General features: G+C 30.9%; 4 protein-coding genes and 1 non-coding gene across 6 annotated transcripts; 1 reads left to right on the forward strand and 4 right to left on the reverse strand.

Annotated features, from left to right (window-relative positions):
* The first annotated feature begins 10931 nt into the window (after positions 1–10931).
* On the forward strand, positions 10932–13331 carry LOC147808629 (uncharacterized). Its single transcript, XM_087163478.1, has 2 exons — positions 10932–11344; positions 12481–13331. Exons 1-2 carry the CDS (start codon positions 11203–11205, stop codon positions 13269–13271), a joined length of 933 nt encoding a protein of 310 aa, XP_087019604.1. The 5' UTR covers positions 10932–11202; the 3' UTR covers positions 13272–13331.
* Positions 13332–34225: 20894 nt separating this feature from the next.
* Positions 34226–79498, reverse strand: LOC107450683 (uncharacterized). Of its 2 annotated transcripts, none has more exons than XM_087163479.1 (18): positions 79233–79498; positions 76429–76512; positions 74849–74917; positions 72194–72262; positions 70425–70471; positions 67225–67314; positions 63713–63869; positions 57154–57318; positions 55311–55378; positions 53586–53654; positions 52567–52710; positions 50707–51191; positions 48833–48883; positions 47846–48037; positions 46691–46947; positions 44810–44924; positions 42526–42657; positions 34226–34470 (listed from the first exon to the last, which is right to left on the reverse strand). In XM_087163479.1, exons 1-18 carry the CDS (start codon positions 79233–79235, stop codon positions 34430–34432), a joined length of 2238 nt encoding a protein of 745 aa, XP_087019605.1. In that variant the 5' UTR covers positions 79236–79498; the 3' UTR covers positions 34226–34429. The 2 variants fall into 2 exon arrangements, with proteins under 2 accessions (XP_087019605.1, XP_087019606.1); XM_087163480.1 differs by having other exon boundaries at positions 42512–42657.
* A 7254-nt stretch (positions 79499–86752) lies between these two features.
* LOC147808630 (uncharacterized) lies at positions 86753–93741 on the reverse strand. The gene is made up of 5 exons (XM_087162649.1): positions 93593–93741; positions 93091–93311; positions 91487–91651; positions 87595–87762; positions 86753–86898 (listed from the first exon to the last, which is right to left on the reverse strand). Exons 1-5 carry the CDS (start codon positions 93739–93741, stop codon positions 86753–86755), a joined length of 849 nt encoding a protein of 282 aa, XP_087018775.1.
* A 7354-nt stretch (positions 93742–101095) lies between these two features.
* Positions 101096–105472, reverse strand: LOC147808631 (uncharacterized). The gene is made up of 2 exons (XM_087162650.1): positions 105270–105472; positions 101096–101459 (listed from the first exon to the last, which is right to left on the reverse strand). The coding sequence occupies exons 1-2, from the start codon at positions 105470–105472 to the stop codon at positions 101096–101098; spliced, it is 567 nt and encodes a 188-aa protein (XP_087018776.1).
* A 9756-nt stretch (positions 105473–115228) lies between these two features.
* On the reverse strand, positions 115229–115346 carry LOC122271634 (U5 spliceosomal RNA). The gene has a single exon (XR_006226514.2). It is a non-coding gene; the product is annotated as a U5 spliceosomal RNA (small nuclear RNA).
* Between the last annotated feature and the right edge of the window lie 28833 nt (positions 115347–144179).

The following is a 144179-nucleotide window of genomic DNA, read 5'->3' on the forward strand; positions in this document are numbered from 1 at the left end:
GCCCTAGGACACGTAGCGTTACTAATCTTGTGTCGGAGTTGCAGAAGTAGAACTAATGTAAATATTTTTTATATAAATAAATGTTTATTTATTTTACTGGTAAAATTAAGTTAAGAAATTTCAATTTTTTAATAGTTTTCGTTTTTTAAAGTTTTCGTAATGGTTAATTCATAAATACACCTTTTCATGCTCTATTTCACTAATTTAACAGTGAATTATCAATAAAAGAATTAAGCGAGCATCAGGGAGCATGTTTTACAAAATTGTTAGAACGTCATATCTGTTGAAATTTTATTATATCTTATACTTGCATATACTATCAGAAGTAACGCCTACTTTCTTCTCCAAACCAGCTCTCATCAATTTGAAAAGTATATCAATAACGATAACTCAGCAGAGGAATAAATTTTTGATGCATTTAACACGTAAGTAGTTTACCTTGGTCTTGCAGTTAAGCTTACTTAATACTGGTACTGATACAGAGATTTTCGATCGAAAATCGATTGAAGAGCTACACATTCTTTTCAAAGTGGTATTTTTAGGTCATAACTTTATTAATTCATTTATCAATTTATTTATTTACTTATTTTTTTGTCTAAATGTGTTCAATGCATAAAAAAAGAAAAAGAAAAGAAAAGAAAGGAAGACTATTTCGGATAATTATCGTATTTTCACGTTCTAGGACAGCTCGAGGTTGTGATCTCAAATATGCCAATTAACAAGTGCAGACGATATTTAATGTTACGAAATCAGACATAGAAATGTACCTTCTCTGAGTAAACTCATCCCTTTTTCCGCGGATTCAAATTTCTGACCCCCGTAATTCAGGGGGTTACCGCAACATGGGAAATAAGGTCCCAATAATTTGGTCAGAAGAGCTCTCCAAAATTTGAACCCGCTAATGTTAATTTCTCATTTCGCATATAAATTTTTGCATGCAATTATAAAACTCGTTTGTTCAAAGATATTTATATATGTAAAGCTAAATATTTATTATTTTTTATTATTATTTTCAATAATAGTCGAATAAGTTTTAATTTGTAAGGTAAACATTTTTTTGCAACAATTTAGAGAATATAACTTTACATCACAGAATACAAACTTTGAGAAAAAGAGTTCCTGAGATGTTAAATTTTAAATATTTTCTTATCCCTCCATGCGTTTCAGCATGGGGGAAAAGACACTAAGCCTTCATGCGAGTAAATATTGAAAAATTCTGATTCAGATAATATTGTTATATTGTATAAAATTTATTATTATTTCAGCTATACCATTGTGACATTTTAAAAAAGTAAGCGTATTTATCCTTATTCTTCAAGTTTTACTATGTATAATTCGTTACTAGTAATGTATTAAAATTAATGCAGAAAGTGGAGCTTGTGGCATCCCTGAGATTGGTACTCAAACGAGACTTTGAATGAATGTTAACGGCTTCAATGACCAAGAAACTCGAGGAAAACAATTATTAATAATTTATGGGATAAAATTCTTTTGAAAACATGAATTGAAACCTTTAAAAACATGAGAAATAATCTAAACGGGGCATCGACAACCAAGCAACGAAAAAATGCGTTAATTCTTATATATATTCAATTTCCAATTCTCGGGCATCAATATCAAAAGGTATGTGGCTATCACCATTGTTGCTTGGCTTTATTCGCTTTTACCTCCTCCATTGGCTCTTTCATAAGTCTGCGGAGAAGGATTAATAATATATTACAACATCCATGCCTTGAGTAACTAGTCCTAGTTTTAGATTTTATTGGGCACCCGGACCGCGAAGCGGCCCCTATCCCATTCATCTGGAATTTTTGAACAGTTTTGGTTGAGCAATGAGGTAAGCAGGCAATGGAGTTGCTTTTATGAATGTTTCAAGCTCTTTGCTTGAATAACTAAAAAGGAATCAAAAATAAATTGAGCAGCTTGCTCTAAACTGTGTTTGTTTGATTTTGGAGTTGTTCAGAATTGTATCAGCATGAGTAAACGTTATTTTCAGAAAGGTTGATAAAATTATTTGTTTTTATAGTTATGATATGAGGCGTCGGAGGTGAAATGTGCAGCTATTGGTCTGTAGTTTTTATCTTTGATATAATTTTCAAATTTAAAGATTTCATTAAAATTTGCTGTTTTACATTCTATGGCTTTATCGAAAAAATCTGCGTTTAGCTTGTATATATGCTGTGATAGAGTTGGTATTTTGAGGTCTGCATGTATATTGGTATTCCGGATGAACCATCTTGCACAGGTTATTTTTCTAAGGATCTTGTTTTGGCATTGGTTTCATTTCTTCAGTAGATGTTGAGGTATCGTTGTCCAGGCAGGTGAGGCATAGGTAAGTATTGGGCGGATCATTGCTGTATATAGTAGCTTCTTTAGTTTAAGTGACATATTCTGATTATATATTAATAGTTGTATGGCTATTATTGCTGCATTTGCTTTATCTATTGTGCTTTTGATGTGATCATTCCAGGTGAGTTTGCTATTGATTATAAGGCCAAGATAATTTGCTTTTTTAACTATTGGTATGTTGAACATTTTTGGTTGAAGTTGTGGAAGTATTTTAATTCTTCTTTTTTGTATAATTAATATTTGTGATTTTCCAGCATTTACTGCAGTTTTCCATTTTAAGCACCAGTCTTCTATTTCGTCTATATGGTCTTGTAGTTTTTGAAGAGCATGATTTGGGTTTCTGGATTTAATAATAATACCGGTATCGTCTGCGTAATAGGCTGTTATAATCGGCTTTGTTTATAGGAAAATCATAAGTGTATAATATGTATAATATCGGTCCCAGAATGCTGCCCTGCTGCCTTGAGTAACAGAAATAATTTTAATATTCATTACTTTTTTTAAAAAAAAATTAATGGTAGTCAAAATGTTTTTTCTATTAATTCAAGTATTTTATTGGAAGTAGTGCCGCATCGGCTAGAATTGAAGAGTAAATTGAGAAAAGTAGTTAAATGGAATACCTTCAATACTTGGCAAGACAGTCTACTATCTACTCAAAGCTTTATTATGATAGACGAACAACTTACGTCGATAGTAATCCTCAGTCAAAGGGAGCAATATATTTTTTAAATTTTGAAAAATCAACAAGATATATATGAAGTCAATGCCGATGGTTGTTCAATAGCGGTCTACAGTTAGCGGTTCTAACATTAGTGTCTTGTTTTACTAGAGACAACGTCAATAGTTTATGAGACATTTTTTTAGTGGCTTGTTTTAGTCGATCATGTGATTCAATTTTTATTTTCTTACCTTGTAGCACAGGGATTTCTAAACTAGATTTTGCAGAAGTCTTCCAAATGTTCCGTGAAATTATTTTGCTTTCGAAAATTGTAACCTAAATTTTAATAAGTTTTAAGATTTACTTTGTTTTAATGCAATTTCGTTACGAAAGTATAAAATTAGGAATTAAAGCTAGAGAAACAAAGGTTATATTTCGAAAAAAAACTAAACAATTTTCCCCCTCACAATTTACGAATGAAGTTTGTGAAGCAAGGACATCGATTGCAGTTTTTTATTTAATTTCTATTTACATTATTTTAATATTGCCCATTTTAAACAAAACATAGCGGCTTATTTTTATTATTTTATTTATCTGTTGTTTTTTCGAACGCCATTTACCGATATCAGCAAGCCTGCTCGGTGAAACCAAGCAATTTCAATACAGAGGGTGCACTTCTTGTTTTTCCGTGGTGCTATCTATGGCCAAGAACACTTCAGCCACACATACCTCATAACCCGTTTACTATGTGTCCGCATTCATACGTTCATTCATCTACAGATCGTAGTTTTGACTGTACAAGAAAACAGTCAATCTCCAATTCAGAACTCTCAGAGATATTGATTTGTTAAGGGAACATGAAGAGCTTCATGACCCGACAGATTCAACATGCACCCGTCACCATTTACTACACGGGGAGTCTCGGACCCCGGGATTGAATACACGACCTCTTGAACATGGATCTAACGCTTTTCCAACCAGGCTATCCAGCCTTGTTGGAAAAGCCTTTATTTATCAATACTTCATTTAAGCCTTCTAGGAAGGTGAACCGGTTTCGAATCCCAGAGATGGCTGGTCCATACGAATTCCGCACCTCTCTTGCACCGACCTCAGTGTTAACGTAACACATCCTCAGGGGTAGACGGATCATGGGTTAGGGTACCCTAGCCGACAGGCTAACCGTGGGAGGTTTTCGTCTCCATGTAAGGCAAATGCGGGTCAGTTCCACCAAAAAGTTCTCCACGAAAACATATTTCTTCTAATATTTGGTGCAGGAGTTCCATTGTCTTCTGGATAGAGTTTAAAATTACAAGCCTACGGAGTTGAACATTAGCCCAAATATTGTGTCTGTTGTTGAAAGACAGTTTTAAATGTAAATACTTCATTTGTCTAAATATGCAAATGTACAAATGATTATCGATTTTCACCATGAGCAGATGAATCGGCAACAGCCTTTGGCCTAATACCGAGTTACAAGATCAAATATCCACGTGGGCATTTTGTTAAAGTTGGATTCAATATAACTACTAATAATCTCTCATTTCAATACTTCGTAAACGGGGAACATTCATTGCAATAGAAGTGTTTAATGTTCAATTTACAAGCCCGGAGTGTGTTTAATTTCTATCCCCATAAGTTTCAGCTCAGAAAGTAACGCCTACTTTATATTTAGAATGGAAAACACGGGAAATGCGGGGCTTAATACAACCTAAGACTGCTGCGCTTTTATGCAAAAATTTATTCAATTGGTAGCGAATTAAGCAGCTAAAATTGTAGAATAAGGAATTACTCCTACTCTTTACAAATGTCACTCTGAGATAGCAACAACAAAGTTACATTTTTATATGATACTAAGAATCTTTTATACATTTGATAAATTTCTTAAATTGAGATAGTGTTATAACCATCGTTGAACAACCGACCCAACTTTTTAAGTTTACAACTACAAATGTTCAACTCAGTAGCGTTGCAATTTTGAACCCAATCCAAAAGACAAAGGAACTCCTGAATCAAGTATTGCGAGACACATGCCTTCGCGGAGGACTTTTTGATGGAACTAACCCGCACTTGCATTACATTCAGAGACAAACCACGAAAACCGCCCACGGTTAGCATGACGAGATAAACAATATACAAATCAAAATTAAAAGAAAGATGAAGCAAGTCTCGAAGAGTGCGTAAATCACGTTATCACAATGTGCGATTTGTATTGAAATTGAGTTGCCGTGAATGTTTCTTAAATCGAGACAATATGAATAGCAAATGATAAAAAACACAGGAATTAACAAGACGTAAATTACAATGTGTGATGCATAAATCACTTGAATGTGAATTCTGCTGCATGATTAGCCAATTATTTCACGTAAATAGTGATCATTATGTGGCAAAAGACAATTTGAGATTCTAAAAACGCTTAATTTAGAACAACTATGTGTGATTCATAAATCATTTTTCTAATGCCATTCCCAATGTGGGATTTGTAAATTACTAATGAGAATTGTGACGCATGATTCTGAAATTACCTAAATACTTATCACGGTTTATGATTCAGAAATAACTTAAAATAATGATGTGTGATTGATAAATCACTTGAATGTGAATCATCATGTGTGATTTGTAAAACGCCTTAAAACGAATTCTGATGAGTAATTTGCAAATCACTTTAAAGCAATATTAGATATGTGATTTCATAATTGCTTTCATTTGAGTCGTAGTTCGTAGAACATTTTATGTAAATTCCGATCCTTAAATCAAGAATCAGTTTTATGTTAATCATGATGTATATTCCTAATCCAAGAAATTTGGAGAACTAACTTTTATTTATTAGCAGTAAAAACTTAATGTAAAAACCTGTTCATGAATGATAAAAAAGAAAAAATAATTAATGATCCTTTAAAGAAAAAATAGGATAACAATATTAACCTGTGGTAGTAATGAAGTAAACGCAGTGAACATATTTCTAAATCGATGAAACACTCTATATAATTCGAAAACTATGACTACTAAAACAAAAATTTGCTAAAAATTTCAGCTTTCTAAACATCAATGAGATGAACAATAGACGGGAGTGAAAAATCTGGAGAGAAACATTTTGCATCTTCATTAACCTCTTTTCACTTCAAGCATTGAAAATTGCATACATCAGAATTTTTGCTTCAACTTATTTATTATTTTATTACTGCTTTTTAATAAGAAAGATTAGTGATATCTTAATTCCGAAAAAATCAAGTACTTTTCAAGTACCCTATGGCAGAATTCAAGGACTCTTCAGAGCTTTGATTTTTTTAAACAAAACTCAAGGACTTTCAAGTACCTTGGGAACCCTGTTAATATTTTTCGTACTTAATTGTTAAAAATATTTTTTTAAATTTCCATGTCGCTTTCTTTTAGAACTATGTTTAATGCAGTTTTCAGTTCCATATAGTTTCCTAACTTAAAATATTTCAATCTATTTGAAAATTAAGGCAGAAACTAGTGTACTTCCTTCTCCTAGGGCTCTCCACACGCTAAGGGGGAAAGCATGCGAAGTGTTTACTTTCAGTTGTTGTTTGACAAAAAGTAACGCCTACTTTCTATCCGATGTATAGCGAACAGTTAGATTATTGTCTTATGCTATTTGTTTGTATTTCTGAGCAAAATTTCACTAGACATACACTTAATTTAACCCCTTGGGGACGGGTGATTCAGAAAAGCATTAGTGCAAAATCAGAATCAAGTTGTAATTAAATAAAAAACGGTAACTTAAATGTAGTCGTTGCTGATTTGACAGACTTACTTTGCTTTTACTTTAATTATTGTTAGTTTAAACATATATATAATCAATGTTAATTCAAAGTATAACTAAATAGTTTTATTTTGAACAAAGTAATGGTGAATTAAATAAATCAAACAATTATAACTCCGCCCACAAATAAACTGCTAAAGAAATACTTTGATTACCAGTTTTATATTTTTACCCTGATTGATACGGTCTTATGCTGTCACGTATTTGTGACAGTCGGCGCGAAAGGGTTAATTTACCTTAACTTCAAGAAAAAAATCTATAATGTATGAGTCGTTAGGCTTTCAAAAACATGAATTCATGACATTAAACTTTTAAAAACAAGAAAAATAATATAAAAAGGGCTTACGGCTTCAATGCCCAAGAAACTCGAGGAAAACAATTATTAATAATTTATGGGATAAAATTCTTTTGAAAACATGAATTGAAACCTTTAAAAACATGAGAAAAACATGAGTTTCCTAACTTAAAATATTTCAATCTATTTGAAAATTAAGGCAGAAACTAATGTACTTCCTTCTCCTAGGGCTCTCTACACGCTAAGGGGGAAAGCATGCGAAGTGTTGCCATAGGTAGTGAGTTCTACTCTACGCCACCTGCAACACATTTCGATCGCTAGTATGGAACTACAATCATCATAGTTCTATAAGAAAGCATCGTGAAAATGTAAAAAAAAAATATATTTTTGACAGTTAAATTCAAAAAATATTAAGAAAGGGAAAATTTCATAGTACATTCCTACAGCTGAGTAGAGGAGGGGTCAAGACATGGAGCCGGTCTTCTCCCCGGATGGCGTATTCAAGCATTGCGATCGTGAATTGAAAAAAATTTACCTTTGTGGAGGACTTTTTGATGGAATTTCCCCGAATTTGCTTCACATGGAGATTAAAACTACCCACAATTATCTTGATGATTATAGGACTCTAACCCATGACCCGCCTACCACTGACGATACACTGACGTTGACACTGAGGTGGATGCGAGTCGGGTGTGGAATTCGTATCAAGTATTTGAACCCTTGTCACCTCAAAGGGGAGGTGAGTGCCCTATTTCCTGAGCCACCATGGTTCAAGTGGACATAGTGAAAAAAATGTCTCGTTGCGAATTAGTGATATCAGTTTACTTATGATGCAAACATAAACATCCAAACGGAAACAGCTAAGCTCACGTTGCGTATCATGAAGCCTTTTACCTCTTTGAACGTCAGAAACGTCTAAGACAGAACAGTTAGTTTTTGAAAGAAAAGGAGATGCAATACCTTTACATTTCCTTTTGCAAGAAGGTAAGATATTGCATGTTGAAGTTACTGCATTGTACCAATTTATACAATGCAATATCTTCAAGAAGGGAAGTAGCATGTTATCAAAAAAAAAAAATTACTCTTTTTGAAGTGCATTTCTGAAAATAAAGAAGGAATTTTTTTTTTCATGGGAAGAAGATAACTTAGATCATGATTTACTTTTACTTACTGAGCTTAGACTTACTTTTTTGCATTCAAACCAGAAATAAATAAAATAACCTTATTCGGGAAGGTACTCACTTTAACTGCCAAAAAAATCATACCTGCCAACTTTCACTCTTTCCGAGAATGGATTTTCAGCGTGGTTGCAAAAGTATAAACAAAATCAATCTGGCTCAAAGATACATTTATATTTTGATCCCGTTGAAATTCACCTTCGCAAATATTATTATGCTTTTATATATTTATTGTAATTATTTATATGTAGTGGTGGTCAAGCTCATTTATAATTATTATTATAATTCAAAAAGTTAACTGGAATAACCTGAGTATTGCTACCACTTTAAATATGAAAATAAAATCTTTCGGGAAATCCGGAAGAGTTGGCATGGCAGGTATGAAAAATGCATTTTACTAAAATTGTTTTTCCTAACACATTGCTGACCGGTCACGAGTCAACTCGTGTTTTCGTGGCCAAGTGTTTTAAAATAGTCTTGTAGTGACTATTTTAAACAGTGGGTGTAATTTTACATACTTTTCAAGTTTTACAATTTAATTCAAAGTGTGACAAAAATACCAATTAATTGAAAGTGTGGTGGCCCACACTTTCAAGGTTCACCCTAGTTTTGCAGTGGAGGTGTCCTTTGATATTTAACACATTTATTTTTAAATTTCTAATCTAATTTGAATCTCTGAAGATATCTGACCTTTTCAGACACCCTGTATATAAACCACGAAGGAAAATGCGACTAATTTTAATCATTTCTGACTCATTTATATGTACCAGAAACGAAACCTAATTTAAGGTTATTAATGATAAAACGATAAAATATCTTCATTCTTCTAAATTAAATATTTTAAGTATCGTCTTTTATAGGTTATAACATTCACAGTAACCAATATCTCTATAGTTTGGGTTTTGCCGGGGAAAAAAAGTGAATTATGTAGGGCTTCAAAGTAGAAAAGAGCAGAGAACTGTTAAGGAAAACAATGTATAAATAATTACTCTTTTTGCATTTAATCAAAAAATGTCAACACTATTTCAAATTATTTCGAAAATAAATATCTTTTTTATTACTAAGTCTTTCAATAGAGCAGTAATCTAAATATTACACAAAGGGTAGAAAATATCGTTTTGTCAGTAACTATTTTAAAGTACCCTTAATATAATAACTAAAATTTTAATTGAAAGTCATTCTATTTTTCTCTTTATTTATGAATATTGATAAACAACAATATTGTTTGAAACAGAAAGTTTTTGAAATAAAATTTTTGTTGGACATAAAGTAACGCCTACTTTCGATCCGATGCCTTTAATGGCGAGCAGTTAAATAATTGTCTTATGCTGTTTGTTCATATTTTTATGAAAAATTGCACTAGAAATATACTTAGTTTAATTTTCCTTAACTTAAAAAAAAAATGTATAATGTGTAGGTCGTTAAGCTTTTAAAACATAAAATGATGGCATTAAACTTTTAAAAACACGAGAAGTAATATGAAAAGGGCATTCGGCTTCGATGACCAAGCAACGAGAGGAAATCAGACTAGCAAAATTAATAAAGTATGGGTTAAAATACTTTTGAAAACATAAATTTATGACTTGAAACTTTTAAAAATATGAGAAATAATCTAACAGGGAAGGGACGTTTAACGCTCCGGGCAACGAAGACCAAGCAACGAGCGAAATGGTTAAATCTCTTTACATTTAACTCATGGAAATCTTAGGGTATGTCATGTGAATAACCATTGATGCTTGGCTTTATTTACTTTTACTTCCTCCCTCCACTGGCTATTTAATTAGTCTGCGGGGAAGGATATATATATATATCGATTCTTGTCTTGTGTTGTCAAAGTCAGTGGCTGAGAAATAATTTTAATCTCAATTACTTTTTTCTAAAAAAATTATTGGTAGTCAGAATGCTTTTCTAATAATTCACGTATTTCAATGATAGTAATGACGCATCAACTAGAGTTCGAGAATAAATTGAGAAAAGTAGTTCAATTAAATACCTTCAATACTTAACAAGACAGTCTACTATCTACTGAAAGGTTTATTATGATTAACGAACAATTTACGCCGATTGTAATCCTCAGTCAAAGGGAGCGTTATATTCTTTAAATTTCGCAAAATCAACAAGATATATAAGAAGCCCATGTCGATGGCTGTTCTAGTGCTCTACCGTTAGAGGTTCCAACATTACTGTCTTGTTAATGGTTCCAACATTACTGTGTCACTAGTTTATGAGACATTCGTTAGTGTCTTGTTTTAGTCGATCGTGTGATTCAAACTTTATTTTCTTACCTCGTAAAGCAGGGATTAAAACTGGGTTTTGCAGAAATCTTCCAAAAGTTCCGTGAAATTATTTAGAGTTTGAAAATTGTAAGCTAAATTTTAATAAATATCAAGTTTTACTTTGTTTTAATGCATTTTCGCTACAAGAATAACAATCAAAGCTAGGGAAACAAAAGTGATATCTCAAAAAAAAAAAAAAAAAAAAATTCAACATTTCATTTTCAACGAACCATATTTTTATCATTTTATTTATCTGTTGTTGATTCGAATGCTATTTGCCGATACCAGCAAGTCTGCTTGGTAAAACCTAACAATTTTACAACAGAGGGTGCGTTTCTTGTTTTTCCGTGGCGCTAACTATGGCCAAGAACAGTCACACATACCTCATAAAGGCTGGGACACACCTGTCATGCAGCGTTCCGATCCGACTACGGTCATACGGCCGGACGACTGTATGAGAGGAGAATAGTCAACGGCCTTGAATGCAGCAAGCCACACCTGTCCGTCACGTGACCTGTTCTACTCCCACCCGTCTCCGATTCGTTGTCCGATCACGCTCAGACAGTGCAGACCATTCGTTTACTTGATGCGGGACGCTTGTCGTTAGCTGTTTTTGTATAGTTTTCTGTGTTCTATGGTTTTCTGACATCGCTTGGCGAAAAATGGCGGCTATAAAACCGGAGGAACTGATCGAAAGTGTAAGAAATTTTCCAGTTTTGTATGATCAAACTCAAGAACAGTATAGAAACTCTGACTACAAGGACATTATCTGGAAAAAAGTTGCGAAGGAATTGAATGTAGAAGGTACGAACATTTATTATTATTATTATTATATTATTATTTATTATTATTATATTATTATTTATTATCATTATTATTATTATATTATTATTTATTATATCATTTATTATTATTATATTATTAATAATTATACTAGATTATACAAATTTGAAAAAATGCATAGCTTGGAAAACAATAAACTTATAAACTTATGAGGGCCCGACGTTCTTGCCACTCCACACTACCCTCTTCAGAGTTGAAGAATTGTTTAAACTGCTCTCTTACATTAAATGCTTCACGATTTTCCCCTCCTCTGCGACGTGGAAAGTGCTGGAGGCGAGATTTCTCCACTGGAGTTATGTCAGCACCATGAGTTAGTTCAGGCACTTGGTAGTTTTCGTCATTTCGAATGAAGTTGTGCAAGATGCATGCTGCGAGTACAAGACTCGTTATGTTGTCAGGACTTCCCTGGAGAGGTCTCATGAACATTCAAAATTTTTGCACCAAAATGCCAAAAACGTTTTCCGATATTCTTCTTGCTCTACTCAATCTGTAGTTGAAAATTCTCTGCTCGTTAGACAAGTTCTTTCCAGGAAATGGTCTCATAATGTTTTCAGTAAGGGGAAAAGCTTCATCTGCAACTATAACCATAGGAAGTTTAGTGTCTGTTCCTGGGAGACACTTTTTGTCAGGGATGTTAAGTTGGTTTCGAGATAGCTTTTTACCAAAATTAGAATTAGACAAAACACCACCATCAGAGTTTCTTCCGTAGCTTCCCACGTCTAGAAATATGAAATTGTAACGAGCATCAACTAGAGCTAAAAGAACAATGGAGTATGTTTTCTTGTAGTTCCAATAGAGACTTCCTGACGATTTTGGAGCTTGTATTGTCACATGTTTCCCATCCATTGCACCAATACAATTGGGAAACTGCCACTTTTTCCAAAATTCTATCGCTATTTCATTCCACCTGTCCTCATTCGGAGCTGGCATTACTTCGTTCATAAGTACTTGAATTACCACTCTGCTTGTGTGATGAATAATGGAACCAACTGTACTTCTTCCCATTCTGTAACTGAATGATATGGTTTTGAAAGAATCTCCTGTAGCAAGAAACCTGTAACAAACAACTTATATTAATAACTTTCTATCATTTTTAGGGCAAGAAGAGGAATGTAAAAAGAAGTGGAACGGAATACGAGACAGTCTGCGAAGAGCTAGACAGAAAAGAAAAACCAAATCTGGACAGTCGGCAACATCAATCAATAGATACAAATTTGAGTCTATCCTTGAATTTTTGATTCCTCATCTCGCCGAACGTAAAGGTCTAAGTAATGTTCCTGATGAAGAGGACGATACTGATGAAACTCAACTCAATGATTCTCATCAGCAGAACTCCACCAAGGAGACACTAAATATTATAAATGAGAATGAATCTCAAGAGACTGCAGAATCCGTGTCGTTGCTAACACCTACAACTCCAGCCAGTCGAGTTTCCATCGACCATAGACCTCTATCTGTAAAACGCAAAAGGAAGCTTGAAGTGAAACCTCAAGAGTCTCCATCATCTCAGCTAATGGCATACTTATTGGCTGAGAAGAAAAAAGAGTCACGTAAAAATGATGGACAGCACCCTGTTGATGCTTTTTTGGCTGGAATCGCTACAAGTCTGAAATCACTGCATCCAGTTCGTTTTCATTCAGCTAAAGGGAAGATCTTCAATATTGTCCAAGAGTACGAATTACAGCAGCTTCTTGAAAACCAACAAACTGAAATGATTCATACAAACAATGTTTCCTCTGAAACGTCTATTACAATGTCGGAAGAAGAGGGATTGTATGCACATTCAAATAGACCCGCACATTTCTCCAGAAGTATTCAACATACACCAACACATCCCGCTGACACTGAAGAAACTTACTGCACTAACGTAGATTTTTTACAGCTTTAACAACATATTTCATATTTGGACTGTGAAATTGTAATTAAATGATAATACATTTCTTTTGGTAATTTTCTTGTACATGTTATGCCTTTTTAAAATCGAACTAAAGATTTCAAATTTATCTGGAAATATAATTGTCATAAAACAAGGTTTAACTAATATATTCTGAACTTTTCTTAAACTATTTGAAAAAAATAATTTTGACAATTTATTTGACGTAGCAATTTGCATCATGGTTAGGAAAATTATGTTTTATAATCATACATATTATATATGTATATAGGCCTACATTTATAATAGTTATTTATTGTCTTTTTTTATTTGTTTCACAATATATATGTAGGTAGTTAAAATGCTTAATGAAGACTTATGAACAAAGTCTTGTTTCACAACTACAATGCATTATCTAATAAATTATGTCTGATGTTTTTTGACAAGAGACCACAGTGTAAATGAAATGGTATCTTACCTTACAAATACTGCCAAGCGGTGTCTAGGAGTAATCGCTTTTCTAAAATACGTGTTTTGCTTGGTTAAATGTTCTTTGAGTTTAAGTTCCAATTGATTGAAGGTGTGCATAGGCAATCTGAAGTAATGAAAAAATTTCGTCTCGTCGTCCAACAGATGAGGTAAAAGTGTGGTAAACTCCCCTTCTTCGTGTCTTCTTTTCCATGCATCATGTACCCAATATTCACGTTTCCCACTACTCTTTTCATTATTTCGATCTTCTTCGTCCAAACAAATAGCCACAATAGCTAAATCACGATTGCTAAAATGCTTCAACATTATTGCACAGTTCCACGGTTGTTTGCGATCTCGAGTTGAACTAACGTAAAATCGGAAAGAAGCAGGTTGTGAACATGAAACATGTGCTCATTCCTTTCCGATCCCGCACCGGTCACACTTTTTAAAGAAAATCGGGTATGAGTCGGATCGGAACGCTGCATGACAGGTGTGTCCCAACCTTAACCCGTTTACTATATGTCCGCATTCATACATCTACAGATCGTAATTTTGTCTGTTCAAGAGAACGATCATTCTACAATGCAGAGACATTGATTTGTTAAGGGAATTTATGGCCCCGACAGATTTAACATGCACCATTTACTACATGGGGAATCTTCGGAGGAGGACTCTTTGATGGAATTAACCCGAATTTGCGTCACATGGAGATTAAAACTACCCTCAATTATCTTGATGGTAAGGGGACTCTAACACGTGATCCGCCTACCACTGAGGATAATTTACGTTGGCACTGTGGGGGATGCGAGTCGGGTGTGGAATTCGTATCTGGTATTTGAACCCTTTTCACCTCATTGGGGAGGCGAGTGCCCTATTTCCTGAGCCACCATGGTTCAAGTGGACATAGTGAAAAAAATGTCTCATTCCGAATTAGTGATAGCAGTTTACTTATGATGCAAACATAAACATTCAAACGGAAACAGCTAAGCTCACGTTGCGTATCATGAAGCCTCTTATCTCTTTGAACGTCAGAAACGTCTAAGACAGAAATCTTAGTTTTTGCAAAGAAGAGGAAATGCAATACCTTTGCATTTTTCTTTGCAAATGCAATAACTTCAAGAAGGTGGGATATTTTATGTTGAAGGTATTGTATCTTATAAATCTTAAGATATTGCATCCAACCAATTTATACAATGCAATACCTTTAAGAAGGGAAGATATTGCATGTTGAAGTTACTGCATTGTACCAATTTATACAATGCAATATCTTCAAGAAGGGAAGTAGCATGTGGTCAAAAAAAAATAAATCAATAAATAAAATATTCTTTTCGAAGTTCATTTCTAAAATAGAGAAGGAATTTTTCTTTTGTTAGGGAAAAAGATAACTTTGATTGTTTTTGCCATAATAGCAGGAGACTAATAATTTTTGACATTGAGTTATAAACATACAAGTTTTGTTTCTTGAATATTGTCATTTTGACAATAACTTGGAAATGGATCGTAATAGCAAATTTCTCGTAAAATGTTAACTCATTCTATCAAACTTTTACTGTAGCCTAATTTATAAAAAAATCAACAGAAGAAGTAAATATCAAATACTTAAAATGAAAAGGGGTCTCCAATATTTTAAAATTTTTTGTCAAATACCAAATTTGATCTTCCATCCACATCCACCAAGACTGGAGTGACCTTGAAAGTGTGGGCCAAGTTTGGCAGTGGAGGTGTCCTTTGATTTCATTTGTTATTTAACACATGTATTTTTAAATGACTGATCAAATTTGTATCTTTTAAGGTATCTGACCTTTTGAGATACAATATATAAACCACAAGAAGAACTAATTTCAATTGTTTTATTGCAACTATTAGTTCAAAAAGTAATATAGTTACAGCATTAAAACAAAACAAATAAATGAACACTTTTGACAAAACTTATCTTTTTACTCATAAGAAGATGAATCAAAATAATTATTTCAGAATATCACCTTGAAGAACAAGTCTACTATATAGTCAACACTTAATTATTTACAATTCAATAAAACTTCTAAGAAATTTATGATCACAGTCTTTGAAATATATTTACAAATGCAAGACAATTATATACACTTTATTTACACAACCAAATTTAATTTAATTTATGTACAATCAAGGAATGTTAATCAAACTAATATTTCATATAAAATGGTCCAAACAAAAGAGTTTCCTAAACCAAATGTAAAATGATCATAAAGACAGATGATTCTTTTAAACAGAAAATATGTTAATAATTGGTTTTAAGGACCCTGTTGGTGTTTCAAGAGTTAGTACTTTTTTATAACCAGAGATGAATTTTAAAACTTCGGATTATATTTCAATAAAACATATAATTCATAATTTATTAAGTCTTTTGGTTGTCCTTATGAAATTACATTAAGTAAAATGTCACTGAAAAAAAAAGATATTTTTTAAAAGGAAAATATGATACTTCAATATATTGAATAAATAATGAAAAGAAAAGCATTTATACAAAATTCCATCAGTATTTCATACCTCGCTTTGCAAATCAAAATAAATAAATACTTTAATAAATGCATAAGTTTCCGCAATAACCATTTTTGGGCTCCGTCGATTATTTACGTTTCCATAGCCTAAAAGAAAGGGTAACCGCTAAGATAATCAATGTATAAATAATTACTCTTTTTGCATTTCATCAAAAAATGTTAACAGTATTTCAAAAATTAGTATCTTTTTATTTCTAAGTCTTTTAATAATGCAGTATACTAAATATTACACAAAGATTTAAAATATCGTTTTGTTAGTAATTACTTTAAAGTACCCTTAATATAATAATGAAAATTTTCATTGAAAGTCATTCTATTTTGCACAATACTGATAAACAACAATATTGTTTGAAATAGAAAGTTTTTGAAATAAAAAAAAAGATAAAAATTACTGTTCACATTAAATTTTAACAAATATATAATTATGAAATATTAGTGTTTTGGAAATTTATTGATAAAATTTATAATAAATAAGTCTACAGCTGCATTGAAAATACAATAAATATGGATGGAACACTATCACAAAAAGTTTCAGAATGATGCACTATTCCTAAAGACAACACAATACAAAGTTTTATTGAGAAAGTTATTACTAAATAAACATTTTTTTTATGCTTACAGTTCCATCAAGTAACTAAGGAATAAAAAAAAGCAACAATGTAATTTACATTTTCATGCAACGAAAGAGCTACAATATTTTTTAAAATTGGCTTTTAATTTGACTTTGAAGAATGGTTCTCAGAAATGCATTGAATTACACAAAACATTGATATATTTAATATTAAGAAATGAAATGAAGAAGTAATATTGATAACACTTGATTTCAAAAAACAGTGCAATGTTAAATAAATGATTTTCTCTTTGGACTGTCATAGATATTTAATGTACTTAAGAATTTTTACAAAAAAATTTCAACATTTAGAAAAGTTAAATAAGTAAAAAATACATATACTCACATTAAAGTGGTCTTCGCAAACATTTCGGACAGATGTTGTAGACAAAATAGGTTTTTTTTTATCATCTCGTTTCATAGCGAGGCACCATTTCTTTCTATCAGCATCTTTTCTTGGAACATCGAAATAAGTTAATTCCGGAGCCGTTTTCGTTGTATTTGTGCACAAAGGCACTACGCAGTATTTATATCTTGGTGATGACATATTATTAAAATATCTGAAGTAGTTTCAAACAAATGCGAAGTAGAAAGAAAGATAGAATACAACGAATTTAAAAGGAATACGAATGTAAACAAACGAAAGATCGACACATGTGACGTCAGTTCCTTAAAAATCACGTGACTTCCCGTTTCAGCTAAAAACGAAACTGGGCTGTTTTTAATTAAAAATAACTTAATAATTAACGCTTTGAAAAGAGTAACAAAATGTTTTCTAGTGGTTTTGAGCCATTCTGAATACATTAAAATCATTTTTAAAAAATGCTGTAATTGTCCATTTCTATGTTGAAGAGCTTCTTCTCAATACCTTGTCATGCAGAATTTTTTTTCAAAATAGAAAATGAGTTTTTTTTCGGAAATTTCACGATGAAAGTTTACTGTAAATCAATTCTTTTCTATTTAATACATAATTGTTTTCTTTTTACTTTTAAAAGTGAAACTATTATTGCTGTATTTAGACATCCATCATTACATACATATTTAATAGTAATTATTCTTATGTTTCGTGACTCCACTTTTTAGAACATATTTTAGATCTGAACTTGTTATCTCCAAAACTCGCTATCTCGAAATTTTTTTTAGCATCCCTTCAACTTTGAGATATGGAGAGTATACTGTATTATAAGGATGGCCAAATGACAGAATTCTTTTTTTAAACATTTTAGAAAAATTTTCCTTTGCAATCAAAGAAGTATATATCTGAATAGAAGAAATAATTTGAATTAATCATATCGCATAGCATTTTTTTTATGATTATTTATACCAAACTATATTTTTAAAATCATGGTTTTAATAACTTTCATCCAATGGTATTCAAACTGGATTAATGTAATTGAAATTTTTGGTGTAAAAATTTACCAAAATAATTCTTTAATTTCATGTTGTAACATAGGTTATTTATAATTATAGATTATATTTACTGCCTGACCATATAAGGATTCATAAATAGATATCGTGGTAAGAAATAATATGGTTTGAAAAACCTGTGTCAAATATATGTAGTACCATAAGCAATAAATAAAACCAACAACTTCATTTTTGATCTGAAAATAGGATTTTTATGTCCAGAACTTAATGGTTCGAGAGCCTAACCTTACTGTTAATTAGTGTGCGCAGATGATACTTGAAAATTACAAAATGAGACACAAAAATGTACTTTCGACAAATAAACGTATCTTTTCATCCCCGATTCTAATTCTTGACCTTCAAAATACTGGTAAGCTGAAAAAGATGGTTCCAATACTGTAGGTTGGTGAGCGCTTGAAAGTTTGAGCTCCTAATGCTTAATTTGAGCCACAATGACTCAGTGGGTAAGGCACTGAGTTGTCATTGCAAAGTACTGGGATCCAAACCTTAGCTTGAAGCCCCAACAGCTTCAGATTGATCCAGAGTGTCCGTAAAATAAAGTCGACTGGTGCATATTATTGACTATGATGCGACAATCACGGCATTGGTCACGAAATTGTGGAGCCTTGACTTGCTTGACCCTTTTGATCTTTAACAGGATCGAATGCTAAAATTTGTATTTAACCATAGAGAAGAAACCCAAAAAAATCTCAGAAAAGGATTCAGCTAGAGAGATCTCAAACAACTCTCAACTCATAAGAAAGCATAAAAACTTCGAGTTCTCAAAAGAACTCGAAAAATTAAACTCAAAAATTACTATAATATATTCATGTCAAGATAGTTTAATAAAAAATATTATTTTATATTTATTTATATTTTATTATTAAATTTACGAACTGTCTAAAATATTTTGAATTGTAAGATATACATGTAAGGTATATATATATTTTTTTATTTAGCATTATTATGAGTATTATTGAACATTTTTTTAAATTTTAGAAGAAAAGAGAAAAATACGGTACTCAACTAATTCATGTAGTCATATACATCGAGCAGCTGCGTAGTGAATATCGGCTTTAATGATTATTTTTTCTAAATTTATATATAAGAAGAAAAAGGGAAAAATATGGTCCTTTACTTATTCATATGATCGTATGAATAGAGCATTTGGTCACTGAATATCGGTCTTAATGATTCGTTTTTTTTTAAATTTTAGAAGAAAAGAGAAAAATACGGTACTCAACTTATTCATGTGGTCATATACATCGAGCAGTTGCGTAGTGAATATCGGCTTTAATGATTATTTTTTCTAAATTTATATATAAGAAGAAAAAGGGAAAAATATGGTCCTTTACTTATTCATATGATCGTATGAATAGAGCATTTGGTCACTGAATATCGGTCTTAATGATTCGTTTTTTTTAAATTTTAGAAGAAAAGAGAAAAATACGGTACTCAACTTATTCATGTAGTCATATACATCGAGCAGCTGCGTAGTGAATATCGGCTTTAAAGATTATTTTTTCTAAATTTATATATAAGAAGAAAAAGGGGAAAATATGGTCCTTTACTTATTCATATGATCGTATGAATAGAGCATTTGGTCACTGAATATCGGTCTTAATGATTCTTTTTTTTTAAATTTTAGAAGAAAAGAGAAAAATACGGTACTCAACTTATTCATGTGGTCATATACATCGAGCAGTTGCGTAGTGAATATCGGCTTTAATGATTATTTTTTCTAAATTTATATATCGAATTCAAATTTTTCAAAATTTTATTGAAGATGTCAGCATTACATAAAAAAGTCTTTATGAATTGCGTCCTGATTGAGCCTGTGAATACATTTAGTGAATGTGGAAATCTTTGAATTTCTGTGAATATTTGAGTTTCTGATGATCTTGCTCCAGTTAATCTGCATAGAATCTTGTTTCGGAGATTCGGAGAGATTCTACGTCAAGCAGGTGATAGGTCTTATTATTGGTAGATACAGAAGTTTTTTGAGTTTGAAGTTTCTTTGTAAGTTGTAAATTAAAGATTAAAATTGATGAATTACGGCTTGGGAATTAAAATAATATCACATTGGGCCTACGTGCAAGATCAGATCAGGATAGCTTGTTGTTAATTCCGAGTTTAAAATAAATGGCTCAGTTGATAATTAGGAACTGAGTAATGAAGAAAAAAGGATAATTTTTCAAAAACAATCGTTGTCTTTTTTTTTCCCCTTTGAACTCCTGAAATTTGAGGTTTTGGGTACTGCTCTGGTTAGTTAAATTTGAAAGTACTTTTTGTCAAAAACTGATTGAAATACCGACAGACAATTTTTTAATGAATGATTAAAAAATAAAGAGAATAATTCAAAAAGACTTTATACAGCAGAAGAATAAGTTTTCTTCTTGAATTCTATTTCATCCCCTTTAGAGCATTAAAAAACAAAGAAAAGTAAATTCGAACATACTTAGAGTATGACATAAAAATTCAAATTATCAAAATGCAAAGAAACTATTAACGAAATTTCCAATAACGTTACCCTTAAATAATTTGCATGTACAGTGAACTCTCACTTATGCACCGGTGTAAGGGGCCAAGAGAAAAAGGTGCATAAGTGAAAGAGGCGCATAAGTGAAAAACTTCAAAATTCTAAAACGCAACGTAAATTGCAGTGAGAATATGAATATATATGTTTCTAAAGATTGAATGTTAATAATTATACTGTTCTGGTGTTTACTATATCTATACAAAGAAAAAAATTAACATACCTTAAGACAATTTATTTTCTTACAAAATCTTAATACATGTTTGTATTTGTTTTTGCTGACGTATTTCAAAAACAGTTTTTTCCAGTTCATATAAATAAGAAGAAGGGGAGTTTCAGAAGCAAAATTAAATTGTAAATAGTCACGAATAGTGTCTAAAGCTTTCAATACTGCTGTGTGATTTGGAGAAACTTTATCATCTCGTCAGTATCATCCACCACGTTCTCATCATTCACAAGTTTTAGTTAGATATAAATGAACAGTTCTTCACAAAAAATTTGAGTTTTATGGGAGGGGGTGAAACATATCACATGATAAATTTCTAAGAAAAATACTTGACGTCATAATATGCTGCACAATAAGTTGTTCAAGTATTTCCCTCACTAAACAGATCACCTCCTTTTATGTACTCATAATGTCCATCTGACTGCAAGTAAGTGATCGCGGTCTCTTTCATCTTTCGTATTCCAGGTGTCTTCTTTTTTTAGAAAACAGCATGGGGGTAAAACTAACCTCTGGACAAGAGGAATTGGTCATTTTCTGAAAGATGAATGGGCTTTCATTGTTGTTGGTGTAAAAGATAAGACACCCTATTCAAAATTTTAGAAAGGATCTCTTTCCAGAAACAGCAAAAATGAAAAGGTCACAGGGGGAAGCAAATTCAATAAGATCTAACAACATATATTTCTTTTTATCTGTAACAAGGATTGCTCATTTGCTTCATTTTTAATTTAAAAAATTTTTTTTAAAAGAAAAAATATTTAAAGGATTAAAAAATTAAAATGCCAGCCAAAAATTTCGGCGCATAATTGAAAAATTTATTTTTAAAGCGACGCATAAACGAAGGATGTTTATCATTATTTTCCTATCTAATGTACTGGGACCTGTAAAAATCATCGTATAAATGAAAAAGGTGCATAAAAGAGGTGGTGCATAAGTGAGAGATCACTGTATTTCGATTTTTCGAAATTTTTTTTTTTAGGGCTTGAAATTTAACGGCTTATTCTGTCCTGAACTCCTTTTTTCTTAACTTATAATTCCTCACACAGATGAAAGAAAATATGCCACGAAGCGGATTTCCCATGTTATAGCGTTATCTTAACAATTTACAATATCTTGTACCGAAATTCTGTTACTGAAATTCTGTTAAGATATTACTTAAAAATAAAATAAACAATTTTTTTTTAACCATTTTTTGTTATATTTTTATTATTGTTTGTAATATTTGAATGCCTTTCAGGATATGCATTATTTTCATTTACTTATTTATTATTATTTTTTTTGTATTTATACTATCATGAAATTATTCTCGAATTTTGATCCATTTTATCCCTTGCGACTAACTTGCAATTTTAATTATTATGTAACCAATGTTTCAAATTCAGCATGGAGTAAAAAATGGAAATAGTTTACTTTCAGCTATTGTGTGACGAAAGTAACGCCTACTTTCTATCCGTCGCTTTCAATGTATTGCGAACAGTTACATAATTTGTTTTATGCTGTTAGATCATATTTCTATGCAAAAATTGAATACTATTACTAGAAATATACTTGGCTTAATTTTCCTTAACTTCATAAAAAATTTATGATGTGTAGGTCGTTCTGCTTTTAGAAACATAAATTGATGACATTAAACTGTAAAAAAACATGAGAAGTAATATAAAATTGGCACTCGGCTTCGATGACCCAGCAACGAGAGGAAAACAGACTAGCAAATTTAATAAAACATGGGTCATTAAACTTCTGAAAACATGAGAAATAATCTAAGGGGGACGTTAACGCTTTGGGGATCGATGACCAAGCAACGAGAGAAATCGCCAAATCGGTATATCTTTAACTCTTGCAAGTCAACAGAGTAGAGTGCCCGAGCGTTAAGATCTATGTATCATATTTCAATCATCAACATTGACTTGACATATAATGTTTCGAAGTACCTGCCCGCGAAAGCGGGCATCTCACTTCTTCATCTGTAATGGACCCTAAGGTGACTATGACTAGTTGACAATTAAAAAGTAGAAATTCCACAAGGGGCTGTCATCGTCTTGGGATGATATCGGGTCAGCTTGGAGGAGATCTCTGAATTTAAGGCTTTTCTGGTAGTAGAGTTTGGAGATCTGGGTTCTTGTGGAGCTCTTGCATTTCCTTGAATAGCAGCAGGAACCTGGTGGCTTTGCTGGGTGGGTCTCACTCTAGGTCTTCTTCTGGGTCTTGCACCACAGCCCGAATAACAGGCTGGGTGCTCACCTTGGCAGTTTATGCATTTAGCAGGCTCGCTCGCTGGTTTTGTACAAGTGTACGTGAAGTGTGCATTGGCAAGCAATTCATCAATATAGGAAAAAAATAAAAACATTACAAATATAGTTTATTATGATTACTGGTACAACTGTCCCTTACATGTAATGTTTAAGTAAATATTTATACTCGGGAACAAATTTATTGCATTTATGCATATATTTGATCTTACCTAATTCGGGTGAGAGGATATTTGTCCCCCAGTGTTATTTTTTTTATTAAACGGAGTTTAAACAAATTTTTTTTTGTTTATAATTTTAACGAAATATGAATTTTTAAGTTTCTAAACGGTTTTCAAACAGGGAATATTAAAGCACTTGACCCAAGCAAATGTAGGTGTTACAGATTGTTGGCAATTCAATTTTAAAAGAACAATAGTACAGGGTAATTTTCACGCATACTGTTTACGTCATAAAATAGGATTAATGTTTAAACAAAGGGATTAAGTATCAGAATAAATTGAATTTGGAAATAATATTAAATAAATTATTATTCTTTTGAGATTATCCTTAGAGATCTTGTACCTTTTGATGAAAACTAAGTCCTTTTTGTTACATTCATTACAATAAAGGATTTGTGCTGGAACTTAAATAAATATAGGAAATGATCGAAATATTTTTTTCCTTCTGTTACTGGTACAAAAGTTTTCTTCGGGTTACTCATGTTTCTTTCTTCATAACTACGCTCGGGAGAATTTTTTTTGTTGCATTTTTACTTGATCTTGCCTATTTCGTTTGTGACTATATTAAATTTAACACCAATTTGAAAATACAAATGCATATCAAAATGATTTTTAGTTTAGTTTTTTGGACGAATATTTAAAAACACATGACGTTAAAATATCGTGACATAAATTGAAATATATTATCGCCCTTTTACGTACTACAAAAACGGTGACACTTAGAGTGACACACTCGAATGAATTTTTAAAAAAAAATTGAAACTGGCTTGAAATTGAATATGATATGCTACTCCACTTAACAAGTGGTTCATATATGAATATATAGATATAAAATCGCTTCTTTTGTACGCAAATGGTTTAAAAATGTTAAGACATCGAATAACAAAGTCTCTATTCATTTCTCTACCGAAGAAAACATTGTAAACGATGAAAAAATTATTGGGATAGTTTAAATATATTTATCAAGTTACTGATGCTATGTTCATATCATGATTAAAGTAAAATATTGAAATTGTTTTCAATAAACTATGTTGAATGGTCAAAACTGACAACATTTTGATTCCTTAGAGTTACAGTGAAATAAATTTACAGTGAAACACTATACGTAAACTGACGTTTACACTAATCTACTATTCCCAGAGATGTCAACTTGCTCCATTTTGTGAAAATGTAAACAAGTATATTCAGCATTTTTAATGGTTTAATAACATAGTCTTCACTTAAAGAATATTGGAAAATAATACATTAAAAAGATAAAATAAAAGAATGCATTAAAATGTAAGGTAAAATTAAAGAATATAATATATTAAAATGATATTGAAGCCATATGTAGTTACGTCCTTTTCTTAATTCGAGTCAAATTTTAAAATTGCTCCCTAATCGTAAGGCAAAAATTCTGAAAAAATTGATTTAACTGTTTTCTTTAATCAATAACTTTTCTACAAAAATTTTTTGATGAAAAATCTGCGACTTTATTTCAAAGCGTTTTTATTTACCATGAAACGTGACGCTTACTATTAAATTAAATTGCTATTAATTTAAAAGTAATTAATAGCAATTTAATTATTTACTATTAAATTGCAAAGAGCATCAGTAAATAATTATATGATGGAACAATTTTTTTCTTCCATTTATGGAACTTGATATTATCCTTGTATTTTCGCTTAGAATGTCGAATGCCTCTCCATGCTTAGTAAGTTTTTAGTTTTTTTTTTCAAAACCGGGAAACAGCTTTTGTGAATTAATATAACGATCAAGTCCGCCAAGATATAAAAGTGCGTTGTGAAATGAGGAAAGAGTTGGCGATGCGCGCCTCGGTGCTTGGGATTAGATTTTGTCATTCAATGTCATGGTTCCGCCTGATAAGTAAGCTCTGACTTTGGAGCTGTTTATTTTTACTGAATAATTGTTCTTTTGTGTTTAGAAGGACTATGTGTCATTTTATTTCCAATGCATTCAGCATCTGGTAGATGCAGCCCAAGAACGAACGGTTTCTAACAAAGCGAGCTTATCCTTAACTTACCCATCCCGAGCTATCTAGTAAAGATATTGTGTAGAGATTAATGGTGAAGTTGACTTTCAGAAAAGAAAAAATTAATGATGATGACAGAAGGATCACCATTCTCTTCTTATGAATCTCAGACAACGTAACTAGAGATGGGCCAAAAGCAACGGAGCAGTGACTCTAACCAAAAAGATGTCACAGTGAAAAAATCACTTCGACTGACACCGTGACACACATCACTGCTACTTTCATTGTGACAAATTTCACTGCTACTGTCGCTGCTCCTAAAATCACAGTGAAAATGCTTTTCACTGTTTGATTTCCTGTGACAGCCTGTCGCTGCTGCATACCGCACCTCTGGAAACACTTTCCTTGCTCCGCTGTCATAAATGTTACTGTTATTTTTGATCGAATATCCTAACAGCTTCTAGGCGCTGTTTTAGTTTGAACGTAATATAAAATTTACTTTTATTATTTTAGTTCTAGTTAGGAAATCAATATTATTTACCGAGCATCTATATGTGCCTCTCTTTCATTTTTACTTCTTTATTTTTGGATATAGTACTTGCGTAAAATTTCATTTCTAAAAATTTAATAATTTGATGTTCTTATTGCTAATTTACGTCGCACTAGAGCTGCACAATGGGCTATTGGCGACGGTCTGGGAAACATCCCTGAGGATGATCCGAAGACATGCCATCACAATTTTGATCCTCTTCGGAAGGGATGGCACCCCCGCTTCGGTAGCCCGACGACCTGCACGCGAAGTCGAGCACTTTACGGTAGCACAGTTTAACGAGGACCAATACCGCACACCCTCGGTCCCTACGCAGACTGATCCAAGTGGTCACCCACCCGAAAACTGACCGTAGCCAGTGATGCTTGACTTCGGTGATCTGCTGGGAACCGTGTCTTAACGATCAGTCCACTGCGGGACGCGAATAATTGAAGAAACGGGAATGAGATTGGAATTTCTTAAAAGAATTTTCTGCATACATATAAATAAAATAATTAAATAAAAAATCCTTATAGCTAATTCACAAATTTTGTACAATTTTCAAATTTTTAAATAATTTTTACTTTATGAAACTCTCGGATTTATAAAGCAGTAAAAAAAATTGAAAAATGTATTCATATTTTGCTAAGTTGACAAAGAAAAATTACTATAAGTAATTTTTTCTATTTGCTTTTCATTTTTTTAAAAAAAATTTTTTTTTAAATATATATTGCTTTAAATACAGATAGAAGCTTCATTTGTAATTATGATATGAATGTTTAAAATATAACAAAATTTAAAAATATATGTAGCTATTGCTAAAATTTAACAATAATTCTATATTGTTGTCATTCAATTAATTGTATTTACCAACTTTCAATTTAAAATTATTAATCTCCATAATGAAAAATATTCTGGATTTTGATTTATAAAATTCTTTTAAGACACTCGATTTTAGGAAGTTTAAGTTTCTTTATTTCACATACCTTTCATCGAAATGAATATGCCAAAGTACAATGTTAAAAGACTCCTTTTTTAATGCCCCCCCCCCCCCCCCGAAAAAAAAGTTTGTAATCATTGGTTGGGGCAAATAAAAGGATGTTTAAATGAAAGAAAAACATACACACACAGTGGAGCGATAAAAATTAATAAAAATCTACATCCATATGCCCCCCCCCCCTGAAAAAAAAGTTTGTAATCATTGGTTGGGGCAAATAAAAGGATGTTTAAATGAAAGAAAAACATACACACACAGTGGAGCGATAAAAATTAATAAAAATCTACATCCATATCCTATTTTTTTTTAATATTTCAAATGGCATTTATTCTATAGTTAAAAAAATTACTTTTATTATCTTTTTCTGATGCACATTAATGCTCTTAAACTATCAAAACTGTTTGAAAATTCTATTTCATTCCTCATCAAATACTTTAGGCCAAATTTTTATTTATTAAAAATTTAATTTCATATAAAAAGTGACGGTAATATAAATTAAAAAAGTCAGTGAATAAATTATAGCTTAGAAGTTGGGAGAATACTATTCAACTGCTTATAATTTTTCGGGTGCTCTAACCTCTACAGTCTGCGCTCGCTTTCTTTCAGATTACTTCTTAATTCTTAAAATGTAATTCGTATAGATCTAAATTATTATGTTACCTGATAAATTAATAATCATAAATAAAATAAAAGGTAAAAACACACTTTTCTTGTGTTTATGAACGTTTGCTTTGAACCTTTCATTTCTGATCAACTTATTCTTAATTTGTTTCGAACTTTTGTTAGCAAAATTTAATCGGTATTGTGTCACTATATTTGGCCTCCTCCTCCATAATAGTAATTAGAAATGGAAGTTGAACTGCTCAAGATTTATCAGTTTTTTAAGTAATATATACAAATATTTAAAAACTTACTAAAAAACATAAAATTATATTTTCAATTTGGCTTAATTAATTTGAAATTAATATGATTTACATCTTTGGTGTTTAAAGAAAATAGGTCAAAATTATAGTTTTTTGTGAGAGTAAAATTTTAACAGTTTTTGAAATGTAATTTTAGTTAAGACAGTGCTCGAATACCAGGAGCTAATACCATACCACCCTGATCATCTTCAAAGAAAATTAACTTTACCTTTAATAGTTTTAAAAAGAATTGTTACATAAACTAAAATAGAAGAATCGTTTGTAGATTTTATTTATATGTCCTTCGGAAGTAACTCCATAATAATTTTACTCTTTTAGCTTTAGATAATTCATAAAATTAACAATAAATCGTATTTATGATTACTACTTTTCAATGAACCTGCCTTAAAAGATTGAATTGATAATAAATAAAGAGAGAACGATGGTTCAGATAACAATACTGTGTCATGAAAATAGGCATCCATATGTTTATACACTTATTACAAATTTATCCCGTATACTTGTACGATTATTACAAATTGTAAGCCATCTACGAAAAGTATATGAAACCATGGAGCTAGCTCCACGGCTGAAACCACTATACGTAGCTCTTTTAATATTTCAAAACGGTTGAAATGTCTGACTTTTTAGGTCTCGATAATTTCGCAGAAAAACGTTTGGCTCTTAATATTAAATCCACATTTCACGTATTTCAAAACTACAGAATTTTTGCACTAATCAAAAATTTTTCGCATGATTTAGAAACAATTTGTAGCAATTTTTTTTATTTTTTATAAATGCTTATTATTTTTCATATTTAATTTAATAATGATGGAAAAACTTTGAAATTTAGTAATTTAACCCTTTAACGGGCCCTTTATTTCTAGTAAAGGTAAACTAAAGTATTTTTGGAATTGAAATTGTTTTAAGAACCGTAATTGATATTAAAAAGAAAAAACTTATTTAGTTTATAAAAATGCCATTTTTTTGGTGGTAAATATATTTAACATGACCTATTAGGAACTTACTGACTTTTATTTTTCTTTATTTATAAAATAAATTCCTTAAATGCTACAAACTTCAAAAGGAATTATGTATTTTATAACTTTTATACGTTTTTTAAAAGTGACAAATAGTTACCAATTTTATTCAAACTCACTTCAAGAAAGCTGAAGTTATTGAAAAATGGAAACCTAAATTAAAAGTGGTAAAACGTGGTGGTAAGTATACTTACCACGGCCTACAAAAGGGTTAAATGCTTTACATCAATTTAAATAAGTAGTTTATGTCATCAAATCAAAATTTGAGCAATATTATTCTTATAGTTTCAGAGTTATAAAATATCAAGGAAAATCGTATTTTTAAATTTTTATTTCTCAAAAAAATTTCGACTGATTCCATTGAACCAATTTCAATTATCCAAATGTAATTCAAAACAAAAATAATTCTTTATATATGTTACCGGCAAAGTATGAAACGCCGGCATTCTATAAAATGCCTAGGCATTGTACTCGTATATAATGCTGGATGATTTTAGGCAAAGTATGAAATATGAGAAGTACTACATACTTTCCCTAGGTATTGTATATAATACCTAGGCATTCTACAGAATGACAAATACTATTTAGGCAAAGTATGAAAAAAAAAAAACGTTCTGATGAGGTTAATATGTAAATGATGTGCATTTCTCAAAAATAAAAATGTTATTCTGAAAAAATAATCAGAGTGTCATTAAAAAAAATTTATTCAAAATGCGTAATGAAAAATGAAAGCTGTACAAAACATAATTTATGCCTTTCTTATTAAGGGAAACAAAATTTTCGTACAAAAAATTCACATTTAATTCACAATTATTTTCTGTTTAAAAACAAATATTGCACAAAATATCCATTTCATCTCCTGTACTAGCATGGCCACAGAAGATTTTATACTTTGCAGGTTTCTCATTTGGCATTTTATAGAATGCCTAGGAAATGTGTGAAATATAAATCATTTCATACATTTCCGGCTAGTTTTAGGCATTATATACAATACCTAGGCATTCCATAGACTGTCGGTAACATATATACAAAAATAATTTAAAAAAAAATCTTTTTTATTATTTTGTTTAAAAACCATCGAATAAATTTTAAATAGTAAAAATGAAAATATTAACATCATTTGAAATTATCCTTTTTTAAAAGACAAAATTTGAACAATATTTCTCGAATAGTTTCAGTTATATAGATTTAAATAAACCATATTTTTAAACTTTTTGCTGTAAAAAAATATCTGGTAGTCAAGAACTTAAATATTTCGAAAACAAAGTAGGCGGAAAATACAGTGATTGAGAAATAGCAGTGTTTTTATCTTATATCTCTAACTTGTCACTACTCGTCTTTTTCTCCAAATAAATCGGGAAAGACTTAACTTATATATTCCGTGATTACAGAGTTGTAAGACGCGCTACGCGAATTCAAGAGGTCAAATTAAAGTGGTTTTTAAATATATTAAAAATAATAGTATTAGAATATTACTGGTAGATATAGGATGATTCTTTTTATATTTTTTAATTCATTATAAGATAGCAAAGTTGCCACCTTGCTCCACTTTATAGATGAGTATTTTTTTGCTATAGGAGAGTTTAAAGTTACTTTCTGCTTAGCATTTCAATCTGTAGTTAATTTTTCACCACTGCATTTTAAAAAATTATATGGGATTCATCTTTATTCTAACTATTCTACTTGCATTGTGACACTTCAAAAAAGTATGCTTTTTGTGGAGAACCTTCAAGTTTATAAAAAGTATCGCAACAACCTTTATTGTCTTTAAGAACTGAAGCAGAACACTTATGATGAGATTGTAGAAATATGTTTAGAGAATGGATAAATTTGTTTAGAACTTAAAAATGTTTATTTAAAACTCAAAAAGAAAAAAAAAAACAAATTTCCAAAATTTTAGTAAGGCGTAACTTTTTATTGCAATAATTAGTGTAACACCTATTTATCAAACATGGTACTTATTGTAAAGTAACGCCTACTTTATAAATGCGGTTTTTAATGAAAAGTAACGCCTACTTTATATTTTAAACTCGACCCAAACAAATAGGATATGCACAGTAATAAATTTGTTAGTAAAACGGCACACTAAGTGGATAAAATGTAACAATCCAAAACTCTAACAATATGTAAACAGGAACAAATGTCCCCTCTTTTCTATCTCTCTTAGCTCAATTTCAAATTAAGATCGCATACCCCTAGGATTTTTGAGGAATGAAAAAATAATAGATATAAAAGTTTAAATTTAACAAATTTATTAAAAATAAAATACATCAATGGAAATTTCAGAGAAAAAGAAAAAATGTTTTGATACCGAGTGCAAGACGATATCGGAATTTTTAATATCGCGATATAAAGTCAGAATTTATCAATAAGTGTGATAAATCGTGTTATTTTCAGCATAACTCATTTACATAATTAATAATCAATAAATTAACATAATTTCGCTGCTCATAAAATACTGATTTCTGACATCACACCAGAAAAATGTTAATTTTAACGAGGCTCTCTTTGCAACCGATTAAAAAAATTTTCCTTATGTGTAAATTTGATTTTTCAGATAAAATCAACTATTTTTAAAATTTGAGATTGAACAACAAAATAAAAGTGGCAAACAAAGTAACATTCAGTCGAAAATTTCCTAGCACTGTAAAACACTGACGGAAAATGGGCCACCATACAGTATCCGTAATTTCAAGTATTTTTCACGCGTTGAAGTTTTTCGCTGGTTGATATTTAGTTTATTCAAGTTATATAGTGAGAATATTTTTATCGCTTAAGTTAAAATATCGATAATTTACGATGTATCACCCATCAGTTTGCAAGGAAAAAAAAACATCTTTTTAGAAGCATACACTTAATGAGAAAAAATTTAATTAGCTTTCCTTAATCTATGCTTATTTATTTGAATAAAGAAAAAAAAACAAAGCAATGTTTTAATACTGGGTAGCTACAGAAAAAAAAATGAACAAAATAGTTGCTTTTAGTAGCCTAAAAAAGAACAATTATTTATTAATTATTTATCACAAAATGCACTACAAGTGTTTTCAGCTATATGAAAGACATACATTGCAACTGCTAGCCTAGAATTTTAGAAAATGTATTTATGGTCTCAAAGGTTAAGGATAAAAATGTCCTCCACCACTAGATATAGGCAATTTAAAAAATCCGATAAACCAATGGTGTTCTCAAGTTCAATAAAAATTTTAGTTTGAAAATGTCTACGCTAATTTTAAATGTTAGAGGCAGTGGTCGGAAAAACTACATTATTTTTGTAGTTTATTAGGAATGCTTTGTTTACAGATGTAGTTAACTACGACTACTCTTATTTAAATATAGTGACTGCAAACTACTTTGGAATTGTAGCAACTATTTAAGGAGACGAACTTAGCTGGAGAACTTAATTTGCACCTATGTTCAAAATGGTTTTGAATAAGAAATTGGATTACATTAAACGTAAGGGAATAATTAAGAAATATTTTTCATGTTTACACGAGTTGTTATTCCAAAATATTTTTTTCAAATTTGTTCTTTTAACTTTCAATCTTTTTCAACAGTGAATATTTGATTTAAGAAATTATCAAATACTGAAATTTTATAAAAATTGTTTAATGCTCTTTTATATCCTCTAACAAATTAAGTACATAGAAAATATCTTCCCTTCCTTTTAAATAACACCATTTCATAAGTGTGCATTCACTTGAGAAAGTGTGACAAAGGTGATTAAATTATCTATTTTTCGTAATTGCTAGCTTAAATACTAGTTACACATAATTCTAAATATGTAATTTCCGTTACCGCTCAGCTACAGAAACAGGATCATTTCTATTGACAGATATGCGAAGATTTGTCACTATCTAATTCGAAAAATTAGTGGCTTTAGAATAGTGCTTCTTTTCTGAACTAAGGTTAAAAATAGCTGCCAGGATTCGCTACTAACTACTGTTTTTATGCATCGTACTACTCACTAAATTTTTTTTAAAAAAGTAGTACACTACAAACTATGAAAAAAGCAGCCACTTCTGACCACTGGTCAGACGGCACACAAAATAAATCCTAATCCAACCTAGCTATTCAGCCTACTGTATCAAAATGCATTAATTAGTAAGTAAATGAATAGGGAAATTGTGTTAATATAATACTCCATAGGTTAAAAGACACAAAAAGTTGAAAACTACTCTATATCATGTAAGAAACATGACCATTAGAAGAGAAATCCTTCATGGCAATTTCTTTTTCAACTAAATAAGTAATTCAAATTTTAGAGAAAAAACAGTTCAAGTAATGCTAGAATAAACCATAAAGTTTCAAATGAATTTTTTCTCTCCTCAAAATCGTAACAAATTACACAGTGAGGATAATCATACTTAAATTTGTTTGTATTGTAATATTATAATTATTATTATAACCGTCATTGAACAGCCGACCTAATTTTGGGTTTACAACTACACTAATGTTCAACTCCGTAGTCTTGTAATTTTGAACCCAATCCAGAAGACAAGGGAGTTCCTGCATGAAGTATTTGGAAAAATTTGCCCTTGTGGCAATGGTGCAATTACCCCGCATTTGCGTTACATGGCGAGGAAGATTTCCCATGGTTAGCCTGATAGCAAGGGGACTCTTACCCATGATCCATCTACCACCGAGGATATTTTACGTCAGTACTGTGGTAAAGGCGTTTTTTCATTCTGCACATTTTAATAGAGGGCGTTGTCTTCTTTTGTTTGAGTTTCCTTTGCATTTAGTTTGCTTGAGAAATCGCTGTTTGACCGGTTTAATGTGAGTTTTTATTTCCTCAAGATTTTGTTGAAATTTCTTTTCTGATTTGGTTTTATGTATCTCTTCCTGGATTTCTATAAAACCTTCGGGATACTGAGACAGTTAATTTTGGCATTTGTCCTCTCTCTCTCAATAGAAAAGGTTTTGTTTTATGGCTTCCGAGGCCGGTACCCCCTGAAGACGTCGGCTTCGGTGGTCATAATTTTATTTCCATTGCTTCAATTATTCTTTCTTTTGAAAATTCTGCTGCTTTCAAGCACATTTCTTACAAAGATAGTTTAATTTAGATTTAATTATTTTGTATTCTTTTAATTAATGGTTTACATCTCAATTTCTCAAAACTTTAAAATACCAATGAAGGTGAAACAGAATTTGTCAAGAAAAGTATCTCCGATAGTAGAGCCTCCTCGTTGCCCGATTTGGGTCTAAATCTCAGTTCTCAGTATTTTTAATTTCCAAGACAAAGTAATTGTGATTTAGATTTTCAAATAAACTACAATTTTAAGTGTTGAAACAATACAAAACACAAAAGGTTTTCTTTTATTTAGAAAAAATTACAACTAATTTCCTACCACAAACAACAATTTGTTGGCATGAGAAATCTAGAAATATATATAACAGGGTAAGAAAGTTGGAATTATCACCGAGAATATCACATTAAAAGTGTTGCAGGAACACACACACAAATAATACATAAAAAGTCCTACGGGAATGTATTGTTTCCATTTGGCCTATTTAGTGATCCTATAAAGATAAAAATAATTATGATTCAGCACAGTGCAAAGAAATAATTATGCTACAACACTGAGCAAAATGATTCAATACAATGCAAAAAAATAAGAATGATTCAACAAAGTGATTCACCACAATTCAAAAATAATTATAATTTGACACAATGCAAAAATAATGAATTCTTATAGATAACTTTGCCAGCAGTTCCCCTTTTTGTTTGAATTTTTAATTATTCCTTCCCTCTGCAGAACTTTATAGATAAAGTAAACAAAGACAATTAAAAACGTATTTATGAATAAAAAGACATTATTTAAGAAAGATTTAATAAAAGGGATGTGGAATAAACCTAAATTAGTTTTTATGTGTGACAGTTCAATTTGAAGTCATAGAACTGTGACTTCTCTATTAGTTTTTTGGTGTAATGTCTGCTTGTAGCTGAAAATTAACAAAATTATCAGAATTATGTTGTTTTTCTTTCCCAATGAAAACTAAAAAAGAACTGTAGTAAATCATTGTTAAGAAAACATATTTCTCTATTAAAATATTTGGTAATCAAATATTTGGCCATCAAAATGATAAGGAAAGTTTTAGTAAATGCACGATCCTTTAATAAAATATTCAATATATTGTTATTAGAAAAATTAAATTTATGAAAAAAAATTATCCATTTCTTTTTCATCAGCATTTTACGTCAAATAAGTTCATAAAGGTAACTGAAATATGAAATAAGTAATTAATTATTAACCCTCCTGGCGGCGAACCCGTAATAACTCGGGAATCATTTCTACACGCAAAGCGGCAAGCCCGGAATAACTCGGGTTGCCTATCTGCCTCTCTAGCGGCGTGCCCAAGTTTTTGGCTGGTGTTTATTTTCCTTCCCCTACGACCGCCGACTGGGTACTAATTGAGAGGTGGGGATAGCTGTCATCATAAATCACTGTAACTGAGGAGTTGTGAGTTTATTTTGCAGTTCATTAGTAGTTAAATTGTACTGATAGCAAAAGTTTTGGGTGAAGGAGAAAAATTAATTTAATGTTTTATTTTATTTATTTATTTTAGCTTTTTTTCTTTTGTTAATATCAAATCAAACATTTCGTTCTTTCATTGCCATTTAATTTTTATTATTATTTCTTTTTTAAATTGAAGTTTTTCTTGGTAAAATTAGTGTGGGGGGATATATTATCGCAAATTACTTTTAACTTTTTTATTATTAATTATTTGTTTATTTTGAATAAATTTTAAAATATCTCTATTAATAATGTTCTGGAGTTTCATTATAAGGACTGTAAATTCGACATTTTGATAATATTCATTAATTGAATTTAAATTTTTGAACTTAATAGGATGAGATTTTAACTTAATTTAGATTTTGACTTATTTTATTTCTTTCACATTATTTTAAAAATTTTCTAGCAAAGAAGGAAATGAACAAAAAGAAAATAATAATAACAATAATTAATAAATAAAGAGCGAATAAATAAAATTATGTTTTTTTTTTTTCATGTTTTAAGCATTTTCTTTGAATTATCGCATCTGAAATTTATACAGAAATAAAATTTTAAAAAAAAATTGAACAGAATACGAAAGACAGTTATTGAAATTTTAAAAAATAGCTTGCACATTCAAAAATTTTTTTGCAAAATGAAAAATCTTATAACCGCAAAGAAACCAACGAGATTAAATATCTTTTTAAATTTAATTTTAATTAAAGTTTATATAAAAACCATATAATAATACTTTGAAGCAATTTTTCCCAGCTAAACTCTGATTACTTCCTGTGACAATTTTAATATCAAGTGATACTATCAAGTAATTTATTAATAATGAGAGTAAAATTCTTAAAACTAAATAAGATACTTGTTTTATTGCGTCATAATAAATGAATTTAACGAATTGCAAATTAGCATAGTTATTCGGATTCTTATTATTTCACAAGAAATTACTTAGTAGTTTTCTTCTTCCTCAGAAAGTTATCTATTATTTAATAAACTATTATTGTTTAAAAATGTATCCAAAACTAACTTCATTTTACTAAAAAAAAACAAGACTAGGTAAAAGAAAGAGTATAAAATAATTTTTATTTTTTAAAAGTTTTTTTTTCTATCAAAATTTTTTAATAATACTATTCTTATGTATTTGTTTCAAATTTCTGATTTAATTATAATCAATACATATTAAGGACGATAATCAAAGGAAAGGCAACGCAAAGTTAAGTTTTTTTGCATTACACTGTTCTTTACTTTTACTTGACCAAAAAAAAGGCCAAACAATCTAATATTTATTTAGGAAAGTGTAAAAAAGAATTTTTCAAAAATTAATATTAGAGAAATTACAGAAAATTATTTTTACTAGATAATTTAGCGAAATGAATACATGCTAAGATAGCATTTCGAACAGTTTAAAAAATGTTTAATTTTTTTACTTATAAATTAACTGTTGGAAAAATTTGACAACAAAACATTTGTTTCAAAAATATCAAATATGATGGTCCTGCAATTTTGGTTGTGGTTAAAATTCTAGAAAACATCGTTGAAAGTGTCACAATAAAATTATCTGCGAGATAAAGTATGGATAACTTTTAAAATTATACATATATATATATATATTATATATATTCTGACAATGGTTGCAATTTTAAACACGAATTCTTCAAGATGAGCCTTGACAATAAATCTAAAAGTATATTATTCAAAAAGGTATATTAGCAGATTCAACTGATAAGATTTATTTCTTATTGCTTTTCTATTACATATAAAGCTGATTTTTAAAGGACATTTTATTTTACTGTGAAGGTATTTTATTTTTATGCACAACTTTATAATTTTAGACAATAAATTAAATGCTTGGTTTTAATTTGTTTACTGTTAGTTAAGTTTTGTTCTATCCCTCCTTTTTCAAATTACATATATAAATACGTTTCTCATTGCAATCTATGATGCAATAATTTTTCTCCAGAAATGCTTTCCTGTAAGACGACAGATAGAAAAGAGAAAAATTTAAAGACTAGGTTTAAAAACAGAGTGTCAAGGATTCAGTTAGTGATTTATCGTCTTTCCAGAAATGTGCAAAGCTTGGAATTCCATACAATTAGCAACTACTGGGCTGCGATACAGGAAATGACCCCTTGCAGAGAAGGAAATATCACTCTTTCAAAACGCCAATCTTCCCCCATGCATTGACTATACCTATTGTAATCTTAGAAAGTGATTATTCAAGAAATTTGTTGCAACATTTGCTTTCATTCTTTGAAAACTAACACTTAGTACACAGTGTTGACCCCAGGATATCTTCAGCTTCCTTCAGTCTGAATGTATTATTGCTTTAAAAGAAAGCGCAAAATGAAATATGCTACCTCTTTTTTTTCACTAATAAGTTCACTAATAAAATAACTAAAGTGGTCATGTCATCTAGTAAAAGTAGATTTAATATAAAACTTTGAAGTAGTGTAAATAAAGGGAGTACTATATACTCTCTTTCAAGGCTCCCAAAAGCTGAATATAGACCATTCTCAAAGTCTAAAATAGTTTTGTGACATTGAATTTTTTCACTCTATATTTAATTGGTAAAAAGATTGTCAACTGCAAATATTTTATGTTGCAAAAACTTTTAAACAATTATCTCTTATTGGTGTTGGATTTTCATGAAGTCGTGATTTCTTAAATAATGTTTGTTTTTTCCTTTTTCTAGATCACTAATTCCTAACTAAACTCTATATAATTTGTCCACAGCTTCCCAATCTGATTTCTATTCTTATTTCAGAATACGTAATTACTTTACTAACTTATAAACTTTAAATTTTAATAGGGATATCAGAATCAATACAGTTCGTGTTTACTGAGTATATAATTATATTGAATCAATCAGTCATCATAAAATCGTTCTATTTAATGAAAAAAAAATTATTTTAGAATCGAAGGATTTTAAACCCGTTTTTATAAAGCTCTTACCAGCAATTTATGAATAGTAGTTTGAACAAAAGATTTTCTTTAATGCGTTATTTCGTATCAAATTAGTTACCACTTTAAAATCATTTCTATTTTTAAAAATTTCTCAAGAGCTAATAAGAAATTTTTTGATAATCTTAACTTAAGACTTTTAATACTAGTTTGAATTTCGGTATTGCTGAATATATTTCAATTAATCAGATTTGAAAAATATTTTGTGAAAGAAAATGCGTGCAAGTTGTTAGAAGATGACTACGATTATGCTCTTACTCTAGTGAGCTTCCAAAAAATGTGAGTTGTATATAAAAAAAGGAAATTAAAATTTTATACAAAAATACACAGAATTTAAACATAAATATAGGAGTCTTAATTAATTATTTTTTGTTTTTTTTTTTAACATTATGAGCAGAAAATTGCTTTATTCTGAGAATACTTTCTTATTAAAAAGTGATTTTTTTAAAAACTAAAGTATATGATTTTCATTAGAGAAACCAATGTTTAAATTAAATCACGAAATATGAAGTTTGATTGAAATATTTAGTTTTCCTGATTGAAATTCTAAACCTGGTCATATTATTATACTATAACTGAAAAATTAGGTTCAAATTCTGTTTAGTAGGGTTACATATCTTTAAATTGGCGTATGCAAAGGATATATGATTATGCAAGAAATTGAAAAAAAAATTCTTTTAGTCACAGTTTGGATCAATCTGTGATTTCTTTCAATGACGTTTACTGATATGGATAGAGACTGGATATATAAATAAATATGAAGGAATCACAAAAGATGGAACCATTTCAAGGATATAAGTTCATAAATGTAGATTATGATCTTTGTGATTTTTTTAATTTACGTTTGTTTATTATAGGTCCGTTTTATTTATTACTAAAAAATTTTTTTTTCTTCTTTTTTTTTGTTCAATTATTGATTTGTTATAAAATAAAAAATGTATACAATTCAAAATTCCAATAAAAGTAATACTGAGAAAAAATTTTGAAATCAATAGTAAATTTAAGTTTATATATTCTTCTTTACACCGAGAAAGTAGAGATTTTAAACAAAAATAACCACAAGAGGAAATTCTATAAAAATTTTGCAATTAACCACTACGTTTTTCATTTTAAACTTGTTTCAAGCTATTCTCTTAATCGTTATCTTATAGTTCATACCTAATGTCTACGGCATGCATAATGTGATGAATACTATTGAATATTCATAGATATCATAGACAAAAAAAGATCTTGCCAAAATGTTTCAAATTCCATCGGTTCGAAACAAACTATTTAAAATCAAGCCTACTTTAAATAGTAATTGCTGTCTAGGTATCCACCTTAAAATCAATCTAAAAACTGAAGAAAAAAATCGGAGAACTGTAAAGAAATGAATGTTCTTTGGTTATCTTCTTATGTTAAAGTTAAAAACTAAATTTTTTATTGAGTTATACAATGAATAATTTTTTAGAGTGATTAGGGGATGTGCTCGTTTTTAGCAACACCAACGTTTATTTGGGCTTTAAATAAGAATTTTCACTTATATTTCCTGTACTTTACTTATACATTTTTTTAAATTTAATTTTGAATGTCTGAAAATTTTAATAGAATTAAATCTGTTAAATTCTAAAAAAATCAGAAAAACAAAAAATTCTGAGCAGAAAAAGAAAATGAATAATAGCAAACCATGCTAATAACCATGCAACACACAGTTTGCTTGCATTAAAAAAATTTACGAGTAATTTTTAAAATTTTCATAGGTTAATATTAGCATTGACCCAAGAAATATATCGATTTAAAGGATACGCATTACTATTTTCAAACTAATTTAAATATTCCATAATGTTATTCAGAAGTACATAACGTAAAATGAAGATAATGATCATGGTTTAGATTAAATAAAAGAAAAAGATTGCCACTCTGCAAAATTAAATATTATAGAAAATTAAAGGATCTCAAAAGTAATTATAAACGATGTGCATAGTGATGAGAAGCACTAAATCAATATAAATTTAATAATAAAAAAGAAAGAAACTTAAACTACATAATATTGTTTTCAATGTTTATTTTTTTTATTTCAAGAGTCATATTATATTTTTTTATTATTAATTTTTTATTTTAATTTTAAACTGGAATGGAAGAATTTACCCCGACCCGCCCTTATTTAGGGCATACGGGTAAATGTTTATTAAAATAAAAAAAAATCCAGAGAACAGTACAAACATAAATTACATAAAATACACATCAGACATGGCAACAGCCCATGAACATGGCGAATTTTAAACTGGAATAAAATTTGTCTAACAATCTTCATCAACGAGAAAGGCGAGGGCCATACAGTCATGTCTTTTAAATATAAATTGTAAAAAGATCAAAACATTCTGGAAACAAACACTGAATTGCAGGAGGATTCAAAAAAGATAGTTGAAAAGTGATCTACAAAACGAGTTCCATCCATCAAACTGTCATTCCCTTGGCTGACCCTCCCATCCAAAAGCTGACCACATAGAGCGTAAATAATTCCCTTAACTGCGAACGGAAAAAAAGGGGGGAGGCATTCCTTTTGTCTGACCCTTCCCGTTTCACGGACAACTCTGTTAAATATGCTCGACCTTCTAAGAGAAAAACTATTTTAAGTAAGCGCCACCAAGAGGGTTAATTGAATCAAACTGAAATTCAATAAACAGTACACAAATTATTATAAATAATTATAAACAAATTAGGGAGGCAGGGAAATAATTATAAAATAAAGGGGCATGACAAAAATGGCCACGTATCGCTCCTTAATATTAAACTCTGTCAGGTATTGTATTATAGCATACTAAATAACCATAGCAAAGGAAATAATTATAGATATATTAAAAGGCCCACAATGTGGCATACTATTTGATATGTATGCATATATTTCTAACTGCTAGCATTAAAGCGCTAAGTGTAAAAAAAATAAAGAGTTAAAATGGAGAAATTGCTGCTTATATACTTTATACATATGAGCCTATATCTCCCCTTAATATTAACGATTATTTTCAAATTCAAGGAACTCCTTTAATTCTCTAATTGTGAAACTTTAGGGTTCCATTGGAACACAATTCGGGAACAGCTACTCTATGCTTTAGGAAAAGATATCAACTTTTAAAAGCTCAAACTAAAATAAAAAGACAAAGAGAATGTTAAAAAAAAGAAGATATATTTATGAATTTATAAATCTAAAGGTACTCAGTAAATATCAGTTGGTCATGTTGTTGTTTTTCTCATCCCCATGACCAGCAGAGCTAGATCAGGACCATGAGCTCGTTCACTTTAAGAAAGTCTAGCACCAGCAGAGGAGCTTGAACCAGGTCCTGCCTGGTAAGTCCCAGATAAGATAAAATGTGGTCAGGGGAGGCCTGGGCAGCAGAACACTTAGTGCAGATTTTGAAGTGTTTATTACTATCGTTATAAGTCATTGATGTCAGATGTCCACTGAAGAAACAAGTGAAGGCAGTTTGTTCTAGACTATTGCTCCCCCGAGCCAAGTAGCCCCCTGGGCACCTACTCTGATACCTAGAGTGTACCGGCGTGACCGTCTAAATGGCCATATTCTTTGCCTTACATTTAGAAAAATGCTCCAAGTAAGTAAGAGGAGTGACAGTCGTAATGGCCTCTATAGCACCTGCTTTGGCCAAACTGTCAGCAATCTCATTCCCAGCAATAGCAACATGTGACGGAATCCATTGAAAGTGGACCCGATGAGAAAGGGAAAGATGTTTTCGTTTCCTGAGAATGTCAGCACCAACACTGTCCCTGACATTATGCCAATCGGCCAGGTGCTAGATAGCACTTTTACTATCCGAAAAGATCCAGATATCAATAAACCGTGAAAGCGACATGATGGAGTTACCCCATCCATGAATTGTTCAGTGGGTCATAATACAATTTAGACAGTATGTCCCAAATAAAACACTACTATTTTACGTGAAACATAACAAATTAAGACATTATGATTAATTTATCAAAAATTGTTAATATCTCTTAAATACATTCCTCTTTAAACTACAGACATTTATAGATTGAAAGCATGCATGATTATAAAAATATTTGCAAAGATTTCCTTTTAGGAATGAGTGGTATAAACATACATAAGTTAAATTACCTCCAAGAGGTGTAGAGTTGCAGTAACTATTAAGTCTTTGTAACTGTTGATATTGTTGTTGTTGTTGATACGATTGTTGGCGACTGAGAGTCTCATTTCTAATCCTTTGACCCAAACTCATGTTGCTACCAACTGCAACAGAAAATTTTTGAGTTGAGTCAAATGCATAAACTAACATCAATCAATATATGAAATAGAACATAAGTAAAAATCATAAATCTAGGACATTGCCAGGAAATTTATACAAAAAAGAGAATGACTTCAAACCTAATTTTCCAATTTTAATTTCATTATTCAAAAAAGCAAAATAAAACACTTTGCTTTCCAACCACATTGCTCTAAATAATTGTTTTAGGAAAAACCTATTTAAAACCATACAAATAGAACAGTTAGTTCTATCCCTTAATTTTAAAGTAATTATTCTGATGCACAATTTTTATGGTAGATTATGGTTCAACTTTTTATTTTATTTTATATAATAGTCTCTACAGTCCTGTTTCCTGACAATGGTATAGAAATAATTGAATTACACAAACACCATAAAAGCTAAGAACCAGAAATGGTGCTTTAGAACAAGTGGCGTTACTTGTTCAGAACATTGAGACAGCTGTCTGCTTTCAACTATTTTTTCCTTTCTCTCTGATATTGAATATTTATTTAACATAGACTCTCCATCTTTTGATATCATAACCAAACTTCAACAAAATTCTAGCAATGGACAAAAAAGTTTTGGATGGTAAAAACCAGGGTTTTTACTCTGGTTGGTTTTTTAGAATGGTGTTCTTGAGCAGTAAGTACCCAAATTTGGGACTACTTTATTTCAGGGGAAGAAGGTATTCAATCACTATTCAAGTTCCAGTATGAGGAAGGAGAATTACATTTTACAATTACATTTTATACTTTATGTTGAAAGCTAAGAGAGATTTTTTCAAAGGCATGCTTCAATTCAAACCTTTGGTTCAGATTAGACATTTTGCAATGCTTAAAGAGGTTTTGTAAACAAAGTTATATCAGAACTTGCAAGTTCAAAATGTCTTCTTTAGAAAAAAAAGTTACATTAGAAAGGAAAATACTACGATGTCATAAGGCTTATGAAAAAATTTAGTTATGGTATTATTGCTTAAATGTGTTCTATTTTTATATGTAAAAATTTTTTAAAAATTTAATGATAGCTTCAGAAAGTTATTAGAACACAAGAGGCAAAAATTTTATTTTTATTGAAGTTTGAAATAGAAACTTGATTCTATCACAGTATAAGCTAAATACAGTACGTTCCTTGAACAAACATAGGACATTTAATAGAAATATAATAAAAATTTGTAGTAATCTAATGAACTTAGTCATGATTTAAATCCTTCTCCTAATGGTGTTATACAAAATGCTTAGTACAAATGTCATGTTTCTTTTTACAGGGTATCTGCTACATTTTAGATTTTCCAATCCATAACTTTTCATGACTAATTCCAGGAATTTTTCATGACTTAACAAAGTTACTATTTTCTCTGACAAAAACACAACAATAAATTAAAAAAAGCATTATAATAACATTAATTGAAATGATAGGTACAACCAAAACTGTTATACTCCGCATCTTCATATTTATAGATTTTAAATTTAAAAAGCAAGAGTAAAGAAAGAGTTGAAACAATAAAATAGCTCAGCAAATGTTTTTCTTTCTTTTCAGCAGAATTATATTCTAAAGATACTTTTTTTGTTCATCAGAGATGAAAGAAATATGCGATTGTTCTATTTTCCTTTCCGGAAAAAAAAAAAAAAAAAAAAACAATAAAAATTCTGAAACACAGAAGTTTAAAAGATAATTCACTCTATAAAAAATTTTTTTTTCCATTTTTTGAAAGAACACCATAATTTTTAAAGAACATGATAAAAAACATTTTATATTTTCAGATATTCGGAACACGATGAAATGGGGGCGGGGGAATTCGTTTCCATTTCAAAAATTAGATTTTTCGACGACTAAACCTATGACTTTCCATGATTAAAAAAAAAAAAAAAAAAAAAAAAAGTTAAAATCGAGACATTTCATGACAAATTTTGCTTAGTGCCGAAATTCATGACTTCCCTCTCAGGTGCGCAGATGACATATTTTTATCAATTCAGATAGGCTTTTATCATTTGCCTGAAAATGCTAAAATGTAAGAAACCCTGGGTCCTAGAGCACAATTATCATAATGCAACAATAAGTTTTAAAAAGTAATACCTAAGTATCTGCTAAAAATGTAGAGAGAAAATTATGAACATTAAAAAGGATCACTATACATACATGAGGGAACTTGTTGTTCAAAAGAAAATTGATGTTGAGGGAAATTTTCAAAACTATGGTTTTGTTGTGGTGGTTGCTGCTGCTGTTGTTGTGACATCATGAAAGCATCTGGAGGCTGGATGAAAATATTCAATTATGTAGCACAAAATTAACAATTTATATTTTAAACTTAATTTGGAGTAACAATAAACTTGCAATTTATTATTTGCACAGGGATTACTAAATATGAGAAATACCCATACTGCAGCTCCAATTTTTGGACAAATTTCAGTTTACAGTGAAGTTTTTATTCTTCCACACTTTAAGACATTGAATAATTCTGGTAATTCTGTTAGAAAGATATTAGTCAAGAAAATTATTCGGCAAAAAAAAAAAAAAAAAAAAAAATTGGTTGAAAAAATGAAAAGTATGTCAGATAAAAAAATAAAGCTGTGTTTGAAAACCAATAAAAAGACTATTTTGTGCACAACAAATTTATTAAATTTTAAAATATATAATAATTTTAAAAAGAAATCAAAAGAGAAAGAGAAAAAAAAATTGTTCTTAGTTCTAAAGTATAACTTTAATGTTGAGAATCAGTTTTCTATGCTACTAGTTATCTGTCTTAACATACAAGAAAAAAAGTGACAATAAAAGAGTCAAATCAGAAACGCTCCGCTAACATGTTTTGCTTTAGTTGCAACAGAAAAATAAGCATATATGAAACGAACAAAAAAAAAAAAAAAAAAAAAAAGATACTAAATTTTTAAGACATAAAGGGCTGAAAAAAAAAACAAAAAACAATGAAATTGACTTGCCTGAATATAATTAAAAAAAGAAAAAAAATTATTATGAAACTCATGGTTCAGTACAAAGTAATTTAGTTTCAATTCTATAAATTTTGCTCTTCTGAATGTGTTTCAGAACATAAATTAACAAGTTTCAGAATTTAACAAATATATGCAAAAACTATCTCCAATTTATAGTAAATAATACTATTCTAGATTATTCTTTATTAAACCTATTACAATTCATTAGTCACAAAATAAATCTGAAATATTTGTAATCAAAGTTATGAAATAGAATAGTCAGTGGTCATTCTAACTACACTTTTTGATATTAACTACAAATTTTGAAATGCAGTCACTACTTCACTATCTTCAATGAACTTTGCTAGAGCCAGGGCCGGATTAACCATTAGGCAATACTAGGCCATGGCCTGGGCCCCCCAATAAAAAAATTTAATTTAAGGGTCCCAAAAATTTGAATGGCCTAGGGCCTCGTTTACACTTAATTCGCCCCTGGCTAGGGCTGTTCAGAATCTTTAAAAGTATCAGCCAATTTCAACATTTATAAAAGGAAAAGTAATTATGTAGAAACTGAGAATTTTCTGCATAAGAATTTGATAACACAATTTCAAGAAAACAATGTAACAAACAACTGTTGCCAACACTTTTAAAAAAGAGCTTGGTGCTCGGAAGAATCAGAAATATTTCGCATTAACGTTTGGCCATGCCACTCTCATTGTGCTCACGAACCCATGAAGATTTGCACCAATTAGATTTTAAAAACTAATTGCAGCCAAACATTGTTTCTTTACTAAGGTTCCTATTACAATTATATTGCACAAAAATATTACAAAATTTTTTGCTACTTGTAGCACTCTACTTACAACCATTAATTTCAATATTACTGATCACAATTTTTTTATTTTATTTAAAGAAAGTAATATAAAACAAACTCTTTACTAGAAAAATAACCTGAAAATTCAGGATAAAATTAAAGGTGCGCATTTTTCGAGAAAAACTTGGCAATTATCAAAGTAATTTTTAATTCCTATTTTTTTTAGTAATTAGTCACCCTGAGGTGACTGTACTCACTTATAAGACGTCTTATACTTACAGACACTTGTGCAGCACTCATGTAGTGTTGGGGAGAATAACCATTAACCATTGAGTTGTTGCCCACAGACATTCCTGGTGAGAATCTTGGAGTTTGAATGGTTAGTGTGTTGGCAAAGGGTGGGGGAACAGGCTGACTTCTTTGCTGAGTGGGAGTTACTGTTTGTGAATGAAGAGAAGATCTTCCAACAGGACTTTGAACTGAAGGTCGAAAAGAGGTTTGATTGTAAAAGTCCACTATGGGAGAATTTTGGCTTCCTGAAAGAAAAAAAAAAAAGAAAATTTTGAAAATACAAAACTATTTAAATGTCAAGTCTGTTACACGTTCAAAGTTAACGATTGCGTACTAGTAGAAGAAGTAACCTTAATCCGTTCAGGACCGTGATTTTTCTTTCATGGACCACTATGTCATACAAGACCAGCCCTTTTCACTCAAGTGGTCTATGATCAAAATTTGGTACTCTTGAATTAGTACATGTACCTTACTTCGGTCTGATACTCTTTAGTATGCATACTCTAAGCATGTGTGCGTCTGGAAAAACAGATCTTTTTTGACAGCTGAAATAGTCACAAGAATGTCACTGTAATCAAATATTAACTTTCATTAAAACAGAAATAAAAGTTTTCATGGTAAACTGTTTGTAAAAAAACATAATTAACTTGGAACACACACACTTTGCACTCTGTACACTCTGACGAACAGAATAATAAAATAATAAAGAACAGTAAAAATACAACATAAGCGTCTTCAACGGAAGCTTAAGCATTCGTGTATTAAAGTTGACAAATGAAGTCAAAGGGTAGGCATGATCAACCTACTAAAGAAAAAAAAACAGGTCGAACACTAGCATGATGTCACCAACGTAAGTTGAATGCACGAGAACGCTATGTCACCAAAAACTGGTTTCACAAAGCTGAAAATGATATAAAATTTATTACAATCGATCAAAGTAAAAACCCTTTTAGTATTAATATATCTAACATATTTCCTATTCTGAATGAGTGATAACGACATTTGTTTCATGTAACTAAAGGAATAATGATTTTTAAAACTTTTGTGACCAAAATTTTATATTCTATATGGTAGGCAAGTTAAAAGTTGTCGAAAGCATGATATGTGAAATTCATAATAAATTATAGTGAATAAGATACTTACGATTTTGATATACAGGAAGATAATTATTGGGGGAAAAGACAGGCTGTTGCACTCTTTGTTGTGGAGCATTATGTTTCTTGAATGCGTTGATTGGAGTGGTATTTAAAGAATTAACTTCTATTCTAGCTTTTTGTTTCTCAGAGACAACAAGCTCTCCCAAACCACCAAGAGCCGTCTGAACTGGATCAAAGTCTGAAACAAAACAGGGAAAATAATTTTTTTTCATTCTTACGCTGTTTCTTACAAATAGTATGATATCAATTATTAAACATGATTTCAACTTAATATAAAAATTAACAAGTTCATACTTGTATGGACTAAGACTTTTTCTCTCTTTTTAATATACTTGAAATAAATATTAAATTTCACTACTCACAAGTATATTGCGGGGAAAAAACTCATGTACATTTATAAAATAAGCAAGAAATATTTTCATGGAATATAATTATGTGCAAAATTTTTTTGCTTCATCCTATTTACCAAGCTACGACAAATTACAGAAAAAGTGAAATTGAAGGTTCATACTTTTAGCCATTTTGATTAAACTATTTCAGTGGTGCAAGTGGCAAAACGTGGTTTTGGAGCAACAAAAAAGCAATTTTGGAGCAGCAAAACAAAGATTTGGAGCACATTTAATAAAGAGAATTAAAACAAGAATTTTTAATTTCGATTATTAATAACATATCATTAACATTTTTTTGAGGGTCCCTGTATTAACAAATTCAGTTCTTTTTGGTATTTTCTTCTTTTTGGTTCTTCGGAAAAAAAGGGGAAATTCTGCCAAAAAGTGGAAAAACTTACCTCTAATTCCTGAAGAGATGTTTTAAAAAATTCACTTAAAATCTAAAACTACTACCTAGTAATAACCACAAGACCACATAATGAGCAGCAGGAAACACTGGATTTTAATTATGATAACATAAATAAAATCCAGTGATAACCAGAACATAACAGTTTATAAGCATTTCTAATAATAAAATATCTTACCTAAACCACAGTCATCTTTTGGCTCAAATGAATAAGCTGACCGATCCCCATCTGAAATACATTGCATCAACAAATTATCTTAACTATTTTCATATATAGCATTACAGTTGCATTATTTAGTATATACTTTGTGATATCTTAAACTTTAAATTGATTAAAAATTTAAGAGTTTAAGTCACACGCTTTTTCGAAGAAAAAAAAATTTTTTTATATGTACAGGGTACTATAAAAAAACCAGATGCAATATGAAATCACAAATACAAAAAGAATATATATATATATGGCACCTTATACGGAAAAATTTGGAAATTTTGTTCTAGGACAAGGCCCACTTGCAATACTTTTACCAGAGGCAACTTTTTAAAAATTTGAAAACTACAATGATTAAAAAATAATAATACAGTGTGCACTTCTCAAAATATAGTAAACATTACATAGTTTATTTCTAAAATAAAAAAATTCAGAAACAAGCACAAAATAAATAAATTTTTAGAAGATTATAAAATATCCATAATGATTCCATATTTATTGTAAAATATAATTAAATTACATTCAATGCATTTTTGTAAATGGAGCTGACAGGCAGACAGAGACCACTGTATTGCTTATTTTAAGATTAGGATTTTTAATAATAATTATACAAAAAATGCATGCTCAGGATTCATATATAAATAGATTTGCTTTCTAGTGAAAAAAAAATCATTGATTATCTAGAGCAGTAATCCCTCTAAAATATGTGGTAAAGCATTAAGGTCTCACGGAAGAGACTGAATAATAACAATAATAGAAAAATTCCAAAAAAAAACTTTATAAGAACATTTCTATGTTTGGTAAAAAGATAATGCTCTAAAATCGTTTTTCATTGTTTCTAGCATCCTTATTGAGCTGAAAACAAGAAAAAGATCTGAAAACCTCAACATAAAATCAATAATGATATTTACTTGATCTTTTATTTTAGTTTTTATTTATCTTTTACTTCAGAGAATTTTTTTAACCAACATACATCAACACTTTCAGTAATACATAAATTATGAAATTGTTAAGAACTAATATTTCACATGTACATTTTTTTATTTACAGAGTATCTGCTACATTCTAGATTTTCAAATTCATGACTTTTCATGACTTAATATTACTATTTTCTCCCGACAAAAACAGAACAATAAATTTGAAAAGCATTATAATAACATTCATTGAAATGATAGGTATAACCAAAACTTGTTATACTCTGCATCCTCATATTTATAGATTTTAAATGTAAAAAACAGAGTAAAGAAAGAGCTGAAGCAATAAAATAGCTCGAAAAAAAAAAGCAAATATTTATTTTCCTGCAGAATTATATTCTAAAGATACTTTCCTCGTTCATCGGAAAGGAAAGAAATACTCCAGATTTTTCTATTCTCAATTCGGAATAAAAAAAACTCGCCAATGACTGGTTTGCTTCAGTTCAAATGTTAAATTGATTAAAAAAAAAAAAATCAACAAAAATTCTGAAATCACAGAAGTTTAAAAGATAATTCGTTCTAGAAATGATGTTTCTTCTTTCATTTTTTTAAAAAAACATGATAAAAAAATTTTGTATATTAATAAAATATGACTGTGAGTGGGAACTTTGCTAGAATTTCAGATATTTGGAACACCATTACATTGGGCATGTGGGGATTCTATTTTAGAAATTAGACCAATTTGGCGACCTAAATCCATGACTTTTCATGATTTTTTTTTTTTTTTTAAAATAATTAATATCACGACATTTCATGACTTTCCGGGTGCGCGGATTCCCTGTATTTATCTCTTTTATATAATACTTAACTTTACCCTCTCCACATACAACATGCATTCAGCTAAGAAAAATAAAGATTACTTGAACTCACCATTATTAATTAAGTGATTCCTGAGCGTGAGGACATCTAGATCTTGATTGAAAGGACTAAATGTTTCTGAACATCTAATATTGTTATCTTTATGTGAGTTCATTAAGCGAGTAAGTAAAGATTCTTTAGCGGAATATCTTTCTTCGTGAAAGAGATTGCCATTGGGTATTACAGGCGGTGTCTCTCTCTTGACGACAAACTTTTCTTCAAATACATTTTCTCCAAATTCCACTTCGGCACTCTTATTTACACCTCCCAAGTCCATGGAACTGCTACTTGAATTATTTACAGGAGAGTTCATGGGTATTAATGTTTGTGGTACACACTGTTCACGAGATAAGTTCTTTAGCACAGAATCACAATGATTGTTGTGTGAGGAGGAATTGGTACTTAGAGTAGAGTCCGAAATATTAGCTACCATCATGATGTCTTGCAGTTGTTTAAAAACTGTAGTATTACTATCATTTTCAGAGGGGGATAAACTTCTGTAACAAAACAATGATAAACGAAAAGTTAAAACAAAAATCATGGAAGAAAAGCACACACAAGGAAACAATATAAGAGAAATTATAAAATGAGTAATCCTCTGTGATAAAATTGAAATTGATTAAAAATAAGTATCTCTCTCTACTAATGAAATTTTTATAAACATTTATGCATGTTTTACAGTCACATAGGTACACCTTCATAGTGTGAAAACTATTGATAAAGGTGTAACAATTAATAATTATTTACAATCAATAATTATTTCAGTTGACACTGAAATGTGTATAGTATAGGGCTAAATTAACAGTCACCATTGTCCAAAAGAGCTCTAAATATATATAATAAAGCTATTTATTAGCCATTAGAAAGCTGTCTGTTAGTCGCTACATTCAAAAAAGCACCCTAATATGTATTTTTTTAAAAAATTATTATGAAATTAATGATTAATTTAAAAAACTTTGAAAATTACTTAATATCACACTTCCTTCAGAAATTTTTTCTTATAACATGTATTATATGCCATAATTTGAAAAATGTCTAACATAAATAACATTAAGTTTCTTTTTTCTTCTTTTTTTTCAAATTTCAAAAAAATGGCAACTGTAAAAAATTCAACTGGCTATTGGCCAATAGCAAAATTTTCTAATTTTGTCCAATGGTGAACAGGCTTGAATAAAACTATAACATTAGTTATTTTGAAACTTTTTTAAATCAATTTCAATAAGAGAAATGCTTAATATAAAGTATAAGCATCCAATAACTCTTAACATACACTCACCATAGCATAGAAGTGATTACCCTAATAATAAATTGCCGGAAAATTTTCAAACCAGGTTATTCAGGGAAAAAGCATGGTTTAAAATTTTCACGCAGGTTTCCAAACAGCAGCAAGTCTTTGAAATAAAAGATGTCTCACCAATTCTTTGATGAAATTGAAACCAATCTAGAACATTCGCAGATTTTTAAGAATGAAAGTATGTGTAAAATGCAGCATGGACCTTCTAAGACCGCCTGAGAACCAGATCAAACTCAACTGATTAACATGAGGGTATTGACACAAGCCTCCAATAGAAAGCTTTTCAAAACGGAAAATCGGCCAAATAAGAAGAGTCAAGGATCGGAATGGAAGAAAGAATATAAAGTAATTTTTATTTTCGGACTGAAAAAATTCCATTACTTTGAAAAAGGAATAATAAATAAATTTTTGATTACTTTAGTTCATAAATATTTTTTAAGTAATTATTAAGTCATCAAGTAAAAACAGGTTTTTAGTTTTAAACAAAAAACACTTTTCACAGGCTGAATAATTAGGAAAACTAAAGATGCAAGTACAAATTACGAGGATAAAACAAACGAATAAAAAAGTAACAATACCTATCATTGTGTGTTAATTGACTACTTTGTTGTGTTGTTGGTGCAGAAATAGAATTTTCAGGGCTATTTTCTTTTTCTAGCTCTTCAGTATGTTGCTGTTGGGGATCAGATTTCCTTTCTTCAATTACTGAGTTTGATATTGATCTATGGATAGAAATTAGCCACAATTACAATAACTTAATAATGACAACTTTTTAACAAGACATCTATGAAATGATATTTAAATCAGGAATGCAATCTGGTAATTCTTTCATACAATTAACACTTTTAAATCCCCTTCTTTTATTAGACAAATTTAAAAAAGGAGAAAAGTTTTAAAAATTGTGAGAAACGTTTTTGCAATAAGAGTATTTCATTAGAGCAGTGTTTCCCAAAGTGTGGTGCACATACCCTTGAGGTACGGGAACAGTTTAGCGGGGGGTACGCGCTCATATGTGAAATCTTGCAACAAACAGAAATTTCAATAATTTTTATTCAAAAATAAATCTAGCCATGAAAATTCACGATTACGTATTTTTCTATTGGCTATTTTTTGCAGAGTTAACAGTTAATAATTAGTAATATCAACAGCCAGTTCTGATTTTTAACTTTTGTGCAATTTATTTTTATAGTAAAAAAGGCAACCATTTTTTTTATTAGTGGTACACAGCGTTACGAAAAATTTAGAAAGGGTACCCAAAAGTGTTAAGTTTTGGAAACACTGCATTAGAGAACTGCATTTTTGCTTCAAGCTTAAAATCTTTGCATATTTCGAATTCACTTGTTATACTCAGTTTTAAATTTAAATAAAAGGTATATGAAGCTCTATATAAAGGAATGTATACATAAAGGTATAATGTAATAGGTATAGGAGAAAACAAAATGTTGATTTATGTCATTTAAAAATAAAAAGTATATAAATTTTATAATATTTTTCACAAAATTGAGAAAAAGTTTAAAGAAAAAAGAAAATGTCAAGTTAGAGGCAAAAAAAAAATCAAAGTTACAAAAAAAATTTATATATTTTACATGCAACTTACTTTGAGTGCATATTATTTACATATTGAACATATTGTTCATATAACCTTTGTCCATATTCTATGTGCTTCCTAAAAAAAAGATAAAAATACATAATGTAAATAAAAAATAAATAAAACTAAAATTTGTGTATATATCAAATATATAAATAGGAAGTAACTTTAATAAATAAAATAAAGTGAAATCTTGAGTATTTGGAACGTGCGCATGGGAATAGGCAAAATGCTATGCCTTAATAAAAAAATTAACAGCAATAATAGAGAAAAAAAAACTATAATAGTTCATAAAAATTAATATTTGGAAAAAAATATGAGGGAGGAACATAAAAAAAAAGAGAAATGGGAAAAAAAATAGATCATTAATATCACCATATTATCATATGTTAAGGACAAAGTGATGAAAAAAAATTATAAAAAAACACATTTAAAACATGCGGCTAAACATAATAAACCCTAATTTTTTTTTTTTTTTAAAGTGATGCAGGAAGAATATTCAACATATCAAACATATATCAAATATTCTTAAAAAATAGAATATAAACACTAATTTAAAAAATAAAAAGTGAAGCTAAAATAAAAATAAATATCAGAAATGCTCTTAAAAAATGCAGCATCATAATAAAATTATTGATAAAAACAAACACTTTTAATAAAAACCAAAATAGGTAAGAAAAAAAAGAAAAAAAGAAACTGCTTTTAGATTTATTTTTTTAAAAAAATTGTTTTTTTTCTTAAACAGAACAGTACAGACAAATTCAGTAGTCAGGTTTGCATTTAAGATGTTGAAATTATATGACCCTATTTTTATGTGATGATAAGAGAAATAAAAAGAAAATAAGTCCAGCAGAAACATTTTGAAAAAATATCACATAATAGTAAACGTGATAATAAAATAATTTATAAAAAAAGTCTGTTAACATCGAAAATTAGTTTTTTTTTTAAATTGCTGCATTTTCAAAAGTAGTGGCAATGATTTAAAAAAAAAAAAATTCTAATACAAATGCTCTTAAAATACACCACACCATTATATAAACAAAAGCCTATAAAAATTATATTGCACCTTGGAAAAAAATGCAAGAAACAGAAAAATTATCTGCATTTAATCCAAATCAATTTAATGTTTATTGTTCCTATTTTATTTTTCTATAACATATCAATGGTATTTAATTCACAGAAACGTTATTCGTAAAAAATAATAAAATTTCTTCCTTTTTCATTTTTTTAAATCTTATTTTCAACCATGCTACCCTAATCTTACTTGAGAAGAAAATTTCACGATCTTTACAAACCTTTATAGACTCAACTATGTATTTCAACTCAAGCAGTTTTGCTTCAGCGATAAGCGGAAGCTGGCAGGGTTCTTTTGTATTTAAACGTTTATTTTTTAGTGAAATTAAAGGAGGCGATTATTAACATCGACAACTAAGCGTTTATTGACAATTGTTCAGTATTTTAAAGTATCTTTTCAAACATTTAACAGCCTTTTTTTGGAAAAAAAGCTCAAAGATTAAATTTAAAAAAACTAAAGAGTAATTTAATTATATAACAATAAATTATTATTATAATGAAGGAAATGAATCAACAAATGATCAGTTAACAGCCAGAAATGGTTAACTAGATGCATTTCAAATGGCATTCTTCATTATATAATAAAATCAGATGAAGAAAAAAAAAATTTTTTTTTGACCAAATAATTTTTAATTCACATAATCAAAATGAAAAACTTACCCTGCTTGTATTTGTTCTTTGGTAAATGATGCCTCGGCATCAGCTTGTTCATGTAGATATACACATTCCTAAAATAATTTTTAAAATATATGTAAAAGAATATTACAAAAAATAAGTAACAGAGCTGTAAAAAGAAACTGCAGTTCCTATTTTGCCAAAAATAAATAAAAATAAGCTACGCTTTTGATGAGGCATATCAACCACTAATTACATGTTTACCGCAGATAGAAGATGATAAACTGATTTCAACTAATCCTTACAGTTCATATACATAGAACAAGCGGATGATAAAGAGACTGTTCTCATTCCACCCATGTGCAATTGCTTTGTAATTCTCGTCATTCGCAGGTCTTATTTCACTTTACACAATTCCTTCATGGTGTTGCAATTCTCACAATTATGAGTGTGTGTATACATACATAAAATACTATATGATGCTGCATCAAAAATAGATGCTTCTCTTATCAGGATTTTAAAAAAAAAATTATCAGAAAAATCAGGAATATGAGGATAAGTATTATCCCTGCAATTGAGCATCAATTGAAAAAAAAAAAAAAAAAAAAAACAATTGAAGAGGTCAATGTAACTTATTTTAGTAAAACTTATTTAAAAAACTTATTTTAGTAAAAGTGTTACATACCCCTTTTTAGCTTCAATTTAAAGCAGTACGCAGTTTTCAGATTCCTTAAAAACCTAGAATTAGTTTGCTTAAAATTTAACTCGAAGGAAAATTAATTAAATTTACATCTACAACACTTATTAAGTGCCGAATCAAACTACAGAAGAAAGTTAAAGCTTTGTTATTAAGTTAAAACTGAATTACAGATGCTTATAGAAACTGTTTAATCCAACTGAAATCTACCTAATGCATCACAAATCTAACATGGTAGTGGTGTGATAATGTTTAACATAATCTGGTGTTACCACCCACATTTTTGATTCTTATTTGATTAAAAAAATATTTTGTAGCAAAAAAAAAAGCTAGGATGGGGATTTATAAGGTGGATTTTCTTTCCTCGATATTTCAGAAAGACTGGGGAGAAATGTGTCCACATGATTGTTGACAGCAAGGGAAGGTATTGCTTCAAGAAAACCAGGTACTGGGCAGTCCTGCGGCACTACTCAGAGGGAAGACTGCCACCTAAGACATATGGCAGTGGTGCACTATACCAGGCCTGCATCAGAAATTCAAGTTGTAGTTGGCACTACAGTGACAAAATGAACTGTTACAAATCGGCTAAGTACAGCTGCGAGTTAGACGCCCAGTACCTTGCATTCCACTCATTCCAGACAGTTGCCGTTTACGACGTGAGTGGTGTCTAGTTAGAGCTCACTGGCTGACAGAGTGGAAATCCATTGTACTTTCGGATGAAAGTCGGTTTTGTCTTAATGCCAGCTGCAGCCATATATTGGTCAGGAGGCCAGGTGAGTGCCTGCTATCAACCATCTCCGGCCTAGACACACAGGACTTAACTATCCACGTATTGATTCACCAAGTGCAATAGGCAAGGAACTTCATCCCACAAAATGACACATTGCATGCCCGTTTACATACTTGCAATCAAAATTCTGGTGCTTACGCCGGTTATTAATGTTATTTCACATGTGAAATGGTTTTTCTCTTAATTACATTAACTTGTGATCTTAACTTGTGTAAATTTAATCAAATAAATATGTTATTTAGACAAACCCATTGCCGAAATTTCATTATTTTACAATAATTTTTCCTAGGTGTTGGATTTGTTTTCTTCAATGTGTGTGTAGTTATATATATATATATATATATATATATATATATGTAAAGAGAGAGAAATAATATAGATAGATAGAAAGGAACACTTACTTTCATTACACAGGTTACATTTTTGATATAACTGCTACAATATTTAGTAGTACCAAGGGATAATTTGAGCTCTCTCCCTTCAAATTCTACACCTTCAAATAATTTTAAAGCTCTCAGAGCTTCTTCATTTTTTTGATAAGTAATATATGCCCTTGCAAAGGGTGCCTAAAAAATAGAAAAACATATATATTTAAAAGGGGAAAAAATCTGTTAACACTTTGTATCAAGAAGAAAAATCCTGCCACCATACAAGTTGATATTGATTGCTATGGAAACAGGTTATTCCTTTCCATGATAGATGCAATGGAAAACAAGTTTTTTCACTTAGCAAGAATAGAAAGTAAAAAATAGAGAATGAACAAACAGGCAAAAAAAAAAAAATTACTGTAAAAATATATCTCAGTTTCGTTTTATCTCATCTGCTCATACCAAAAGGGAGTTTATGCTTTTTATAATATCCTCATAAAATGGATTAATCTTGTTATCATTGTATGGGACAATAATATTTTTGATGACAGGATTTCCTTTAAAACAATAATTAAATGAAGTCAATATCAACGAATTGCAACTTTTATTTCAATATAAATCAACTTATTCAAATGGTACCAAACGTCATGAAGAGTTTTCAACCAAAAATTTGCTGAGTTTTAATTCAAATGATAATAAATTCTCAACACTAATCAAAGGATAATTTTTCATCATCTTACTACTTACAAATGAAATAAACTTTCAAAAAAAAATTATTTTAAAAAACAACAAATGACCTTGCAAATGTACTTTAAATAATGAAACACACATAAATCCTTCAATATAAAAATCCAATGAAATATAATTAATAAAACTTAGTATTTACTTAAAATTTTAACAAAGTTATTAAAAGGAAATATTGAATTAATCATAAATAGTATACTGTATGATGATCTAGAAGGTTATTTATACAACTTTCTAACAGTGCAATAAAAAGGGAAAGCAAAATAATTAATTTCAGAACATTGCAATTTTGCAAGATATTTTTCTCACATAATAATAATTTAAACTGTCAAAAATAGAATAAACTTTAATAACAACTTAAATTGTTATTTATTAGTTGATCAAGAAATATTTTGGTTTACAAGATAGAATTTTGAAAATATACCCAGTAGCCCACTAGAACTGGGAGATATTAAAAATTGGCTTTTTTAATTAATTTGGCATTGTGATATTTTGTTATATCAATGATATAAATTTGGGTATTGAATAAATTTAAAATTAATGCACTTTTTGTCTGATTTTTGTAATAAACTTAATTTTCAATTACCTAACAAAATGCTATAAATTTGTCTAGTTATCAACAATTTGTTTTCATTCCCTAAAAAAATTAATAAATCACATCAGTGACATAACATTTTAAAAATAAAATAAAGCAGAACAACTAGAGCAGGTAAATGACATGCGGCAGAAATTAGCCTTCCACAGACTATGTCTCTAATTAAGTAATTATATCAAAATTAAAATGCACATTGAGACAACATCTATAAAAAGAAAGATTCGCTTTTCACATGTGTCTAAAACCAGTGGAACAATACTCTTCATCATACATGCAGACATCGATGCCTACAATGCATCAGGAAACACACTACACATAACAGGTACATCATAATTTATGATGCTTCGAAAAATATGTCATTTCAAACATCGGATTGGGGATGATTGCAAAACAACGATATTTTCCAATGCATTACCTAGACCTAATACCAGTAAATCCCCACCCCACATTTTAAAATTATGAGTTATAGTATTCACTCGTTAACTTGCTCACAACTGGTAATTTATAAACAGAAAAGCTATGACAAAAATTATAACTATTAACACTCTCAATCTTTAAGTCTCTACTTATGACAATTACAACAATTTCAATTAATCAACCATGAGAAAATCTAATTACTTATACTAAAAATTAGTATCACTGACTAATTCATGACTTACCAAAACTTTAACAAAATTAAGAGTACAAGTTACATTGTCCTTCATATAATTAACCCTAGATAACTAAAGCCAAATCAGTGTTACTCTGTAATTAAATTATTTGACTGGAAGATTATGAATAAACAATTTGCATAAATGACTATAAATACAAATGAAAGAAGTTTCATAATTTAAAAATTTAAGAATGTTAGCCAAGCTTGAAAGACTCAAAAACATTTTAAATTTAATTTTTGTAAACTTCTAAGATGTTCTAGTGCAATAGTAACATTCCAACAAAATTATCAAAAAGTATGCATTTATTTGATAAATGTTTAGCTATCTAGGGTTAAAAACAATTGTGGCAAACACAGTCATTTACACTAAAATTTCTTTTTTTCCCATAACAGTAGAAAACTATGGTTCAGGATTTTCTAAGCACCACTCTTCTACTTCATATGAATAGAAAATTCAAAATGGCATGATATATTTCAAAGTTTATTTTGATTTCATAATTCTTCCTGCAACATCTTCAACTTAAATGCTATTTTTTTTTCATAAATGAATAATCAATACCATTTTATAGGTTCTAATGCTTCAAACAACTTGTATATACATTACAGTTTTATTTCATTGTTGCTATTCACACATAAAATGCATCATGATAATCCAGCAGCATTGTCTTTTCTTTTGGCAAATTTCAACAAAAAATTGATCTCCAGTATCTTGAAATGTATTTAACAAATAATTATTGTTGTATGTACTTATTAAACTTATGAAATTGAAATGAAATATAATGCAAATCTAAGAAAAATTCAACAACTGAATTATTCAAATTTTTCGTCTTCATGAATTCTTTTTTGTTCTTTTGAAATAATTGTTCAGAAACACATTCATAATTTTTTGAAAAAATTATTTACGGCAGCTTTTTTTGTGACCAGCAATCCACCATAAATAAATTTATTTTGGTTTCTGATTCAAATTCTGAAGTTGTTTAGATATTGACCTACTTACCAAGATCTATTCTCTTTTATAATTAAACATTATCCATCATCAAAAGGAAGAACTTCTTGGTCTTCCTTGTGCAATTGAGAGGAATAACTGTTGAAACAATGAAGACAACTTCTGGAACAAAATTATTTTACAATGATGTTCACTTAACGTTGAACGTAAATAAACATATGTCCTAAAACTCTTCATTAAAGTTCATACGTACGAGGATTCGGTAAACATTATACAAAGACCTTTTTTTACTTATTAGGAACAACTTTCCCCTTGAAGTACACACAAAATAAACACCAGGGATCTGTCCAGGCCGAATTTACTACCGTTTAGCGGTACCTTCACAAATTCAATTTTAGGTAAAATGGTATTTTCACAAATTCAACTTTAGCGTAAACGGTAATTTCACAAATTCAACTTTAGCAAAAACGGTAGTTTCACAAAATACTTTTTCTTAAAATTTTATTTTTGTATCCCTTAAGAAATGATAAGTCTATATTTTTACCATGTTTTTGTGGTGATTTTTTAATATAATTTTTAATTTTTCACAAATTATGCCTAAATTTTCACAATATAGGTACCTTTCAGAAAAACCTAGACAGACCCCAGAACACAATCAAAAATAAAATAAAAAATTGATGAGAATAAATAAAAGGTTGCTAGAAGTGATTAATGAAAATTAAATTTTACATTCCTTGATTTCTTTTTTATTTTTAGTTCTAAGAATGATTTTCTCTAAATATTATAAACATTTTATAACATTAAATTAATTCAGATTTTATTTCTTTTTAATTAAATATAAAAAAGTTCAGTAATTTTGTGACAAGCCAATTAGTAAGAAAGCAAAATAAAATTAAAATCCAGATTTTTTTCCAAATAAATAAATAAAAACTATTTAATACTAATTACTTGGAGCAGTGTTGCAACATGGGAATATTTCCTGGATCTAAATTGAATGTGGTACTTGATAACTCAAATTAAAGAGGTCATTTTTTTTTAAATGAAACAGACATGTTTCAGCTCAAATGAAACTTAATTATAAAGATTAATTCCGAAACAAATTACTTCAATAATATTGCTATTAATTTTAATAATAAACTAATTTTCCATAATACTAAATAACTGAAATAAATCAATCCTACTTAGTAACTAAATATTCAACTTGTAGAATGATGAAAATGTGCCAATTTTTATGCAGTGCAAAACCTTTTATCAAGTATCGAAAGAAAGAAAAATATAGGATCAGGAATATGAGGACGACTACCATCCCTATAATTAAGTATTAATTAAGATAGCAGAAACAATTTAAAACAGTATGCTGTTTTCTATTTCCTTAAAAACTTAGAATTAGTTTGCTAAAAACTTAACTAAGAAGAAACAAAATTATATGAATAACATTAATTAATAATTTTCAAATAAAAAAAACTTAATGAGGTTATATACTGTTAAAAACTTTTGATCATTCACTTAAAGAAACAAATTTTTTTTTTTTGGGGGGGGGGGGAATCAGGATACTTTAACTATTTAGTCTTTTCAAGTCTACAAATCAATAATTAACTGCAACAATAAAAACTCTTGATTATACATTTGCAAATTTTATTTACAATATAACACTTTGACATTTACAATTCCCAGATGCTGGTATACATTTTTGAAAAATGAACAATTTTAAAAAATAAAATAAAAGAAATCAAACCAATTTTGAATTATCACTGGAAGGAAACCACAACCATAAACACACTAAAGAAGAAAGAAACATTCCCCCCCCCAACATATTGTAAAAGTTTTACAATATGGTCCTAACAAAAATTTTCAGAGTGGAAAAATACTGCTCCCTGACACCTTGGCAAATTCCATGTCTCTAAAAATATTCTTTAATTCTAATAACTACAAAATAGTATATCATAGGATTTTTATTTTGCATATTATCAAAATTCTTCTTTTAGCTTGTTATGGTCAGGTTTCTTTCAGAATATTACCAAGTGGGTGGAATGAGGTGGATCTTTTGGCTTCTACATTGGGAACCAAAAATAATTCTCATTTAGTACAAGGTTCGTCACATAACTTCTGAGTTGCGAATTAAAAATAATTCTCATAAGGTCAAGGTGGGTCACATTACTCCTGAGTTGAGAAGCCAAATTAATTCTCACTTCATTTTACAAATTGAATAGGGTCACTCTTTTGGGTCAGTACTCCTGAAATGCCAGTAGTGAAAAGGTTAAAAGCTGAAATAAAGCTAAATTACAATAAATTGATAAACTAAAATCAGAGAATGGAGTAAAACTATTTATTCATAACAACAAATGAATTTTAACTTCATAATAGCAATACAATAGACCGAAATATCTTAAAGGAATTAATCTACAAAAATATATTAAAATCATGACAGCAGTCAACTAATGACTGTAATTAAGTATAACTATTAATAGCTTTTAAAATAAAAATCTTATTTTTCTCAAAAATTCAATGCATTTAAAAAAAATTAAAATAATTTTTTTTTCACTCCAAGAATTTCTATAGTTTGTCTACTGCAAGAACTCCCCCGCCACAAATTCTGAGGCCGCCTGGTACTATGGAAACAAGAATAGCAGATTTCAGGGAGAGTAGTTTCTCTTCACTCAGGGCTAACACAATAGACAAAAGAAAAAGATTCCCTTTCTCTCGCCTATCCGAGCCTGTGACCCCATGCCCCTACTTAGAATAGTTATACCTCATTACCATTGTCACCACCATGAGTCCGGACGAATGGCACGGGGAGTTCCTACTTTAGACAAACTATAGAATATAAAATTCTAGGTCTCCCAGTGGTATTTTCAAATTCCTAGAGAATCGCATGGTTTTCTTCTTTCCAGAGAATATGGATGCACTGCACATAGAGTTTGTTCTTTAACATGCATTGTGGCACAAGGCAATATTGCATAATGATGCTTAAAAATAAACATTACAGTATCATTAACAAATATACAGCTCATTAATGATCCTGCATCTGTACACTTTAAAAAACATGAAAGTTAACTAATACATATAGCTTTACATAATATATATATAAAATTTTTGGAACAACTCAAAATAATTTATTTCTGCTGAAAAGAATTAGAATTCAACTCTCTTGTAACAATATCATAAAACATGTTTCATTATCAAATAACAAAGACACTAACAATTAAGTAGTAAAGAGAAAGTAGAGCATTTTAAAAGTTACCAGTGAAAACAAATTTATTAAGGTTCTTATAAGATTCCTTCCATTTACTATTTTATAAGTGATACATTTTACTTAAAAATGAGACAAATGGAATTATAATAAAAATGTAAAACTTATTACACTTCTTAAAAGCTATTATGTTACAGTTTTAATTCATAAGACGATAAGTGGGGAAAAATCATAAAAATCTGAAACTTAGATATCTTCAGCAATAAAAATTCATATTTAAACAATTATAAATTTGGCTAATAAGTATAATTGAAAAACAGTTGCAGAACAATTTTCTCATCCTTAGAAGTAGGGAAAAAAACTTAAAAGAATCTGGACTTTTTTATTTTCCAAACTTTATCAATACAGAATAATTTTAAATACTCTTAATAGTACACATTAAACAACAGAAGAAAGATCACTTACTTTTTGACCTGCATAGTTTTTTGATGAGTTTAATACAGATACTTTCTTTACATGACCAGCTTGCTTGAATATACTTAAAAACCTTTGGTATGATTTGGGATCTTTACTAAAATTCAGAGGTAATTCATTTACAAATATAAGGTTCTTTCTTACAACTCTAAAATGAAAGAGAAAAGTATAAGCTTGAAAAACTGTTTAATTGAAGGAGAGCAATAAAAGACTAAAATTAGACATAAATTGTAAGAAGAGAAAAAAATAATTCTTGTTTATCATCGAAATCATAAGTGAGTATATGTTAAAAATTCGTAAAATTGCAACGTGCAGTAAAGTATAAATAAAATATTAAGATTTGACTTCAATTCTGGCTTCAGACTATGTCAAAGAAAAATCAAAACATTTTTCAAAATTATCAGGGCATTTTTGAAACAGTCTGCATAGATTAGACAACTTTTAAAAAAGGCAAACTAGAAAGAAGTATTTAATAATTTGCTCTATTTAACCTACTGGCGGTTTAACAAACGGGCGAAATTAGGATAATGTTTATCCTTGACTTTTTATTTCCCAAAACCGGTTTTGCTAAGCGGAGAACACTGCAGTTTAAAATAAAACTTTTTACCAGCAGAACCATCAATGAGTTTAATGCATTTAAACAAGGTTCTCACTCAAATTCGGGGGGGGGGGGGGGGGTTCAGTTATTAGGGGGGAAAATGATTAATTTATGAAGCATAAACAATTACAGAGATCTGCTACTCTGCTTCTTCTGTCCAGTGCTTTTGCTTTGTGAGGCTAACACTAATTGTCAAAAGAATTTTATTTAGCTTAAGATATTGATTTTTGTTTTAATCATCTTGAAGTGACGGCCAATACGATACCAGGCATTTGATTGCACTCCCTGATGGGTCAATGTGAGGGAAATGCAAATAGAGTTAGTGTGGCAGATTTATCACTTTCAAAAGACAGTGAGAAATTCTATTAACTCTCCACGTTTAGCTCAGTTTTTATACTTTCTGGTCCTGAAATACGGGGCGATTTTTAAGTTACTTTCAGTTTAGTATTTTTCATTTTAAGTGATTTTTTCACCACTAAATATCAAAAATTATAAGTATGATATAAAATGCAACGTTAAAACATCAATCTACTGGTTACTATATTAAAAAGTAGGTGTTACTATCTTCCTTCAATGAATTTTTCTATATAATTTGCGAAATTCCCGAACCCTCTAGTGCCACCTAGTAGCGAAAATAAGCATCAGATGATGGTTTTGGATGATGGTCGTACACGGGGAAATGGCGGGATCCGTATTGAAATCAGGGAAAAAATTTCTTTTTCCCTGTTACCTGTAGTGGGGAACGAAGCAGATACCCCGCTCAAATCGTGGAAGCCGTACGCGGGGGGTTAAGTCAGGTAGTAAAAAAGTCATATTTATTGCATCATAAATTTCAGTAAAACGAGCACTGCTTAGGAGTTGGGGTTGGCTAGTGATAGCAAGCAGGGGGTTGAGCCCTCTAGTATATCCTACTTTTTGTCAGTAAAAATTCATTTTAACAGAAATTATATAAATTAGAATGAAGAATTAAAATTCTTTGATCTCGAGGGAGGTTGGACCTCCAAAAGTAAACCTGAACACAACCTTAAGTCCATCCTACATAATTTGTTGCTGACTTTGTTTAATATAAAAAAAAATAAGCGTAAAGATGTTAGATCCATACTCTGTGATTATCCAAAGCTATTTTTCAAAAAATCTATATTTTGTATTCTTAGAAAATATTTTATTTAGATGTATTTTAAATTTTGAACATTTATATTTTGAAGAATATTTTTTTGAAGAATTAATTTTTTACACACTATTAACTAACAATAAGTGTTTTACTTCTTAATCAACTTATAAGAAATGTTTGCAAGAGGCTGCGTTAATAAATTAAAACAAACAAAAGTATTTCTAAAATGGTATAAATTTTGAACATTTTGTTTATTATGTCTATAATATAAATCACAATATAAATAAATAAATAAATAAAAAAAAAACAGCCTATTTTATTACTTATTTTGTTACTAAGCATATGGTGTTTAAAATGTATTTTATGCTTTAGAGTAAAGCTGTGAAATTTAGATAATTCATCCTGAATAAAAGCTGAAGCAAACAGCTCTTGTTTATAGTAAGGAAATAGAATTAGCTATTGTCTTTTAAAAATTTAACTATGTGCATTGAACTGTGGTATTTTATTTAAATACAAAAAAAATATAGGGCAAATTTTGTATGATACTAATCATAAGCTTTAACCTTCCTACACCCTGACCACTGCCTTTGTATCATTTGAGTTAAATGAAAATGTCTGCTTTACCTGCAACATTTTGAATGTGCTTCATTAAAAAAATTTGTATTCTATAAAAGAGTCATTCAAATATTTCGTAAGTATGTTTTACTGGATTTCTGGAATTCTTTAAAGAAAATTTTTTCTCTACTTTTTTTGCCCCAACTTTGCAATAATTTTATTTGAAATTTTCCTAGCGTAATTTCATTCCAATTTTTTAAAGTAAATTTTAAAATATTCCGAAAATAAGGGTATTTTTGTGCCTCTTATGCAAACATAGCTCATAATCCTTTCTCTTTTCTGAAACATAAGCATTTAACAAACCCCTTTCCTGCATAAAAACTTATTTTATATTTGAATGAATCCAATGTTTCTGTTGGTTAATGAAATTTTAAATTAATTTATATTTTGTAACCTTACAAAAAATCTATTTATTAATATAAACTTTCGAACCTATTTTTTAAATTTCAAAAAAATGGCTTGTATTAGTCAATATAAATTTGTTGTAATATTATGGACATATACTTTAAATGTTCCTTTCAAATTGTTTTTGGCTGTATGTTTATTTTATCTTTTTTTTTTAGAAAACAGCTAAAAAAAATTATTATTAATTATAATACACTTTTTTCTGTCTGTAATGATTTTTGACTAAAAAAAAAAAAACTATCTTATCATACTGCAAAAACGATAATTTTATTGCTTCATTTATCCTTTGCATAAAAATAAGTAATAATTTCATACAGTTTTTAGAATGATTGTATTTAATATATGAATGCAGATGATATTCATCCAAACACCTTTTACTTGAATTAGCAAAGTATTACACCTGAATATGTATGGCAATAATTTAGTAAGCATTCATACTAATCTAAATATATGCAAGAGCTTATACTTAAGGACTGTTTGTGTTGTGAATATGTTCCTTAATTAATAGAAATGTTATAATACATGCAGAAACATGACAGACAGAAGACATATTTTTTTTTAAATTTTTTTTTTTGTATTAAGAATATGCTTAATCTGTGCATTTATCGATGATATTATGAAGAATAAACAAATTATTTTATTCATTTTATTCTAGCTGTTCCCATGGATAAAACAAATTGAAAGGAAAATCTCAAATAAAATACATTCCCAGGAGAAAAAAAAGTATCCTTTTAGAATAAGATAAGCACATAAATTATTTGTTAAAGAACTTACCTGACATCAGCAAGCAGCTTTCTGTCTTCAGCTAATTTTTGTTTCTTTTTTACATCTTCTAGCTTTTTTTTATTTTTTAATTTTTGTAATCTACAAATGAAAAAAAATAATTAACAATTTGACAATTGTAAAGTACTGGTAAAATACTTCTACTTCATAAAACTTTAAAGAACTGAGATTAAATGGAATAATAAATTAAGTTATTATTGCAAAACAAATTGCCAACATGGGTAGGAAAAAATCCAGTAGATTTTACGAAATATAAATTTCATGATAATTGCTGCATAATGTACTATATATTTTACACAGAGGAAATTTTAGTGGTTTTTATGGTCATCAAAATAAAAAAACTGCAATATTTTACAGTAATGATTGATGATAAATGAACTTGAAATAATATGTATTGTTTACTCATAATACTGAATAGTTAATAAACATTTAATTCATCAGAGATTAATTAATTTATAAAGGGAGCTCTGAATGAAAAAAAATTAAACATTTTAGAACAAAAAATGATTTAAGCTGATTTCTATAAGTGAGACTAGCTTCATTATGTAGTTGTAATACATATATAAATATTCAAGCAAGCAATAATCAGTGCAAAAATGCTATTTCAATAGGAGTTTTTTTAGGAAACTTATTCAATTTTAAGGAATTTTTTAAAATTGTACAAAAACCAGGAGAATTTTAATTAAATCAGTAGAGTTGGCAGTCATGAATTTGCATCAAAAGTACTCAGTACAGCTGCTGCTGCACAGCATTGTACTTTAATTGCTGTAGAGCAGGATGAAGGAGTAATATGAATGCATATATTTCTATAATAATGAATTGAAAAATTATTCTTTACCTTAATGATCCTGCATAAATGAAATACAATAAATAAAAACATATCTATACATTGAAATTTTTTTATAAATATTTTTCAAGTATGTTAATTACGAAGCAAATTAAACAAGCACCACATTGTTAAAATATGTGATTATTCTAACAATAAATTGACTGAAAACTTATAATTTGAAGAAATAAAGTTCCTCAAATACTTTGAAAGAGTAAGTTGACTTAAAAATAAAAGACGTAAGACAGAGCAGATTTTAAAACATTTATTAATCAACACATTAACTAGTATTTTGAATATAAATTTCGAATTTTATCTTTTTTTAAAACAATCAGAAAAATTTTAATGGTTATTTTTTTTTTAAATATTTCAATATCAACATAATTTTGATATATTAGCTTTTATTGCTTTATAAGATCATTTGTATTATGCACTGTTTGAAATGCTTTTAGTTTTTACAAAATATTTAAATACTGTACAAAATTTTCATACAGAAATACTTATATGTATTCTTTATGTTGCTAATTTATTAAATGTAAAGTTATGCTAGAATCAACCCTAAATAAGTAACAAACGCATTATCTTTTCCTCAGATCATCCTTTCTTTGATGAAATCAAAACAGATCTAGCACATGCATCAAATATGAAAGTAAACAGTGGTTATAAAACGCATGGCGTCTCTTATTGGGTGACGACAAGGTAATACTGAATAGAATTGGCTGATGCCTGACACTAAGAGTGAAGCAAAGTGTATACAATGAACGCAGTTTATTACAGAAAAGAAGCCAAACAAGAAAATCTAAGTGTTCACACTGCCTAAAGAGCATAATATACATGCAACTGACATTTTTTTCAGATATGAAATATTCACTATAAAAATGGCGAAGATATTACTTAAAATGCATAAGATTTTACCCTTTTTTCAATTTTTATAACTCATTAAAAAAATCAACAGTATAGTCATTAGAATATAATGGATCCATAAGTGTAATATAGTGTTTCATTACAAATTGATCTAAAATAGGGTAAAAATATGATCCTTTTTATTTGTACAATCGCATGCATAGCATTTAATCATTTATTAAAGATATATAACATCGATCAGGCTGAAGAACAGTGAAAATTCAAGATGTTATTGTCTGAACAAGACAATGAGAACCCATCCTCACACATGTATACAGTAGTAAATCTAAATAATTACAAAATTTGAAAGTATTTTCAGAACAGGTTCGAGGTTCACTGCAGAAAGGCAGAAAATGGGGTGCGAATGCAGAAAGTTTCTGAAAATGACGAAGAGTTTGCAGTTATAGATATGCGATCAATCAGGGCAAGTGCTATGAAAGTGTAGGAACAATTAAAGAAAATATTGCCATGTCAGCAATGAACTTTGACAAAACCTAGATGAAAAGTGGATGGCAGAATTTTTTTTAAAAACGAATAGGAAAATTATGTAAATTGGCAGAAGAATCACATCAGGGGTCTGTCTAGGTTTTTTTTTAAGAGCTACCTTTGTGACAATTTAGACATAATTTGTGAAAATTAAAAGTTACATTAAAAAATAAATCCAAAATATGGTAAAATAAGAAATTATTTTCAAAAATTGTCCCTACAAATAAAAATCATTTATGACTGGTAAATTTCTATATATTTTTCCCCATATATTGAAAAATAATTTTGCTATTGTAAAATTTCGAGCTTAAAATTGTATCCAAATTTAAAAATCTATTGTCCATAGTTAAATTTCAACTTGCTATTAACAGTACTAGATATAAAAGTTATTTTCATTATTTGAACATTTTCGACTAGGTCACAGAGAAAAAAGTTTCATAGGGGAAAAAATTTTTCATAAAAAAATAAAGGTCTGTTAAAATTTACAATAAAGCTAAAGATAATGTTTGAATGTTTAGAATCATGTTCAAATTTTGATTTCCTGTATAGTTTATAGAGAGAGAACCTCGTTGCTTCATTTAAAAAAAACTTTGGTATTTATATATATATTTTTTATAGGGATACAAAAAAAAATTTAAGAGGCGGAGAATCTTAAAACATGCTTTTTTTTAAAAAGTATCTTGTGTTTTCCTAAGTGGAATTTGTGAAGGTTACGCTCAACGGTAGTAAATTTTCCCTGAACAGATCCTTGCACATGTATGAAACCTAGATATTTTGCTTATGAAGATTCTTAAATACCTGTTATTCTGTTATAGGAAGATATTCTCATACGTCAAAATCAGAGAAATTTCACTATTTAGTTTAGTAGGCCCGAAAGACGCACATTTCCTTATACATAATAAATTTACTATAATTTCTTGGGATACACTCAGTAAGCAATAAAATAAACTGCAATTAAAACTAATGAAATACATACTGTTCAGCAGAAAGTGGCTCAAATTTTGCAGGATTTTCTGAATAGGTCTGTAGGAAAATAAAAATATTATTTCTTACATTTAGTATCCTGCAATAAGGTGAAAATTAAATATGGGGAAACACAAATATTTCATTTAGTGGAACTGATAACAAAATATTTTTAAATCTGCATAAAATTACTCCGATTAAAAAAAAAACTCATTAAGCAAAGTTTTCCCATCATCAACATGAATGACATAGTGTTCATAATAAACCTGACTTGCTTTTATTAAAATATCTGCCCAAAATTAATTTTAGATATAATTTTTCCCTTAATGTAAATACAGTGCACTCCCATTATCCGGGTTAATCACCGGGACAGGTCGCACGGACAATCAAAAAACACGGATAATCCGAAAACTCCTTTTATTAAAGAAAAATTCAATATCAGTACAAAAAAATATAAAAATTACTGACATTTGCATGCATAACATCAAACTAGGAATTTTCCTTATTAAAAAATGTGTAATGCATCTTCTCCATATATCGATCCACATATTTTACGAACCGCAGTAATGTCACCGTAATCAAATCTAATAAAGATTCAACAGAGCAGCAGAATGAGAAATTATATTTCATTCATTTACTACAACTTCTGCATCAGTTACTATCATCACTATTTGATTTAACAGCATAACGATGTCTTCATCAGTCAAATACTGGATGCCAGGCTCACATGCATCACTTTGAAACCAATCTTCTAAATTTTCTTCATCAAGAATGTCAAAACCTTCGATTTTTTTTGCTTGTTCGAGAATACTGTTATCATATTTTTCTTGAACATCTGAAGAGGATTGTTCATCAAGCGGTATCATCTTTCTCCAAGATCGTGATAACATAGACGATTTTACCTTTGACCATTCTGCTGATGTTCCATATACTGCAATCCAAAAATGAATATTGCTTCCAAAAATTTGGTAGTGTTATAACTTCATGAATCAATTTCTTTTAATCTTGAAAATGTTTCTCTTTATATTTTTTGTGTGACTCCGGAATGAGCACGGATTATCCGCGCACGGATAATCGAGAGTGTACTGTATAAATTAACATTATCAATAATATATAGGAGACTGATACTAAACTAATTTTAGAAGACTTGGTTTAAATTTAAAATCAACACAGAACAGAACCCGTTATCCGGAAATCAGAAAACCGGAACGAAATTCGATAAATTTTCCTGCAATTTTTAAATTTTTTCCCCCTCATAAGATTGATTTTTCTTTCTTTTTTGAAAGATGTTTACCTTACCATCATTTCAGAAATAATCATTGGTGTATTACTTCATTGTTTTTTCTTATTTTTAAGATTATTTCCAAATATTATTTTTTTTAGTTGGGTTTAACATTAAAAAAACGGCTTTTTGTAGCGATTCAGAAAACCGGAAAAATCAGTTATCCGGAATAGCGATGGTCCCGGATAATCGGCTCTCTACTGTACTATTAAATATTTAAAAACAGATTTTTTAAACAGATTCCCTCAAAAAATAATAATTTTTAACATCTGATCTTCCAAATAAGCTTCAAAAAGCATTTTTTCATCTTTTTTGTGCTCATCTGATAAATTTCAATATGCAAATAACCCTCAAAAATTAAATATTAAATTAAAATAATGTCAACAAAGCACACATTTTCTATAGTTATATTATTGAATAAAAATACCTGAAAAGATAGATTCATTTGATATAGTACAAAGAGAAGAACTATAAAGATAATGAAAAACAAGTTAACTTACTCTTCTACACAGGGGACATTTCGGATCATTTTCATTAGTTCTTATAGTATTCCAACAGAAAAGACAAACCTACATTTTTAAAAAATATTGAAAATTGCATCATCAAAATTACAATTTCTGAATACATGAGACATACCAACTACAGGGTATCTGCTACATTTTAGATTTTCAAATTCATGACTTTTCATGATTTTCCATGACTAATTCTAAGAATTTTTCATGACTTAACGAAGTTGCTATTTTCTCCAACAAAAACGCAACAATAAATTTAAAAAAGCATTATAATAACATTATTCAAAATAGGCATAACCAAAACTATTATACTCTTCATCTTCATATTTATAGATTTTAAACTTAAAAAACAGAGTAAGGAAAGAGTTGAAACAATAAAATAGCTGAAAAAAATACATAAGTAAAATTTTTTTTTTCATGCAGAATTATATTCTAAAGATACTTTTCTTGTTCATCAGAAAGGAAAGAAATACTCCTGATTTTTCTGTTCATTTTGAAATAAAAAATATTCGCCAATCACTGATTTGCGTCAACTAGAATTTTAAATTGATAAAATTTAAAAAAAATAAAAATTCTTAAATCACAGAAGAGAGTTTAAAGGATAATTCGATCTAGAAATGATATACTGAGTGGTGATTTTGTTAGAAATTCAGATATTTGGAACAGGATGAAATTGGGGGGAGGGAGATTCCATTTTAAAAATTAGATTTTTCGGAGACCTAAATCCATGATTTTTTTTAAAAAAATAGTAAAAATCATGACATTTCACGACAAATTTTGTTCAATACCGAAATTCATGACTTTCCATGATTTTTTATGACTTTCCAAGTGCGTAGATACCCTGCAACTAACTTTATTTGCTTTGAATTTTAATCATGCAAACCACTCATATTTAACACTAAAAAATTTAATAAGCTTTAGGATTTCAAGTTTAAAGCAAAATAAAAAATTATATTTAAAACTAAAAGATAAAAAACATAGATAGATATTACTTTCTTCATAAGTAATAACCAAATAGTGGTTACATTTGGAGCAAGAAAAGTTAATTACCGTTAGAATTATTTTTTAGATGTTTTGATAATTGATCTACAGTTTTGAACCATAAATCTACAGTCCAAAACTCAGATTTCCTTAAAATCAATATGTATACAGTTACTTTGAATCAGGGTTGGCGTTTTGGACGTCCTAACTGGTTTTGGACAGGACGTGTGGGTTTTACTGTCTTAAACTGGATAAAACTGTCTTAAAGTGTCCAAAACCTTGAACTTTAGTAAAAGGTAAAAATTCTATAGGTGTAACCATTGTACACATAATAATTACATGTATCAATAAATATTTGATATTTTTTATACAATTTACTTTTAACTTATTAAAGAAAAATAATATAATATAATAGGAAAAGGTTTATATTTTTTGAAGCCCCACAATTCATTGAACAACAAAAGTGAATATCTAAATAAATATGTTTTTTATACTAATAATGTTTTTGCATAAGGATAAATAATGTAATATTGAGTAATAATAATAATTTTAAAAAAAATACTAAATTTGTTTAAAAATTAACCTTTTACTTTTCACAATATTTTTTTTAAATTTTTTTATAATTTCTGCATCACAGGATGATATAAAAAAGACATCTGTTAAAAAAAAATGTTTTTAAATCTAAATATATTAGTTTATTGGATTAGTTAATTGGAAATACAAAATGACTGAAAAATGAATTAACAGTTTTGAAGGGTATAACATTGTTTTCAGTTACTGACACTGGTGATATATCACCACTATGCTAAAAGAATCAAACATGAATGAAATAAAAGTATTCTTGAATAGTACTATAGATAAATAAACCTGTTTATGACTAACCAAGCACTTAGTCCCTAATAGCTTAACCTGTATGGCAAGGTCAAACTTCAGTTATGTACTATTGAATGAGAGGACCAATTGAACTTGATTACTGATTAATCTTCCTTTGTTTAATGTTTAAATTGAAGAGTCAAACAATATTAATAAAACATTATACTTTTAAAAACAAATATTCTCCAGTAGATTTAATTATCAATATGTTATTAGTTTTATGTTTATTTTACCTTTTACATATTGTTCAGATAAAATTGTGACATAATTTGAGTAAAAGGGTTTTGGACAGTTTAAGGCAGTTTTGGACAGGACGGTTTAAACCATGGATTAATCCATTTTGTATTAAACCTTGCCAACCCTGCTTTGAACATAGCATATAATGAAAAAAAAAATCTAATCTAGTTAAAACCTAAATAGAGATTAAAGTTGGAGCAAGATTAATTTAGTTATTTTCAGAATTATAATAGGTTTTGCATGGTTAAGTAATTTATACAGTTTAGAGCTGTATTGGACCATAAATACTTGCCAAAACTCTGATTCCATACTTACTAAAAATAAAATTAAAGGTAAAGACAACAAATAAAAAAAGTACATTACAAATTAGCAAAAAACTTAATCCAATCTAAAATTGCAAACATCTGTTAAACTAGTTTTCCTTTGTATTTAACATAACTTAAAAAAAAAATCTTTAAAATATAGTAAACATAATGTGAAATACCAAGAGGAAAACAAAATACAGGAACAGGAAGTAAACAAAGAAGCATTGAGAATAAACGTTGGTATTACCTTATAACCACAAGGACATGGCAAGAAATTCAAGTCGTCAGGGTCCAACTCTTCACAACATAATGGACACTGTATCAAAAAACAAATTTAAAATTTTCATTAGAAGTTTTACCAACACTACTTGTTATTTTTAATTTATTTTTCCCCAATAAACACCATTTTTTTACCAAGAAACTATTTATTTTCTATTCTAAGCTTTTAAAAATCTATGATCAAATTGAAATTTCTAACTTGATTAATTATTTTGTTGAAAATTTTCTATTATGTATTTCTGTGAATAATTTAAATTTTTGTGATAAAACTTTTTTTCTAAAAACTATATTACTCTGACAGTGATTGTGCTAGACTTAGAAAGCTACAGGTCTAAAAGACCCAGGATATTCAAACTTTTGAGTTCGTTTTTACCTAAAGAGTGTACTTATTTTTAAAACATTCAGTAATTTATATTCTTTTTTGAAAGACTTTTTTTTGCGATAGCAGTCTGAGCTGAAATCACCATAATAGTAGCAAATTTATCAACACATATTGTTTTTTACATTATTTATAATTTTTTTTTTTTTTTTTTACAGTGCAAGCAGAAAAGGTATTTATTTCAGGTTGCTAGCCAAGTCTTTTAACAAAAAATAAGCACCTTTAAAGTACTTACTTTTCAAGCACTATATACATTAACAAAAAGCCAAAATAATTCTCAAAGATTTTGTATGATCATGATAAAATAACTAGTTTCTGACAAAGAACTCTTTTCGTGATTATATTAGCCATTATAAAATGATCAAAAGATTTTTTGGTGTGATATTAGAGGGTGGAAAATGAAGCCTGAAATTGAGAATATCTTTGAGATTATTGACTTCTAAATTGAGATTATTGCACTCTCACGTCACATATTGCACTCTCACGCAACAGAGTTGCATTTTGTAAGTGAGCGTGCAATAATCTCACCGAACCCAGTTCAGTAGACGTACATGCAGACTCGCTAGCACTTCATTAAACATGTAAAATGATTGGCGCTTTCATGCGCTATGGACAGATGGTACATCAAAATGGATTTAGGTTGAATAAATTGCGAAAATGTTAAATAGAAAAATGTGAAAAGCACACCTTTGCATAAGTATTTTTCTAGTATAAACAAAAAGATTTCTAAGAGAGATTATACAGCAAAACTGTAACCCAATGAATTACATCAATCAAAAGTTCAAAGATCTGTAGTACCTATTAAAAGGAAAGGCAGGCCCCTTCTGTTTTATTATGCATTTAATAAATTCTAACAAATTACTTTGTTTAGAAACTGTAGCAAGTTAATTTAGCAAGATTTACTCTGGGAGTTTAGAGACAGAATAATTAATCTCTTAAAAAAACAAAATCCTGAAATAAGCAATGGGTAGAGTTTATGCGAAACATATTTGAGTATTCCACAACCCCGGATATAAACAACCTTGTCTTAAGAGTACATTATATAATTATCAAGATACATTCTAAAATCAGATGAATACCAAAACCAATAGGATAACAACAATAATAATAAATATTACACTTACACATTATGATAAATATTTTCAATGCATAAAAGTAAAAATATTTACCTTTTCAATCTTCTCCATTTTTTTAGACTTCTTGGACTTTTTAGTTTTAGAATCTGCAATTTCTAGAATATTTTCTATGAAGAACTAAAATGGAAAATTTTACAATGTTAGGCAATGAACAAATTATATAAAATTTTTTCCTCTAAATATTTTCGTTTAAAGAGAAAAAAAGTAAACAATTAGAAAGCAACAAACACCACATGTTAGCTTATGTAAGAGAAGGAATTATATGACACACATTTTTTAACTTAGAAAACATTTATAAATATGCAGTATATTATGTGCACGGTTTCTGTGAATGTTTTTAAGCAAAACGTTCATGATGGTATAGCCTAAACAAAGGTCACAAGGCCATGAGAACAGTCTAAGCACAAACATAGCGCATATTAACAAGAACTTGCTTTCTATCTTCTTCCGATCTGTCAGGTGAAGCTTAGGGTGGGTTGAAGAGTGTTCTAAGATGCAACATATAACTAATTCTTAATATGTATCTCTAACAGAGATTTGAATAAATGTTTTGTCTGACAGCATTAATCCTTTCTTTGTCTTAGTTTTCTCTTGGTGGTTATAAACTCCTTGTATTTATTTTTATTGGCAGGCTATTTATTAACAGTAACAATGTACCGTAATAATTTTTAACCACAAGTAATAATGTAGCCAAAATGCTACAAAATGATCTAAAAATACTAAAACGAAAAATAGACTATTTCGCTTTTTTGCTAGAGCATTTTACTAGATTATATTATTTTCAAAAACAAAAGGAAAATAGAATATCACATCTTTCTTAAACATCTCATAAGTGTTACTACTTGTATGAGTAGTGGTCCAATAGGACTTCCTAGGTATTTATTTAACTTTCCAAAATTCTATATAAGACAAACTTGAGAAGAAAAAAATCCAACTTTATAATACATAATTCATATTACAGTAAAGATCAAAAATCATTAAATGCCATTATAACACACAAAAACTATTTAGGTTTCAACATAATACCTCATAATGATTGAAGATTTAAGTTAAGAAAGAAAAAAAGATTTTGTAAAACCTAAATACATTTCAAGACAGCAAGCTAGTAGCTATGCACATGATTCTGGTGAAATTCGTAGAACATTTGATGACAATTGTCGCCATACAGGTGTGAACCCCATAAATGATACTCTAATAGTAGGAAACTATTAATATTATAAAAAATTATTAAAACCTTAAATCTCTATACATGTGTAAGAAAAATAAAATATATTTTAAACACCAATTTAGCTAAGAAACATGTTAAGAAGTCAGAATTTCTCTGAAAACACACATGTGGGTTAGGCTTATAAAAAAATTATTTTCACCAATCCTACACAATATATATGAAGTCAACACTAGTTCTTTCACCTATTGTTGCACCAATAAGAATGTAAAAAATTGTTCTATGATTAGTCATGCAAGGGTATGTGAATAGCTTAGCATGATTATTTTCTGTCCAATTAGAACAGAACACGAATCGAAACGCAGAGTTTTTCAAGACCTAAAAAGCCTTAAAATCAAGCACTAGGGCCTCTACATATTTGAGGGCCTTTACATGTAACAAACATTTATTTATTATTCTTTTTTCCCTAAAGAATTATCTAATAGAGTCAAAGGTTATAATAAATAGAAAAATTAGCTCAAACATACTAGTCTCATAATTTACATGGTACAATTAACTGAAAAACATCTTGTTAGCAATGGTGCAAATTTTGCTTAAAATTACAACCAATTATGTGCTTATAAACCAGATTTCTACATCAGGTCCTGACTACACCCGTTTAATTATGTCACATCTACATCTTTACACACATGGTCTTATTAAAAGACAAAAAACAGTTTTAAAACTACAACTACAATCGAGATTTATAATCATGCCATTAATACCGATAACATTTTATTCTTTTAAATATTTTGTCATATACACAATACATTTCTTTAAAAGAAAATAACTGCAAGAAGTTAGTATATTTAGTTTCGCCTTAAACACTAGAAATATGTATTTCAGTTAACTATAACACATTAAAAAATCACTAACTTCAATGCACTTTCATGTGAACTTTCACTATGATTCGAAAATAGTCTTTTTAAAATTGGATGCTATATTAATTTTCATCCACCAAATAGGAAAAAACTATTAACAAAAAATTAAGATTCCAAAAATCAGTATCCAATAAATATTATAATATTTTAGTACTACAAAATTAAAAAAAGCTTATTGTAATTTTTTTAATTAAAATAACTTCAAAATATACTATTTTGGAAAAGTTTAAATTACATAATATTTCTTGCGATCTATTATAACTCAATTTTAAAATGTTGCATAACTTAGTCAGCAATTTCATTTGCAATTATGATATTATTTATGCAATATTATACGTTCTATATAATATGAAAAATGTGCACACTAATCACTCACATTAAAAAGTGTAAATAATTTGTGGAATGTTTAAGAAATCATTCAGAAAATTTACTACAGAACACATATTTAACTTTTTAGAAACTTGTTCACAAATAGCTACATCAATTTGTAAACACAAATTACAAATACTAAGGTCAAAACGTGAAGAATATAACTTGATTGTAGTACTACAATAAACATGAACTTTGAAATAGCTGTGTGAACTATTTTGTCAAAATTTTAAGATAAACAAACCAAACATTTTCCTCTGAAAGTGGTAGCAACATTAAGAAATCAGTAATTTATAGCAGAGAATAGATATAATGAGACAAAAACTTTCGAAGAAACTTCAAAATTTATAACTTTTATGGATAATATGAGTAAATAAATTTACCATTAGAAAATTTAAGATAGATACTGAGAGATTGGACTTTATTTTCTTGCTTGGGTAGATAATACTCCAACAATGGTAAAAAACAACAAATACTTAGAACTAAAGAAAAATCTATAACTTCGTGTTAGTATTCCAATAAAACAAAACGTTATCAGGAAATTGATTCATATGATTAACAACCATATGGTATTAAAATCTTGCATTTTTTTCTTTCTATCTTAAACTCACACAACAAGTCAAGATCTCTGGATGGTCCTGAAATCCACAGTTAAGGTTAACAATCGTGTGGTGTTGTTGACCTTTCAAATATGACTTAGATTTTGATCACACTGACGACTGTCATGATTTATTTCAAAGTTGATGATAGAGATTTTGAGTGGCTGATGCGGTATGTGCGTCAGATTAGTAGAATGCAATGTTCTTCTATATCAAAAACACTAAGCTTTTAATTAAGAACAGGAGTTGTGGCTTCAATCTTTGTGTTGATCTTGTGTGAATGACTAGTTGTGTATGGATTGTACTGTTCTGGTTATGCAGCAGGTGCGATACGTGAGTCGTTATTTGAGTGTTTTACGCAGGTATAACACGCGCAAGCGCGTGCAGCAGAGTTTCGATTCAGCTTGTTCGATTTTTCTTTATAAAATAAAAAGTCTTTATCTTTCAAAAATTTAGCAGTATGTATTATATTTACTTATTAACATACACATACAGGCTAGCATGCTCAATAGAATGTGACGCCCTATTTACCCAAGACCTGACACCAGGCGCATGATGAGTAAAAAGAGATCTAATGCTTTATTTTACATCTTCGATTCTCCTGTCACGCATTGTCGCGAAAATATAACTCCGGCTCAGGCTGGAATTCAAGCGTATGATGATTAACTTTGTACATCACGTGGATATTGTTATTAATAATGCATGTCCTCTGATGTCCTGTTTCTACTAACAAGTTAAGAAAGCTTAAACGCTTGAAAAACCGGTTTAAGAAATCTTAGGTTTACCAAAAAAGTTTAAACTTGCTTGTGGAAATAGCGTATATAGGTAAAATGAGCAGACGTCCTCCAACTGGAACAGAATCCTCAAACGTCAATAGCTATCCTCAAAAAATCTCAATTTCTTTGAGAGCATAAAATTATCTTAAATCTGACATATTGCTTCAAATGTCGTCGAGTTTCCTCGAAAATCTCTCATCCGTTTTTATATGCAACAAAATATAAAAATTTTGTAAAAACACATGCTTTCTTCTAAAAATCAAATTAATTCTTTATTCATGACAATCAAGATTTTTTCATGAAGATTAGTTTGCAGAAAATACAAGTGAAAAGCAAAAAATTGCTAAAACTATCTGATCATCTAAATTTTATCGCCTCATTTATATTCAAACAAAAAAATCATTAATAATTTTCATTCAAAACAAAGTGCTCACCAATCCCTTCATTGACTGTAGCCAGTGATTATATATACCTATAATGAAGTAAGCATTGGCTGCCTGGTGTAATGCCGTAGATAACAAACTCAAAATATTACACAATAATTGCTACACCACAAAATATTATACTGGGGAGAAACCACCAATGCCAGATGGTTTCAAAGAAATAATGCTATAATCAATGAGACAAATTAGCCAGCAATCACCTAGAATTCGACCAGATAATCACCGAGGAAGGAAGTACAACTGAATCCTGAAAGATAGTTGCAAATAGGTCTACTCGATATTAACATTTCAACCATGCTAATCAGTTCAAAATGAAGTATGTGTATCTGAATGAAACAATGAAGATGAGAAGAGATGAATACTGATGCTGTCAGAAACAACAACACCTGCTGAAACTTCAAAGACAGACAAAACTTCTGAGCCTGCCTAGAACTCAATTACTGCTTCGTCTCCATCTTCGAACTCTCTGAAAGTTTTAGAATTAAGAAGACTGTTGAAAACTCAACACGTGTCATCAGGACTACAGAAGCTACAACAGTCACTCTAGAACGAGTCAATAAGATTACTCAGACCGAGGATTTGTCAACACCTTCCTCTACATCCAAGGAAAGGAAGAACAAGAAAAAGAAACTGAAGTAGTCTAATATAGAAACAGACATACAGATTTCATGGTCCGATTCAGACCCAGCGATCGCTTACAGACTGCAGCTCAGTAACCCCAGAGACATCACCACCACCAATCGTTGAGACTTCTCTGATAGAGGACGAGACGCAGCCCAGTATTACTTCCATACAGACTTTTAAAATCCTAATAGGAAGTCTCTGACACACATACACACCACTCAACTATGAGCAAGCACCTTGCTCCGTTTTCAGGGCTCTACATTTTAGTAGCTATGGTAGGAATGCTACGTCAGAACCACCACCCTGGTTTAACACTGACGACATGGGAAATGCCTGAGATGGTAACCTTCTCTCTACACTTCTAATCACAACTAACGAGAAGATTTTCAGCAGTGGATTCAAGCACACCTTTCTGCGTGTTCATGCCTGCTATTTAGTCTGCTTCCAGCATCGAGCTCATTACCCTCGGCTCTATACCATTGGCATAAGTGACGCCTTTAACGACTGCGCTACCGGAATGCTGTACCAGTTGATATTAAGATGGAAGTAATTGCGATGGAGTTTGTAAAGCTCAGAACCGAAGCAGCAAAAAGTGCCCACTTCAACCGTTGAGAAGGCGGGGCAAATGAGCTTCTTCCTTTTAACACTGCTGCGAGCCAATCAGTATTCGAACTGCGTCATTTCACCTCAATGACCATCCAATTAGAGTTGAAAGATTCAGAGGAAGAAGATTTCAAACACAGTGTTTTCGATAACAAGGGTTTGGTCTTGTACAATATACCAGCAGAAACTCACCGAGGTGTGTGATGGGTATTGACAATCATCGCTTCTACAAATGTTCTAGAGATCATATCAAGCCAAAGTGTTGCATTTGCAGAGGTTGCATACAGCCAACTTCTCGCAGTGCTAAACCCGACCTAGGAGAAAACAACCAACACCAACGAAACAAATGCCAGCCACAGAAACACCAAAACAACGGCTTGTTAAGATCTTAATATAGAACTTTAAAAACTCCTGTAATCGCCAGAGATCAATAGATGTTCCAGTCTCTCCTCATGAACTGTTATAGACTGACAACAATTTTCTACCTTACCCCCTTCTATTTTACCATTGACAAATTGACATCGATTCTCTTACTTCATGTTAACATCGTCTTTACTAACACAGATGAATCGGCCCATTGTGTCAGGTACAGAGATCATGTATTCGTTTTAATCCCATGATATTGAGAGAATTCTTAGCAAGTAAGTTTCTTTCAAGCTGAGAAGTTGCTTGCTTTATTTATTCAGGAAATCATATTTATATTTATTCGTATTTATATTTATTCAGAAATGTTTTAATAAACCATATCTTATCTGGTTCTCAGTGGGATTTATCAATATCATATTCTTATACTGTTGACTCTGAGCTTTAAGCCGAGTAAAAAAAAAAAAAAAGCTCTCTGGAATGAAACTTTTTGAAAATGGTCTACTTTTTACAAGAAAAATCCATAACCAACATTAAAAGTTATGAAACGTTTTGTTAAAGGGTACTTAGAAGTAGCATACGTTATAAACAGTGTTAAACATTTGGAAATGGGACAGGATTTATTTAACTGTTCTTTCATGGTGTTAGGGAATAAAGTTTTGAATTTAAATCTACGGTAAGAGAGAATCAATAAACATACACATTAATTTACAATCATTCCTTTCATGTGTCATTTTTTATATCATTGCAATAAAAAATATAAAGGCTTTGAAAGGTGTATGTTGATGAGAGAACGTTTTATTTTCAGATTTTTACTGACTCGTTGTTACCCAGTCATCCTTTCAGGACAGACAATGTTTTTATTGAAAAGGAAATTCATGGCCTTAACATGATTTCATCATTCAAATTTATCTTGGACAATCAAATCTTTTGTATTCACCGTAAAAACTTTTATATACACAAGGAATCACAAGCACATTCCTCTTTGTTAATTTAAAATGAAGCTAATGTTCCCTCAGTTTAAATGTAAAGTAAACACATGCAGTATTATCTAGCACTTTTAAAATGGAAACATCATTAGTATTGATATTCGTATGCTAATGTGCGAAATACAATTGGAATTTATTTCATTATTATTCAAACATTTCAATGGGCCATTTATTTCTAGTAAAGGTAAATTAAAATATTTTCTGAATTGAACTTGATGTGAATAAATAAAACTCATTTAGCTTATTAGGTAAAATTCATTTAAATTTCGACTCCCTTTTCTGATGGACATTACGTTGACTACCGCCCATTAGGTGTTATAAAAAGTAAGTAACTTACTTAATTTTATCTTTTAATTAATTAAAAAATTTTTATTAATGCTATAAACTGCAAAAGCAATCATACATATTATAAAATTTGATACGTTTTTTTTTTGTTTTTTTTGGAATTTATGGTCATCAATTTTATTCAAACGTGCTTCAACAGAGTTATTATGAAATGAAAGCCCAAATTAAAAGTGGTAAAATAGTTTATCATTGACTTTCAAAATGGGAGGTAAATATACTTACCATTGCCATAGAAAGGGTCAGTCATGTAATTTACTTTAATAAAAATCTTAAATGCTAACATCTCACGTTTTAACCAAAGATTTTTTTAAAATAGTTTTTGGTGAGTTCAGTTTTTATGTGTGTCTTTTATATACTTATCTGCATTTCATTTCGGTCATCATTATTGCGGCAGGCTAACCGTGGGAGATTCGAGCTGTTTTTCTCTCCATGTAACGCAAATTCGGGTTAGTTCCATCGAAAAGTCCTCATTTAAAAATTTCTCCCAATACTTGGTGCAGAAGTTCCCTTGTCATCTGTAATGGGTCCAAAATTACAAGGCTAGTAGTCGTGAACTCGAAAATTTGAGTAGGCTGTTCAACAACGGTTATAATATAAAATGAAAAAAATTAAATTTACTGTTTCTACTGATAGTTAACTGAATATGTTCGCATGAATTTGCATTATTTGTAAAATCATTTTACGTATAAAATGTTTTAAAAAGTGTAGTTCAAGGAACTACTTTCACAGCTTTTTTATTACATATTTTAATCAAAGAATGAGAATAAACTTTTTTAAAATTAATAAAAGAAGAAATAAATATTTATTTCAAAAATATTTCTCGAAACCTTTTTATTCTAATTACTTTTACCGTTATTCTTATTTGCATCTTTTATTGTAAATAGTTTGTTTTCTTTTTCATACATTCCTGTAACAAATTCTTTTAAACATGCTGCCATTTGTGCATCGTATAAAGAAGCTTTTTTTCGGAATAAAGTGAAAATACTGATGAATTAAAAGTTCATCAATAGAGATTTTCTTTATTAAAAAAAAAGAATGATTGGTATTTCAAAAAGAGGTATTGATCAAATGACCAGAGTATACATACCGTAACATAGAAATAGTAATAATTATCATATAATGAGACTTGAAAGTATAATTTATATTTCACTGGCTGAAATTTCTTAGTTAATTCTAAAAGTATCTTAACGTTATTTCTCTTTCAATTATCGTCTTGAAATTGCTCGGGCACGTACTGTATATCTTTTGGGAATTTGGTTATCTTCTCTTGTGTGATAGACAAAAAAATTAAGAAAATAATCAGCGCCATATCGTATTTAATCCTCAGGTATCATCATTTCACCCAACAATGAGGATTCTGGGTAATAAATACCGACTGGAAAAAAAAAACCGGTTCATCTATCAGTCACGGGTACCTCAGTTTCAAGACAAACTGTGTACAAATGTTTGGGAAATATTGATCTATATCCTCGCAGATGCGTTCCGTTCAAGGCAGCTCACTTTCGTCAGCGATTAGCCTGGAGTAAAGAGCATGCAATGTGGATATCACTATAGTCGACACTTTTGTGATGTTTTGATGACGTTAATTTACTGACATCAAATCACATTTGTGATGCTAATTTATTGTATTATTTCACTCCTTAAGTCTACAAAACACGCCATCCTCTATTGTTATTGGCGATCGAAATGGACTGCAGGTGGCGTAGAGCAGAACTCTCTATCTGTGGCAACACTTCTCATGCTTTCCACATTTGCGTGTGGAGAGTCATAGGGGAAGGAAGTACGTTAGTTTCTCTCTTGATTTTCATATAGATTAAAATCTGTTAAGTTGAAAAACTATATGGAACTGAAAACTACATTAAACATAGTCTTAAAGAAAAGCATCATGGAAATTTTAAAAATATATATATTTTTATTAAATAAAAAGGAAAAATATTAAGAAAAGGGAAAATATCGTAGTACATTCCTATAAAACTGAAAAGAGGAGGAGAAGGAAGGGAGAAGGGCCAAAGCCATGAAACCAGATGTCATATTCGAGCGTTGCGATCGCCAATTGAGTTTGTACTATTTGCAAAAATGACTTGCACTATTTATTATTTAAAGTTGTTTTTTGAAGATTCTGTTGTCGCACGATATGTCGTTTTTTTGTATGAATAATAAGCGATTTTCGTAACTGTGAGTTTGCAACAGTTACTAATGACTTTTAGATCAAGTTATGCCTATGTTTAGTAAGTGCCCTCAACGGTCTTCCTGAAAATGGCACAAAATGTCAATGTTTATAAAAGCCACGGTTTTGAAAAAATGAAAAGAGTTTGTGATTCAATTTTTTAATATTTAAAAATTTATCCTAATGCTACATTAATTGGGTTTATGAAATTTTTAAAAAAAAATAAGAGTAAAGCATAGTTTTTGATAATTTTAATCTAAAATGAAAAATGTCACAAAATCAGTCATTTTTAAAAACGTTTAATAGCTTTAAAAATATTTAAATTATTTGTATGTTTTAAAGCCCAGATATTTCATTACTGTAAGATAGCATATTATAATTTAAAATTATAGCTTTGTTTCAAGTATATAAACAGCGTTTTTTTTTACTTTGCTCGGCGGAAAAACTTTAAAAAATCATGTTAGTGGTGAATTAATTTAACTTTAGCTGAAGACACAAAAAAACTGAAAATAACATTCAAAACATGGCAACCTTTACAATAAATTTATGCTATCACATTAATTTCGCTAAATTGAATTCTGGCTCTCAAACTTTTAGAATTTATAAGATATAAAAAAAATCTTATGAGTGGAAAAATTGAACTCCTGATTGAAGTAATAAAAATGCCTAGAATATTAAGCCTGTTCAAATATCACTTCTTAAGCAAAAGGGATACATCGAAAATTTCTACCACTTCCTTGCGGTTTTAAAATCGTACACTCAGTTCATGCTATTTTTTACACTCTATTTACATGTATGTAACCCTTTAAAGTTTTGGTTTTGAAATGGTCTCAAATTTTTAACGAAGGCTAAAAAAACTTTAATTTAAAAATATGCATGGCTTATTGCTACAGAATTTTAAAAAAAATATGCATAATCCATGTTTCCTGCTTGTGATAAAATATAAACAGTATTCAACCAAATGCATTACAATTTATTGTGCATTATTCTGTCCTCAATCTACTGATTGAAATGTGAGTAAATTAAAGTGGAATGCAACACCCATCGCCTTCAATCTTTGTTTATATTCTTGCATTCGATTCATCTCATCAACTGTTTCAAAGTTGCAGAAATAAAACATCAAGTCCACTTGCTTCAGACCTAAAATGATAAATATTCGTTCAACTAGTGCATTTCTTTCCTACAACAAATTATATCAAAAGTCCATTCTCACTGCATACGATTCATGCACACCCGGTTGTCCTTGATGAACAATCTGATTGGGGAGATATATTCTCAGGCTAAAAACTCATCAATCATTCACTCGATGGCGACTGAACGTGCGTGAATCGTGAGAGGTTCTAAATGGTCGACCGAAAATAGCCAACAAGTCAACCATTTATTTTGTGACGTAACGAAGTTAACTGTTTAATGAACTTGCATCCAAAAAGTAAATATTTGCCTCAATTTACTGTTCAAAATCTAAGCAAATACTGGTTTTGAAACGTGCTCCAAGCTGAGCTTTGTTACATAAATAACCCATTGAACCTCAATCCTGGCTTTGAATAACAACAAAAGTTGAGGTAAATATTTACGGAGAAAACTAGTCGTCTATTATCTTGAGGCAGAAATACGCATCAGATCAGAAACCTTGTGAGGCAAAATCGATTCTGATACCAAAATTCATTCCATGCATTAAGGTTGGGATGTCGAGTATGTTAACAATTTTGAAAGCTAATTTAAAACTATTTTTGCCTCGAATTGGGTACTTGCAACTCGAGAAGAAGATGCCTCTCCTTGATAACTCAAATATGAGGAAGTCATTTCTTTTAAAAATTAAAAAGAATGGATTCTTACTTTTAGGGGGATTGGAAAGTGAACCTTCACATATTCTTCTTGCGAGAGTAGGGGAGAGGACACCACACAGATTAATCACTTCGAGGTGCGCACACGTCATAATCAGATTCAGAATAGAATCCTCCAGCAGAGAGATGTTGACGAATCCGAAATCTAAACTTATTTCACCTATTTGTGTAATAATTGTTATATTAATTTGAAGCAACACAATTGGCATGAAATTTCAATCTTAACAACTAAAGGAAGAGCAAGAATGAGTAGCTTACATTGGAAAATTCTACGGTGGTTTTCTCTATGGTTTAACAGCCCCAGGGGGGGGATCTACTATAGATAAGGAGAATTAAGGAAATTTATTAAACAATTCTCAGTTGCCTAGCAACGGAAAGAAGTTTGATAATACTTTTCGTCGAATTCTTTGAAATATTTTTCTCTAAGCTTAGTAGAATTTTTTGTTGTAAGTACGTAGATAGTTAGTATTCTTCTGTTGTTGACATTCGGAAAAAAACAAAATAAATGAAAAAAAAGAAGGAAAAAAAGATGATAGTATTTGGTATCATGTATCGATATATCATCTTCTCACCGAATATACACTCTATAGCAAAAAAATCGACGCACCAAGAAGGAGTTGTCCGATTGAAACAAAAATTGGTGGATAGGAAGACAATGTACAGAATAGTAAATGATAAAAAGTTCAGAACAATTGAATAATTTATTGCAGAGTAACAGTAACAAGTTCACTAATGTGTTGACCCACCTCTAGCCTGGATACAAGCTGCATCACAGCGTGGCATAGACCGATAAAGCTCCCGGATGGTCTCTTGCGGTATTTCCTGCCAAATTCGATCCAATTGTCGAACGAGGTCATCAACATTCCGTGCCAGATGCAATCTCCTTCCCATCATATCCCAGGTATGCTCGATGGGAGAGAGATCTGGTGATCTGGAAGGCCAAGGAAGAGTTTGACAAGCTTGCAGACAGTTCATAGCAACACGTGCCGTATGTAGTCTGGCATTGTTTTGCTGAGAAACCAGCCTAGGGAGCTGCAAAAGGAACGGTAGCAAAACAGGTCTTAGGATGTTGTCGACGTACAGCTGTGCAGTAAGTGTACCTCTAATGACGATCAAAGGTCAAAGAAAATGGCACGCCAGACCATAATGCCTTGTTGAGGGCCGGTGTGGATTGCAATAGTGAAGGCAGGATCCCCCCTCTGCCCTGTGCGTCTCCAAACACGTCTTCGATGATCGTCAGGACACAGTTGGAGGCGGGGTTCGTCGCTAAAGACTATTCGTTCCCAGTCGGCATCATTCCAGCCATATCTGTTCAAAACATTCATTCATACGAAATTTCAAAGCAAGCGGATGATTGCTTCTTGGTGCGTCGATTTTTTTGTTATAGAGTGTATAATGTACTTGTTCATAATTGTCCGGGAGGATGTAAAACGGGGCATTATTATTATTATTAATTGCAATGATAAACATAATAGATTATTATTTCTCCTTTTCTTCTTTGTATTTGATTTGATGTTACGTGTACAGTGTGCAGAAAAAGAATAATTTTTGAATAATTTTTGATCGAATGATCGGAGTTTCATAATCTCAGACTCAATCTTAATAGTTCCAAGGGATTACCACAACTATGCTAATTAATTAATGCAAACAATATTTTAAGATACGAAATTAGACACAAAAGCACACTTTATCTGTATAAACATGTCCTTTTTTAAAACGTATTTAGATTTCTGACCCCTAAAATATTGCCGCAATCTCAGAAATATGATCCCAATACTTTGCACTGGAGAGTGATCCAAAGTTTGGGCCCCTTAATGTTAATTTTACTTTTTGTGTATTTCGCCATATCTCAAGAAAGTTTTGAGTGAATCGAATTTTTTTTTTACACACAATTATAAAATTCATTAAATCCAAAGATAATTACTTCCATACGAAAATGACGTCTAATAAATATTTATTATTTTTTATTATTTGATTTAATTGTCGAAAATTTTTTTAGCTGTAAGATATATAATTTTTTACAGAATTCAAAAAAAAATATAATTTTGCACAGCACGAAATTTACGAATAAAATTGGTCAACCTTAGAAATCAAATTTTAAAAAAAGTCGTACTTTTAACTTAACTTTTTTGTAACTTAAAATATCGTCTGTATGAATTAATTAGATTAATTAAAATCACTCCCTCTAAGCATTAAAATTGATTCCCAGAACCTGAAGATCTGATCATTAGTTGAAAAATATTCAGGGTGGTCCGTATTATATTTTGCCCACTGTACACACATTTATATATTTAGTCTATTTTTAATAAAAAAGAAATTAAATATGTAAAAAAATGAAGAAAAGCGTAGATTGTAAAAGAGTAATTTGTGAAGAATAGTACTGCAGCAAGAAAGATTAAGGTTTGGGGAGTAGGAGTGTAGCTTCTTTTAATTGGGATAACTCGAAAAAGGATAAAGAATGAAATACGGATTGTCAAACGTAATTAAGGCAAGAACAAGTGAACGAGGTGATCCCGATCAGCACTTTCATAGAGGAGAGAAAGCCTTTATATGGGCTTACCATAAAACGAGAAATCCGATCGACTAGTAGTCCGAACGTTCAGATATCTCTGTCTTATTTGCTTCCCTAACTGCTCAGTTTAGTAGTACGGACGTTGAGATGTCCTTCGTATTGACTGCCACTGCGCAGTTTATGTTCGAGCTACTAAATTGATCAGTGCGGAGGCCTTCTCTGTTGTAAAAGAAGCTGTCGCGATGCGATCTGAAATGAATTGCTCAAGTTTTTCTTGGGGTCAAGCAAAGAGAGGAATCCTCTTGTTTTTCAACATATTATGTATCTTTTTTTATGTAGTTCCAATAATTTTTCCCCTGAAGATTGTACAGTCGGACTTCTATTTAACGAACTTCCATTTTGCGAATTTCTCTATTTTGCGAATTTTTTTTCTAGGAAGCAAGAGCATTTTTAAAATTTCTTCTTTAAATAACTTCCAAATAGCGAAGTGAATTTTCTATTTAACGAACTTTTCTTTGAGATCAACATTCCCTATTTCCCATCTTTCAGAACATTTCAGACTTGTTAACGCATTTTATGGGGGAAATGACTTTGAATCGATTTTCGAAACCGAAATTTTAAGGAAAGCAGTAAAATCCCTTTTCGCTTGCATTTCAAACAAAAAACTCAGACAAAATTAACGGATTTTATCAGTAGTAATTAACATTAAGAACACATGCGGTAATGTATGTTTTTAATTAGTTTCATAATAAATGCAGCTATAATTTAAACAGAATTTTAGCTTTTTATAGTGGAAAATGTATGTTGCACGATAGTGCAACACAATGCTTTGCTTTAGTCTTGTTTTACATGCAGATATCTTTTATGGTTTAAACTAAAAATAAAATAGTAGATACTAGTTAACAAGATGAAGGTATATCAATTGCTATTTTAATTATGTATTGAATTTAAAAATTTAAAACGTGTTTTGTGTTGTTTAAGTATTTCAAAAGGTGATTTTCTATTTAACGAATTTTTCATATAACGAACTTTTTATCGGGATTTAGCGACTTCGTTAAATAGAGGGCCGACTGTATTTCATAAAAATATATGAAGAATCTAATTTCCTTAAAGAAATTAAAGTAATTTTTCTGTTTGTTTTTTTAAAGTAATCACAGTATGTTTACGTTTTTTTTAACTGTCCCACCCCGAAATAAAATTTTGAAAATGACATATGAGTTTGAAATGATATCTTTTTCTAATAAATTCTTTTTATAATTACTACTAAATTCAAATTAATTGCTTGTTTCCTCTTAACAAGCAATTTTAATGCGAACAAAATATTCATAGTGGAACATATTAGAGATAATGGATGCAAAAAGGTAAGACTCACGAAAGTAGTCTTGAAAAGCATGGGTGATGTACTGCAGAATGGATATTCCGTGTGTTCGAAGATTGTTGTCACTTCTTAAGCTGAGTCCGCATTTGTATGTGAATTCTCTTGCACGCGTGGATGGTGGCATCACATCCATGAACTGCTGCAGCGTCACTACCTCCACTACAAGAATTTAAATCACACCATCCCTTAGCAATGTGCAAAATAATTTTTTTTAAAAAAACTAAATAACTTTTGATCTAATGATAGGATTTTCATGCATTCAATTTAAATGTTTCGAGAGCCTCAACTTAAATAAGGAAATTAATTAGTGCAGATTAAAAATACGAAATCCGATTCATAAACGCACTTTTCATGAATCAACAAGCTCTTTTTTCCTCGACTGATTCACATTCTTGATCCTCAAAATATGAGGCGTAACCACAATCCGGAAAATTGGGTCCTAATAGTTTGGTCAGAAGGGCAATCGAAAATTTGAATCCCTAAATATCCCATTTTGCCTATTTTAACATATCTCGAGAACTTGTTAAGCTAATCGAATTTTTTTTTACACAAAATTATACATTTATTTAAACAATAATTCCATACAAAAAAATTTTTAGTAATTATTTATTAATTTTAATTATATTTTTTAATAATAGGCTGAAAATTTTGGATCGTTATGATACACAAATATTTACACCATTTTAAAGAATGCCACTTTATATGAGTATATAGTACAAAATTTGGATTAAACCGCTCGAATGGTTCTTACGAAATAAAATTTTAAATAAACTACATTCAAGGATATTATACTTGATTTTTATGTTATTATTGAATTTCTTTCCTGCTCAACGTACGAAATAATGAGTGAATTATCACGAACGGTGAATAATTTTGTAACTTAATAATTTTGTAACATTAAAGGCCAAATTGCCCTTTCTTAAACTTAGCAGAATGTACTTTATAATTAATTTCTTGAAATTGTCAGAAATGTTAACTTCGAAATCATAAAACAATGTTACATCTTGTATAAATCAGCCTTGGATTTTGAAAACAGAGATTTAAGGCAGCAAGATAACATGCATAATTAATAATGTGAGGAAATAGATGCAACGATAAGTATGCTTTATCACCCGGATGATGAGTAAAATTTCTTCCCCGATTCGTTGTTAGGATGGACTCCTTTAAGACGGACAAAAAAAAAGAAGATTTCCTTTACGACGGACAAAAAAAAAGAAGATTAGAATTGCCATTGTACCACAATCTTATTCTACTGAGTAATCGATTATTTGATTCAAAACAAATAGCGAGGTTCGCTGTTTCCCTGGAGGCCAGCTCGGTCAGGGAGGCCCTCCTGACCGGCTAGATAAAAATAGAAAGAACTACCTAGGATGAAAATAGATCGACCTATCACCCTTTCTTAATTCATAGAGAATTCAAGATGTTTCACATTTATTGATCGGTGGTAACATCAAAATTGTGGCTTGTATTATTATCATTAAAATTTCTGATGAACCATAAAATATCGTTGCGTCCCTAGAATAGCAAATGGGACTTCATGCACCTGTCGTTGTAATGGAAAAGTCATACAGTAAGGGAGGTCGCACTGAAGAGCATACCTATTTCATACTTGATGTCGATGTGGGGGCGTTTGAATTCTCTCCAGCTTTTTTCCGGTATGGTGTGATGAAATCCCTCATTCTGATCACACAGAATGCTCAAGACTCTCAACCTCTTCTTCGCTCCGAGAATATCTAGTACGGTTTCCGATGTACAACAATAATCCAGCTCTACCACTTCGAGATTGGCCAATCCCAGTAATCGCTCATATTCCACATGCCTGAAAACGTAATAAAAGTAACAATAAAAAGTAATGCGCACGACAGCAAAAATTCACACTGTGCAAATATTTTAGCAGTTTTATGAAGATTGCAGCATCTCAGTATTGTCGCCTTAGGTCAAATACACCACAGAATATGCTTCATTTTGTGAGCATGGTAGTTTGAATAAGACTTAGCTTTATCAAAGAACACAAAAAGGAAAAGTCCAGCTCTTAGAATACGTTACTAACGAGGGGGACTGCTCGGTGTGTTAAGCTGTAGCGAAAAAAACCCAACTTACAGGGTGAGCAACATACTCAGATTTATCAGAGCATCATTTGTACTGAGATCCAGTTCAAGCGCATAAGAAGCAAAGTAACAGTAAGGAGGTGCGTCATCTGTGAACTGGTTTTTGGGCAAATCTACGTGTATGATTAGGTACGCTGTCATTCGCATTTTATTATTTCTTTCTATGTCAAAAGGCCCCACCCTGAATATTTCAAAAATTCGAAAATAATTTTATTGCATTTTTCGAATCTTTGTACCCTTTCTAATGTCTGTCTAAAACGACTTCTCGGTACCTAACTTCGTTTGGAAGTTATACCGGAAAATAGAGAATCGTCGCTAAGCAGGTAGAAAGGCCCGTTCGGCCGGATTAGGAGGGGCGACATTCCTTTTGTGTCTCATCCATTCTGTTGTCGGAGAAGATATATTGACCTGGAATTGCAGAATAAAGGTTAGTCATTACTAATTTAATAATTTACTAGATTCAACATAAGTCAAAACTTTAAACGCGTTTTTCTTAAAAAGTTGTTTTTTGACCTGGCTTAACGTTTTTCTCATGATCTATACAACGAAATAAGCTCTTCTTTATTTTAAATTACGTAAAAATATATTCTTTAGAAAGTAGCCTAGGATTTTTTTGATATCTTAATATTTCGATTTTATATTGGTATTTTAATGAATATTTTTTTAATGAAAAACTTAACTTTTTTTTTAAGTTGCCGCCATTTTGGTAATTTTGCGAATATCAAAAAACCGCTATGCTACTTTTTAGATAATGTCTTTATGTTTCAGAAAATCTAAACAAAATCGTTTTCCTATGTTTCAGGACTTCTAAATCCATTAGGCCAGTGAGGTGCTACTTTTTGATGATCAGCCACACACGGAGCTGCAACCAACTTATTTTTTATTATTTCGCAAAAGAAATTTTTTAAAATAGACTTAAATTGTAGCTAAATAGCATAAAAAAACAAGGAGTCTCTACATCGTCTCTATTACTTAAAAAAAATTCAAGAGAAACGTTAGTATTTTACCATCTCAGGGTGGGGTCCCCCCTTAATCAACATGGAAGATCTAAATGTGTTCTCAAAGGAATATCTTTATTCTGTAAAGCACCGTTTATCAATAGTATAAAAGCGTAAAACAAAACAATAATACATAAAGAGAAACCTTCTTCACTCCAACCCTAGTAGTGGTTTAGAGGAGGGGAGGGTGAAAACCCGTTTCAAGAATTTCTGCTTCTGTGCCCCTAAATGTTGATTTTTCCTTTGTATGCAGGGACCTCACGTAGGATCTCACTGATTTACATAATGCGTACGGAAGCTAGCCTTCTTTTCCTTTATTTATTCTTTGGCTTTATGATGCAAAAAAAAAAGAAAGAAAGAAAAAAAGCTACTGATTTTGAACTCGAAACTTTTGAGTATAGTGGGAGTTTTGAAGATAAACCGGGAGTTTTGGGAATTAAACCTGAAACTTTTGAGAATGGTGGGAGCTTTGAAGATAAACCGGGAGTTTTGAGAATTAAACTTGAAACTTTTGAGAATAGTGTTAGCTTTGAAGAGAAACCAGGAGTTTTGGGAATTAAACTTGAAACTTTTTAGAATTGTGGGAGCTTTGAAGATAAACCGGGAGTTTTGGGAATTAAACTTGAAACTTTTAAGAATAGTGGGAGCTTTGAAGAAAAACTAGGAGTTTTGGGAATTAAGCCTGAAATTTTTGAGAATGGTGGGAGTTTTGAAGATAAACTGGGAGTTTTGGAAATTAAACCTGAAACTTTTGAGAATAGTGGGAGCTTTGAAGATAAACCGGGAGTTTTGAGAATTAAACTTGAAACTTTTGAGAATAGTGTTAGCTTTGAAGAGAAACCAGGAGTTTTGGGAATTAAACCTGAAGCTTTTGAGAATAGTGGGAGCTTTGAAGCTGAACAAAACTGGTCTTGTTTCTAATATAGTTTGAAAGGTGTAAGCTGATAACAGTTGATATATTAAATAAAGTGGCATTTGCTTCTAGCATCTTGACATACTACAATTTTATTGCAATAGTTTTTAAGGATTTTTTTTTCTTTATTTTTCACTTAAACACTTAAATAAACATGCAATATTTAAGTAAAAGGAACTTTAAATTTAGTATTTTTAACTTTATTAATTTATTAAAACACTACTGATCATATTAACTTTAAAATTAGGAATTTTTTTTTTTGAAAGGCATCAGCCAAAAGCATATTTTATAAAAACGAGAATTTTTCTTATTTTTTAACATAATATTAAAGCAAGATATTGAAAAAAAAATCAATTAATGCAGAATTTTGTTCTTTAAAACTCTACTCTTTGTATTCTTACATTCTTTAAAACTCTGCGAATTTTTTTTCAACTATTAAAGATTAAGCAAACAGTTAAAAAGTCTACAAAAGCTTTATCAACTTATTAACCTCAATGTTTCTTGCAAAAAAAAGAATGTGCGTAATTCAGCTGAAAAAATGCGAACTAAACGATATGAATGTTGATTTAAAATTTTTTAATTATAAGAAAAACAGCAATTTCCAGATTTTTTCCACAGAGAACTCAATATTTATATTCCCGGGAATAAGCTAGGAGGTGATGGAATAAGTCTGTTTTTTTCTCAACTTTTCGACACTTTTAGGTAACTGAACCCTGTCCCACCCCCACGAGGGCATCCGGGGAATACAGAAATTGCTAAGTACACATCAGTGCCTACTGTTTGGCTTTGAGTAGAACTTCTCCAGACATTGGGGCTGCCTACTACAATGATCACAACTGAGAGTATATTTCTAATGGGGGTAAATTGGAGGAACGAAAACGAGACAATTGACCGCAATGCACAGATTCTTGCTTCGAATTGCGCCCTTTTCATCAGGACACACCCCTGCCCTATGTGAGTAAGTATTCTGTAAATATAAATTATTGAAAATGTCTTTTTCATTTCAGTTTGTTAGCTGCACGCTTACTAATTAATATTAAATTTAATTTAGCAATGGTAGAAGGATACCTTGGTATCAAGTGCGGAAACTAATACTTGGTGCACCGGAGTACCTGGCCAAAAAGGCAACCTCCGTAAATTATATGATTACAAACTGAATCAAAGGCCATTGATATTAAAATTATTTGGGTTAGTAAACTTAATGTTAAGTAGCTAAGTAATATTGCGGTAAAAAAGGATAGAACAGGGATAACACAGACAGGTAAAAACGTAAACAAACAGATAAAGTCATAAGTTCTCTAAATTAATTATTATTCATAATTAATTTATAATTATTGACAAATAAGCAGTGAGTGATTAGCATTGTTAGTAGTTGTATTCGTAAATTGAATCAGAATGAGCCGCAGTAATTCCGCGAAGGATTGGGCCTACCCAAGAAGGTGGAAAAGGGTAATGATGATAGAGGAGATGAGGAGCCAGTCAGGAGTCTAAAATTTCAATGTAAGGTGGGTGCATTTTTTGTCTCTGTGATTTTTTTAGTCGGGATATACTTTGAGATGCGTACTAAAAAGTTGCGAATTTCTCATGCTGAATGAGCGCGTGAGTAAGAGTAGTAAGAAGCTATTAACAAAACTGAAAAGGTAAACGGAAGGATATGAGGAATATATAACATGTGTACTGTGCGTTTTTAAGAACTCCTCCAGACTGAAAGTCTGGGGCTGTTTGCTGCTATGGTAATAAACGAGAGCACATTTATAATGGGGGTGCAATGGATGAATGAAGGTATCGATTGGTTTACTCAGGGAAGTTCTACAGTCGATTAGTTAAATCGAGGAAAGTTTTTACGTAGGGACATATGTAGATAATTTACTACCATATTTCGAAGAAATGTATATTTTCAAGCTTTAATTATTTTTATTAATATCTCCAAAGCACAGTCGATGAAAGATGAGACCATAAGATTTGAGTTTTGGGAGTGAAGGAAAAGTAGGCGTTACTTTCCATTTAACTTGCTAATCTAAAATTTGTAATTGCGATGCTACTTGCACTAACAAGTAGTAGACCCTCGTTTTCTAATCTTCAGAACTTAGCCATTAATTTTCATAACATCAAGAGAGGTAGATGAATGAACATAAATGACTGTTAATAATATATATGATATGTTATGATAACAATATGTAATTCTGAAATTAACCATTTTGTAAAATGAATTACAAAATTATTTTTCTTATAAACTGGTAGTTTTAAAAATATCTAAAATTTTCATGCATCATGTATGTACTTTTTTTTTTCTCGGTGAATTTTTTTTATGCTGAAAATACCATAAAATGCGTGCTAAAAAGTTAAGCATTGCCCATGTTCAATGCGTGCATGTTTAAGAAAATAGACAAACGACGAAATGTGTGTATGAAATGGATACAGCTCAATCTGCTTATTTAGAAAAATTGGCGTAACTGAAGAGTAATATTTATACAGGCTAAAATATATTTAAAAAATGAGACAAATATCTGAAATTTTAATAGCTGTAACATTTAATTGGGTTTTTTTTATTTATTAATTTCTTTTTTTTACATTGAAGTAGGTATTGAAAAATGAATACTGTGAAATTTTGAGCTCATAAGCCTTCGCTCCAGTAGAAATTTTCGGAACTCAAGTTCATTTCTTTCAAGTACATTTATAGTGGTTTAACTGAAAAAAGATATAGCACCCCAAAGTTTTGATTTGCTATATTATTAGGATATCGATGCCTAGTTACGGCCATGCACTCGTTTCTGAGTTTACGATGTATGCAAGATCTGGGCTTCTGACATTTAACGTGGCTCTTACAGATACATCGGAATTAAGAATAAAAAATAGTGAAAAGGGGTAATTAGATGTTCAGAAATGAATTAGTAAAAAGGAAATACTAAGAGGCATCTAATTGAAGTTCTCCAGTATGCGACGTAAACAAATGTAATGTCCGATAAAATGAAATAAACTTGAATAAATATAAATCGAAAAACTATTTACTGCGGAAGACATGACTAAGGTAATAAGTACAATCGTTAAGCAATAAGAAAAAACATTAAAAAAAAGCAAGGGTAATTTTTATACCAAAAATACGAGTGGTAAAAAGTCATTAACAAAACTGAAACGATAAGCAGAAGGATATGAGCTATCTAACATGAGTATTATGTTGTTTGAGAACTCCTCCAGACTAAAAGTCTGGGGCTATTTGCTGCTATGGTGATCAACAACCACATTTATTATGGGGGTGAAATCGAGGAATGAAGGTGTCGATTGGTTTACTCAGGTTGATGTGCCTAGATCAAGACAAAACTCTTCAGTCTATTTATCCCTATCCAATGTGACATAATCTCTTTACAATAGTACCAGTGACCACGCGAAACTGATGTCTGGAGTTCTCTTAACCCCTTGGGGACGGGTGATTCAGAAAAACATTCGTAAAAAATCAGAATCAGGATGTAAATAAATAAAAAACGGTAACTTAAATGTAGTGGTTGCTAATATGACCGACTTTGCTTTTACTTTAATTATTTTTAGTTTAATCAGGTACGTAATCAATGTTAATTCAAAGTATAACTAAATAATTTTATTTTGAACTAAGTAATTGTTAATTAAATAAATTAAACAATTATAACCCCGCCCACAAATAAACTGCTAATGAACTCTACTTTGGTTACCAGTTTTATCTTTTTACCCTGATTTATACGGTTTCATGCAGGCACGTATTTCTGCATTCTTTGACTAAGGGGACTTCCCCCTCCCCTACTCCATTCTCCCGTCCCTAGCCTAAAGCCAAAAGTCTTAGTCGCCCAAGGACAAATATTATTAGATGAAGAAGTCAGATGCCCGCTTTGCGGGCAGGCACTTCGAACTACTCTATATCTAGTCTAGTCTAGTCTACGTATTTCTGACATTCGGCGCAAAAAGGTTAAATGTCCCACAATGCTCAATGCAAGATAACAATGGAAGGGAGGGCTTAGAAACGATGGATAACAACACAGGGGAAACCGTGGGTTGCCCGGGGCGTGAATTTCACTGGGTGTCACACCCATTGCAAGGCTAATGATGACCAATTGTGGTGTGCTGATAATTTTTCCCCAATTTAGAAGATTATATCAACAGGGTGATGTATCCACTCACGCTTTTGGTATTACAGCATGACAGGATGGTACATAATGGTGACTTTACTATATTGCGCCTGCCTCCACAATCCTATTGAGCTCTTAAGGAAGTAGTTGAAGAAGCTATCCCTCACTTACATCCACAATCATCCATTCTCACACTATGAATGTGCCTGAAACAACTTGTTAGCGTTCTTATCACGGAAATTAAATGTTGAATTAAACGAAAAAGAATAGACAAACAAAATTTTTTGTCATTGGTCATAATACGTTGACTGCTCAGTGTATGATATTTGTATATGTATAGGAAAAGCAGCATGTGTAAATACTTTCGAATTATCAAATTGAAATCATTATTAACATTTATGGTCTAAGTTAAGAGACATTTGCCGCAATATCACAGTTTTAAGGGGAAATTGATTGAGAAAAAATAAGTCTATAAGAGTTGAGGGAATAGCAATTAGTTTATGCAGCAATAATTTTTTCCTACTAAGTTTGTCCTACCCAAAAATATTGTTCACATGAAATTTTGTTGGTATAAAATTTTGTTGACTCAATTCTTCGATCACACTATGTTTTTTGTTCACTGGATATTTTTTAAGCAATATTTTGCTCAAGTGAGATTTGTTATAGCTCTTGCTTAAGATTTTGAAATGGGGGACAGGAGAACGAAAATTGTATTATGCAGGGTAATTCAAAATTATTATTCCAAAATGTTCAAGTAGATCAGGAAAATGTTATTAAGCAATCATACAGGAACAATTTGGTCACTAACATAAAGGAAACAAGCATTGTTTATATACAGTGGGGAAAAAACACTTGAATAGCTTTTTTATCTAATTCAGATATTCACATACTGGGGCTCAATTTTAATTTTTGGAGGGAGTGGAGGAATTTTTCAAATCTTTTAAAATGTTCTAGAGATATGGTCGAATAGGAAAAAAGCAAAATAAAAATTAAGGGGTCGACTTTCGGCTTACTGTTGCTTTCCCGACCAAACTATTGAGACCATAATTCCCAGATTGCGGCTTTGGGAGTAAAGAATAAAAATCTGTTAAAAAAAATAAGGTATGTTAATTTAGAGAAAGTATGTTTTTGTGTTTGATTTGACAGCTTAAAATATTGTGTGCACTAATTAATTAGCATATTTAAGGTCACCCCTCTAACCATTGAGTTTGAGTTTTAGTACGTGAAAATCGGATGATTAGATCAAAAGTTATTCAGGGTGGTTCATTTCTTTTTTTCTCTTTATACGAAGATATACGCTTTATACGAAGAACCAGGGAATACGCTAAAACCAGTTTAAGAAACATATTAGTTTAAAAGTAAGTTTAAAAGCATAAGTTTAAGCTCAACGGTAGATTGTCATGCCAATTGCATGCCTCTCAAGGATAAGACATCAATTGGCGTACTTTGTAAAGATTCAAAGATGTTGTAAAGATGTTTCCCCATGAAAGTTACCTGTAGACATCGACACCTTGTTCGAAAAAGTACCACAGTCCGAGAAATCGAATGTCCTTGTTCTGATAGACTATCCTCTCCAAGATGTCCAGCCCTCTCTGCTCATCGAAGCATGTCTTGAAGAATCTGACTTTGGAGAATTGCCGTTGAGAGGCGAGGAATGACTTGAAGGCGGCCATCATTCGATTGGAGGACTCTCTGTGACGATGGAAGGAAAAATTCTCCACTTCGAAAGATTCGAGCCTCCCATAGCAAGCAAGGTTTTCAAAGAGACATTGAATGTTTTCGAGTGCTTCCACGATTTTTTGAGATCTACATCTTCTGAAATGAAGTTTCAGTCGCTTGACTGAGGTCGAGTGTCTTGTAGAAAAGGGAGAAAGAAATATCAAAATAACTTTAACATAACTGACTATTATATATGATATTGACTATAATACATGATATGACTGATATTGACATGCCTTTGACATTTAACATGACATATATTTGATAAACTATAGGGGAGAGTGGGGTCAATTGTAACAGGGTACGATTGTAACAGAGCAAAAATTTCGAGTGTCGGGTTCTAGATTTGATTCCTAGGTGGTGCACAAGGTGTATTTAACAAATCTACATGTACACCCCTGATGGCAACCATTTTTATGTACTTTTGAAAGAGTTGCATCACAAAAGATATTTTCACGTCACACAAGTACTTTTTTTGGTATTAGAATATTTTATTGTAACAAAGTAATTTTGTTTAAACAAATTAAAATTAGTAACCGAATATGTAAGTGGACACTTTAATTAACATTTCAATAAAAAAAAGATTTGTTTTGCTAATTAACTAGCATTGTTTTTAACAAATGAAGCTGAAATGGCGTCTTGGGGACAATTGTAACAATAAGTAGAGGGACGATTGTAACAGCTGAAAATAAATAATCTTATGTTTACAAACCATTACTTAACTCTTTAAGAACCACCAATAGTTTCCTATAGCATTTATATTATGTTGCATGTGCATTATTTTATTTGTCACCTTTCACAGCATAAATTAAAATTTTTAACCCCTTAAAGTTAAAAGTTTAACCCTTTAGGTCTCTGCTCATTATTATTTTTACTCCTAAAATATCACTACTATTTTGATCAATAAAAAAATATATCACAACTATGATAATATGTATAATTAACTATGTTTTAGTTGAATTTATGAACTGTTACAATTGACCCCGTAAGTGGGGACAATTGTAACAAGTGCATGACTGCCAAAAATTGTTAATAACTAATATAATAATATTTAAAATCAGGTATTTAATTTTTTTTCTAGTAGAGGATAGTCTACTTTACTCGTCTGTCAATTAATACTAATAATATATTGGATTTTTTGTTAGTTAAAAATAGTTAAGTAAAAAATGTTACAATTGACACCACTCTCCCCTACTAAAAAGGAATTAGTCTTTGTCAGATTTTTAACGGAGGATAGGTAAAAGTTTACATTTGTCATGATCTGATATCAATCATTTAACTTTTTTCCTGACTTTTAATTAAAGGTATTGATGAATGTTACTGTTACTCACCAATGTTATTGATGAGTTGGCGTATGTCATTTGATTTCATTATTGATGTTTATTATTTGACATTAATGATGACCAACTAAAGCAATGATCATATAATCTGTTTCTTATTAGTTGACAAATGATGTCTATCGTTTGACACTTATCCTGCCATTTGACAATAGATTTTGATAATCTCTTGACTAATGTTATTGATCCTCCGATATTCATCTTGACAGTTGATTGGTGTTATTGATCATTTGACATTTATCATGCTATTTGACTAATGTTTTAAATCATTTGACATTCATCATGTCATTTGACAAAAGTTATTGATCATTTGACATTTATCATTACATTTGGCTAGTGTTATTGATTATTTAAAATTTATTATGATCTTTTACATATGATTTTGATCAATTGACATTTATTGTAATTGTCATATGAAGTTCACCAATGTCGTTTTATTGGTGAGTTGAAAGTAATGAAAAAAGGAAATTAGTTTCGATTCGTTTAAAATTGTTCAGATGAGCGAAACAAAGATAATCGTAAATATTTTTGAAAATTTGGTGGGAAACTCTTCTTTTTACGAAGTGGTATGCAGTTGTATTTCAGACGTTTTGTTGGCAACAACGAGCAACTATTTTTTGACTTGTAAATTAAAACGTCTATTATATTTTTAATTTCGGATATTCTGTAGTTGAATGAACGAACATTTGGGCATTCTGTAGTTGAATTGTTAACGAAAATAAAATTTATGTCTTACATTTAAACTCAATTTTAAGTCAATTTATAGGCTATATCATATCATAGTATCATAGTTTTTAAGTCAATTTATAGGCTATTTAAACTATCTAAAGTAATGAAAAGGAATAATGTGGTGCTTCATTGAAGCTTTTAGATTACAGTAATAGTTGATCACATTTTGCACTGCTCTGTGCTGATATTATTATAGTACGCATAGTTTAAACTAAAAAAAAAGAAAAAGCTAATAATAATAATAAAAATAATAAAAGAGAATATAAGAAGAATTACACCCACTTACGCGCATTAAAAAGTATGAACATTATATAAAAAATTATTTTCGGTCAAGCGCAATAATGAACAGAAAAACACAGCAAACTCAATAAATTCATTTTAGTGAAGCGCATAAAAATTAATAATAAAGCGCATAAAAATTAATAATCAAGCGCATAAAAATTAATAAAAAAATATTTTTATAAGGCGAGGTTCTTTCCTATTACTACTAAAGGATATAACGAAGAACGACGGGAATGTGGTCTGGGGTTCGTTTTCTATTGACAAAAAGATAAAATTATGAATCCAAACCATTCAAAAACTGCTACCCTCAAAACATTTTTGGTGCGTTTTATGGAAGAAACAAAACTTAGTATTTTAATTGAAACATAAAAAATTTTCATTTATGAGTTAAACATTAGTGACTGTTTACAATCGGAGATCCTGTTTATTTGGAAATAAACAAATATATATATATAGATATATATATATATAATAGAATAGATATATATATATATATATAGAAATATATATATATAAAGAAAAACGAAGAAAATTAAGAGAAATATTAAATTATTAAGTATTATTTACTGCGCATAAGCTGCAAGTAATTAATGAGCTGCAAAGCTCATAAATTGAGTTAAAAATATGGAGAAACATGGAAAATATTGAAAATTAATGAAAAGAGCAGAAGAAAACTTATTAAAAGAAATTATTTAAAAAAAATGTATATTAAAAATCCGGAAAACAAAAGGAGTGATTTCTAATATTGTATCAATATAATCAAAATTAAGTATTTATAATTTTTTTTAAAAAAGCTTAAAAAATATAGATTTAAAAGCTGGAAATAAATAGAAAAACATATTCATCAGCTTACACAATTATATCCACAAAAAGGAATGCCTTCTAATATTGCATCAATATAGACGAAGTTAAATAATTTATTTTAATAATTTTTCTTCTTCTCTTTTCATTAATCTTTAATATTTTTCAAGTTTTCTCTTTATTTTTAATTTAAATATATGTGGGTGTGTGGAAAGTAACTAAACGAAGAATCAATCAAATAATTGTAAAAACAAAAATTGCGATATCCCGAAGGTACGTCAGTGACCGCAAAGACAGTAGAAAATATAAAAGACAGCCAGAAATTGGGCTTCAGCAAAACTAAACAGAAATTATCGCCAAATCTTAGATCCCTGAATCTTCATCTTAACCAAAATGAAATTCTTAAACGTCGAAGAATGATTTCTTAAAAATATTTCCTTTCTAAGAACCAATACACGAGTGCCGCTGCAAATCGGTTGATTGAAAATCAGTCAGTTACGCTTCAGTGGTACCTGAATAATGCTTTCCACAGTATGCTGAATAATGCTTTCAAGAATAATGCTCTCCCTTTAAGCAGCCAAAATTAGTAAATTTGCAAGTAAAAATAAGTTTCGAAAAAAATTACTCAAGCATAATTTGCTTACTTTCATTAACTTTGCGTTTTTTTAGTTAAAAAAAAGAAGAGAAGATCGTGCTTGGATAATCATGAATGCTTTTATTATTTCTATAACTTGTTAATAGGAATTTTTATATTGATTTAGTGGTCTCTAAAATCGTACTCTTCGCAAGTACTTACTTTCTGACGAATTGCAAGGCTCTTTTGGAGTCATCCACCAAGTCTCCGTCCATCACAAAACTCATCTCTTCCCAGAGTGTTGGAGATTCGAATGCATTCAACCAGTGATGACATGTCAATGCGGCATTTAATCTGTCTTCATTCTTCAGAAATTTGAAGGTTGAGACGAGAACGAGGATAGGTGCACTTCTCCAATCTGCCATGCTCTAATTTTACGAAAATGAAACCAACGTTTGAGGACACATTCAATTGTTGTTGTAGACTCAACAATGATGCTATTGTTAAAGTGAGCCTGTTAATCCATTGTGAAATAACATATATATTTATAGACCTGTAATTTTGAACCCGATTCAATCGACAAGAGAACTACTGGATCAAGTATTGGGAGAGATATTACCTTCTTGGAGGACTTTTTGATGGAACTAACCCGCATTTGCGTTACATGGAGAGGAAAACCTCCCACGGTTACCCTGTTGGCAAGAGGACTCTAACCCATGAATCCGTCTACCACTGAGGATAGTTTAATTTAGCACTGTGGTCAGTGCTAGCCGGGTGAGGATTCGTATCGACCTGCCATCATTGGGATTCTAACCCGGCTCAGGCTCTATCTCCTAAGCCAGCACCGCTCCCAAGTTGGTATTTTATTTCATTTTATTTAATAACCGTCGCTGAACAGCCGACACAATTTTATGGGTTTACGACTACTAATGTTCAACTCCGTATCCTTGTCATTTTGAACCCAATTCAGAAGACAAGGGAACTCCTGGATCGAGTATTGGGAGAAACTTGCCTCCGTGGAGGACTTTCTTGATGGAACTAATCCGCAATTGCGTTACATAGAGAGGAAGACCACGGGAACCTCTCACGGTAAGTCTGACGGCTAGGGGACTCTAATCCATGATCCGTCTACCACTGAGGATATTTCAATTCAGCACAGTGGTCGGTGCAAGCCGGTGAAGTAGTGAAGTGAAAAGAGGAAAGGCTGGTAGTATTACCTTTTCAGTTAGAGCTAGTTTTTGGGAGGAGTTTACTGATTCTTTCATTAAACTATTCAAAATATCTACTTTATCTGGAAACTGCGGAAACTAATAATTGGTGCACCGGAGTACCTGGCCAAAAAGGCCACCTCCGTAAATTATATGATTACAAACTGAATCAAAGGCCATTGATATTAAAATTATTTGGGTTAGTAATCTTAATGTTAGTAGTTAAATAATATTGTGGAAAAGAAGATAGAACAGGGATAACACAGACAGGTAATAACATAAACAATGGAGAAAAAAAAAATTTATTATTAAAAAATTAAAAATTAATTTTAAATCATTATTTATTTATTTATTATTTTTTTTATTTATAATTATTGACAAATAAGCAGTGAGTGATTAGCATTGTTAGTAGTTCAATTAGTAAATTGAATCAGAATGAGCCGCAGTAATTCCTCGAAGGATTGGGCCAACCCTAGAAGGTGGAAAAGGGTAATGATGATAGAGGAGATGAGGAGCCAGTCAGGGGGATAGAAAAATCAGCAATACAACTCAAACGATGTCTTGGTTTCATTTAACTACTAACATTAAGTTGACTAACTCAAATAATTTTAATATCAATGGCCTTTGATTCAGTTTGTAATCATATAATTTACGGAGGTGGCCTTTTTGGCCAGGTACTCCGATGCACCAATTATTAGTTTCCGCAGTTTCCAGTATTACTTTTCAGTTACGCCCATTTTTCTTAACACGCAGTTTAAGCTAGCTCCATTTCAAACATACATCATCTCGTCGTGTCTCTATTTTCTTAAACACATTGAACATGAGCAATGCTCAACTTTTCAACACGCCTTTTAAAGTATGTCCAACCTAAAAACATTCGCCGAGGAAAAAAAAATACAAGCATGATACATGAAAACTTTCCTATTCCTTTTTTGAGACGATGGATTTTCCCCTTCAAAAGAAAGTTAAAACATAGAAATTTTATAAGAACTCTATCTGTAATTAAAAAAAATATACAATTATGGAAGAGGCAACATTGAGGCATTATGTCTAATGTCAGTAAAGAAATTTTAAGGAGTGTTATTGTTGCACGAAGATTTTCAAGGTAGAAAAACCCAAAAATAGAATTTTTGACTGAGCATGACTCTGAAAAGAAACAATACCCCATTTCCGGAAAGCCGCGGAAGTAAAGGATACCCATGTTAGATCTCTCACCTTTACCTTTTCAGTTTTACAAATAGCTTCCTACCTCTTTTATTTTTCGTATATAGATTGTCACTTGTTTTATTTAAAGTTATTTCATATGACTTTTCGATTGCACTTATTACCTTACTCATATTTTTCGATTTTCATTCAATCAAGTTTATTTCATTTCATCGGACAGTGGTTTTGCTTATATCGCATACTTGGAAATTTCAATTAGATGCCTCTTAATATTTCCCTTTTCACCAATTTATTTTTGATCATCTAATTACCCCAGTTCATTATTTTTCTATTCTTTAATTCCCATGCATCGTTAAGTGCCACGTTAATTGTCAGAAGACGAAATCTTGCATACATCGTAAACTCAGAAACGAGTGCATGTCCATAACTACGCATCGATATTCTAAAAATATAGCAAAACAAAACTTCGGGGTGCTATATCTTTCTTCAGCTTAACCCCTATTAACGTACTTATAATTCACTTTTAAAGAAATGACCTTGAGTTCTGAAATTTTCTACTGGAACAGAGGTTTAGGAGCTCAAAATTTCTCAGTATTCATTTTTCAATTCCTACTTCAATGTAAAAAAAAAATTGTTACAACTATCATAATTTCAGATTTTTGTCTCATTTTTAAAATATATTTCAGAGCCAGTATAAATATTACTTTTCAGTTACGCCCATTGTCATTAAATCCGCAGTTTAAACTGTATCCATTTCAAACACTTATTGACAAAACAAGAATATTCACCATTAAAAAAATTCACCAAGAAAATAAAATACATGTGTGATACAAAAAATTTTAGATATTTTTAAATCTACCAGTTTCTATATAAAAATCAGTTTTATATAAATTTTAAAAATTTACAATTGGTTAAGCAGTTCACAAAGGAAGACCGTTGTTGATGTTGTTAAGGCTTGTTTTGTCTTTGCAGTCAATGCAAGTGGACATTACGAGCTGCGTGTTTAAGAAAATACACGCCGCACCAGGAGGCAGGAACAGATCTGCCTTTATTCTTGACTTGCAATGGTGACTACCATCTTTGGCTCTGGAAACTTTGCTGGTTTGCTCGCCGATCTTACACACTCCTTCCTGCCATCTCTGAAGTTAAAGATCCGCCCACTTTGCATCTCGGCTGACTTGGGCGTATTATAATCAGAAATTATATTAACTATTATTTTTTATTAAACGTTAATAATGCTATCAAAAGACTGCAAAATAACATCACAGATATTGAAACCTGCTGCAGCAAGTGGAAAGTAAAAATTAATAGCACAAAATCATTATTCGAAAAACATATAAAAGAAAAATTATTCTACTCAATGAAGAAATTCCTAAGGTCTCTAAAGTCAAATACTTTGGAATCATCTTTAATTGTTCCCTTAACTGGAAAATACATATATCTGATATTCTTAAAAAAACTGAAGCTTCTTTCCAAGCATTAAAACCACTGCGAAATAGTGAGAGCAAAATGGCTCAACATACAAAAAGACATATATATATTTAATGTGTATAACACCTATTCTATGCTATGCATCTCCGGCCTGGGGAACTCTTACAAACATTCAAAGGAAAAGACTAAGGGTCTTCGAGCACAAAGTTCTCAGGAGAATCACCGGGGCACCCTGGTTTGTTCGTAATAACACTCTCTATAACGGTCTAAGAACAAACAAAATCGACGAATGTCTTTTTAAACTAAACTCTTCCTTCTTTAACCCTTTGGGGACGGTTGATTCAGAAAAGCATTCGTACAAAATCAGGATCAAGACGTAATTAAATAAAAAACGGTAACTTAAATGTAGTCGTTGCTAATTTGACAGACTTACTTTGCTTTTACTTTAATTATTGTTAGTTTAATCATATATATAATCAATGTTAATTCAAAGTATAATAAAATAGTTTTATTTTGAGCAAAGTAATGGTGAATTAAATAAATCAAACAATTATAACTTCGCTCACAAATAAACTGCTAAAGAACTACTTTGATTACCAGTTTTATCTTTTCCCCCTGGTTGATACAATTTTATGCTGGCACGTATTTATGACAGTCGGCGAAAAAGGGTTAAAGGTGCAAAAGATTGTTACACAAGTGATTTTAATAAATTACTGGACTTAGATATTATTGATAATAGCGTTAAATTAAGCCCGATAACCGGTTTCCTTCTCAGCGATTGCGTGTTATCAAAATATTACCGATAATTTAATATTATCTCCTCTATCTTAGACGAACTATGCACACTGCTCCAGAGAAGCCCGGCTACCGGGGGGAGGCGAGGGAGTCTTCCCCATGTTGTATATAACTGCAAATATTTTTCTTTTTTATCACTTATTTTGTATTCGTATTCATTTATAGTATCAAATTGCGATTTAACTTGTTTATACGTAACCCAGACTTTATTTTCAAATAAGTACTTCAATTTGAGATTTAATTTCAGTTAAACGCAGCATCACCCTTCCCATCCTCCATTTAAATTTTATTTTCGATGAAAAAGCAGATATCCCCCTCGGATAGGTACTCCGATGCAACTGTATTAGTTAGTTAGTTAGAATATGCAGCACTTAAAATACTCTACATTGCTATGTTTTTAGCATTTACCAATTTTAATTATAATTGATTGGTTATGATGTTAACGAATTGAATTGCAGGAGTTTCTGATTACGAACATTTACATAGTATATTTATACTTACTTGGCCTTGGGGTAAGGCTTAACCTAAAGCAAGGCTCCCCGTCCCCTGACCAAAGAATATATAATGTGAGAAGAAGTCTAGCTTCTCCGATACGTAGCAGGGGCCAGCAAGGTCCCTCTGTATGACAAGAAAAGGGCCAAAGTTTTTTGAGCCGACGCATGCGCACATCTTTCATCCATCGTAGCGTCTCTAAACTTGTTTAACAACAAATTTTTCGCCATCTTTAAGTGACGGATAACTATTTAAATTATACACCTATGTTGAAATAATAAATTATATTTATCTTTTAATGAATTCGTCACAAGTAAATATTTTCCTTGTTTAATAAGTAAACCTTTTTCCAAACCATATAAGTCTGTAAGGAACGCAGTTTGAGTCACTTTTCATTAGCTGTTTACATGAGTGGGGGAAGACAAGGAGAAAGGTGTTTTTTGGGAGCGGGCCCTCTGTAAGGAGGCAGGTTGTTTTCCTAGCAATACTTCCCCACTTTGGAGGAAACCGTTGCCTCCGGAACAGGTTTACATGGGGGCCTAGGTCTTCTCCTCACTTATATATTCTTTGCCCTGACCTTTCATTGAGCTGCTGGAGGTTGCTTGGCAAGCATAATTCCTGGTAATAAGGTGGGACTGCGTTCTTGCTGTCCTTGTTTCAATAAAGAGACAGGACCTGATACCGGTGTTACTTTCTAGAACTGGTTGAAAAGAGTTTAAGACATAAAAAAGTTGGTAATGCAACTAGCTTCCGATATGCTCTCTATCTGTACGTTTCATAACAAACTCTTAGACGTGAGTTCGTTAGTGATTGTAATAGTTTTTAAGTTTTAACAACTTATGATTGTTTTTTTGTTTTTTTTTTGACTTTGTAATACTTAAGAGCAGAAGTTTAACATCTTCTTGCACTGAATTTTTGAAGGATTATTAACAAATTACACTGTTTACAGTGAAGCTTAGAGAAGGAAATTGTCTAAAATTTGATACAATTCCAACTTAAGCTTTAACAACAGTAGGCGTCATTTTTCGTCTTCTTTTTCTTGTGGACCATACTCCTAGTCTCGGAATTTGAGATTGTATTTCAGGCACAATAAAGTTCTAGGATATAAATTGCATACCTGCCAATATTCACTCTTTTCGAGAATGAATTTTCCAAGTGGTAGAAATTACAGAAAAACTATCTTCCTTAAAAATATATTTATATTTTAATCAGGATGAAATTCGCGGTCGTAAGGAATAATATGCTTCTATATATTTGTTGTAATTATTTATATGTAGTGGTGGTCAAACTTATTTAAAATTATTATTATAATTCAAAAAGTTAAGTGAAATAACATTAATTTCTCTAGCACTTTTAATATGAAAATAAAATCTTCCGGGAAAACCGGAAGAGTTGGCAGCTATGAAATTGAAAGTAAATGTTTTCCAAAAATACTTTCTTTCTCACAATTTATTTTGCGCATTTGTAGTCATGAGCATCGAATTAATAAAAAAACACCAATTGAATTTTTAAAATAAAAGAATATAAAACGCTTCAAATTTGATATTATTGTAATATTTTCTTTATCCAGTATTTTTCTTATATTGATAAGCATGCAGTTGTTGTCTCACAAGCTATCTCTATGTCTCATACAAATTATTACAGCAACAGATTGATTTATTTTAATTTAGAACTGTCGTTGAACTGCATACATACCCAATTCTGAATTTTAGACTACCAAAGTTACTCCGTAGTCAAGTAATTTTGAACCCCTCCCGGAAGACAAGGGAACTCCTGCTGGATCAGTAACCCCTGAGTTATTGAATTGTTACTGAAACTTGGAGGAAAATGTGACCCCGAGAAATTTAAAGTGGTCACCACTTAATGCACGGGGATTCTTTGGAGGTTGGATTTGAACTCCCGTTTTATCGAACGCGAGATTAATGCCCTACCAATCAGGCTGTTCCGGTCTCAGAGGGATTTAAAAAAATTATTTCTCATTTTCTCAAGCTCGTATATTCACATAATACAATTTGCTACAGCACGATTCTGATTCATTTTAAGAAAGGCGCATTCAGCCAATACGTGAAGTTTGAAGCAACAGCAAAAAGGATTTTAAACAGCCCTTGAGAGTAAACAAAGAATTGCAATCGTTCTCTGAAAAAAAATTTGCGGATATACTTGGCAACTAGTACATCATGAATTTTGGAGTTTTAATCATTAATTTGTCACAAAATTTGTATCCCTTCAAGCAATTCTCTTTATGACAAATTCTTTTTCAAACAAATGGTAAATCAAAAATAAATATTTAATTAAATATTGTCTTGGTATTAGTATTTAAATTAAATTCCGACCTTAAGTAAAACAGGACTAGTGCTGAAATTTCAAATGTTTCCTTCTAAGCAATGAAATTTCTTGAGAAAATATTGAATTTTGATTACTGAATCTTTTAAACCTGTAATATTTTAATGAAGTTTGCAACATTTCCATGTATTTCAAAGTTTTATACATTTTAATTGAAATTTAATAGATTTTATATTAAATTTCATTTTTCTTACGTTTTTTGACGAAGTTTAAGGCTACTTTGAATTTTTAATTTCCTTCTTAAGTCAAACCGCGAGCTACGTAAGAAAAATTAAATTTTCAAAAATGTAATGTAGTTGACGAGATTAAGACAATTAAAATTTTATGAAATTTCATAGAACTTGGAGAGAAAATCCTCTCTTATTTAAAAAAATAATTCTACTTTATATTAAGATTTTCTTTCAAACAGGCGAAGGACTGTTTCACATGAATTGAAAGCAATCTGCAAGACATGGAAGAAGTCAAACACAAATGACAGAAGATGGAAAGCTTTCATAGATGATCCAATTAGTGAGTAAAGAGGAAAATATACCCAATATTTGTGACAGTGAATGATCCAAAGAGCAAAGAACATTTTATTAACCAAAAATGGTTCACAGACATTAAACAGTAACGCCTACTTCTTCCAAATTATGAACAACTAACATACGGTAATGATGATTTTATCTAAAACGGCTAGCAATGAGAAAAAACTTTGATTTTCAAAAGTATAATGTAGTTCGCAAGATTAAAACTTTTAAATACTTTTGAAACTCCAGAACATTTTGAGCATTCTCTCTTATTTACACGTTAACAACGAAACGGTAAATCTGATATATCTTAACTGTATCTGGCTATCATAGGGCGTTCTATATCGTCACTACATGCCATTGTGTTGTCCCTGCATTGTCATCAATGAAAGCTAATGGATAATAGTCTCTTAAAAATAGAATCGTAATCAATTTTCACCAATGTATCAAAACGCGACTATATTATTACACTATTACAATATCTACCAGTATTTAATAATATTAAATTCTATAAATATTTAAAAATTGCAATGCGAAAGCATCGATCGTTGCAATTACGCACAAAACCAAAGCTGTCTGCACAAATTTATATGTGCGGATGGTATAATTTAGATTAGAGATGGGTAAAACTGCTACTGGGATCCAAAAGTAACAGTGACAAATAGCAGTGACTGTCATTATTTCGATATATAATTAATCGATATCTTACATCGATTAATCGTTTTAATTTATCAAAACTTTGTAAAAAAATTAATCGATTAAATGTTTTACTTAATAATTGATATTAGTTTTTAGTTAATTTAATCGATATAATATTTTTGTTGCAAAATTAATCAATATTATTAGTTTTCAGTAAAATTAATCTATATCATCAGTTTTTAATGTAATTAATTAAAATAATCGTTGTACTGAGTAATCATTTTTATGGCAAGTGATGACATATATAATATCGTATACAATGAATCAGACGTAATTCTATAAACAATGTATATCGTAGTACGCAATATAGTAGTATGACTTTTAATAGCCAATATGGGTCCTTATTTTATTCTTGTAAAATGTTAAAATAAAAAAAAAAAAAGCTTTTATGTCAGATAAAATATTAAATAAAAACTCATAATCCTTCGCGTTACAAATATTTTCATAATGATATTACAGCGAAAATCTAATCACAAAACTTTTGTAGTTGAGTTATTGGCATTTAAAAACTATGAATGATGACATTAATTTACCACTTTATATTATAGAATACTGATTTCTTTATTAAACGTACAGTAAAATGCAAACGTAATCGCAAGTAAAATTTTACTAATGTTGTCAACCAAAAAATATCACCTTATTGATGAAATTCATCATAGCTTTTCTACATATTATGAAAAAATTTTCTCCTTTACAAAAGAAAAGAATGCTTGGTATGAAAACAAGAATTTATTTAATTTTGTTGTTATAATGAGAAATTTGGATATTTCCATAATTTTGCATTTATTTTATCCTTGTCTGGTAGCATTAATTTAGTACATAAGGATCTGTTATAAGAACCAACAGATGGCACCACTGAGCACTTTTTTTTAAATTTTGTTGTTCGGAAAGGGAAAAAAAACGCTTTGTTTTCATTTTTCCATTAGATATAAAAAATTTAACTGCTTTATGCAATTATTATTCATATTTATTTCAGTAAATTACAATTTATCAACAGTTGTTAGGCAATTACAATTTGTTAGGCATGCATAGATGTGTGATTAAGAATCTATGAGTAATAATTGAACTCTACTAGTGTATTATAGACGCATGGCCTAGAGTTAAGAACGAAAAAAGGATAAGAAGGAAGAAAAAAAAAACTTCAAAAACGAATTATCACCAAAGTGCTAAAAGCACCAAAACTTAACTGAATTTATATTTTGGCTTTTTTCGTTGCCATGGCTTTTATATCGATCTTGGACTTTCTCTTTACGAAACAGGCGAAAACGGAATTTCTCTTTTTAAATCTTAGTATTTAAAAAAAAATTGCTTAAAATTTTAATAACTTTTTAGTGAATATTATAGAAATAAATAATAAGAGTAAAGTAATAATTTATGTCTTTTTCGCAGAATGGAATGTGGAAATTCTCAACTTTTCCACATAAAACTCAACTCAATCATTCTACAACTCGTTCAGTCGGACTCCAAACTCTGAGGGGATGACCGAGTGATAGATTTAGTAGTTGTCAGAACTTATGCTACAAATCTTTTCTTTATTGTTTAATCCCTCTTAGTGGGATTCCAAAAATTAGCTTAAGCTCATTAGGATGCTCCTCTCCACGGTAATCTTTAGTAAAAGGCGAAAGATTAGCACGATTGATGAAGAAAAGCCAGAGCATGGTCATGGTACTCACTTGATTTATTGAAATTATTGATTTATTGAAATTACATACATTTGCTGACTTGTGTGCTCAATATATAGGCTTATAAGTCATTGTCAAGTAGAAAATACAGATGGAACAATTCAGAGAAAGACATCACAAAGAATACATCCATAAGAAAAATGCGCAAAATTAATGAAAAACGGAAAAAATGGAGAGTATCTTTTTTTCTACTTTATATCCAATCCAATTAATCCTTACTCTCCATCATGTGATTCAATCACGATCGTTTGTCGCCTTCTGAAATATTTCTAAGGCACTATCATATTTATCTTGTGAATGAACAAGTTCAAAATCGACATTACCCATTATCGAGGTATTTCCACTTTTGTAATGTATTTCTTGATAGACTTCAGAAGCCACGTTGTACTCCCGGTTTTTGCTAAAGGTCTTAGTCTTGCAGTAGTAAAGTGATAATCATGAATTAAAAGAAGAAATTTAGAGAAAAGATTGAGTAGAAAATCATAAAATAGATGTATGCACGTTGCATTTGCCAGTTTTGAAATACTCTGCAATAACAATATTTTTATTTTTTTTGGAATTTATAATTTGATGGGAAATAAGAACAGTTTGTAGCATAAAATAAAACATCGGTATTGCAACTGTTCAGAAAGCAATATGTTACTTATGAAATAATGTTAGGCATTTCATACAGCGAAATTAACTCCCCAGCTTCAAAATGGCATTTTTTTCTTTCTTTCTTTTAAAGTTTTATGTTTGGAAATTTTTCGAAAATATATAGAAAACCATGATGTTTTTTTTTTTTTTTTTTTTAAGTGTTTGCTCTTAGTCGTCCTGTAATGAAACTGCTTTCAATCACAATCTTATTTGTAGTCATTTGCCGGGGAAGTGCTTCAAAATATTTTGAGCTTAGAATTTTTGTGTCTTTCGGCAAGAAGAATTTTATTAAAAATTGTTATTAAATCAAAGTAAAGACAATCCTACCAATAGCAAAACCATCAATCAGTGAGCGTGCGTGCTTTCTCTTGCAAATAAGTTCGGAATATTTAATTGAATACTTGACGTGCCGGACATCCCATTTCTTGTTAAAACGATTGTTAAACGAACAACCATATCACTATCACTAGGTACAACGACCCATGTAAGTTAAGCGTTAAAGTATAGTTTGTCACGTCCTGTAGCATACCTCAAATCGAAGAAATTTGTATTTGTAAGCGTACTTACTAGAAGTAAATAAAGAATAATTGAGCACAGAATTTTTAATTGAAGATTCTAATCAAACAGTTTTCTTTTTATTTTAGTGGAGGATTAATCAAATTTTTGAAGTATGGACGAAGGTTCAACTTTTAAATGTACGGATCTTATAAGGCTATAAATAAAAAATTAAATATATAAAAAATAAAATTTTATGGTTAAAAAAAATTCTTTCCTTCCACTTTAAATCCTTGAACAGCTGTTTTTAAAGAAACGCCTATTTTCTGTGAGGAAGTCAATCTAGATAATTTATAAATAAGTTTATTCTGTTCTAGATAAGTTATAAGTCAGTGTAATGTTATATTTTCGTGTAAATAAAGCATGCAGAAGAAAGTAGGCGTTAATTTTCCTAGCATATAAAGTTTCAAAAATATGATATCATAAGTGGAAAAACAATCTTAATTCAAAAAAATTTTAACCATTAACCCCTTGGAGACGGGTGATTCAGAAAAGCATTCGTACAAAATCAGGATCAGGACGTAATTAAATAAAAAACGGTAACTTAAATGTAGTCGTTTCTAATTTGACAGACTTACTTCGCTTTTTCTTTAATTATTGTTAGTTTAATCATATATATAATCAATGTTAATTCAAAGTATAACTAAATAGTTTTATTTTGAACAAAGTATTGGTGAATTAAATAAATCAAACAATTATAACTCCGCCCACAAATAAACTGCTAAAGAATTACTTAGATTACCAGTTTTATCTTTTTGCCTTGGTTGATACGGTTTTATGCTGGCACGTATTTGTGACAGTCGGCGCGAAAGGGTTAAACAACAGATATTCAAAAAGCAAAAAAAAATTTATTATTTTCCCGCTATTATGTAATTTTGATTGTATTCCTATACATTAATTTTACTTTTTAAAACCTTTACCAATATATATTTTAAATTATAAAGTATATAGAATTAAAATATGGCTTAGGTGTAGTTGATGATTCATAAATCAAAACTAAAGCTGTCTGCGCGGCATTTTATGTGCTGTGCGGATGGCAAGAAAAAGAATGATGAAATATTTAGATGTTAGTTAAGGACTTGAAATGGATGATTCGATTCATTGATAACGAGTCGAATCGATTGAATATGATTTTTTGATGTAAATTAACGATTCGAAATGATTGAATTCTCTTATAGCGAACGAAAATTAACATACTTTTACAGAAAACTTACTTGGGTAAGGCTTGATCAAAAATGAGGCTTCCCGTTCCCTGACCGCTCATTGAACTGCGGCAGGACCTGATACCGGTGTTAGTTTGTAAAACGGGTTAAAGAGAATTTAAGACACAAAAAGGTTGGTAATGCAACTAGCTTCCGATAGGCTTAACGGACTCTCTATCCGAACCTTTCAGAACACTCTAAGTCGTGCATTTGTTAATGATAGTAATACTTTTTTAATTTTTAACAGCTTATGAAATTTTTTTTGTTGACTTTTTAACATTTAAGAGCAGAAGTTTAATGACTCCTCGCAATGAATTTTTAAAAGATTGTTATCAACTCACGTTGTTTGCACTTACACGTAAAGCTTAGAGAAGGAAATACTCTAAAATTTGATACAATTCCGCTTTTGACAAAAGTTGGCGTCATTTTTCGTTCTCTTTTTCTTGTGCACCCTACTCCTAGTCTCAGAATTCGAGATTTCATTTCAGGCCCAATAATGTTTTAGGATATAAATTGGAAGTAAATGTATTCCAAAAATGCTTTTTTTCAACTCCTCAATTTGTTTTGCGCATTCGTAGCGATGAACATCGTATTAATAAAGAATCATCAACTGAATTTTTAAAATAAAAGAACACTAAAAGGTTCAAATTTGATCTTATTGTAATACTTTCTTTATCCAGTATTTTTCTTACATTGAAATTTATGCAGTTGTTGCCTCACAAGCTATCTCTATGTCTCATACAAATTATTACCGCAACAGATTGATTACTTTTATTTTAGAACCGTCGTTGAACAGCATACCCTATTCTGCATTTACTACTACCAATGTTAAACTCCGTAGTCAAGTAATTTTGAACCCAATCCCGAAGACAAGGGAACTCTTGGATCAGTTCCCCCAGAGTTTTGAATTGTTATTGGAACTTGGAGGAATTTGTGTCCCAGTCAGATTTAAAGTAGTCATCAATGTACGGGTATTTTTTTGTCGGTAGGATTCGAACTCCAGTTTTATCGAACGCGAGTCCAATATCCTACCAATCAAGCTGTTCCGATCTCAGAGTGATTTATTAAACATATTTCACATTTTCTCAAGCTCGTATATTTACATAATACAATTTGCTACAGTAAGATTCTGATTCATTTCAAGAAAGGCGCCTTCAGCCAATACGTGAAGTTAGAAGCAACCGCAAAAAAGATTTTAAACAGCCCTTGAGAGTAAACAAAAAATTGTAATCTTTCTCTGAACAAAATTTCTGCGGATATACTTGGCTACTAGTACATCACGAATTTTGAAGTTTTAATCATTAGTTTATCTCAAAATATGTATCTCTTCAAGAAGTTCTATTTATGACAAATTCTTTTCAAAAAAAATGATAATTCAAAAATGAATATTTTAATTAAATATTGTCTTTGTATTGGTATTTAAATTAAATACCGACCTTTAGTAACACAGAGCTAGTGCTGAAATTTCAAATGTTTCCTTCTACGCGAGGAAATTTCTTGAGAAAATTTTGAATTTTGATTACTAATTTTTTTAACCTTTAATATTTTAATGAAATTTGCAACATTTTCATGCATTTTAAAGTTTTATACATTTTAATTGAAATTTAATATACTTTAAATTAAATTTCATTTTACTTACGTTTTTTGATTAAGTTTAAGGCTACTTTGACTTTTTGATTTCCTTCTTAAGTCAAACCACGAGCAACGTATGAAAAATTAAATTTTCTAAAATGTAATGTAGTTAACAAGTTTAAGACTGTTAAAATTTTATGAAATTTCAGAGCATTTTTAGGAAATTCTTCTCTAATTTAAAAAAAAAATTCTACTTCCTATTAAAATTTTCTTTCAAACAGGCGAAGGACTGTTACACATGAATTAAAAACATTATGCAAGACATGGAAGAAGTCCAACACAAATGACAGAGGATGGAAAGCTTTCATAGATGATCCAATAGTGAGTAAAGAGGAAAATATACCCAATATTTGTGACAGGGAATGATCCAAAGAGCAAAGAACATTTTATATTCTTTGATATTCATTTTATATTCATTTTACATCACCTTCCTAGACGGTGAATTATCCAAAAATGGTTCACATACATTAAACAGTAACGTCTACTTCTTCCAAATTGTGAACAACTTGCATACGGTAATCATGATTTTATCTAAAACGGCGAGCAATGTGAATAAACTTTGATTTTCAAAAGTATATAGTAGATCACAAGTTTAAAACTTTTATATATTTTTGAAATTCCAGAACATTTTGACCCTTCTCTCTTATTTACTCGTTAGCAACGAAACGGATAATGTGAAATATCTTAACTGTATCCGGCTATCATAGGGAGTTCCATATCGTCACTACATGCCATTGTATTGCTCTTGCATTGTCATCAATGAAATCTAATGGATAATAGTCTCTTAAAAATAGGATCGTAATGAACATTCACCAATATATCAAAACGCGACTAATATTTTTTCAATATTAGAATATCTACCAGTATTTAACACCATTAAATTCAATAAATATTTATAAATTTAGGCGTGTGTCACACCATGGAGACATGTTCTAAACAAATATCTACAGCTGTCTGCGTAACTTATTATGTGCGGATGGTAAGGTATATTGATGATGAGTTATTTTGTATGTATTGTTAACGACTTTAAATGATTCGATTTTACAGAGATGCGAAGTTGATCCATACGGCAAATGTATATTTTAAAGTGGTAGTTTACCAACTGTGTTTCTTGGTTTAATAAATTCAATTTAGTAGATTTTTATCCACCACTATTTCTAAATAATTCGTAGGCTTCACTTCACAGTACTTACGCCTTGGTATACCTTTCAAAAAGCAAACAAAAACAGTCAAATTGTACTTGCAAAATTTACTTTGTAGTTATATACCGTTTTTTTTTTTTAATTATTTAGGCGTGTCCGGAGCAGTTGCCATCTCTGGATATATTGATAACGAATCGATTGAAATCTCTGATAGCAAACGAAAATTAACATACTTTTGCAGAATGCTTACTTACTTGGGTAAGGCTTGATCAAATATGAGGCTTCCCGTCCCCTGACCATTCATTGAGCTGCGAGAGATTGATCCCGTGGTTGTTGGCGTGCATAATTCTTGAGACTGCGTTCGTGCTGTGTGTGTCCCTGTTTCAGGACCTGATACCGGTGTTAGTTTGTACAACGGGTTGATAAGAATTTAAGACACAAAAAGGTTGGTATTGCAACTAACTTCCGATGTGCTTAACGGATTCTGTATCCGAACCTATTAGAACACTCTCAGATATAGACTCTGTTATAGATTGTAATAGTTTTTTAAGTTTTAACAGCTTGAGTTTTTTTTTTTTTTTTTTTACTTTGTAACATATAAGAGCAGAAGTTTAATGACTTCTAGCACTGAATTTTTAAAAGATTGTTAACAACTTACGTTGTTTGCACGTACGCGTAAAGCTTAGAGAAGGAAACAGTCTAAAATTTGATACAATTCCAATTCAAGCTTTTAACAAAAGTAGGCGCCATTTTTCGTTCTCTTTTTCTTGTGGACCCTACTCCTAGTCTCGGAATTTGAGATTTCATTTCAGGCTCAATAATGTTCTAGGATCTAAATTGGAAGTGAATGTTTTCCAAAAATACTGTTTTATCTCAATTTGTTTTGAGCATTTGTAGAGATGAACAAGGAATAAACAAAAAAAACATGAAATGAATTTTTAAACTAAAGGAATATGAAAAGTAAATTCGTGGCCCCGGCAGATTTAGCGTAGTCACCACTTAATGCACGGGGATTCTTTGGCTGGTTGGATTCGAACTCCCGATTTATCGAACGCGAGTCCAATGCCCTACCAACCAGGCTGTTTCGGTCTCAGAGTATTTATTAAAAATATTTCACGTTTTCTCAAGCTCGTATATTTACATAATACAATTTACTACAGTAAGATTCTGATTCATTTTAAGAAAGGTGCCTTCAGCCAATACATGAAGTTAGAAGCAACCGTAAAAAAGATTTTAAACCACACTTGAGAGTAAACAAAAAATTGCAATCTCTCTAGAAATCTAAAGATATTAAGCAACAAATAAAATTTTAACATAAAGGAAATATATAAGTGGGAAAATATTTCGTGATTGACAAATGAAAACAAAATTTAAACATTTTTGAGTGATCTTGAAAACTCTTAAAAATGGGACGAAATTCAATTGATTTTGCTTTACCACGTGTTAGTAGATGCATTTACCTGCTAGATGGTATGGTTAGTTATTTTGAGCGACAATGTCGTTTTGAGATAAGCTAATTGCAAAAAGTTAGATTTTAGATTTTTTGAAAGTTTGGATTACTATGTCTAGTTAAATCACAGAAAAGGGCAGGGTCACAAGGCTTAACTTAGTAGTGAACTTTAATATTCAGTAAAAAGAAACTTTTGAGGTGCTTGAGTTTAACTAAGATTTTCAGTGCAAGAAAACGCTAAGAACTGAATTTTTCACTAACCTTGATTGAGCATAATTCTAAAAAGTAGCTATGTATACATGGAAAAGAGTGCATGCCCATAAATAGGCAGCGGTATATTAATTCTAGTAAGCTTCGTTATTATTAATAATAATATTAACAAAGCTTCGGGGCGTTGTTGCTATCTTTATATAAACTCCTTGAAATATACTTATAATTCACTTTTCAAGAAATGACCTTGACATCTGAAATTTTCTCCGAAAGGGAAAATTTTTTAAGGGTTGAAACTTGCACAATATTCATTTTCTTATTCTACTTTAATATAAGAAAAATTCAGCCAATTAAAATATACAGCGATCGCCTAGAGTTCAAAATTTCGTTTATAAAATTTTTCTAATAAAAATTGTTCTTTTTTTTAATATTGTCTGACGTTACACACACTTCACTCAGGCGAAGAGAGAGGGGCAGATAGACTGTCGAAGAATCCACGGGAGGAATTCTTGATACTAGTTCAGATGTACTCCCCCTGAATGTAAATAAAATAATCCACTTCTTTTCTAAGGAAAGCCGAATATGGAATTTTATATCTGTTTTTATTAGAATAGAAATGCAAATATTTGTAACTCTTTCGGGATTATATCAAAAATATTTAAAAATAATAGCTTTAATCAGGTGCTTTTCTTTATTTAGTTATTAGTTAACGCTTCGACGAAAGAAGATGATTTTACTTCAATTAGTTTTTTCTTTACATTGTAACATCGTAAATATAAAGTACTTAATCGCTTCAAAACTAATTCAAAATTCACACACAAAGTAAGACCTCTTATTCATTTTCAGACATGAGAGTAATAAACAGTGTAGGCAGAATTGAAACGTTCATAGGTGGTCCTCCACACTCGTACACGCTGGTCATTACTGTCCAAATTAAGTCTGAATTTATCACTAATGATGACCTGTTTCCATTCGGATGCAGTCCAATCCCATCCAGAGCAATACATTCCAAACGGAGGCAACAGTTGGGGTCAATCCTGTCCTTCTGTGTAGCAGCACACCGTTTCTGCAGCTGGTGTGATGGTATAGGGTGCCACCGCATTCGAAGCACGAACACCCATACAATTGATACTCAGTGACAGGGTGGTCCAGCGGTTGCTAGTAACATCCTTGAGCCACATGCGTTGCCACGAATAACAGAGCTACTAAGAGCTATATTTAAACAATATCATACTCAGCTGCACATAGCAAGGGTAAGAATAAATACTTCGGCCACATTATCACCCTTCAATGGACTGCTCGATCCCCAGTTTTGTCATCAAACGAACACATCTAGGACCACTTGAAACGGCAAGTTAGACAGCCTCCGAGTTTAGTCGATTTAAAGGTGTTTTTACCGTAATTGTGGAACGCGATGACTCAAGAAATCATAAATGATTTGCATGCCTTATAGTCCGACAGTACCGCATTTTGTACTCGCGATAGAGATTGCCCAAGAAGGTACTGAAACTTCTAATCATTTATACCTTTTCCCCGAAATAAGTGATTATTTTGCTTTAATTTTTTTGGTATCATTTCCTTACTTCACTGTTGTACTTTGGTGTATACAATTTCGTTTCATTTTGACAACTATCTCTAGCTACGCTAATTTTTACTCCAACGGGTGTTAATAAACAGGAGTTAAGGGTCTCTAAAATATTCTTCGCCACAGAAGTAGGAATTATTTCGTCAGCTGGGTTGTCCACGTTGATCGCTAACCAGCTGAACAGCTCCGAGTCAGATCCTCACCATGAGACAGCTGGATATAAATTGTATATCAGTATTTGGCACGAAGCACAACTAACTGATTCATCGATTCTGGTAAGTCACATGCTGTGAGTCATTTGTACCGAAAATGAAATGAATAAAAAATAAAGTAACATTTGATATGAAGTCTAGAATCATTTATATGTAGTGGTGTGGGAAATAACTTTAAATCAATTTTACAAAATAAAGAATCATATATATTAAAACATAAATTTAGCTATCAGTTGAAGAAAATTACTTGAGAGACGTTCTAAGTTGGCCGCCCTGAGTACAATAAATTTTTAATTTAATTAATTATTCTCTAAAACTCTTAACCAGTTCAAATCTTTGATAGTTTTCTCTTTTCAGTGTCAGACATAGTTCTTTTTATTGCAATTCTAATAAGAATGCAAGTTTTTTTCTTCTGATAGTGGAGATGTAACTACAAATAAAACGAAAATTAACTGGGTGTTCATGATAAAAATGAAATATGATCTTCGCCATAGAAAGATAAAATAAAAACATGGATGCATGGGAAAAAACGGTTAATTAAACAATCTAAATTATTTTTTAATTAATTAATTAAAATTTATTAAGGCATTTAATATTGTTAAAAAATATCGTACGTTATTTTAAGGAATAACAGCAAATCCGCCGTACCCAGTTTAACGTTTTCTTACCACGTTAGCACCGACGGCGGTGCTAACGTTTTCTTACCACTTTTATTTTTCGTACATGGATTGTCACTTGTTTTATTCAATGTTCTTTTATATTGCTTTTCGATTGTACTTGTTACCTTACTCATGTTTTTTTTTTCAGATTTGTATTGAATCAAGTTTATTTCATATTATTGGACATTGCTTTTCTTTGAATCGCATAGTTGGAAATTTCAATTAGATGCCGCTTAATATTTCCCTTTTTACCAATTTATTTTTGATCATCTAATTGCCCCAGTTAATTTTTATTTTATTCTTTAATTCCGATGAATCGGTAAGCTCCGCCTGAAATGGAGATTTTGCATACATCGCAAACTCAGAAACGAGTTCATTTCCATAACTAGGCATCGATATTCTATTAATATAGAAAAGATAACTTTGGATTGCTATTGCTTTCTTCAGATTAATTCCTATAGGCATTCTTATTATACCTATAAACCCTTATAAACATACTTTTAAAGAAATGTACCTTGAATGAAACTTTGAATTTTGAAATTTTCTACTGGGGGGGGGAGGGGATTAGGAGCTCAAAATTTCACAATATTCATTTTTCAATACCTACTTCAATGTAAAAAATAAATAAGAAACCCAATTAAATGATATAATGTTACAGCTATCAAAATTTTTGTCCCATTTATAAAATATATTTCCGCCAGTATAAATATTACTTTTCAGCTATGCCCATTTTTCTTAATACGCAGTTTAAGCTATATCCAGTTCAAACATACATCTCGTCGTGTCTCTATTTTCTTAAACACTCACGCATTGAACATGAGCAATGCAACTTTTTAGCACGCCTTTTAAAGTATGTCCAAATTAAAAGACATTCGCCGAGAAAAAAAAAAAAAAAAAAACAAGCACGATACATGAAAACTTTCCTATTCCTTTTTGAGACGATGGATTTTCCCCTTCAAAAGAAAGTTAAAGCATAGAAATTTTATAAGAACTCTATCTGTAATTAAAAAAATATACAATTATGGAAGAAGCAACATTGAGGCATTATGTCTAATGCCAGCAAAGAAATTATAAGGAGTGTTATTGTTTTACCAAGAATTTCAAGGTAGAAAAACTCAAAAATAGAATTTTTGACTGAGCATGACTCCGAAAAGAAACAATACCCCATTTCCGGAAAGCCGCGGAAGTAAAGGATACCCATGTTAGATCTCTCACCTTTACCTTTACAGTTTTACAAATAGTTTCCTATCACTTTTATTTTTCTTACATAGATTGTCACTTGTTTTATTTAAAGTTATTTCACGTGGCTTTTCGATTGCACTTATTACCTTACTCATATTTTTCGATTTTCATTCAATCAAGTTTATTTCATATTATTGGACATTGCTTTTCTTAGAATCGCATTGTTGGAAATTTCAATTAGATGACTCTTAATATATCCCTTTTCACCAATTTATTTTTGATCATCTAATTACCCCAGTTCATTATTTTTCTACTCTTTAATTCCCATGCATCGTTAAGTGCCACGTTAATTGTCAGAAGACGAAATCTTGCATACATCGTAAACTCAGAAACGAGTGCATGTCCATAACTACGCATCGATATTCTAATAATATAGCAAAACTAAACTTCGGGGTGCTATATCTTTCTTCAGCTTAACCCCTATAAACGTACTTATAATTCACTTTTAAAGAAATGATCTTGAGTTTTGAAATTTTCTACTGGAGCAAAAGTTTAGGAGCTCAAAATTTCTCAGTATTCATTTTTCAATTCCTACTTCAATGTAAAAAAAAAAAATTGTTACAATTATCATAATTTCAAATTTTTGTCTCATTTTCAAAATATATTTCAGAGCCTGTATAAATATTACTTTTCAGTTACGCCCATTGTCATTAAATCCGCAGTTTAAACTATATCCATTTCAAACACTTATTGACAAAACAAGAATATTCACCATTAAAAAAATTCACCAAGAAAATAAAATACATGTGTGATACAAAAAAATTTTAGATATTTTTAAATCTACCAGTTTCTATATAAAAATCAGTTTTATATAAATTTTAAAAATTTACAATTGGTTAAGACGACCCAAAGGAAGACCGTTGTTGATGTTGATAAGGCTCGTTTTGTCTTTGCAGTCAAAGCAAGTGGACATTACGAGCTGTGTGTTTAAGAAAGTACACCCCGCACCAGGAGGCAGGAACAGATCTGCCTTTATTCTTGACTTGCAATGGTGACTACCATCTTTGGCTCTGGAAACTTTGCTGGTTTGCTCGCCGATCTTACACACTCCTTCCTGCCATCTCTGAAGTTAAAGATCCGCCCACTTTGCATCTCGGCTGACTTGGGCGTATTATAATCAGAAATTATATTAACTATTAATTTTTATTTAACGTTAATAATGCTATCAAAAGACTGCAAAATAACATCACAGATATTGAAACCTGCTGCAGCAAGTGGAAAGTAAAAATTAATAGCACAAAATCATTATTCGAAAAACATATAAAAGAAAAATTATTCTATTCAATGAAGAAATTCCTAAGATCTCTAAAGTCAAATACTTTGGAATCATCATTAATTGTTCCCTTAACTGGAAAATACATATATCTGATATTCTTAAAAAAACTGAAGCTTCTTTCCAAGCATTAAAACCACTGCGAAATAGTGAGAGCAAAATGGCTCAACATATAAAAAGACATACATATATATTTAATGTGTATAACACCTATTCTATGCTATGCATCTCCGGCCTGGGGAACTCTTACAAACATTCAAAGGAAAAGACTAAGGGTCTTCGAGCACAAAGTTCTCAGGAGAATCACCGGGGCACCCTGGTTTGTTCGTAATAACGCTCTCTATAACGGTCTAAGAACAAACAAAATCGACGAATGTTTTTTTAAACTAAACTCTCCCGTCTTTAACCCTTTGGGGACGGTTGATTCAGAAAAGCATTCGTACAAAATCAGGATCAGGACGTAATTAAATAAAAAACGGTAACTTAAATGTAGTCGCTGCTAATTTGACAGACTTACTTTGCTTTTACTTTAATTATTGTTAGTTTAATCATATATATAATCAATGTTAATTCAAAGTATAACAAAATAGTTTTATTTTGAGCAAAGTAATGGTGAATTAAATAAATCAAACAATTATAACTCCGCTCACAAATAAACTGCTAAAGAACTACTTTGATTACCAGTTTTATCTTTTCCCCCTGGTTGATACAATTTTATGCTGGCACGTATTTGTGACAGTCGGCGAAAAAGGGTTAAAGGTGCTAAAGATTGTTACACAAGTGATTTTAATAAATTACTGGACTTAGATATTATTGATAATAACGTTAAATTAAGCCCGATAACCGCTTTCTTTCTCAGCGATTGCGTGTTATCGAAACATTACCGATTATTTAATATTATCTCCTCTATCTTAGACGAACTATGCACTCTGCTCCAGAGAAGCCCGGCTACCGGGGGGAGGCGAGGGAGTCTTCCCCATGTTGTATATAACTGCAAATATTTTTCTTTTTTATCTCTTATTTTGTATTCGTATTCATTTAAAGTATCAAATTGCGATTTAACTTGTTTATACGTAACCCTGACTTTATTTTCAAATAAGTACTTCGATTTGAGATTTAATTTCAGTTAAACGCAGCATCACCCTTCCCATCCTCCATTTAAATTTTATTTTCGATGAAAAAGCAGATATCCCCCTCGGATAGGTACTCCGATACAACTGTATTAGTTAGTTAGTTAGAATATGCACCACTTAAAATACTCTACAATGCTATGTTTTTAGCATTTACCAATTTTAATTATAATTGATTGATTATGATGTTAACGAATTGAATTGCAGGAGTTTCTGATTACGAACATTTACATAGTATGTTTATACTTACTTGGCCTTGGGGTAAGGCTTAACCGGAAACAAGCCTCCCCGTCCCCTGACCAAAGAATACATAATAAGAGAAGAAGTCTAGCTTCTCCGATACGTAGCAGAGGTTCGTCTGTATGACAAGAAAAGGGCCAAAGTTTTTTGAGACGACGCATGCGCACATCATTCATCCATCGTAGCGTCTCTAAACTTGTTTAACAACAAATTTTTCACCATCCTTAAGTGACGGATAACTATTTAAATTATACGCCTATGTTAAAATAATAAATTATATTTATCTTTTAATGTATTCGTCACAAGTAAATATTTTCCTTGTCTAATAAGTAAACCTTTTTCAAAACCATATAAGTCTGTAAGGAACGGAGTTTGAGTCACTTTTCATTAGCTGTTTACATGAGTGGGGGAAGACAAGGAGAAAGGTGTTTTTTGGGAGCGGGCCCTCTGTAAGGAGGCAGGTTGTTTTCCTAACAATACTTCCCCACTTTGGAGGAAACCGTTGCCTCCGGAACAGGTTTACATGGGGGTCTAGATCTTCTCCTCCCTTATATATTCTTTGCCCTGACCTTTCATTGCGCTGCTGGAGGTTGCTTGGCAAGCATAATTCCTGGTAGTAAGAAAACTGAACTTTGAACACTGACCTTTCACACTGTAGCATAACCACTATTATTTTTCAATAAATGTTAATTATGCTATCAAAAGACTGCAAAATAACGTCACAAACCTGGTGCAGCAGGTGGAAAGCAAAAATTAATAGCACAAAATCAAATCTTATTATTATTCGAACCACACTTCCAATCCAAAATTTTAATTTTATTTTCGATGAAGGAGCAGATATCCCCCTTGGATTCAACTCCGATACAACTGTATTGGTTAATTAGAAATAGGCACCACTTGAAATACTCTACATTGCTTTGTTATTAGTGTCAGGGTCACGTGATGTAATAACACGCATTTTCTGATGTTGCGAGCTAAAAGCTTGATACTATAGATATGATCATTTTTTTTTGTTTTGGTTTTTGGACAATGGATGAAAAAAGAATAATAAAATGGTGAATTAGTTTTTGTAGAATTTTGCGTTATTTCTTTTGTAAAAGGTTACGACTGACAAATGTGCGGGGAAACCCCAATGGATTTCGAAATAAAAGATTGGTAGTTGTTTGTTCTATGAATTTCAAGTTGTTTGATGGAAGATAGTGAGTTATTTAGATTGTCTTGAAATTGGTTTAGGAAGTGGCATTTTTTTTTGTAAGAAGGTGCAGTTTAGAAAGTAGTAGGTGAAAAATGGCATTTTTAGGAAGAGCTTTAAAAGTAGATTTGAAGTGTTTGGCGGAAGAGTTAGGAGAAACGGCAACGGAAGACATGAGAGTTACCGAATTAAAGAAGATTATATTGGCAAGTACGGAGTACGAAGAGGAGTTTGTGAAGGAATTATTAAAAAGAATAGTTAGTGGAAGAGAAGAAATAAAGCGCCAACAAAAAGAAGATGAAATTAGGCGACAAGAATATGAAATTAAGCAACAGGAAAGGGAAGACGAATTAAAGCGGCGAGAACAGGAAAGGGAAGATGAATTAAAGAGGCGAGAACAGGAAAGGGAAGGTGAATTAAAGCGGCGAGAACAGGAAAGGGAAGATGAATTAAAGCGGCAAGAAAAGGAATATGAATTGGAGAGGTTGAAGATAGAAGCTTCATTGGTACATACTGGTACTATAGGAGAGACGAGCAGCTCTCGAAATGAAGAAGCAAGAGAACATGTACCTGGTGGATTGCAAAAATTAATGCGTACTTTTGATCCAAAAGAAGGTGATATAAGTTTTTATCTAATATTGTTTGAAAGACAAGCACGAAGAGTCCATATAAAAGAAGAAGATTGGGTAACGCATCTTGTTGGATTATTGCCTCTAGAAATGGCGAATTTAATTGCAAGGGAGCCTGAAGAAAAAGCAAATGATTATAAACATGTAAAATGTATGTTATTGAAAAGGTTTAAATTGAGCCCAGAAGCATTTAAAATAAAGTTTAAGAGACATTGTAAAGCGGCTGAGAGCACTTGGCGAGATTTTGGATTTGAATTGGCGAACTATTTTAACGAATGGGTTTCGGGACTAAAAATTAATGATTTCGACAGCCTGAAACAACTTGTCATTGTCGAACAGATAAAAGAACGAGTACCTGGAGACATACAAAATCATTTTATTGATGAGTGGAGTAGAATTTGCTCAGTTGACACACTTGCTGAGAAGTTAGATGAGTACGAGAATGCAAGGAAATATAACCAAACTACGAAATTCATTGCTTCTCAACCATATAGGAATTTATACCGGGAAAAACCAAACATGGTTAGTAGAAGATATCATACATTTGGTGAAGGATATAAACATGAGCATAACAACCATGGCAGAATTGATAAGCGGAGTTCTTCCCAAAATCCAGTCACATGTTTTAATTGTGGACGAGTAGGACACTTGGCACGATTTTGTCGAGATAATAAAGAGAGGAGAAGAAACATTGAAGGCAAAGTGGCCGAGGTTCAAGTATCGGAAGGGCAAGTATCCGAAGTTAAGGTACTCAGAAATGGAAATATCGAAAGCAAAGTAGTCACTGCAAGATTTAACGGTGAAGTCATGATAGGAAACAAAAAATGTAAAGGCGTTCAACCAAAAATAGCTGCCCATAAGAAAGTTAGAATTTCATATAATGGAAATGAATACGAAGCTGTAGTAGATTCTGGTGCACAAATAAGTGTATTTAAAAACGATATAGTGGGTAAGGAAGTGGATTACAAAGGACATATAATACTACAACCTGCGTTTGGCGAAAGTCTAAAAGCTGAATTAAAAGAAGTGGAAATCGCTTTGGTAACGGAAGGATATATTACGCCTATAATTAAAACGATGATAGCAGCCGTCAATGGGTTAAATGCTGACATTTTGTTGGATGCTGAAACTTATGAGGCATTATTAGAACAAAAAAGAGGATACAATCCCAGTTTTACTGCTGCTATGAAGCTAAGATCAGATTCCCGAAAGGAGCAGTTATATATGAGTGCAAGTGACGGAGAAGAGCAGCAGGAGCCAACAGTAGGTGAATGCGGTGATAAAAAGAATGGAAATGAAACCGAACGATTCAAGATACAACAACAAAGTTGCGATACTCTCCAAGAAGCATGGAAATTGGGGAAGCAAAATAAAGGAGGGTATGTGATACAAAATAATATACTATGCCATGAAGAGCTGTTGGACGGGAATAGAATACAACAATTAGTAATTCCCGAAATTAGAAAAGGTAAAATACTAGAAATTGCCCACGAGTCAGTATTCGGAGCACATCTAGGAGCTCGTAAAACAATTCAAAGAATTAAATTTTCCTTTTATTGGCCAGGGATGGTCAAGGAAATTAAAGCTTATTGTAGCTCATGTCATGGGTGCCAAGGTAGAAGAGTTGTTCGTTCAGTAGACAAAATTCCGATAACACCTGTGTCACGTCCTGAACTTCCATTCCAAGTGGTGAACGTAGATCTAATTGGTCCTCTAGATCCAGTATCAGCACAAGGACATAAATATATCCTTTGTTTGATGGACCAACATTCAAGATGGCCTGAAGCAGTCCCGCTCAAATCGTTAACGGCAAGGAATACATGTGAAGCACTGCTCGAAATATTCTGTAGGACAGGAATTCCAGAAGTAATCGTGGTGGATAATGCGACAAATTTTACGGCAAGTTTAACGCAAGAGTTTTTGAAGGTTTTAGGAGCTTGTCCGCGATTTTCAACGCCATACCATCCGGAAGGGAACGGATTGATTGAAAGATGGAACCAAACTTTCAAAAATATGCTACATCACATTATTAGAGAAGTAGGAAGAAATTGGCATCGACATATACCATTTGTACTATGGGCTTATCGAGAAGTTCCAAATGCAACTACAGGAGTACCACCTTTTCTGCTAATGTACGGGAGAGAACCGAAAGGCCCGTTATCTATATTGAAGTCAATTTGGGCCGGAGATATGTTTTTACCTTTGAATATGAAAGGATCAGCGGAGGAATATTTAAAAGAGTTAAAAGGAAAATTAGAAATAGCAACCGAAAAGGCAAGGTTAACAAGTGATGTGCAACAAAGTAATTATGCCAAATATTACAATAGAAGGAAAAAATACCGGGAATTTGCGCCAGGAGATCAAGTACTTGTGCTAATGCATGATTCATCCAATTCATTATATGCCAGATGGATAGGTCCAGTAAAGGTAATTAGAAGAGTGAAACCGAATTCGTATTATTTGCAAATGCCTGAAGGAAATTTAAGATTATTGCATGTTAACAAAATGAGAGAATACAAAGCGAGAATTCAAACAGTTGGAGTTGTCTATGATATTGATGATGAATTTGGTGAAATATACGAAACACCAACTCTTCCTACAGATGTGGAAAGCTATGAAGCATTGAAAGGATTAAATTTGGATTACTTACCCAAAATGCAACAAAATCAATTGAAAGATCTTTTACATAGACGCAAAACGTTGTTTTCGGGGAAGATAAGGATAGCTAAAGTTGAGAAACATGCGATAAAGCTGAAAGCTGAGGAGGATACGATGAAACCAAAAACGTATAAGATACCAGAAAACTTAAAGGGGAAAGTGGATGCACAGATCAACGAATTGCTAGCGTTAGGACTGATTGAACCGGTGGTAAGTGAGATAGCACACCCGGTAGTATGTGTTCATAAGAAAGACGGAACAATCAGGTTATGCATTGATTTCAGAAGTTTGAATGCTCTTACCGTTCCGGATGCATATCCAATGCGAAATATGATGGAGTTGAATTTCTTAGTAGGAAAGAAGAAATTCATTACTGTGCTAGATATGTTGAAGGGATATTGGGCTATACCGATGGAGAACGGCAGCAAACACCTCACAGCATTCCGAACTCACCGAGGCCAGTACCAATGGAATGTATTACCCTTTGGATTAAGAAATGCTGCTGCAACCTACCAAAGAGCTATGTCTAAAGTGGTTCAGTCCATGTCTGATTTCACTTGTGCTTATATCGATGATTTAGCAGTATTTTCTGATACGTGGGAGGAACATTTGATTCATCTTGAAGAAGTTTTTAAGAGATTGGAATATTTTAATTTCTCCGTGAACTTGAGAAAGTGCGAATTTGCTAGACAAAAGGTTAAATACTTAGGACATATTATTGGTTCAGGTAAACATGCTCCTGACAAAGAACGAATAAGAGTAATACAGAAATTAGAGGCACCCAAAACCAAAAAACAACTGAGAAGTGCTTTGGGATTATGCAACTTTTACAGGCAGTATATTCCAAACTTCGCAAAGATTGCTCTTCCACTAACAGAGCTTACTAAAAAGAAAGTTCCTAATGAGATTCCTTGGAGCGAAGAAGCTGAGAAGGCATTCAAGGAATTGAAGACGTCGCTATGTAAGATCGCAGAGTTACAAGTCCCAGACATAGAGAAACCATACTACTTGCATACGGATGCATCTCAAAATGCGGTCGGATGTTGTTTAGGTCAGTTAGATGAAGAAGGAAATATTCGTCCCATAGCTTTCGGTAGCCAGAAGCTGAATTCAACTCAACAGAAATGGTCTACAATTGAAAGGGAAGCTTATGCTATTATTTGGGCTTTGCAGAGATTTGAAACCTTACTCTGTGGTGCTAAGATTATTTTATTAACTGATCATAATCCCCTAGTATTTCTGACGAGTGCGACACCCCAAAGCCCGAGGTTGCAGAGATGGGCGTTAGCCATTCAACGCCATGATATTGAGGCAAGTCACATCAAAGGATAGAAACTTAGTAATGCAGATGCATTGTCCAGACTGTAAATATAAACTAAAATAAGACTCTGAACATTTTTTCCTATTATTATTATTAGGTGATTAAGGTAAATACCTAGTGTTAAGTTAAACCTAAGATTCAGTGAATATTTGGGTGAATGTGAAACATAGTTTGTTTATGTGTAAAGTGTGACCCTTAAATTATTTGCCATATTCGATCTTTGGATCTAATATGACTCTGGGGGGAAGGTGTCAGGGTCACGTGATGTAATAACACGCATTTTCTGATGTTGCGAGCTAAAAGCTTGATATTATAGATATGATCATTTTTTTTTGTTTTGGTTTTTGGACAATGGATGAAAAAAGAATAATAAAATGGTGAATTAGTTTTTGTAGAATTTTGCGTTATTTCTTTTGTAAAAGGTTACGACTGACAATTAGCATTTACCAATTTTAATTATAATTGATTGGTAGATGCATGTTTAACAAATTGAATTGCACGAGTTTCTGATCACGAACAATTACATAGTATATATACTTACTTACTTGGCACTGGGGTAAGATAAAAAATAAGGCTCCCCTGACCTTTCATTGCGCTACTAGAGGTTGCTTGGCATGCATAATTCCTGGTAGTAAGGTGGGACTGCGTTCATGCTGTCCTTGTTTCATTAAAGAGACAGGCCTGATACCAGAGTTGCTTTGTAGAACAGGTTGAAAAGAATTTAAGGCACAAAAAGGTAGGTAATGCAACTAGCTTCCGATATGCTCCCTATCCGAGTATTTCAGGAACAGAAATATCCGTAATGACAACTGTACGCCTTGACTTATACAAAAATAGTTCTCTTAAGTATTTTCTTCCTCTAACTACGACCCTAAGAGCAGGAGACGGCCTAAGGCCCTTCTCAATTACTATAATAATCTTCAAGACATCGTTTGAGTCATATTGCTGATTTTTCTATCCCCCTGACTGGCTCCTCATCTCTTCTGTCATCATTATCCTTTTCCACCTTCTTGGGTTGGCCCAATACTTCGCGGAATTACTGCGGCTCATTCTGATTCAATTTACTAATACAACTACTAACAATGCTGATCACTCACTGCTTATTTCTCAATAATTATAAATAAAAAATAAATAATGATTTATAATAAATAATTAAATATTTTTTTTCATTGTTTATGTTATTACCTGTCTGTGTTATCCCTGTTCTGTCCTCTTTTCCACAATTTCATTTAACTACTAACATTAAGTTTACTAACCCAAATAATTTTAATATCAATGGCCTTTGATTCAGTTTGTAATCATATAATTTACGGAGGTGGCCTTTTCGGCCAGGTACTCCGATACACCAATTATTAGTTTCCGCAGTTTCCAGGATTACTTTTCAGTTACGCCCATTTTTCTTAACACGCAGTTTAAGCTATCTCCATTTCAAACATACATCATCTCGTCGTGTCTCTATTTTCTTAAACACATTGAACATGAGCAATACTCAACTTTTCAACACGCCTTTTAAAGTATGTCCGACCTAAAAACATTCGCCGAGAAAAAAAAAATACAAGCACGATACATGAAAACTTTCCTATTCCTTTTTTGAGACGCTGGATTTTCCCCTTCAAAATAAAGTTAAAACATAGAAATTTTATAAGAACTCTATCTGTAATTAAAAAAATATACAATTATTGAAGAAGCAACATTGAGGCATTATGTCTAATGTCAGTAAAGAAATTTTAAGGAGTGTTATTGTTGTAGCAAGATTTTCAAGGTAGAAAAACCCAAAAATAGAATTTTTGACTGAGCATGACTCCGAAAATAAACAATACCCCATTTCCGGAAAGCCGCGGAAGTAAAGGATACCCATGTTAGATCTCTCACCTTTACCCTTACAGTTTTACAAATAGTTTCCTATCACTTTTATTTTTCTTATATAGATTGTCACTTGTTTTATTTAAAGTTATTTCACGTGGCTTTTCGATTGCACTTATTACCTTACTCATATTTTTCGATTTTCATTCAATCAAGTTTATTTCATATTATTGGACATTGCTTTTCTTAGAATCGCATTGTTGGAAATTTCAATTAGATGACTCTTAATATATCCCTTTTCACCAATTTATTTTTGATCATCTAATTACCCCAGTTCATTATTTTTCTACTCTTTAATTCCCATGCATCGTTAAGTGCCACGTTAATTGTCAGAAGACGAAATCTTGCATACATCGTAAACTCAGAAACGAGTGCATGTCCATAACTACGCATCGATATTCTAAAAATATAGCAAAACAAAACTTCGGGGTGCTATATCTTTCTTCAGCTTAACCCCTATAAACGTACTTATAATTCACTTTTAAAGAAATGACCTTGAGTTCTGAAATTTTCTACTGGAACAGAGGTTTAGGAGCTCAAAATTTCTCAGTATTCATTTTTCAATTCCTACTTCAATGTAAAAAAAAAAAAATGTTACAACTATCATAATTTCAGATTTTTGTCTCATTTTTAAAATATATTTCAGAGCCTGTATAAATATTACATTTCAGTTATGCCCATTGTCATTAAATCCGCACTTTAAACTGTATCCATTTCAAACACTTATTGACAAAACAAGAATATTCACCATTAAAAAAATTCACCAAGAAAATAAAATACATGTGTGATACAAAAATTTTTTAGATATTTTTAAATCTACCAGTTTTTATATAAAAATCAGTTTTATATAAATTTGAAAAATTCGCTATTGGTTAAGCTATATAGTGTAAAAAAACAATGTTAATTGTTTGTATTGTTAAGGGCTCGTTTTGTCTTTGCAGTTAATGCAAGTGGACATTACGAGCTGTGTGTTTAAGAAAAGACACTCCACACCAGGAACAGATCGGCCTTTGTTCTTGACTTGCAATGCAATGGTGACTACCATCTTTGGCTCTGGAAACTTTGCTGGTTTGCTCGCCGATCTTACACACTCCTGCCATCTCTGAAGTTAAAGATCCGCCCACTTTGCATCTCGGCTGACTTGGGCGTATTATAATCAGAAATTATATTAACTATTATTTTTTATTAAACGTTAATAATGCTATCAAAAGACTGCAAAATAATATCACAGATATTGAAACCTGGTGCAGCAAGTGGAAAGTAAAAATTAATAGCACAAAATCATCATTCGAAAAACATATAAAAGAAAAATTATTCTATTCAATGAAGAAATTCCTAAGGTCTCTAAAGTCAAATACTTTGGAATCATCATTAATTGTTCCCTTAACTGGAAAATACATATATCTGATATTCTTAAAAAAACTGAAGCTGCTTTCCAAGCATTAAAACCACTGGTAAATAGTGAGAGCAAAATGGCTCAACATACAAAAAGACATATATATATATTTAATGTGTATGACACCTATTCTATGCTATGTATGCATCTCCGGCCTGGGGAACTCTTACAAACATTTAAAGGAAAAGACTAAGGGTCTTTGAGCACAAAGTTCTCAGGAGAATCACCGGGGCACCCTGGTTTGTTCGTAATAACACTCTCTATAACGGTCTAAGAACACAAACAAAATCGACGAATGTCTTTTTAAACTAAACTCTTCCTTCTTTAACCCTTTGGGGACGGTTGATTCAGAAAAGCATTCGTACAAAATTAGGATCAGGGCTTAATTAAATAAAAAACGGTAACTTCAATGTAGTCGTTGCTAATTTGACAGACTTACTTTGCTTTTACTTTAATTATTGTTAGTTTAATTATATATATAATCAATGTTAATTCAAAGTATAACAAAATAGTTTTATTTTGAGCAAAGTAATGGTGAATTAAATAAATCAAACAATTATAACTCCGCTCACAAATAAACTGCTAAAGAACTACTTTGATTACCAGTTTTATCTTTTCCCCCTGGTTGATACAATTTTATGCTGGCACGTATTTGTGACAGTCGGCGAAAAAGGGTTAAAGGTGCTAAAGATTGTTACACAAGTGATTTTAATAAATTACTGGACTTAGATATTATTGATAATAACGTTAAATTAAGCCCGATAACCGCTTTCTTTCTCAGCGATTGCGTGTTATCGAAACATTACCGATTATTTAATATTATCTCCTCTATCTTAGACGAACTATGCACTCTGCTCCAGAGAAGCCCGGCTACCGGGGGGAGGCGAGGGAGTCTTCCCCATGTTGTATATAACTGCAAATATTTTTCTTTTTTATCTCTTATTTTGTATTCGTATTCATTTAAAGTATCAAATTGCGATTTAACTTGTTTATACGTAACCCTGACTTTATTTTCAAATAAGTACTTCGATTTGAGATTTAATTTCAGTTAAACGCAGCATCACCCTTCCCATCCTCCATTTAAATTTTATTTTCGATGAAAAAGCAGATATCCCCCTCGGATAGGTACTCCGATACAACTGTATTAGTTAGTTAGTTAGAATATGCACCACTTAAAATACTCTACAATGCTATGTTTTTAGCATTTACCAATTTTAATTATAATTGATTGATTATGATGTTAACGAATTGAATTGCAGGAGTTTCTGATTACGAACATTTACATAGTATGTTTATACTTACTTGGCCTTGGGGTAAGGCTTAACCGGAAACAAGCCTCCCCGTCCCCTGACCAAAGAATACATAATAAGAGAAGAAGTCTAGCTTCTCCGATACGTAGCAGAGGTTCGTCTGTATGACAAGAAAAGGGCCAAAGTTTTTTGAGACGACGCATGCGCACATCATTCATCCATCGTAGCGTCTCTAAACTTGTTTAACAACAAATTTTTCACCATCTTTAAGTGACGGATAACTATTTAAATTATACGCCTATGTTAAAATAATAAATTATATTTATCTTTTAATGTATTCGTCACAAGTAAATATTTTCCTTGTCTAATAAGTAAACCTTTTTCAAAACCATATAAGTCTGTAAGGAACGGAGTTTGAGTCACTTTTCATTAGCTGTTTACATGAGTGGGGGAAGACAAGGAGAAAGGTGTTTTTTGGGAGCGGGCCCTCTGTAAGGAGGCAGGTTGTTTCACTAGCAATACTTCCCCACTTTGGAGGAAACCGTTGCCTCCGGAACAGGTTTACATGGGGGTCTAGATCTTCTCCTCCCTTATATATTCTTTGCCCTGACCTTTCATTGCGCTGCTGGAGGTTGCTTGGCAAGCATAATTCCTGGTAGTAAGAAAACTGAACTTTGAACACTGACCTTTCACACTGTAGCATAACCACTATTATTTTTCAGTAAATGTTAATTATGCTATCAAAAGACTGCAAAATAACGTCACAAACCTGGTGCAGCAGGTGGAAAGCAAAAATTAATAGCACAAAATCAAATCTTATTATTATTCGAACCACACTTCCAATCCAAAATTTTAATTTTATTTTCGATGAAGGAGCAGATATCCCCCTTGGATTCAACTCCGATACAACTGTATTGGTTAATTAGAAATAGGCACCACTTGAAATACTCTACATTGCTTTGTTATTAGCATTTACCAATTTTAATTATAATTGATTGGTAGATGCATGTTTAACAAATTGAATTGCACGAGTTTCTGATCACGAACAATTACATAGTATATATACTTACTTACTTGGCACTGGGGTAAGATAAAAAATAAGGCTCCCCTGACCTTTCATTGCGCTACTAGAGGTTGCTTGGCATGCATAATTCCTGGTAGTAAGGTGGGACTGCGTTCATGCTGTCCTTGTTTCATTAAAGAGACAGGCCTGATACCAGAGTTGCTTTGTAGAACAGGTTGAAAAGAATTTAAGGCACAAAAAGGTAGGTAATGCAACTAGCTTCCGATATGCTCCCTATCCGAGTATTTCAGGAACAGAAATATCCGTAATGACAACTGTACGCCTTGACTTATACAAAAATAGTTCTCTTAAGTATTTTCTTCCTCTAACTACGACCCTAAGAGCAGGAGACGGCCTAAGGCCCTTCTCAATTACTATAATAATCTTCAAGACATCGTTTGAGTCATATTGCTGATTTTTCTATCCCCCTGACTGGCTCCTCATCTCTTCTGTCATCATTATCCTTTTCCACCTTCTTGGGTTGGCCCAATACTTCGCGGAATTACTGCGGCTCATTCTGATTCAATTTACTAATACAACTACTAACAATGCTGATCACTCACTGCTTATTTCTCAATAATTATAAATAAAAAATAAATAATGATTTATAATAAATAATTAAATATTTTTTTTCATTGTTTATGTTATTACCTGTCTGTGTTATCCCTGTTCTGTCCTCTTTTCCACAATTTCATTTAACTACTAACATTAAGTTTACTAACCCAAATAATTTTAATATCAATGGCCTTTGATTCAGTTTGTAATCATATAATTTACGGAGGTGGCCTTTTCGGCCAGGTACTCCGATACACCAATTATTAGTTTCCGCAGTTTCCAGGATTACTTTTCAGTTACGCCCATTTTTCTTAACACGCAGTTTAAGCTATCTCCATTTCAAACATACATCATCTCGTCGTGTCTCTATTTTCTTAAACACATTGAACATGAGCAATACTCAACTTTTCAACACGCCTTTTAAAGTATGTCCGACCTAAAAACATTCGCCGAGAAAAAAAAAATACAAGCACGATACATGAAAACTTTCCTATTCCTTTTTTGAGACGCTGGATTTTCCCCTTCAAAATAAAGTTAAAACATAGAAATTTTATAAGAACTCTATCTGTAATTAAAAAAATATACAATTATTGAAGAAGCAACATTGAGGCATTATGTCTAATGTCAGTAAAGAAATTTTAAGGAGTGTTATTGTTGTAGCAAGATTTTCAAGGTAGAAAAACCCAAAAATAGAATTTTTGACTGAGCATGACTCCGAAAATAAACAATACCCCATTTCCGGAAAGCCGCGGAAGTAAAGGATACCCATGTTAGATCTCTCACCTTTACCCTTACAGTTTTACAAATAGTTTCCTATCACTTTTATTTTTCTTATATAGATTGTCACTTGTTTTATTTAAAGTTATTTCACGTGGCTTTTCGATTGCACTTATTACCTTACTCATATTTTTCGATTTTCATTCAATCAAGTTTATTTCATATTATTGGACATTGCTTTTCTTAGAATCGCATTGTTGGAAATTTCAATTAGATGACTCTTAATATATCCCTTTTCACCAATTTATTTTTGATCATCTAATTACCCCAGTTCATTATTTTTCTACTATTTAATTCCCATGCATCGTTAAGTGCCACGTTAATTGTCAGAAGACGAAATCTTGCATACATCGTAAACTCAGAAACGAGTGCATGTCCATAACTACGCATCGATATTCTAAAAATATAGCAAAACAAAACTTCGGGGTGCTATATCTTTCTTCAGCTTAACCCCTATAAACGTACTTATAATTCACTTTTAAAGAAATGACCTTGAGTTCTGAAATTTTCTACTGGAACAGAGGTTTAGGAGCTCAAAATTTCTCAGTATTCATTTTTCAATTCCTACTTCAATGTAAAAAAAAAAAAATGTTACAACTATCATAATTTCAGATTTTTGTCTCATTTTTAAAATATATTTCAGAGCCTGTATAAATATTACATTTCAGTTATGCCCATTGTCATTAAATCCGCACTTTAAACTGTATCCATTTCAAACACTTATTGACAAAACAAGAATATTCACCATTAAAAAAATTCACCAAGAAAATAAAATACATGTGTGATACAAAAATTTTTTAGATATTTTTAAATCTACCAGTTTTTATATAAAAATCAGTTTTATATAAATTTGAAAAATTCGCTATTGGTTAAGCTATATAGTGTAAAAAAACAATGTTAATTGTTTGTATTGTTAAGGGCTCGTTTTGTCTTTGCAGTTAATGCAAGTGGACATTACGAGCTGTGTGTTTAAGAAAAGACACTCCACACCAGGAACAGATCGGCCTTTGTTCTTGACTTGCAATGCAATGGTGACTACCATCTTTGGCTCTGGAAACTTTGCTGGTTTGCTCGCCGATCTTACACACTCCTGCCATCTCTGAAGTTAAAGATCCGCCCACTTTGCATCTCGGCTGACTTGGGCGTATTATAATCAGAAATTATATTAACTATTATTTTTTATTAAACGTTAATAATGCTATCAAAAGACTGCAAAATAATATCACAGATATTGAAACCTGGTGCAGCAAGTGGAAAGTAAAAATTAATAGCACAAAATCATCATTCGAAAAACATATAAAAGAAAAATTATTCTATTCAATGAAGAAATTCCTAAGGTCTCTAAAGTCAAATACTTTGGAATCATCATTAATTGTTCCCTTAACTGGAAAATACATATATCTGATATTCTTAAAAAAACTGAAGCTGCTTTCCAAGCATTAAAACCACTGGTAAATAGTGAGAGCAAAATGGCTCAACATACAAAAAGACATATATATATATTTAATGTGTATGACACCTATTCTATGCTATGTATGCATCTCCGGCCTGGGGAACTCTTACAAACATTCAAAGGAAAAGACTAAGGGTCTTTGAGCACAAAGTTCTCAGGAGAATCACCGGGGCACCCTGGTTTGTTCGTAATAACACTCTCTATAACGGTCTAAGAACACAAACAAAATCGACGAATGTCTTTTTAAACTAAACTCTTCCTTCTTTAACCCTTTGGGGACGGTTGATTCAGAAAAGCATTCGTACAAAATTAGGATCAGGGCTTAATTAAATAAAAAACGGTAACTTCAATGTAGTCGTTGCTAATTTGACAGACTTACTTTGCTTTTACTTTAATTATTGTTAGTTTAATTATATATATAATCAATGTTAATTCAAAGTATAACAAAATAGTTTTATTTTGAGCAAAGTAATGGTGAATTAAATAAATCAAACAATTATAACTCCGCTCACAAATAAACTGCTAAAGAACTACTTTGATTACCAGTTTTATCTTTTCCCCCTGGTTGATACAATTTTATGCTGGCACGTATTTGTGACAGTCGGCGAAAAAGGGTTAAAGGTGCTAAAGATTGTTACACAAGTGATTTTAATAAATTACTGGACTTAGATATTATTGATAATAACGTTAAATTAAGCCCGATAACCGCTTTCTTTCTCAGCGATTGCGTGTTATCGAAACATTACCGATTATTTAATATTATCTCCTCTATCTTAGACGAACTATGCACTCTGCTCCAGAGAAGCCCGGCTACCGGGGGGAGGCGAGGGAGTCTTCCCCATGTTGTATATAACTGCAAATATTTTTCTTTTTTATCTCTTATTTTGTATTCGTATTCATTTAAAGTATCAAATTGCGATTTAACTTGTTTATACGTAACCCTGACTTTATTTTCAAATAAGTACTTCGATTTGAGATTTAATTTCAGTTAAACGCAGCATCACCCTTCCCATCCTCCATTTAAATTTTATTTTCGATGAAAAAGCAGATATCCCCCTCGGATAGGTACTCCGATACAACTGTATTAGTTAGTTAGTTAGAATATGCACCACTTAAAATACTCTACAATGCTATGTTTTTAGCATTTACCAATTTTAATTATAATTGATTGATTATGATGTTAACGAATTGAATTGCAGGAGTTTCTGATTACGAACATTTACATAGTATGTTTATACTTACTTGGCCTTGGGGTAAGGCTTAACCGGAAACAAGCCTCCCCGTCCCCTGACCAAAGAATACATAATAAGAGAAGAAGTCTAGCTTCTCCGATACGTAGCAGAGGTTCGTCTGTATGACAAGAAAAGGGCCAAAGTTTTTTGAGACGACGCATGCGCACATCATTCATCCACCGTAGCGTCGCTAAACTTGTTTAACAACAAATTTTTCGCCATCTTTAAGTGACGGATATCTATTTAAATTAT

Source organism: Parasteatoda tepidariorum, chromosome 5, assembly GCF_982258835.1.
Source record: "Parasteatoda tepidariorum strain Cologne lab strain chromosome 5, Ptep-v5.0, whole genome shotgun sequence".
Taxonomy (NCBI): domain Eukaryota; kingdom Metazoa; phylum Arthropoda; class Arachnida; order Araneae; family Theridiidae; genus Parasteatoda; species Parasteatoda tepidariorum.

Bases quoted from the DNA above. Each gene is read 5' to 3' on its own strand.
- LOC147808629 (XM_087163478.1), top strand. From the start codon at position 11,203: ATGGCGGCTATAAAACCGGAGGAACTGATCGAAAGTGTAAGAAATTTT. The intron at 11,345-12,480 runs GTACGAACATTT...TATCATTTTTAG, and splicing joins GAAGGAATTGAATGTAGAAG to GGCAAGAAGAGGAATGTAAA.
- LOC147808630 (XM_087162649.1), bottom strand. From the start codon at position 93,741: ATGACAGCGTACCTAATCATACACGTAGATTTGCCCAAAAACCAGTTC. The intron at 93,312-93,592 runs GTAAGTTGGGTT...TTACGTTTTCAG, and splicing joins CTGAGTATGTTGCTCACCCT to GCATGTGGAATATGAGCGAT. The intron at 87,763-91,486 runs GTGAGTCTTACC...TTACACAAATAG, and splicing joins TGCTTTTCAAGACTACTTTC to GTGAAATAAGTTTAGATTTC.
- LOC107450683 (XM_087163479.1), bottom strand. The intron at 52,711-53,585 runs GTAAGTTGCATG...TTCTATCCATAG, and splicing joins GTAAATAATATGCACTCAAA to ATCAATATCAAACTCAGTAA. The intron at 42,658-44,809 runs GTATGTATAGTG...TTTCTGTTGCAG, and splicing joins TGAACAACAAGTTCCCTCAT to TTGGTAGCAACATGAGTTTG.
- LOC147808631 (XM_087162650.1), bottom strand. From the start codon at position 105,472: ATGGCAGATTGGAGAAGTGCACCTATCCTCGTTCTCGTCTCAACCTTC. The intron at 101,460-105,269 runs GTAAGTACTTGC...CTTTTCTACAAG, and splicing joins GCCTTGCAATTCGTCAGAAA to ACACTCGACCTCAGTCAAGC.